Source organism: Neoarius graeffei, chromosome 14 (genome assembly GCF_027579695.1).
Source record: "Neoarius graeffei isolate fNeoGra1 chromosome 14, fNeoGra1.pri, whole genome shotgun sequence".
Classification (NCBI taxonomy): domain Eukaryota; kingdom Metazoa; phylum Chordata; class Actinopteri; order Siluriformes; family Ariidae; genus Neoarius; species Neoarius graeffei.
In genome coordinates, this window is record NC_083582.1 from 32,264,366 (window position 1) to 32,408,544 (window position 144,179).

At 42.5% G+C, this 144,179-nt stretch overlaps 3 protein-coding genes across 10 annotated transcripts in view; all 3 read left to right on the top strand.

The window, feature by feature from the left end:
- The first annotated feature begins 9,359 nt into the window (after positions 1-9,359).
- On the top strand, positions 9,360-31,072 carry lgi1b (leucine-rich, glioma inactivated 1b). The gene is made up of 8 exons (XM_060938809.1): positions 9,360-9,697; positions 9,775-9,846; positions 28,682-28,753; positions 28,834-28,905; positions 29,009-29,080; positions 29,178-29,347; positions 29,515-29,679; positions 29,896-31,072. The coding sequence occupies exons 1-8, from the start codon at positions 9,495-9,497 to the stop codon at positions 30,711-30,713; spliced, it is 1,644 nt and encodes a 547-aa protein (XP_060794792.1). The 5' UTR covers positions 9,360-9,494; the 3' UTR covers positions 30,714-31,072.
- A 782-nt stretch (positions 31,073-31,854) lies between these two features.
- Positions 31,855-97,907, top strand: slc35g1 (solute carrier family 35 member G1). The gene is made up of 3 exons (XM_060938810.1): positions 31,855-32,188; positions 88,209-88,380; positions 96,117-97,907. Exons 1-3 carry the CDS (start codon positions 31,930-31,932, stop codon positions 96,877-96,879), a joined length of 1,194 nt encoding a protein of 397 aa, XP_060794793.1. The 5' UTR covers positions 31,855-31,929; the 3' UTR covers positions 96,880-97,907.
- A 34,712-nt stretch (positions 97,908-132,619) lies between these two features.
- The window catches only part of plce1 (phospholipase C, epsilon 1), a 207,175-nt gene continuing 195,615 nt past the window's right edge, over positions 132,620-144,179 (top strand). For 5 of the 8 annotated variants that reach the window (XR_009656457.1, XM_060939537.1, XM_060939538.1 and 2 more), the window contains exon 1: positions 136,571-137,483. Coding sequence is in view for 5 of the 8 variants with exons in the window: in XM_060939537.1 (XP_060795520.1) it covers positions 136,656-137,483 (828 nt within the window). In the remaining 3 variants the exon portion in view is untranslated. Of the gene's footprint in view, positions 132,850-133,501; positions 133,544-136,186; positions 137,484-144,179 lie in introns of those variants that run through there. The other 3 variants (XR_009656456.1, XM_060939539.1, XR_009656455.1) reach the window with 2 other exon arrangements.

Sequence of the window (144,179 nt, forward strand, 5' to 3'; positions counted from 1 at the left end):
TATTCAAGGCCGAGGTCACGGTATTTCACCATACAGACCGACCTTAAGCTGGTAAATAATATATTTATTTTTTTCTTGACCAAATTCTAACAGAAAACCGAGCCAAGCCGCCATTTTGAATCCTCATTCACAGCTGTAATGCAAATGGCTTCCTCCTCGGTATACAAGTGCACTTCCATGGCAGGAAAAAAACTAAATTTTTCTGCTTATGTAGTCCCCTATTTATACAAATAAGAGTCATTCAGGATTCAGCCATGTTTTTGCTCGGCGTTAGCAACAGTTACAAGTTTTTAGCTTTCTCCTGAAATGTTTTCTTTAATTTCGTCTTCCTCAGGGTAGTAAAACTCGCTTTCGCTGTGAACACTGTTGTTATCGCTATCCATGCTGTAAAATTAATGCTATTCTCCTGAGAAATGCAAAAATAAATGTTGACAAAAATTGCTACTATGTTTGTTGTGGGCGGCACGGTGGTGTAGTGGTTAGCGCTGTCGCCTCACAGCAAGAAGGTCCGGGTTCGAGCCCCGTGGCCGACGAGGGCCTTTCTGTGTGGAGTTTGCATGTTCTCCCCGTGTCCGCGTGGGTTTCCTCCGGGTGCTCCGGTTTCCCCCACAGTCCAAAGACATGCAGGTTAGGTTAACTGGTGACTCTAAATTGACCGTAGGTGTGAATGTGAGTGTGAATGGTTGTCTGTGTCTATGTGTCAGCCCTGTGATGACCTGGCGACTTGTCCAGGGTGTACCCCGCCTTTCGCCCGTAGTCAGCTGGGATAGGCTCCAGCTTGCCTGCGACCCTGTAGAACAGGATAAAGCGGCTAGAGATAATGAGATGAGATGAGATGTTTATTGTTGTTGTGAACGAGCGAGTCGCCAGAGGTCCGTAACCGGGGTCTGTATTGTAGGATACGGACCCGCTTGCCAGCCAATCAGAGTGCAGGATGGAAACCAGACCACGAAAAAATAATCTGAACTATCATCCATCAACCAGATACTTTTTCGAAAATAAAAAAACACTACAGCCGTTAGAAAATCTCATCTCATCTCATTATCTCTAGCCGCTTTATCCTCCTACAGGGTCGCAGGCAAGCTGGAGCCTATCCCAGCTGACTACGGGCGAAAGGCGGGGTACACCCTGGACAAGTCGCCAGGTCATCACAGGGCTGACACATAGACACAGACAACCATTCACACTCACATTCACACCTACGGTCAATTTAGAGTCACCAGTTAACCTAACCTGCATGTCTTTGGACTGTGGGGGAAACCGGAGCACCCGGAGGAAACCCACGCGGACACGGGGAGAACATGCAAACTCCGCACAGAAAGGCCCTCGCCGGCCCCGGGGCTCGAACCCAGGACCTTCTTGCTGTGAGGCGACAGCGCTAACCACTACACCACCGTGCCGCCCCGTTAGAAAATCTCATGTATAAATAAGATGGGAAAATAATGCACCAACTGGTAAAGATTTTCCTCAAGGGTGATGCTATGATGACATCCACTACTCCATCTATCCATTTTCTACATCTCTAATCCACCTCTCTTTGGACTGTCGGAGGAAACCAGAGCAACCAGATGAAACCCACACAAGCACAAAGAGAACATGCAAACCCCACATGGAAAGGCATCAGTCAACTGGCAGGTTTGAACCCAGAACCTGCTGACTGTTCTGCGACACTGCGAAGCACCATCTTGAACATATTGTCGCTAATATTTCATGTTATATTTATTCAGCTATAACAATCTATAGACATACACCTGTTACAGTTATTCAAGCTTCACTTAATGTCATTGAGAAAAAGTGATTTATCTGAAGAATTATCTCTGCACCATGATATTTTATTCCTTTTTCTAGCTTGGAAGGCTTTGCACTATGAATCATTTGTAATAATTTTTTTGTCATGTAATATTATTTGAAGTGGTAACTTTTTTATTTTTTGGCAGAGTACAATATTTATTATTCATTAACCTCTTATCCATCCATCCATCCATCCATCCATTATCTGTAGCCACTTATCCTGTTCTACAGGGTCGCAGGCAAGCTGTAGCCTATCCCAGCTGACTATGGGCGAAAGGCGGGGTACACCCTGGACAAGTCGCCAGGTCATCACAGGGCTGACACATAGACACAGACAACCATTCACACTCACATTCACACCTACGGTCAATTTAGAGTCACCAGTTAACCTAACCTGCATGTCTTTGGACTGTGGGGGAAACCGGAGCACCCGGAGGAAACCCACGTGGACACGGGGAGAACATGCAAACTCCACACAGAAAGGCCCTCGCCAGCTGCTGGGCTCGAACCCAGAACCTTCTTGCTGTGAGGCAACAGTGCTAACCACTACACCACACACTCACACTCACTGTCCACTTTAATCGGGAACTTGTTCTTTGTTCTAAGATTCCTGTTCTTGGCTGCAGGACTGGAACCCAATGTGTTCTTCTGCTGTTGCATGCTGAGATGCTTTTCTGCTCACCACGGTTGTAAAGAGTTGCTATGAGTTGCTCTCTCCTTCCTGGCAGCTCAAACCAATCTGGCCATTTTCCCCTGACCTCTCTTATCAACAAGGCGCTTGTTTCCACCCACAGAGCTGTCACTCATTCAATGTTTTTTGTTTTTCGCACCATTCTGTCTGTGTAAACTCGAGAGACTGTTGTGTGTGAAAACCCCAGGAGATCAGGAGCAGTTTCTGAAATACTCAAACCAGTCCATCTGCCTCAAACCAACACCCATGCCACAGTGAAAGAAAGTCACACTTTGAGATCACAATTGTTCCCATTCTGATGTTTGAACATTGTGAAAATTAACTGAAGCTCTTGATTTGTATCTGCATGATTTGATGCATTGTGCTGCTGTCAAGCGATCGGCTGATTAGAGAACTGTATAAAATAAAACAGCAGGTGGCTTATTGGTGCATTATTATTATGGTATCATTCTTGCTTATACTGGCTTACAATCAACACAAATGATGATTAAACCGTTCATAACAATTGCTTGCACGAAAGGTCTAAATGCTACCACTACTCATAGCACACCAACAAGAAGATGCGCGTAAATATAACAGGAATTTATTTATTTATTTATTTAGGGCAGCACGGTGGTGTAGTGGTTAGCGCTGTCGCCTCACAGCAAGAAGGTCCGGGTTCGAGCCCCGTGGCCAGCGAGGGCCTTTCTGTGCGGAGTTTGCATGTTCTCCCCGTGTCCGCGTGGGTTTCCTCCGGGTGCTCCGGTTTCCCCCACAGTCCAAAGACATGCAGGTTAGGTTAACTGGTGGCTCTAAATTGACCGTAGGTGTGAATGTGAGTGTGAATGGTTGTCTGTGTCTATGTGTCAGCCCTGTGATGACCTGGCGACTTGTCCAGGGTGTACCCCGCCTTTCACCCGTAGTCAGCTGGGATAGGCTCCAGCTCGCCTGCGACCCTGTAGTACAGGATAAAGCGGCTACAGATAATGAGATGAGATTATTTATTTATTTATTTAGGCTGTTCCTGTACAGCCTGATGGTCAGGGGCGTAGCTGGGGGGTCCTGGGGTGCCCGTAACCCCCCCCCCCCCCTTTGTTGGACCATACATTTTTTCCAATAGCCGCATAAGAATATTAGAAAAGTGCCCACTGTAATTTTTCTAACTTTTTTTTTTTTGTTAAAACTAGATTGTCACCTCAGCCAGAGACTTCCTGTGGTTTGGGCATGAAAACCCAGTTTGTCAGAGTGTGTGTGGGAGAGGCAGATGTAAGTGCAGATATGTTAAATAATACACAGTGCGATATGAGCATAAAGTATGTGAAACGCACGCAACAGGCAAACAGTCCGAAACAGCAGGCAAAGTCGCAATCGAGGCGCAGACAGAATATCAGAGGCAAAGCTATACAACATCAAGGGACAAGAAACAGGAGTCGAAAAACCAGGAGGTCAACAAGAATAGGAAACAAGGCTCAGTAAGGCATACTAGGCGCGACGTAATACTTCATATCGTCCTTGCATGGGCGCAGTCCTTAAGCCTAGGTCACAACCGGATGTACGATTTTTTTGGCCGTGCGATTTTTGGCGTTTCCCAAATCGCTACGGTTTTTTTGTTCGTGGAGAAAGACATACGTTGGCCGTAAGTTTGTTTTGCAACCTGAAAAAAACATAAGCGCCCGTAGAGTTTGTTTGACATGACAAAGAACCTCTGCGGCTGGTCTGCGGCCAGTCTACGGCTCGAAAATCAGCACGTCACACACGCGCCCTCCGTGCGTTTCTTGTGTTTTTTTGCACGTAGACCAGCCGTAGGAGCACGTACGGCCGGTTGTGACTGAGGCTTTACATAGCCCAAACATAGTTCATTGATTAAAGACAGGTGTTCTTTGTTAACGGCGCGCGTGCTGGAGCTCGTTAGGCGCACACGCAGCCCGAGGCATGACTTCAGGTGCACGAGCCAAGGCGCGCAGGACTGATACAGCACACGCCCAACACGATCGCACTAGAAAGCATGGTCAAGCTGCCAGTGTCGCTGCAGTCTTTTTAGTTACGAATTACGAGTATTTCCTCTTGTGTTAATAATTTGCCATGTCAAAACAAGCGTAACTTTCCTCCTTCTTTCGACGTGAAGAGAGGTAAGCAGTTTATTATATATTTTTTTCCATCAAAGTTGCATTTTGTGGCTTCGAAGCTAAGTTTTAGTGCCGTTTCTAGAACACAACATCAAGAAAACGTGGAAGAAACAGCAATAATGGAAGAGCCGGTTTCTAAGCTGCCTAAAACTAGCAATGGTAATTATTTTTTGTTACATAATGTACTCAGGCTGCCAGTCAGTGTGTGACTCCCACTCTGAAAAATCCCAGTTACACCCCTGATGGTTGACACAAAACACGGGTTAAAGGGCACATCTTGGGTAAATTCAGGAGCAAGATCAGTGTAATTCTCCTATTTTATATTAAACTTTGGTCAAATATCTGTCACATTTTGCATTTTGTGCAATTTTTTTTACCTTGCGCAATACCAGAAAAACTCAGTTGAAATCAAGCCATTTGAGGCAAATTGGTCCACCTATGAAAAAACTTGGCGTTTGGATTTCCCGGCAAACATTGATTTTCGTGACGTCGCGTGCGGGACGCCTCCCTCTGAATCCTACGTCAGCGCTGGTTTGTTTATGAGAAAACAACCTGGTGGTTTTCTGCAAATTTCTTCAACGTTATCACGTAATTATTAAAATGGTTAACAGATGTATCGTAGGAGGGTGTAGCAACACCAATCGTGATGGGATTAGTACTCATTGTTTTCCAAAAGACCGGACAATGAGAGAGAAATGGGAGCGCTTCATGTGAGGCACCTGGAAAAACTGGCAACATGCATTACTTGAATCATCATCAAATCCAAACAGATGAAGCCCCAATTCTGACATCTCATTATATTCTTCATCCAAAGGTGAATTGCGCTCAGGCGGCAATTCCATATTTCAATGCAAACTCGCTAGCTGCTAAACTTGGTCTACACAGACTGTGCACTGAACCCATGCAGGGTCTCTTAGCCTGCTGGCGCTTCCGCAGGTGACGTCACGAGCATGGAATAATCTGGCTCCAGACTCCCTTGGGATTTTTCCAGACGTGTTTTGTTATTTTATTTTTTTCTGCTGTAGACAGATGGCCGGGGCGGCACGGTGGTGTAGTGGTTAGCGCTGTCACCTCACAGCAAGAAGGTCCGGGTTCGAGCCCCGTGGTCGGCGAGGGCCTTTCTGTGTGGAGTTTGCATGTTCTCCCCATGTCCACGTGGGTTTCCTCCGGGTGCTCCAGTTTCCCCCACAGTCCAAAGACATGCAGGTTAGGTTAACTGGTGACTCTAAATTGACCGTAGGTGTGAATGTGAGTGTGAATGGTTGTCTGTGTCTATGTGTCAGCCCTGTGATGACCTGGCGACTTGTCCAGGGTGTACCCCGCCTTTCGCCCGTAGTCAGCTGGGATAGGCTCCAGCTTGCCTGCGACCCTGTAGAACAGGATAAAGCAGCTAGAGATGAGATGAGACAGATGGCCTTGTGCAAAATTACCCTTCTGGATGAGTGTGTAATAGGGTGCATCAGTTGCCCCCTAAAAATGAAAAGTTCCTCCGATCATGATGCATTTTTGTTTTTATGTTCCTTTTGGTAAGAAAACACACTGGGTGAAATATTTTGACAAAATTCAAAAGTTTAATGGTGGCACCAGGAGCTCAAAGTTATGGAAAAAGCTGCTATTTTATGACTTTTATGACAAAATTTCGATCACTTTTCATGAAACATTATGGCACCTTATAGAGTATACCAAATATCTTAGAGACACATTTTTAGTGCATATTCTAAATATATTATCAAGCACAGTTTGAGTTTTAGCTGTTCATTGAATCATTGTTCAACTACTTTTAAACAATACAAATGTATTATGAATCCATTAATGCTTCTCAGGCGGCACGGTGGTGTAGTGGTTAGCACTGTCGCCTCACAGCAAGAAGGTCCTGGGTTCGAGCCCCGGGGCCGGCGAGGGCCTTTCTGTGTGGAGTTTGCATGTTCTCCGCGTGGGTTTCCTCCGGGTGCTCCGGTTTCCCCCACAGTCCAAAGACATGCAGGTTAGGTTAACTGGTGACTCTAAATTGACCGTAGGTGTGAATGTGAGTGTGAATGGTTGTCTGTGTCTATGTGTCAGCCCTGTGATGACCTGGCGACTTGTCCAGGGTGTACCCCGCCTTTCGCCCGTAGTCAGCTGGGATAGGCTCCAGCTTGCCTGCGACCCTGTAGAAGGATAAAGCGGCTAGAGATGATGAGATGAGATGAGATAATGCTTCTCAATCCCTTGCAAAGGTTCTTAAATGATCTCTGGCTCACAAGAAATCAATAAATGGAGTCCAACATTGTGATTCAAACCTTACGCGAAAACATAAAATTAGCGTTTTTTGGCAAAAAAAATTAACCTCATGGTGCCACCATTAGACTTTTGAATATGGTCAAAAAATTCTACAGGATGTCTTTATTGGTGAAAAGGAACACCCAAACAAAAATGCATCAGATTTTATGAAAGTGAGGGCAACTGATGCACCCTAATGTGTAAAGGGACATACTTTCATATTAAAAAAAAAACACTAAATTGGTCCAGGATATACGGAAGCCGCGAGGGTCCGTGTATCATCCGATCATTCAAGTATTCCATTCAATCTGGAAAACGAAAAAACAAAAAAAACCACTCAATATTTCGTTTTCCTGTTTTTCATATACTCAGCAAAAATAAAAACTTGACACTCATTATTTTTCAAATAGTGTTTAGAAACTTTTCTTGAAAGAGTTCTTGTTGTGATTATGGTTAAATGCATTGTCAAGGGCATTACGTCACACATTCATTCTACTGGTCGGGCCTATGTAGCACGTGCGAGAGCACTGCACGCTAAAATCACGTTTCCACGTGACACAAGTGACGTGACCTATTGATACATGTGCAATTGATCTCACGGTAGCAGAGTAGAGTGTCATCTCAGAAAAACAAGGTTTTATGGTTAATTATTCGTTAATTTGCAATGCCACGACTGTCAAACATTCAGCGTGAACGTGCCATTGGCATGCTGAATATGGGAACATCCGTCACTGACATTGCGAGGGTTATGGGATGCAGTCGACAGACCATCCATAATCTCCAGACACGTCTCCATCAAACTGGCACCACAGGAACCACTGGAACCCTCCACAGACCTTGCAGGAGCTTGGTGCCATGTTGGTACAAATATGGCGGCGCATTCCCCAAGCTGTGTTCAGACGCATCATCCAATCCATGAGGAGACGTTGTATCGCAGTTGTGAACGCCCATGGAGGACACACCCGATATTGACATGATTTCATTAAGTTGTGACTCACAGTTTTTGATCATGGACATTGTCGTCGCATTTCCGGTGGAACCGATTCCATGACAAACATGATCTGTATGCTATAGCATCTTTAATGACAAGATAATTGAATACAATCGTTATTTCAAACCTATTTTCCAAAATGTTAAAATTATTGACTTTGAAACAAGTGTAAAGTTTTTATTTTTGTTGAGTTTATAATCTTTTTTTTATTCACCTTGTTATCCCGAGATAACGAAATAATTAATTCAGGATGTCGAGAAAACAACACAACTAATTCGAGATCTCGAGAAAACAAAACCGTTATTTCGAGATCTCGAGAAAACAAAACAATTATTTCATGATCTCGAGTAAACAGCTGGGCGGCACGGTGGTGTAGTGGTTAGCGCTGTCGCCTCACAGCAAGAAGGTCCGGGTTCGAGCCCCGGGGCCGGCGAGGGCCTTTCTGTGCGGAGTTTGCATGTTCTCCCCGTGTCCGCGTGGGTTTCCTCCGGGTGCTCCGGTTTCCCCCACAGTCCAAAGACATGCAGGTTAGGTTAACTGGTGACTCTAAATTGACCGTAGGTGTGAATGTGAGTGTGAATGGTTGTCTGTGTCTATGTGTCAGCCCTGTGATGACCTGGCGACTTGTCCAGGGTGTACCCCGCCTTTCACCCGTAGTCAGCTGGGATAGGCTCCAGCTTGCCTGCGACCCTGTAGAAGGATAAAGCGGCTACAGATAATGAGATGAGTAAACAGCTGAGAAATGGTTCATTCAGGTGTGCCAAGAGACTTGTGATATGCTGACTTTGGGGCTATTTCTCATTCTGTATAGACGCAACTTTGGTCATTAGAATGTCTGGAATAATCGATCACCTAATAAAGCAGTATTTTGATCAGGGGTTGACACAGGGAGAGATTGCATTAAGTCTTTTAAGGGATCATTTCAAGGGATAATTTCCGCGGCACCTCCGCAGAAGACTGGCCCAGCTTCGTCTCTACCGACGGAGATACAGTGATCCAGCTGAGATCATGAAATAATTGTTTTGTTTTCTCGAGATCTCGGAATAACGGTTTTGTTTTCTCGAGATCTCGAATTAGTTGTGTTGTTTTCTCGACATCCTGAATTAATTATGTCGTTATCTCGGGATAACAAGATGAATAAAAAAAGATTATATGAAGGGCCTCTCGCGGCTTCCGTAAGGATATGCACTTTAATAAAGCTAGAAAGCCCAGTCGGGTCCTTTTCTCCAGGCTGGGGACTCAGGTGCGGGGTTTTTTTTTGTCTCATGAATATTCTAATGAGCTTAATTCCCAGGATGCGCTCGTGCGCAATCGCAGGGAAAGAAAAAAACCCCCAACAACAAAGAGAAGCAGAAGCGCACTGGCTGGGCTGCGACCCGACACCCGTCTTTATTTACTGCATGTGCTTTGGTGGGGTGGGGTGGCGTGGTCTCTACACAAGGCTTTCTGTCCAGTTATGGTTTGTTATACCCAGGCTACTCGGTTGCATTAGGTTTGCTGTAGCTGGTGTTTTGTTTGTTAATCTGGGCACTCCTGGCTGCGGGTCTTTATCCTCGGGACGAGCCGCTCGGATGCCTTTCTGAGACCCTCTTGTATGATCTGCGGCGCATCTTCACTCTCAGCCTCCAGTCGTGATCTCCTGCTCTGAGCTGGCAGGATGGGCCCCGGCGGCGGGACTCTGGGCTTCAGGACAGTGGCGCTGCTGCTGTGCGCCGCGGCGCTGTTCCTCTCGGCGGAGAGCCGCAGGGCCGGGAAGCAGCGCTCCCGGTGCCCCGGGGGATGCACGTGCACCAAAGATAACGCCTTGTGCGAAAACATCAGGACCGTTCCGCACACCTTCCCTCCAGATGTCATCTCCTTGTAAGTTTGGGCTCATGAGATTCTCCTCGTGTGTGTAGAATATACTGATGCGCTCCCTGTCCCTGTCTCTCCAACAGATCCTTCGTCAAGTCTGGATTCACTGAGATCGCTCCAGGAAGCTTCCTGCACACACCATCCCTGCAGCTTCTGTGAGCTGAGCTCTGTTATCCATGTGCAGTAGACTAATCCCCAACCAAACCCTGCGGAAAGAAAACTCTTTATAATCATCTCATAGGATAGCAAGCAGGCGGGGACGTCGCCATGGCAACACAATGGCTACGGGTTTTTTTTTTTTTAATATATCCATGCTGCTGCTGTTGGTTTTGTGTTGGTGGTTTTGTGTTGTTGGTGTTGGTATTGTTGGTGGTGTTGTTGGTTTTGTGTTGGTGGTTTTGTGTTGTTGGTGTTGGTATTGTTGGTGGTGTTGTTGGTTTTGGTTTTGTGTGTTGTTGGTGGTTTTGTGTTGTTGGTTTTGGTTTTGTGTGTTGTTGTTGGTTTTGTGTTGCTGGTGGTGTTGGTTGTGTTGTTGTTGGTTTTGTGTTGGTGGTGTTGGTTGTGTTGGTGTTGGTTTTGTGTTGCTGGTGGTGTTGGTTGTGTTGTTGTTGGTTGTGTTGTTGGTGTTGGTTTTGTGTTACTGGTGGTGTTGGTTGTGTTGTTGGTGGTTTTGTGTTGTTGGTGTTGGTTTTGTGTTGCTGGTGTTGGTTTTGTGTTGCTGGTGGTGTTGGTTGTGTTGTTGTTGGTGTTGGTTTTGTGTTGCTGGTGGTGTTGGTTGTGTTGTTGGTTTTGTGTTGCTGGTGGTGTTGGTTGTGTTGTTGGTGGTTTTGTGTTGGTGGTGTTGGTTTTGTGTTGCTGGTGGTGTTGGTTGTGTTGTTGGTGGTTTTGTGTTGGTGGTTTTGTGTTGCTGTTGGTATTGGTTTTGTGTTGCTGGTGGTGTTGGTTGTGTTGTTGGTTTTGTGTGTTGTTGGTTTTGGTTTTGTGTTGTTGGTGGTGTTGGTTGTGTTGTTAGTGGTTTTGTGTGTTGTTGGTTTTGTGTGTTGTTGGTGGTTTTGTGTTGCTGGTGGTGTTGGTTGTGTTGTTGTTGGTTTTGTGTGGTGTTGGTTTTGTGTGGTGTTGGTTTTGTGTTACTGGTGGTGTTGGTTGTGTTGTTGGTGGTTTTGTGTTGTTGGTGTTGGTTTTGTGTTGCTGGTGGTGTTGGTTGTGTTGTTGTTGGTGTTGGTTTTGTGTTGCTGGTGGTGTTGGTTGTGTTGTTGGTTTTGTGTTGCTGGTGGTGTTGGTTGTGTTGTTGGTGGTTTTGTGTTGGTGGTGTTGGTTTTGTGTTGCTGGTGGTGTTGGTTGTGTTGTTGGTGGTTTTGTGTTGGTGGTTTTGTGTTGCTGTTGGTATTGGTTTTGTGTTGCTGGTGGTGTTGGTTGTGTTGTTGGTTTTGTGTGTTGTTGGTTTTGGTTTTGTGTTGTTGGTGGTGTTGGTTGTGTTGTTAGTGGTTTTGTGTGTTGTTGGTTTTGTGTGTTGTTGGTGGTTTTGTGTTGCTGGTGGTGTTGGTTGTGTTGTTGTTGGTTTTGTGTGGTGTTGGTTTTGTGTGGTGTTGGTTTTGTGTTGGTGTTGTTGGTGGTTTTGTGTTGTTGGTGGTTTTGTGTTGTTGGTGGTTTTGTGTTGTTGGTGTTGGTATTCTTGGTGGTTTTGTGTTGGTTGTGTTGTTGGTGGTTTTGTGTTGGTTGTGTTGTTGGTGGTTTTGTGTGTTGTTGGTGGTTTTGTGTGTTGTTGGTGGTTTTGTGTGTTGTTGGTGGTGTTGGTTTTGTGTGTTGCTGGTAGTTTTGGTTTTGTATGTTGTTGGTGGTGGTTTTGTGTGTTGTTGGTGGTTTTGTGTTGCTGGTGTTGTTGGTTTTGTGTGTTGTTCGTGGTTTTGTGTTGTTGGTTTTGTGTTGCTGGTGGTGTTTGTTGGTTTTGTGGGGGGTTTTTTTGGTGGTGGTTTTGTGTTGTTGGTGGTGTTGTGTTGGCGGTTTTGTGTTGGTGTTGTGTCGTTGGTGTTGGTATTGGTGGTTTTGTGTTGTTGTTTTTTTGCGTACCCTTTGTGTTATTGTGTGTCTGTTCTTGGTTACTAAAGCCTGGACGGCAGTATAAGGTATGCAAATGTCTGTACACAAACACTGTCTGTTCCTTCACCCCAATCCTGCAATATTAAGGAGTCCATTAATCTCCGTATCTAATGGCTTAAAATGCTTAAATAGGGTTGCCAGGTTGAACACCAGGCCTACATTACAATTAAATCAGGAACTAGAAGGGCACGCGGTAGGGTGCATACCTCCACCAAGCCACATATTATCAACATCAAAATCAAATCACTTGAACCTCTGATAATACTAAAGCTATCCACCAAATTTCACCAAAATCCGTTCACTACTTTTAGAGTTACATTCAGAACAGACAAACAAACAGAGGTGAAAACATCACTTCCTTCAGTGTTGGGAACAGACAAAGAAATCTTGGATCCGCATCCATATTTGGATCCTGGATCCACATACACTTCCGGATTTGCATCAAAATCTAATCAACCGTTCCTTGACCCATGTCAGTGAGGTTGAGAACATGGCTCTGTGTAGGACACCAAGATTCTTCCACTTCAGCTTGAGTAAACCATGTCTTCATGGAGCTCGCTTTGTGCATGGGGTAATGTTATGCTGGAACAGGTTTGAGTCTCTTAGTTCCAGTGAAGGAAATTATAATGCTACAGGATACAAAGACATCTTATACTAGCTCAAAGTCTGCTTCCAGCTTTGTGGTAACAGTTAGCAGAAGTCCCACATATGGGTGTGACGGTCAGGTGTCCACAAACCTTTAGTATTATTTTCCTTTGTTCCACATCCATCAGCTGTTTGTCTATGCTTTAGATGAAAATGTGAATTTAACTAATTTCATCTAAACCTTAAAGGAACATTACATTTTTAGAAGTGTATTTAAATTACAGTACCTTTAAGACCAGCGCTTAAATTTAGTAGTGTGTTTAGTGTGCAAGAGGTCACAGGTTCAAATCCGGGACGAGCCCCCATTTTGTTAGGACCCGGCTCAAGAATGTGCATGACAAAAGAGGAGCACACGTCTTTAAATTAGAAAACTCAAGGATTTATTGGAATAAACATAAACAAATCTTAAAGTGAAGAAAGAACTAAAGACAAACAAAATAAGCAAATGGGTCTGGATGGATAGTCAGGAACCAATAGTGTAAGGAAAGTGTCTGGATGAAGGTGTCAAGATACGGTGTCCTGTAAAATAAATAAATAAATAATTATATATAATGCAACAAAAAAACCCACAAACCAAGAAGGCTCAAAAAGGACAGCTGCCCCCCCCCCCCCCAACAAGCCCAGAGATCGTTATAATACCTTTACTGAAATTTGGAAATTCATTAAATATACTCGTAACTTTAAGACCCTTTATTGGTATTCTTAAAAGTAATAGTGACTTTAAGTACATTTACATGTTAAATTTAGTAACTTTAAAGCTAGACGGCTTTTCGATTTCATAAAATTGGTGAAATTTAGTTCCCTCTGAAATTTGGTCATCGTGATATACGTTGATTTTTGTAATATCTAAAAAAAAAAAACAGGCCATTCTGTGGCTGGGAAGTTCTTTAATTTGAGGTGATTCCTGAGCAAATAATGTGCATGAAATTGCTCGCTTCACGCAGTCAAGCAGACAGAGGACGTCTGTTTGCGCATGCACAGGTTTACCACCTTCTTCTTCTTTTGGGTTTTACAGCAGCTGGCATCCACAGTGTTGCATTGCTGCCATCTACAGGTTTACTTTGACCGTGCACTGACAGTTCCATCATTTTGTCTGTTACTGTAGTCGGTCTTTCATGTTTCAGTCTCACACTCATGTCCTCCATTTTTCTCTCTGGTTTCAAATTTGTATCCCACAATGCCTTGAGTGAACGGGGAAAGCCCATCATGTCATGCATGACGTAGTATCTTGAATTGGGTCATGGTGAAGCAGGAAAAAATAGTGGTGAATTTAGGGCCATGTGGCCCCAAATTCATTAATTGTTCTATTTTAAGAAAACTAATAAAATTGGAAGTCTGTGATTCAAATTCAGTAGTTTTCGGTCCACTAAACAAAACTAATTGGGTGTCGGGGAAAACTCTTTTTATGACCTGCACTTGAAAAATCTGAAAGGCAGTCTACCTTTAAGTGACATCTTAAGTTCTTTTTAACAGCATTTTGTTATCTTTAAGAAATCGTGGAAACTCACATAAAGGTGTACTATACGAATTCTTAAAGTTCTAAGTAAATATACTGAAATTTAACATTTTGTAAACTTTTAGAACACTTTAAGAATATCTTAAAGCTGTTACTTCATCTAGTGATGCTTAAAAAAAAAAATCAGCTACACAACACAGGCCAGGCTTATCAAGCTAGGAGACCATCTTTGTTCATAAGTGCTGGGAGAAGGAAACATTTTCTGGACTACCAATTAGAATATTGCGAACATTTATTGATCAGTTGAGGCATGTAATAATGAAGCTGGCAATAACTCATTTTAGATGGTCTACCAGTTTCACCAGTTCAGTGTGTTTTTTTTTTTTTTCAGAGCAAGTTAGATTTTTCACCAGGGTTTTTTTTTTTTTGGTGTTGTTGCCTGACTACAGTATTATCCTTTTACAGTATAACTGCTTTAGGGATCCTGTAACCACACTAATCCATCCATCCATTATCTGTAGCCGCTTATCCTGTACAGGATCGCAGGCAAGCTGGAGCCTATCCCAGCTGAATACGGGCGAAAGGCGGGGTACACCCTGGACAAGTCGCCAGGTCATCACAGGGCTGACACATAGACAAGCAACCATTCACATTCACACCTACGGTCAATTTAGAGCCATCAATTAACCTAACCTGCATGTCTTAGGACTGTAGGGGAAACCGGAGCACCCAGAGGAAACCCACGCAGACACGGGGAGAACATGCAAACTCCGCACAGAAAGGCCCCGTTGGCCACTGGGCTCAAACCCAGAACCTTCTTGCTGTGAGGCGACAGCGCTAACCACTACACCACCGTGCCGCCCTACCACACTAATCTATATGAGCAATAATTTGAATCACATTTGCACAGAAAATCCCAAGTTTCTCCAGAAATTTTATTGCAGGAAAGTCCACTTTCTCAGACTGTTTATTCTGCCAAAGTATTTTTTTCCTAACTCTGTCTAGAACTATATAGACCATAACCAAAGTCACGTTATGATGGCTTAAAGTAGTCAGTGCCACCATTGCCTGATCTGAATTTTGCTAAATTATATAGCTCCACTGCCCATAAACATTGTTCTATCCCAGATGTGATTGAAATACTTGTAGTTAAAAAAAAAATCACCACTGCCCAATCTGGCAACGCTGCACTTTGTTGTGGTGTGTAAATTATGCAGTGCAGCTGCTCTACTGGCCTTGTCGTCTAAATTTTATGGTTTTAATTCAGTCACTGTTTGTTAAAAAAGTTTCCTATTCAGTGCCTAGGACTATATATCTTGCATGAATCAATGATTATTTATTTGAATTCAAGAAAAAAAAATCTGACAAATTATGACAGCAGTCACTATTGTACAGACTATTCTAGTCAGAAGGGAAAACCTTCCAATTTCTGGTTGAAGCAAATTGTCCCAAAAAGCTTGACAATTTCCCAGTTTAAGGAAATTATTCCAAATAATGTTGCTATTCATTGACATCAGGCTTGTAGTACTCGAGTCTGACTCGTGCCCTAATTTTAAAGACTCGTGACTTGACTTGGACTTCAGCACTGATGACTCGGACTCGTGCATTAACTGCATTCGGATTCATAAATTGGAGACGAGGACTCGGATTTTTTCTTTATTTTTTGTAACATGCCGTAATAATTTGGCATAAGAGATTTATATTTATATCTACATTCATTTTTGTACTAATTTCGCACAAGAGTGCCACACCTGCGCGCCTTGTCGTGTGCATCAGATAGACTCTCGGGCGCGCTCCGGACAGCGCACGCCAAGCGGACTCTCACGTGTGCCGTAAACAACTCACACCTACTCAGAATTAAGGTGCAGCAGCGCACCGATATAAAAACTGTGAAAACACACTTACTTTGCAAAGTATTGAGTTGTGTTACTGACACATTACCGAGCCTTATTTCCTGGTTTGGTTTCCTGAGCCCTGATTTCCTGTTTCTCGTCTTTGATTCTCCCGAGTCTCCGATAGCCTGTTTGTGCGTTGCTCGACCTGTTGCCTGTTTCACCATTTTACGATTTTTCCTGCCGTTCTGGATTGTTTACCGTCTTCACTTGTATTAATAAACACACCTTCTGCACTTACATCTGTCTCCCAACTATCTCTGACAGAATACTTCACACTCCCTGATAAAGAGAGTCAATTTTTAATCTTAGTCTTAGCAGTGGGACTATACCTAGCTCATGGAAGACAGCACTGGTCCTTCCACTGTTAAAAGGTGGCGATCCCTCTATTTTAGATAACTACCGTCCCATTTCGAGGCTGTCTGTCACAGCTAAAGTTTTTGAATCTCTTGTAAATGAACAACTGAAGTGTTTTTTAACAGAAAATAATATTTTAAGTTCCTCACAATCAGGTTTTAGACAAGGCCACAGCACAATAACTGCAGTTACATCTGTTACAAATGATATCATCACTGCCTTGGATAACAAAAAATCACGTGCAGCACTTTTTGTTGACCTAACCAAAGCTTTTGACTCTGTAGACCATGGGCTTCTTCTACAGAGCCTGAAATGTATAGGTTGCAGTGATGGTGTATTGAACTGGTTCACTAATTATTTAACTGGGAGAACTCAGTGTGTGTCGGTTGAAAATTATAATTCTAAATATCTACAGGTGAAGATGGGTGTTCCTCAAGGATCCATTTTGGGGCCCATTTTGTTTTCTATTTTTATTAATAATCTTGGTGTAGGTTTAGAACCGGCTAAAGTTCACTGCTATGCAGATGATACAATTATCTACACCACAGCATCATCTGTTCAAAGGGCAGTAGATTCTTTACAGTCTTCTTTTAACACTCTGCAGGTCTCCCTTCTTAGGTTGAAATTGGTATTGAATGCCAAAAAGACTAAATTTATGGTTTTAACACGCTCTCGATTAACTAATTTAAATTATGTTGTTTCAACACTAGATGGCAGTCATCTAGAGAGGGTTACCTGTTACAAATACCTAGGTATATGGCTTGACGACAAACTGTCCTTTGGCACCCGCATAGATAGTCTCTTAAAAAAGCTAAGGCCAAAGTTAGGTTTTTATTTTCGTTTGAAAAAATTTTTTCCTTTTGCTGCCAGAAAGAAACTAGTTCAAAGTACTTTTATGGCAGTTATAGACTATGGTGATATAATATATATGCAGGGCCGCTGACAGCTTTGGCTGGGCCCGGGACAAAATGCTCTGAATGGGCCCCCCCCCCCCCCCCCCCCCCCCCCCCCCGGGCCAACACACACACACACACACCTCTCTTATCCCAGTCTGTACTCACTCCAACCCTTAAATGACAGGTATTCAAAAACTATTCAACCGGTTCAACCATTCAACAACCATTCAACAACCATTTCATTTTAGCATTTCAACATTTTTACAGTTTTAACATTTTAACATTTTCTTAGTCTGCAACTATTCAGGTGCGAAATGCAATGCGCCGGACTTTTGTTGTGCGTGCGTGCGTACTGTCCAGTGTGAAAAGCAGAGAAGAACACACCGCTCGAGAAACTGCGGGATATGATTGCAGGCTAATGTGAATATTCTTAGCTTCAATCAGATATATGAAACATAATGTTATTAAGCCGTTGTGGTTATGAAATGATTCAATGCCCTGTGCGTTTGATATGGTGTTCAGTGTGACTTGCTCTCCCCTCGTTTGTAACATGAACTGCGTGCCGCGTGTGCCTTGGTTTGGGTTACTTTACGGGGCTGGAAAAAGTTGGCTGTGTCTTACCTGGCTCAGCTGCCCCACTGCCTTTGCTAGTACCTGCTGCATCATCCGAATCTTTTTTAAAATATTTATGCAGTGAGCCCCTGAGTCTCTTGGTTTCTTCCTCTCTTTTTCTCTTTTCTTTTCTTTTCTTTTCTGTGCTCCTGACTTGTGCATGTTGGCAAATGGCACGCACGCTGATTGTCGAAGCGCTATGATTGAACGATGTCGTTTTTTTCCCCTTAATCAAAGAGTCGGACCAAACCATTTTTGCATTAGGGGTGGTAGGGGGTTCTTGACGCCTTTTTCAAAGACAATAAAGGCAAAAGATCTAGAAATCATTTATTGAATGCAAATACAGCACATTTCTCCCCCAAATCAACACATTTTGAAATGAAATAAAATAATCGCAACTTCATGAGAGCCCAGTTCTGCCCCCCCATTCCTGGGCCCGGGACAACATACCCGTTTGTCCCCCCCTGTCGGCGGGCCTGTATATATGCATGCTGGGACATCCCTTCTGAAAAAGTTGGATGTGGTGTACCATTCTGCCCTGCGCTTTATAACAGGGGCAAACGCAAGGACGCATGACTGTAACCTTTATCATATGGTTCAGTGGACATCTCTGTCTATAAGAAGGAAAAGTCATATTTTAATATTTGTTGCAAAAGCTATCTTAGGTAAGTTGCCGTTCTTTATATCTAGTCTGCTTGTATGGCGTACTTACACTTATAGCACTCGTGCATCAGAGAAAATACTTTTTCAAATTCCAATGTCACAAACAGAACTTGGTAAAACAGCCTTCTGTGCATATGCACCGTGTGCTTGGAATGAGCTACAAAATACACTAAATCTTGTGACGATACCCTCTATTGCATTTTTTAAAAATTGTTTAAAGTCAGTACTTACAGAAGAGTGTCATTGTTTTTAATCAAGGCTACTGCTTCTTCATTTTATACTACTTATGCTTTATTTCTTTTTTACTCTGTGTTCTATGTGTGATTGTTGACTGTTTTGTCCTGGTGTTTTGGTTTATGTTAGTCTGTATTTCTTGTATGAAACTTTTAAGTCGCTATCTTGGCCAGGACTCCCTGGAAAACGAGATATTGTATCTCAATGGGACCTTCGTGGTAAAACATCTCATCTCATTATCTCTAGCCGCTTTATCCTTCTACAGGGTCGCAGGCAAGCTGGAGCCTATCCCAGCTGACTACGGGTGAAAGGTGGGGTACACCCTGGACAAGTCACCAGGTCATCACAGGGCTGACACATAGACACAGACAACCATTCACACTCACACCTACGGTCAATTTAGAGCCACCAGTTAACCTAACCTGCATGTCTTTGGACTGTGGGGGAAACCGGACCACCCGGAGGAAACCCACGCGGACACAGGGAGAACATGCAAACTCCACACAGAAAGGCCCTCGCCGGCCCCGGGGCTCGAACCCAGGACCTTCTTGCTGTGAGGCGACAGCGCTAACCACTACACCACCGTGCCGCCCTTGGTAAAACATGAGATAAATAAATAAATAAAGAGAAGCACATTGACCTGTTCATACGGCATGTTCAGGAGCAAACTAATGTTAATGGCGCTGAAACAGACACCGTCAAATGGTGCGGTTGGAGTCTTGTTCTCGGACTCGACTCGAAATTTTCTTTAATGACTTGGACTTGATTTGGACTTGAACACTGGGGACTCGAGACTGGACTCGGACTCGAGGTTTAGTGACTCGACTACAACACTGCATCACATTACCTTTACGTTATGTTTAGCATTCAGAAACATTGTGCAGACTCCAGACAGCAGATTACTCTTGCTTTGTCTGTAACTGATTTTACATTTGGTAGTTTCATGCACCTTGATTGTCATGATTATATCCAGATGTAAATCTGTTTGTTCAAAGCACTTCAAGAGTTCTTCTGAGACAGATTTTAGCCACATGCTAAGTGCATACGTATGTCTTTCCAAGTCCCATCATCAGGATTTTTTTAACCTGTTCTTTATAGGGAAACTTCTGTTTTAGACAGCATTAACTTTTTCAACAGTTTGTGCTACAGTAGCTTTTCTGTAGGATTGGACCATATGGGCTAGCCTTCGTGCCCGATGTGAATCAACAAGCCTTCGACATCCATGACCCTGTCGCCGGTTCACAGATTGTCCTTCCTTGGACCACTTTTGGTCAGTACTAACCACTGCATTGCTGGGCTTCACGTGACATCACATCCGCCTCATTAGTTATTCAGAACTTTAGCTGGTGGTCTACCAAAGCTCAGCTGACAAAGCATTTCTATGAAGAAGGTGCATTGCTCGCATGAAAAATGCCTTACGCTTGCATTGTTCGAATCGATCAAACCGTGAAACTGATAAAAGTTTCTTCAGGGTTCCCCGTGAACTAATAAAAAAGGGTGAACGAACACAGGATTTCACAAAAAGACGTCGAGAAAGGCGGCTTTTGAACCTCTCGCTGAAATCGAAGGGAGCCAAGTCTAAGCATGCTCGAGTTTGCAGTGACCACTTGGTGAAAGGTTTGTATCCCTCTCAGCTATGTCCTTAGTGTTTTCCAAGTACTTTTCTTGCTATGTGTCGTTATTTTACGGTACTTTTTTTAGTCACAAAGCGCTAAAGTCCCCAGCTGTTTCTTTGTTTCCTCCTCACAAAGTCCAAATGCATGAAGGTCACTACAAAATTCTTCCCCAGCCATACAGTTACAATGCGCTGTGATCACTTCTCCGTCTTGTTTAACTAAGATCCAGGTCTTTAAAGGGGTTTCTGATGAGCTTTGTGAATGATTTAGCTGAGAGATAAGAGCCAACACAAGTGAGAATCAAGCCAACTGTTTGTTTACACTTCAACTTGCAGCGCTTCGTTGTAAAGATGCGAACGAAAAGCTTTTAAAAAAACATACTTACACGGGCAAAAACAATACAGGATTCATTCGGCAGTGACTTGATAGCGAGGTCCTTTACCCAGCCACATACAAAAAAGCTGTAAGCCTCCATACTCTTCCACGCTTTCATCTGTTTTGCGGTGTAGAAGGACATCTGCAACACCAGGTAGTTCGAGATGTCGGGGAACTCGACTGAAGCGTAGTTTTCGAGATCGTATGACAAATCCTTCTTTCCCAGACTGTAGGGGTCGATTCCATTGCACATAGCAATCTTCTGAATATATCTAAAGTGAGCAGTGGCTTCTAGATTACAAGCGTACTCTGATAAGTTATCGCTAGTTGTTTGCACTATGGCAGCCGTTTAGACCACCAGCTATTCCACTTCCGGTAAAACCGCTAAGAAAAGTCACGTTACTGAAACCCAGCAATACTGGTAACACCCCACAAGATGTGCCATTTTGGAAATGCTCAGACCTAGTCTTCTCACCACCACAATTTGGCCCTGGTCAAAGTTGCTCCTTACGCTTGCCCATTTTTCCTGCTTCCAACACATCAGCTTCAAGAACTGACTGTTCTCTTGCTGCCTAACATATCCCACCCCTTAACAGGTGCCATCGTAATGAGACAATCTTTCTGTCAGTGGTTTTAATGTTATGGCTGGTTGGTGTATCCTTAACTTGCAGGTGACGTCAAAGTAAAATAGAAACCCGGATGACGGCCATGTTGGTGGAGATACAAATGTGGGGTCAAGCGACATTCCATACAAAACATAGTCACACGTCTGCAACTCTCTTTGTTTTTCCACTGCTTTAAGCGTTCTTTTAGTTATGCCATTTCTTTGTGCTGTATATGTTGTGGTCACAACAATACTTGTGACCGTGGCACGCTCCAATTTTTTAGAATTGCGTCCATGATTCGGAAAGAGGGTGAGGAAACTCTGAGGCTTAGTACGGAGAGGAGACAAGCACGGCTGAACTACATCGGCAGGGGTGATCTAACGGAGGCTAAAACCAAAACAGGGTCATTCCGTGCCAGCTCACCTAGGGGTCCCCAGGTCACCCCCTCAGATTTTGCTGGAAAAATTCTTAAATGTAGATCTATATGTTTCTACACTCTCTGCAAAGTATTAGCTTTCAATTCCTCATAGATTCCGAAAAACAGGCCTTTGAAATTTGACCCCCAAGAAGCTAAATTTGCAAAACGTGCTTTCTTCCAACTTCAGGAGCTTATAATTTTAAAATGGATTAAACCTGGAAGCCAATATTGCAGATATTTACTAAATGGCATCCATATTTTTCAATTATGCCATCAGTTAGCCTCTGGGATGCTTATTTATCACTCTATAGGAAGCCAAAAATGGCTTTTCGGCCAAAATGAGCTAAAATAGGGTGTAACTATAGGAGCCATTCTGGAAAAATGGATCAACTCAGACTTTTCTCCTCATAACACAGTAATTATATGGTCATTATCTGTTCATAGGTACATTTTTTCCAGGATAACACTGTTAGGTGATGAATTACAAAAGTTTTAACATAAGCCCATCTCTCCCGAGGGCCCAAAAAGAGCCCATTTTTGCCTCCCAGTTTGACCATGTGGCTAGGGGTTCAGGATCTTCATTTTTTTTCTAAATATTGTCTCTTATAGGATGTATCTACTGACCAAATTATTTTAACGAACACCCATGGCTTCATATTTAAATCAATTTTTATGTACACAAACATTTTTTTATGATTATTCCATTTTTCTCATATTTATCAGCTTATAGGCCTGAAATGGAACTATCCTGGACAGAGGTACTACAGAGTTTTATAAGCTGCCATAAAACAGTTTAGATTGTTGTATCAGAATACCTCTAGAAAATGTTTATTTGAGTAGCATCTCATTTCTTTTCTACATACAGATACACACATGTACACTCTATATAATATGCATGTATACAAAGACAAAGAATCATTTTTACCACTTTTAGAAAACTCCTTAATGCCATTTTCATCTGTCCTGACTCTTAATATCTAGTATTAAAAGGTGCATAACGTTACATCTTAGAAAACAGATCTTGAACATGCTTAAAGTCATGCTGTGACAGTTGATACTGACGTCCTCCAGATTTTATGTCAGGGGCCTCAACCACACAAAGAATGTCCAGACAGACAGGCTGACTCTGCTGTCCCCAGACTGTCACTCCATCTGGTGGTGTATGCCATAACTAAAATGACTTCAGTAAACTGTTAAAGTACTGTTGGACAGGTTTTTAAATAAAACTCCAAACATGTATGGATCATGATTGAAACAATATATTTATGAATAGCAAAAGTACCTAACATTATTACCAGTACTTTATGAGTAGAATAATCAATGTTGTCACATAACCTCACTTAAGGACCTCTTCATAAATAATTACCAGTTTGGGCCAAATTACCATTTTCAGTTTCCCATAGATAGAAAACTAAGCATTCTTCAGGCATTCTTATTCCAGAATATGAAAATGTGTATGCCAGTTTATAGATCTGGGCAGTATCACTTTTCTATCAGGGGCGATTTCTCAGAGACAACAAGGGAAGCCGAGCTTCCCCTAAAATTCTCTCCCCAAACTGCGGCGTCTACGACGTTGAATTCTCATTAAAACAATAACTTGCATAACATAATATATGCCCAAGATTGTATTTATGTTCAAACCTATCCTGTAACTTATTTGAGTGATGTCTGACGAACTTGCAGTTCGCTACGAGAATCACCTTTGCTGCCAGGCTGTAACCTTTCTTATTTCAATGGGCTCTATGGACTGGCAGCAGTGTTGCCAGATTGGGCAGTTTTAAGTGCATTTTGGCGGGTTTTGAACATATTTTGGGATGGAAAACGTCAGCAGTATCTGGCAACACTGATTGGCAGCCAGGTATCCGTTGCAGTCTACGAGACGGCTCTGAACAGCCAATTTCGGCTAGTTGTTATTGGTTAAAATCAACAAAATCGTCACTTCCAGGGAAGCCGGGCTTCTCTGGGACTAAACGAGACAGTGGGAGGGACAAGAAGCCGGGCTGATAAAGGATTATTGGAGGTAGTGTTTGAAAGACATGAGGAGGGCGGTACTTCGGCGAGGAACACGGAAGTATGATCAGTCAGTCCCTAGCGGATGTCGAGAAAGTGCAGTCGTGTGCCAAAGTGCTGTCCGAATTTCTTTTCGTATAAACGGTTCTTCTCATTGATGTCTCTGTACATTACTCTGTAAATAAATGTAAATATTACTCATTGTGCTCCATTAACTTTCATCCATTCTATCAGTTTGATCATTTGTGAATTCACTCGTTTATTTCATTTGTAGTTCAATCTGGTTGTAGGCTAGCTTGAGCCTTATTGGGATCTGCAGTGCTAGCTGCTAACAGAAATTGGTGAAGTCTCTGGAAAGCACAACCAGCTGGTATGACAGGGTCACAGACCATTTTCTGGAAAAGGAGCGGAGGGCAGAATGTGTGTATAAATAGTGTTCATGTTCATGAATCTGAAGTGTGTATATTGTTCAGTAATGTTAAGAGAATGGTGGGCTCTGTGTTATAGGTTATACCTGGGTATAATATTCAAGGTTCTGTGTGTTGCATAGCCTACCTGGTTATGAATTTCCAGACTGTGTTGCAGAAGATGTTCAAGGATGTGTTGCACAGCTGGGTGTTGTGTTAAAGACTCTGTGTTGCATATCAGGGTATGATGTTCAAGGCTCTTCGTTGAATAGCCAGTGATTTTTGGATGTTTGATATTTTTGATTAAGGATATGAGGCACTAGCCTGGCAAGCCAGACTATAAAATGAAATGTACAAGCAAAAATACTTTCTGCCACTAGGTAGGGTTGTCTAGTTCACTATGCTAATGGGGCACACCTTTCTATGCTTTGATATCCGGCCTACAGGTTTTACGATGAATGCGTAAAATGGGCTTCCCCTGTTTTAAAAACCAGCAGCCGCCACTGTTTTCTATATAGTTCTGTTTCAGATTTATAAGGTCCTGAATATGACAAAACAGTGATTTATGAAAAAAACGTTCATTTACATAAAAATTGATTTAAATGTGAAGCCATAGGTGTTCGCTAAAATAACTTGGTCAGTTGATACATCTTATAGAAGACAATATCAAGAAAAAATGAGAAGATCCTGAACCCCTAGCCACATGGTCAAACTGGGGGGCAAAAATGGGCTATTTTTGGGCCCTCAGAGAGATGTGCTTATGTTAAAACTTTTGTAATTCATCACCTAACAGTGTTATCCTGGAAAAAATGTACCTATGAACAGATAATGACCATATAATTACTGTGTTATGAGGAGAAAAGTCTGAGTTGATCCATTTTTCCAGAATGGCTCCTATAGTTACACCCTATTTTAGCTCATTTTGGCCGAAAAGCCATTTTTGGCTTCCTATAGAGTGATAAATAAGCATCCCAGAGGCTAACTGATGGCATAATTGAAAAATATGGATGCCATTTAGTAAATATCTGCAATATTGGCTTCCAGGTTTAATCCATTTTAAAATTATAAGCTCCTGAAGTTGGAAGAAAGCACGTTTTGCAAATTTAGCTTTTTGGGGGTCAAATTTCAAAGGCCTGTTTTTCGGAAACTATGAGGAATTGAAAGCTAATAATTTGCAGGGGTTGTAGAAACATATAGATCTACATGTACGAATTTTTTTCAGCAAAATCTGAGAGGGTGACCTGGGGAGTTTCCAGAAATTTAGGTGAGTTGGCACGGAATGACCCAACAGCTCGTGTTTACAGTAATCATTTTATCTCAGGTGAGATTCAAAAACTTTCTTTATAATATCATGGAAGAATTTTATTTCATGTTGCTAGAATTTTGCTATAAAACGAGCGTTCTCTTGTTGTGGTTCACTCGGTTGTTGTTATAATTTTAACATGTGCATTACCATTTCGCTTCTAGGAGCGCCAGCAAAATTATACGATAGAAACAATCCAGACTGGGCACCCGCTCAGAAAATGGGCTATGCTTCGTCCAAGGTCAGACTTGATTCTTTGGCAGCCAAACCACATAGAGTGCCTTGCAAAAGTATTCATCCCCCTTGGTGTTTGTCCTGTTTTGTCACATTACAAGCTGGAATTAAAATGGATTTTTGGGGGCTTAGCATCATTTGATTTACACAACATGCCTACCACTTTAAAGGTGCACATTGGTTTTTTTTTATTGTGACACAAACAATAATTAAGATGAAAAAACAAATCTGGAGCATGCATACAGTAGATATTCACCCCCTCAAAGTCAATACTTTGTAGAGCCAACTTTTGCTGCAATTACAGCTGCAAGTCTCTTGGGGTATGTCTCTATTAGCTTAGCACATCTAGCCAGTGGGATTTTTCCCCATTCCTCAAGGAAAAACTGATCCAACTCTTTCAAGTTAGATGGGTTGCGTTGGTGTACAGCAATCTTCAAGTTATGCCACAGATTCTCAGTGGGATTGAGGTCTGGACTTTTATTAGGCCATTCCAAGACATTTAAATGTTTCCCTTTAAACCACTCCAGTGTAGCTTTAGCAGTATGTTTAGGGTCATTGTCCTGCTGGAACGTGAACCTTCGTCCCAGTCTCAAACCTCTGGCTGACTCAAACAGGTTTTCCTCCAGAATTGCCCTGTATTTAGCGCCATCCGTCTTTCCTTCAGTCCTGACCAGCTTTCCTGTCCCTGCAGATGAAAAACATCCCCACAGCATGATGCTGCCACCTCCACGCTTCACTGTAGGGATGGTGTTCTCAGGGTGTTGGGTTTGCGCCGCACATGGCGTTTCCCATGATGGCCAAAAAGTTCAATTTGTGTCTCATTTGACCAGAGAATCATCTTCCATGTGTTTGGGGAGTCTGCCACATGCTGTTGGGCAAACTCCAAATGTGATTTTTTTTTTTTGAGCAATGACTTTTTTCTGGCCACTCTTCCATAAAGGCCCACTCTGTGGAGTGTACGGCTTAAAGTGACCCTATGGACAGATACTCCCATCTCCACTGTGGATCTTTGCAGCTCCTTCAGTGTTATCTTTGGTGTCTTTGTTGCATCTCTGATTAATGCCCTCCTTACCCGGTCTGTGAGTTTTGGTGGGCGGGGCCTTCTCTTATCAGGTTTGTAGTGGTGCCATATTCTTTCCATTTTGCTATAATGGATTTAATGGTGCTCTGTGGGATATTCAAAGTTTAGGATATTTTTTATAACCCGACCCTGATCTATACTTCTCCACAACTTTGTCTCTGACCTGTTTGGAGGCTCCTTGGTTTTCATGTTGCTTGCTTAGTAGTGTTGCAGAGTCAGGGTCCTTCCAGAACAGGGTGATTTATACAGACATCATGTGACAGATCATGTGACACTTTGATTGCACACAGGTGGATCTTAATCAACTAATTATGTGACTTATGAAGTGAATTGGTTGGACCAGCTCTTATTTAGGGGTTTCATACGAAAGGGGGTGAATACCTATGCATGCTCCAGATTTCTGTTTTTTCATCTTAATTATCGTTTGTGTCACAATAAACAAAACAATGTGCACCTTTAAAGTGTTAAGCATGTTGTGTAAATCAAATGGTGCTAACTCTCCAAAAATCCATTTTAATTCCAGCTTGTAATGCGACAAAACAGGACAAACACCAAGGGGGATGAATACTTTTGCAAGGCACTGTAGAACGCGATATCTGGGTACTTGATGGTCGGTAGAAGCGTCTTATCTTCAGAAAAGTCTGACTTTTTAAAATAATATGGGTCAAAACCACACACATCTATCTTCTCTTTGTATCGAATCTTTGCTCGACCGTTCAAATCGTGGTAATGCTGAATTTTCTCAGCATTGTTTAGAGACACGCTTTCAGCGGCTGCCATCCTAGTTGCTTTGTAGATCCACCATCATGGCGGACGCTCATGACGTAGCACATTTTGATCACGTGGTTGCAAGTCATCGATATGAGAGAATGAAAGCATGCCTTATGTAGTGTTATTCTACTCTAAACTCTGGAGCAATGCAGGAAAAACTCATTGCGATTTCGACACTTCCTCACATGTGGCTGCATGAAATCTGACGCACTTCTGTGGTAACTTTTTTTTTTTTTATTGAAAAAGAGAATCAGGAAAATTCCAGTCACAGAATTACAATTTACATTTTTTTTTATAGTTAAACACATACATACCAGTATATGCATATGTACATACAATATACCAAAATATATATACATAATATATACATACTTACATACACATGAAAACTTCAATTATATATGAAAAAAAAACAAAACAAAAGAACAATAAACAAAAAAAACACTACCCTACCACCCCCCGCCCCTCCCGTCTCCCACGGCTCGTCCTGACAAAAAAAAAAAAAATGATACTGGTTACCGATGCATTCCTGAGTACAACAGACACACTCAGTTGGGCAGTACCTCCAAGTTAGTGAAATATGAAATAAAGGGTTGCCATTTGTGAAAAAACTTGTCCGTACATCCTCTCAATGTATACTTAATTTTCTCCAGTTTTAGGAAAAACATGGTGTCTTTAAGCCACCTGAAAATGGAAGGACATTTAGCAGATTTCCAATGCAACAGTAAAGAACGTCTTGCTAGTAAGGATGTATAAGCAATAATATCCTTTTGTATAGAATTCAGTGCAAGTGAGGCATCAGGAATCCCAAAAATGGCAACCAACGGGCAAGCCTGCAGATTTACACCAAGAACAGTGGACATAATGGAAAAATAGCCTGTCCAAAAACTATACAGCTCAGGGCAAAGAAAAAACATATGGCTGAGGTGACAGGGAGAGCCATGGCACTTATCACATGTATCTTCTACTTCTGGATACATTTCAGAAAGTCTTGACTTGGAAAAATGGACCCTGTGTAAAACTTTGAATTGGATAAGTCCAAGATGAGCACAAGAAACTTCTGTGGTAACTTTGACTATTTGCAACATAATCATATATTCTTGCATTCCTTCTCCCCCAAACCCACAAAATGTCCCGTTTCTAAAAGGATAAATTATAGACACACGTTTATTTATGTCCCAATAAGAGTACTGTTTATAGTATTTCCACAGATACACAAGCTAGAGATTAGGTATTGTGGTATGCCAAGGTGTCATGGGAAAATTATAAGAATCACAAATGTCTGTCTAGCACTAAAATGTTGATATTTGGTTTCCAGCTTGTTTACAGCCAACACTTTTGACTCCATTGATGAAGATGTGTTTCAGGGCCTGCCACATCTGGAGTACCTGTGAGTTGCTTTGCCCTTTTATTACTTTTTAATGTCGTAAATAAATGCAGTAACTTCCTAAACATGACGCTTGATTACAGGTTTATCGAAAACAACAAAATCAAGTCCATGTCACCTTTGGCCTTTCGAGGTTTGAAATCTCTCCTCCATCTGTGAGTATATCCGAGCATAATTTATGATCTGAGAACAAACGATTAACTGTATATAACGGCTGTGAAAGCGTGACACGTTCATATTTATCTTTTTGCTGATCAGGAGCCTTGCCTATAATAATCTCGAGGCATTACCCAAAGATGTTTTCAAGGGGATGGATGCCTTAACCAAAGTGTATGTTTACATAATATCTCCATTTAATGTTCATGACGTCAACTTTATGATGACCAGATTGAGCAGGATATTAACTGGAAATATTACGTACTACCAGGGATCTTCGAGGAAACATGTTCGTCTGTGACTGTAAACTGAAATGGCTGGTTGAGTGGATACACAACACCAATGCAACAGTGGACCAGATTCACTGTAGCGGGCCGCCACTTTATCAAGGGAAGAAGATCAACGAGCTGATGCCCCAAGTGTTTGACTGTATAACTGCAGGTGGGGTGACGCTTCTTTATAATATTGTTAAATCTGAAACTATTGTTGTTTCTTACAAAACAACAAGACAAATCAAGATTGCACAAATCTCCAGAGTCAGAACAAGTACTCAAAGCTGCAGTTTTAAAACGGAAATATCCATCAGTTAAATCATCCTTCTGTTACAGAGTTCGTTTCCAAGAAGACCCTGAAGTTCGAGTCCATTTCAGTCGAGACCTTCACCATTGGGAATGATCAGTATGTGGTGTTTGCACAGCCTTTTGCGGGAACATGTAGCTTCATGGAATGGGACCACGTCAACATGGAGTTCAGACCTTATGACAGTATAGAGAGTGAGAGCCGGCTAATACTGTATACACACTCAGAATGTTTGGTTTGTGGTGTTCGTTAATGAGATTACTGGAAAATAAACGTCTGAGTGTAACCAAAAGTCGACTAATCCATTTCGAAGCTACAGTCAAGATGTTCACCTGTGCTGAATGCTAACGTATGTCCCACGCCATACCATGAAGCTGTTCTTAACTGCTTTTATTTCTGTTTCTTCTTAGGCACCTCCACCGTGGTCTGTAAGCCAATGGTGATCGATGACCAGCTTTTCATTATTGTTGCCCAACTTTTTGGGGGCTCACACATTTACAAGCGGGACACATCAGCCCACAAGTTCATCAAGATCCAAGACATTGATATCCTGAAAATCCGCAAGCCCAATGACGTTGAGACATTCCGCTTGGACGGCGAGTGGTTCTTCACAATTGCTGACAGCTCCAAAGCAGGCTCCACTACTGTGTACAAGTGGAACGGCAACGGTTTCTACTCGCACCAGTCTCTACACCCGTGGCACCGTGACACGGACGTGGAGTACCTGGAGATCGGAGGCAAACCCCATCTAATCCTGTCCAGCAGCTCGCAACGGCCCGTTGTCTATCAGTGGAACCGGATCCAGAAGAGGTTTGAGCGGCGCACAGACATCCCTGAGACAGAGGACGTATATGCCGTCAAGCACTTCAGAGCCAGAGGGGAGCTTTATATCTGCCTGACGCGCTTCATTGGTGATTCAAAGGTGATGCGGTGGGACGGTGCCATGTTCACCGAGGTGCAGAACGTGCCGTCACGTGGCTCCATGGTTTTCCAGCCTGTGAGAGTTGGAAGCTGGCAGTACGCCATCCTTGGCAGCGACTACTCACTCACACAGGTCTACAAGTGGGACTCCAAGAAGGGCCGCTTCGTTCACTTCCAGGAGCTGAACGTCCAAGCGCCAAGGGCCTTCTCTCTGGTATCCATTGACAACCATGAGCTCCTGCTCGCCTCCAGTTTCAAAGGGAGGACACAGATCTACGAGCACCTCATCGTCGATCTGAGTAATTGAAGATTTTTTTGCTGAAAGTGCAGGGGGACAGACTGATGGAGAAAGACGAGCTTGCTGTCTCCACTAGAACTCACACGCGTTCTCTAGATGACTAACGATGCTTCCAGATGACCGCCTCTCTAGAAGTCCTTTGTGTCCTTCCTCATTGTTGTCATCATCTAGTGTGCACTTTTTAACCCCTTCTCCTCTGAACAAAAACCATTGTTCGTGTATTATCGCCCCGCAAACAAAAGCCAACGGGACATTTCAGAGGGATAACAAAGAAACAGAAAACTGCAAATTAAGTGATTAACTGTTGACAGAATAATAGGTTGGCCAGGAAATTAGTAACACACTTTTACTGTAGTTTTGAGCAGTTTGTAACTTTTTTTTATACAAAAAATAATTTTTTACACCAGTTATAGTAGATTAAATGGACAATTTTGTATTTGTTTTGCATTCAGTTTAGCCTAATCATAATGCCATGGATTTAGACGTGGTAGTATTTTGTCGGGATGTGATTTTAGATCCAAGATCGAGTCCTAATTTGTTTCTTCTTTGTCATTTCATGTGTAGAAACAATAAACCACTTTAATATAAATGAATGTGATGTGTCTTATTGGATTAAGCATGGGAATCCTACAAAGTGGTGACTAAAGGTGACTAAGAATGTTATTCATAATTCCAAGCATGTTTTCTGGTCAGTTATTAGGAATCATATTTATTATATTCAAGTATCACTAACAAACACTTGGTAATGATATAATAATTAGGAGTAATTATTATTATTATTGGAAAAAAACGCAGGGAAACTACTCAGTTGGCCACCAAATTATTGCCCGTTCGACAAGGCTATGGTCGTGTTTAAAAAAACTCTCCAGGTCTCTGTTAAGTGTTCATGCTAATCTTTAATATGAGGTTTTATCGAATCCCTTACGGACTTGCTAGGGTTTAATGTACAGTGCGTGTGTTTAAAAGCCGCCTGAGCACTACTTTGATTCGCAGGATAGATTAGATTGGTGCGATAATGCTGTGTGTGGATTGGGACACGGCCGAAATCGCTCTGGCTCGCTCGCTCTCTTTTGCGCGTGCGTGCGCGCCCTCTAGTGGCAGAGCATGGCGTGTGCTAGTGCGCGTGTGTGAGGTGAGTGAAGTTGTGCGGCCGGGCCGGGCCGGCGGCAGAGTGAGTGAGTGATGAGGCGCGCTGCAGAGACGTGAGCACCTGTTGCATGCTGCTATGGCCGGTTTGAGGAACGGGAGCGGGGGGCAGGAGGATGAGGAGGACAGTGGTGGCGGATACACGGTTCTGTCGGTTGTCCCGTGTAGAGACGCGGGGTTTGTGAAAGTTGCCGGTGATGCGGAGGAGGAGGGAGAAGCTGGGCTCCGGGCCGGTGTGTGCGCGCGGAACTCCTGCCTGTGCTTTGTTGGGAGCGGGCGCGAGGCGAACGCGGAGGAGAACGCGAACGCGGATGTGTCGCGCGCGGCGGTTCCGAGAGGTAAGCGGATCCGCACTCGGCTCGCGCGCGCTTGACAAGCTGCAGTAGTTGAGCGCGCGCGCTCCGGGGGGAGCCGCACACTCACACCAACTTGTTTGTTTGTTTGTTTGTTTGTTTGTGGATGATTTTCCTCAGTTATTCAGTTTAAAGTGATGTTTTAACGCGGTCTTTAAACACAAACAAAAAGTCAGTCCTGAAATGTTTCACCCGGTTAAACTTCCTGATGGAAGCGACCTTACAGCCGCTGCTGTTTACCTACCGGTCTCCTCATTATATAAACTACTGACCGTTTGTGTCCGTCAGTCAGACTGACCAATCAGAAGCGCGCAGGCTTTGCGATGCTGGATTCTGATTGGCTAGAGCTGCCTGTATGGAGTTCGACGAAAGGAGTCTTTCTCTCTTTCTCCCTCTCCCTTTTCTTTCTCTTCTTTCTTTTTCTCTCTCTTTCTCTCTCTCCCTCTTTTTTCTCTCTCTCTCCCTCTTTTCTGTCTCTCTTCTCTCTTCTTTCTTTCTCTCTCCTTTCTCTCCCTCTTTTCTTTCTCTCCCTCTTTTCTTTCTCTCCCTCCCCCTCTTTTCTCTTTCTCTCTCCCTCTTTTCTTTCTCTCCCTCCCCCTCTTTTCTCTTTCTCTCTCCCTCTTTTCTTTCTTCTCTCTCTCCTTCTCTCTCTTCCTCTTTCTCTCTTTCCCTCTTTTCTCCCTCTTTTTCTCTCTCTCCCTCTCTCCCTTTTTCTTTCTCTCTCCCTCTCTCCCTTTTTCTCTCTTTTTCTCTCTTTCCTTTCTCTCCCTCCCCCTCTTTTCTCTCTCCCTCTTTTCTTTCTTCTCTCTCTCCTTCTCTCTCTTCCTCTTTCTCTTTCTCTCCCTCTTTTCTCCCTCTTTTTCTTTCTCTCCCTCTTTTTCTTTCTCTCCCTCTTTTCTCCCTCTTTTTCTCTCCCTCTCTCCCTTTTTCTTTCTCTCTCCCTTTCTCTCCCCCTCTTTTCTTTCTCTCTTTCTTTCTCTCCCCCTCTTTTCTTTCTCTCTTTCTTTCTCTCCCCCTCTTTTCTTTCTCTCTTTCTTTCTCTCCCCCTCTTTTCTTTCTCTTTCTTTCTCTCCCCCTCTTTTCTTTCTTCTCTCTCCCTCTTTTCTTTCTTCTCTCTCCCTCTTTTCTTTCTTCTCTCCTTCTCTCTCTTCTTTCTCTCTCCCTCTTTTCTTTCTCTCTTTCTCTCCCTCTTTTTCTCTCTCCCTCTCTCCGTTTTTCTTTCTCTTTCCCTCTTTTCTTTCTCTCTCCCTCTTTTCTTTTTCTCTTTCTCCCTCTTTCTCTCTCCCTCTTTCTTTCTCTCTCCCTCTCCCACCTTTTTTTTAAGTAACACTATTTTTAAAAAAGTACAAATGTATAAAACCAATATGGCAACAACATCATGTTAAATATGGAGAAGAACAGAGAAATTATCAAAGGGAGCAATCTGATAATCTAGTATAAACAAATTTATAATACAACATTAAAAATAAATTATGCCGGAAATTCTGTAATTAAAGATGTCCATTGGGAGTTTCTCTTGTTCCTGTAGCTCTGTATCCTGTACCAGGGGTTCTCGGCCTTTTCTGCTTTAAGGCCCACCTATTCATACCTGTAACGAGTCGGGGCCATTTAAAAAAATTAGTGCTGTCAAGCGATTAAAATATTTAATCGCGATTAATGTCGCGACTGTCATAGTTAACTCGCGATTAATCGCAATTTAATCGCACATTTTTGTCACATGAAAAACCTTTGTAATTCTCTTATCAGCATAAAAAAGTGAATGGGCTTGCTTTGTACCAATGTTTTTTTTTTTTTTTATTGCAGAGCATAACACGTCTTGTCACAGCCACTGACATCCATAACTTCCATATTAGATGAGAAAACCAAGGGATGAAAAATAAAGTGCATATCACTGAAAATTAAAAAAAAAATTATTTTACTCTTCATTAGTTTCTTTTGAAGAGAAGTATTTGCCATAAAAGAAGAAAAAACAGATAACAAAAATAAAAACATTCATCATAGTGTGGCATTGTATTATCTAATGCTCACTGCTTATAACTCTACACCTCCCCGGTGGAGATGAGCTGGGAAACTGAAGACTGAAGGAACAGGATTGAAAAGTATTTTTCCAGTCTCACCTGTGAAAGGTAATCCCATGTGATCTCGTTTGGACGGTAAACCTGTTGGTAGAACGCAGCACATGTTAAACGCAGCACATGAATGAGGCATCTTTATTCTCGGCTACTGTCTAGACGCTATACCAGAGACGGTTGAAGAATCTCCACTTTGCCCCATCCAATATGGCGGCGAGGATGTTTATATGTCTATGCCTTTCTCCATCACTCACACGTACTCTTATTGAAGCAGCGCGCGACAAGCCTCAACAGGAACTACGGGTGACTCGCAGGGCCAAATTAGAATTTGCGTTAACGGCACCATTTTTTTTAATCGCGTTAAATTGAGATCACGTTAACGCATTATTATCGCGTTAACTTTGACAGCACTAAAAAAAATAATAATAATTTTAGCTCATCTATTAGAATCTAATAATCTATTGTAAAGTGTATTAATAGGATACGACATCACTCCCTGTTACAGATGGGAGCCCAGGAATTAAATAAATGCAATAAAAACAATTTTTTAAATTGTAGGTATTGTATTTAAAACTGTATGATTGTGCCGGAAGCCAATATAAAGCCATGCATGCAGGGCATTCTCAGTCAAAAGGGGTTAATGATCCAAAAATGGAGTCTGGTCCATTAACACAAGAACTTATTGCCATGTTTGTGTTCAGCAAACAAGCAAGTTATTAACCCTCTGGAGTCTGAGGGTGTTTTCTGGCACTCTAATGATTTTGGTATGCTCTGATTTTGTCAATTTCGACAAATCTAAAATAGTATTTTCAAAGTCATATGACTTTTTTTTTATTCAGCACAAGTTCAGCTACAGTAATATCTCTGTAGTATGTATGTCATGATTGTACTTAAAAAAAAAAAGCAACAGATAAATGAAGATGTTGTAAAAAGCAGTTTTAGAACTGTGTTGGAATGTGTGAAAAAAAAAACGTGACCTTACTGATTGTGACAAACCGTTTTGGTCACTTGAGATGATTCTGTTTAGTCTTAGGAATGGATCAAACACAACTTAAATCTGCTCCATTGATTTGGACAATTAACCGGCCATCAAAATGTCCTATTGCTTTGGGATAAAGAGCTGGCAGAAGGGGTATTCAATGAGAAGGGTAAAAAATTCCATTCCATTCAATGAGAAGAGTGAAAACTCCCTCCCACTGCCAACTCTTAATCCCATCAGGTCGAGTCCCAATGGGTAAGGTCATGTTTTTTTCACACATTTCAACACAGTTCTAAAACTGCTTTTTACAACAGCTTCATTTATCTGGTATTTGACACTCTTCAGTGTGTCTCTTGTACTATTTTACTCAGTTCAGAGCCACAGCCTTCCCTGTTACACAATTACTCTGTAATTTTGCTCCCATTCCAACTCCAAATTTTACTCTCTAAACTCAAAATAGAGCAAAATTAATGATTTTGAGGAAAACACTTTTAACTCTGGAAAAATTGCTCAGTCATTTTTCCTGTGTATACAGTACAGCGCACGCATATCAACCGATACGCTCATCAGAAATAGGAGAAACATTTGCTCGAGCTGATCTTTGGCTGGATCGAGTCGAAGTAAAAAAAAAAGGCACCACTTTATTATCAGTGTCGCAGTTCTCAAGACTGAATTGAATCGCTGTCCTGAATCATCCGAAGCGCATAAAACCGCACGCCATCTCGTAACAAGTTTTACCTCCAAATAGCCTGAACTATGGCTGACAGATTTTATCCTGTTTACGGTGGGCATTCCCACTGTGAAAGAGAAACTAATTGAAAGCGAAAGACTGAAGGTGATTATCATGCCTTTACCATGTGAAGTCTTTTATGAATACGTAAGTGCTCGCTCAGCACTCCGGTGTGACTGAGTAAGGTGGCAAGTTTTATGTTTCATATAATTTAGGTAATTTAAAAACTATAATATCATTTGGCAGTGGGCACAGAGGAAAGTATAAAGTTTCTGTCAATATGTTTATCATGCTTGGATAATGAACTCGCGAAGATATTTATCTAAATACCTGATCTACTCATTCTAAACCTGTCGAGCTTCACCGGTGACGCTCCCGACCCCAAAGGGTTAAGACCAAGAAGTACACTTGAAAGAAGTGGATATAGAAACCACTCAATGGGATTAGATTCTTACACGCTAACAAAGAAGGATTTTTCCTAGGAAATGGAAAATTCTCCATCCATTGAGTTCCCCGACATCTCAAACTACCTGGTGCTGCAGACATCGTTCTATACAGACACACAGATGAAAACCTGGAAGAGCATGGAGGAGAACAACTTTTTATACGCGGGTGGGTTAAAGATCTGGAGATCAGGATACTCTACGATAAATCCTGTATTGTTTATTTTTGTCTGGGCAAGTCAGCATTTCTGGGCTTTTTGTCCGTGCCTTCGTGATGGTTGCTCGGACGCTACAAATTTTACAAGTTTGGTGTAAACAAACCACAGCCACTCGATTCTCAATCCTCCTTGCTCTTCTCTTCTGCATAAATCATTCACAAAGATCCACAGAAACCCCTTTAAAGACCTGGGTATTATAGGTTTAATATACGTGTTAGTTTACAATCTGGCGACCACGATCAAACAGTAAACAAAAACACATCTGAGGACTTGAACGTCTCTTGAGCTTCAAAATAACGAAAAATGATTTGCGAATCCAAGCAAAATAAAGCTGAGGAATTTACAAACCTTTCACGAAGTGATCACTGCAAACTCGAGCGTTCTTCGACTCCACTCCCTTCCATCGCAGTGAAAGGTCCAAGAGCCACCTTTGTTGTTGTCTTTTGGTAAAATCCTTTGCTCTTTCACCCTTCTTATCACTTCACCAGGAACCCGGAAGAAATTTTTATCAGTTTCACGGTTTGTTTGATTCAAACAGCACAAGCGTAGGGCAATTTAACAACTAGTAAGGTGCCCCAGCGATAGTAACACTTTGTGAACAGTGAGCTTAGCTGACCACCACTTCATGTCTTGCGTATCTAATGAGGCAGATGTGATGTTTGATGCAACCCAGCAGTTGTACCCGACTAAAAATTGGCTTCAACTTGGGGGGGGGGGATTTGCAGTCCACTAGATGGCGTAGTGGTTAAGAAGCACTATCGTACATCACAAATATTCAAATTATGTAGGCTAGTAATTTTCTTTTCTGCAGTAATTTTTCTTTAATATTCTGGGACATACTGTACACCTTGGACTTCAAAACAACCCATGCACATACTCATACATACACATTTGATAAATAGACGTGTGTCTTTTTAGATTCTTCTTATTTTTTATTACCTCGTCCGCGATGGAGTCAGCGGGACGAGGTATTGTAATCGGTGCGGTTTGTTTGCGTGTCTGTCTGTTAACAATCTAGCATCTAGACCAGGGGTGGGCAAACTTTTTGGCTCAGGGGCCACATTGACTTTTGAAATTTGCCAGGCGGGCCGGGCCAGCACCAAATTCATACATATCGAACATAAACCAGAAAAGCTTTAGTGTTATTGTAAGGCCTTCACTGACAGAGACCCAAATGCAGATCAGATTGACATTTATTTTAGTTCTCAGTCACCAAAGGCAGAGCAGAAAAATGCTTGCAGTTCAATAGATTGGCACTGGATCCATCCAGAAAAGTAATACATACACACACACACACACACACGCGCACATGTGACGGTAAGAAAAGTAGCACACTTAATTCTTAAATTACATCTTTGAGCTGCCAGGATGAGTAGGATGCCAGTGTATTTGTATATTTGTATCATTTTATACATACAACTAAATTGCGTATCATTAAATTGAACTAAATTACATATCAGTACATATTGTTTTTGTACATTTCACTGAACTCGTAGATTTAAGGCCAATTTATGCTGACAACCCAGTCCTCGCAGATGGTGTCTGCGTAGCCCCCCCACCTTCGCAGACGCTCTGCGCGCACCTCCCAAAAATTGTGACCAAAAAATTGAAGCCTCGCAGACAGCGTCGCAGACAAGAGGGCTCTGATTGGTCCACTCTACATCCGCTGTACATGCACTTCCGCTTCCCTACTTTCCCGGTTTGGTTTGTTTTCACTACCGCCATTTTTAAAAACACGAGCGAAGATGGAGCAGCACGAAGAGCGGTTGATCGAGGAAGTGAGGAAGTACGTACATCTATACGACTCCAGTTCTAGTCATTATAAGTAACCGGAGGATAAACACTCCACTAACCACACCCACCAACTACTCCTAGCGACTTCGCGACTTCGCGCCCCCTTGCGTTGTGGCGGTGAATAACATCGCGCACGCCTGTTACTCCCCGCTCAACGATAAATTACAACTGTCTGCGAAAAGCTATCTGCGAAAGCCTTGTCGCAAGAGCATGCAGAGGCCCTTACACCTGAGTGATTTTTTTTTTTTTTAACCATCCACTTCCAGCCTGCCAGTACAACCAACCACCATTAGTAGGAGAGGCACCACACCATTCCAAAATGTTTGCAGTTCAACAGTTTGGGTACCACACCATGCCAACATGTTTGCAGTTCAATGGTTTGGCACTGGATCCATCCAGCCCACAAAATCAAACAAAACAGCTCAAGAAAGCAAAAAACTCCAAACTGGTTTTCAGGTTCAAAGTCACTCACTGAAATATTTCCAGTCCTCAAAAAATCAAAACACAGGTTCCAAACAGGTTTTCATATTCCAAAAGGCCACTCATAGATCAGAATAACCTCCACAGGCAAAAGTCCAGGAACAGATATACATGCATGAAAATCCCTCACCTTTCGGCGAAATTCGCCGTTTTGAAACCAAAATGGGTGACCTACGTGAATCGTGTAGATCCGATGAGAAAAAAAAAATGGGGGGGGTGGTTGATATTGACCCAAAGAGCAAGGAGGTTGCTTCGCACCCATAGACAGTTCGTGCCGGTTTGCGCCTCCTCCTCCTGCTTTGATATTGACGCCATAGCGACGAGTACATCTTGCTGCGAAGGGCAAGCAGCATCATTTCACGCCTCTTCTCCTGCTGGCCAGAGCGTGCACACATGAGTCGGAGTGCAGGCCAGACCGCTGGAAGCTGGATTGAGTCATCGGACTGAATTTCCTACTTTTTTCAAACTTTCCTGATTTGCCATCAAAACAAACAAAACTTCCGGCTTGATTACGTCAGCATTCTAAAGAGGGCGCGCGCGTCTTTTGACAATCCCTGTGTCCGAAATTGCTCGCTACTCACTATAGAGGGCACTGTATAGAGGGATTTCACTGACGTCACCCGAAACCGGAAGTAAACAGACCCTGCGCCATTTTGGAAGACCAACAAACTCGTGATTAGGGGGAAATAACGGCAGCGGTATGTGAACCCACGAGAATAAAGTGGAGTGGCAAACGACTTAAACAAATCTGAGCTGTTTTATTTATGATTTATTGGCCCAACAGTAGACTTGAAAGAAACCTGTGTGAGACTTGGCAAAAAACTGTGGATATAATGGATAAGTCTGTGCATGATCTGCGGACACTCTGAGGTAAGCAAACGCAAGAAATTCAGATTTAAAACATGCTAAATTGGCCCCAAGTTGATAACTGGATGAGGAGCAAGCCTCCCAGACTTCTACAATTTAATAATAATAATAATAATAATAATAATAATAATTTAGGATGGTTTGGGGCTTGCTCTCCCTCCTATTATATAAATAAAACATAGTTGTTGTGTAGGCATATATCATAAATACATATGTATAATTTGGATAAATGAACCTAAATTATGGATACCTTAATAGTAACAAAAAGTATTAATTTTTCAACTCAAAAGATATATTATTAAAAGATAAATATCAACAAGATTACCTTGGCCATAACTATGTGTAGGTTATTCTTCATAACAGCTGTAATATCACGACCCAAGCCACTAACAACATAATTGTAAGCCTGTAGCCCTTTGTAGGCTTTCAAGTCATCAGCAGTGTAGGCACTGGGTGTAAACAACAAATAGTTTACAATGTCTGGGTAGCAAACAGATGGCAGAATTGGTGTCCGGTCCTCCTTATGTTTCCATTCTCCCTTGCCCCGAGTCTTATCATATGGGTCAAACCCATCAATCACAGCCAGTTTCTCCACATACCGTGCCCTTTCTGCAGCTGGTAATGTACTCGCATAACCCGAATTATCATCCATCGTGTCACTTCACTCTCGCTCGTACTTTGTTTTATATTGTGAGTGCATGTACTTGGTCTTCCAATATGGTGCCTAACAAAATCTCGCGGCGCGGTGACGTCATGCGATAGCCCTCTTGGAGACGCCATTTTGTAGCGCTGTCCGTGCTGAAAGAAATCAAATTAAAAGTCTCAAATTTGATTTAATAAAAGACAGCAGCAAAGAAGAAAGTATTCAGCCTTGATTTAAAAAGAGCTGAAAGCTGCAGGTACTTCCATATCTTGGCAGGCTGAGTGGTATGCTGGGGCACCTCTTGCCAGCAGACCAGGATATCCAGAGGGAACTTGTGCGGTTCAGTGTTGACCTGACCATCCCCAGCTTCAAGGAGGGAGAGAGCATCGTGGAGTGGTGGGGTCATGTCTTCGACAAACCAGACAAGTGCCCCTCCCTGGGTGCACTGGTTAAGTGTTGCCTCTCCATCTTTCATGGACCTAGAGTCGAGTCCTCATTTAGTCTAATGAATGATGTAACTGATCAAAGGAGTGGCAACATGAATGTGGAAACATTTAATGCAATGCAGACGGTCAAGTACACGCTGATGTCCAGGGGGAAGACAGCTATGCAGCTCTTTAGAAGGGAGGACGTGAAGTTTAGGGAAGTGGACAGAACATTGTGCAAGAACATTAACTCTGCAGCAGCCACATACAAACACCAGCAGAGGGTGAACAAGGAGGAAAAGCAGCAGAGCAAGTATGGCTCTCAAGCAACTTGCAGTGCTCAGCAGGCCAAGAAACAGACTGCTGAAGGAGAGAAGCGGGCAAGGCTGAAACATGTGGCAACTCGGCGAAAGCGGGCCATGGAGACACTGGTGGTCCAGGCAAATAAAAGGAAAAAATTATCACTATTCCTTGGGTTCCACTTTCTTCGTTCTATTATTCACATTTTTTTCCAGGGCATAATTTCACTATAACTACACGTATTTGTACTGTATCTCCTTGTGCAAATGTCAATACAGTATAGTTAGTAAGGAGGCTATAATATTTATTCTGGGGGAGGACCGCCCAAACAAAATAAAACAACACCAGAGGCCACGTCACCACTCGCGCACCCTTCTCACCTTTTTCACCCCTGACCAGTTTTCATGCCTGGATATAAGCAGAAGCAAGGTCAGCTGCTCATAATACACCTATAATAGCAGACAGGGACATAAATGAGGGGCGGAGCAGACACCCAAAAGCACATGGTACTTAAAAACCAACACCAGCACTACAGCAGCCACCCACGACAACCAAAATTACTAACACTACGTTCAGACTGCAACCTGAAACGACCCATATCCGATTTGCTGTGAAATCCGATTTTTTTGTTAGGCCGTTCACATTACCAATTATATGAGACTTGTATGCGATCTCCAATATGAACGGAAAACGACCCAAAAGTGTCCCGCATGCGCAAATTGACACGTAATAAGCACATCTACGTAATACGTAAAAAAAAAAAAAAAAGCGCACTCTTCAAGTTTGCAAGTAAAGCATGGAGATGAGGCGAGACCTGGCGATGTGGTTTTTGTGGCGGCGGCGGAACTCACACAATAATCTGATTAATGTGGGCAGCAGACTAATGAGACCGAAGGTGTCAAATTACTGGAAATTTCCAGAACAATCTTATAATCTTGTAATACAGGATGGTTTAACATCCAGGTCCCTACCAAATCCACCATTAGCTTGATCAATTCTATAAAAGTCTATTTAAATTCTGAAAACTGCACAAAATGTTGTTGTTTTCCACCAAAGAGGTGGGATTAGCCAACGCAGAATAGTGACGTTTGTCTCTTGTTGATGACGTGTAGGTCGCGTGAACGCGACCTGTCCGGTCAGACTGCAGTCGCATGTGAAAATAACGGATATGCATCGGAATTAGGACCACATATCCAAGCGGCCTGGGTCGCATGTGAAAAAAATTGGATCTGTGTCGTTCAGATTGTCAATAACAAATCGGATACAGGTCGCATATGGGCAAAAAAATCGGATATGGGTCGTTTCAGGGTGCAGTCTGAACGTAGTCTAAGAGTTATACTTTTTATATTATTATGTCTGTAAACATGTGACTACCATCTTATTACAGCTCCAACATAGTTTTAAAAAGAGAAAGTGTTAATACTCACATTCACTCAGCAACCGCTGAGCTGTATTCGTCCGTTCTTGCGCTGACTGGTTGTTAGCATAATTAGCATGTTTGGAGGAAAAGTGCCGTTTGATGTTCTATTCCTTTAAAACTGCAACAGTTTCTTTGCAAATAAGGCATACAGCCTTTGATCGGACTTCAGCAAAAAAATATTTAGTTGTCCATTCTTTATTGAACACCCTGCACTCACTGTCCACTTTTCTTTTTTTAGAACCACTCATTGTAAAGATTTATCCTGTGTTCTCGAGATCATCAGTGGCACGGGCGCCAGAATGACTTCCATGGCACGCGCTGCACCACTCTGCAAATGTAATCTCGCGTGAATACGACTGACTGGAAAGACGGATCTCTAGAACACCTGTCTACATGATAACACTGAAGCTTCTAGTTTATAGATCTGCTCAATCGCGTTTATATGATTGTCTTCTGCGGGCCGGATTAAAAACGCCAACGGGCCGGATGTCGCCCCCGGGCCGTAGTTTGCCCACCTCGGATATAGATGGTTGTACCAATTGACTTCAAATTTTCAGGGTAGATGGGCAATGGTCCGTAGATTACCTGATCACATTTTGAGGGTAATGGGGTGAAGGTCACTGGAAAGGTCAACCTTTCAGTCCAAATAACATTTTCCATTAGAACTAAAAAATGGTTTACGATAAACAGATGTTTACTATTATGAGCATATAGGAACTCCCATATGACCTTTCATTTGGCACCATGATCTTTGACCTTGAAAGGTCAAACTCAAGGTCATGGATTTTCAGAGGGCTGTAACTTGAAAACAGTTGATAGTAGACAGATGTTTACCATTATCAACTTTTAGGAAGTGCCATATGGGCTTTCATTTGCAGGGTTTTTTCTAGAAAAATTTAGTATGAGGGCGCTCACCATGGCGAGGGAGCAAAGCGGGGGGGGGGGAGATGGTGCCGGTTGTGTCCCGTCCCCCCCCCCGCGCCGTGCAAAGCCTTTGAAAAATGCTCCAATGGGACATTCTGAGGCTATCTGAGAGGGAAATTGTAACAAATTGTCTGTCAACATTGAAAAAGAAAGAAGTAATCATCTTCTGCCCCGGACAGTCTTTGGCTTTCTTCCGCTTCGTGCTGCCGGATGACATCTTTAAATGCCCAAGTGTCAACAAAAACAACTCGCAAACTACTTCTGTCAAAAGCTCCCGCGCCGGTAGGTGAAAGGTCATTCAGTCTTGAGAAATCTCGCGCTACAAGTCAGCTGACCTTGTATGTAACCCATGTCAAATCTCGCAAGAGCAGCCGCGACAAGTAAACAACTAAACAACATGGCGCCTCAGTCTGGAAAACGCCAATTCGAATTGTTTTTGCACCGTCTGGCGGTGTATCTACTATGATTGGAATATTTTTGGAGCAATTATAACATATTTGATGATCAGACACATTGTCACGTAGTGTTGCTGGGATGTTTTCACGGAGTCGGTAAGGGGGCGCACGCCGAGAGTAAGAGGGCACAGCACCCCTGTTCCCCCGTTTAGACGAAAGCCTGATTTGGAACCATGATCTTTGACCTTGAGTGACTGAAATGTCAAACTCAAGGTCATGGACTTTCATGGGACTATAACCTGACAGCTGATGATTGAGAAATATTACCATTATCAAAATATAGGTATAAAATAAGTGCTTCCTGGCGAGGTTTGTTTTGCCTGGCAACACTTGTTCTATTTATCGACTTTTAAATAATTTTATCTAAACTGTTCAAGCACCACCCAACCACCAAAACGAATTCCTTGTACGTGAGAACGGACTCGGCAATAAACTCGACTTTCTTGATTCCGATCATAATCATCCAGTGCTGCTGAATTCTCCAGTCTGATTGGTCAGAAGGTGTTGGGCCCTTTTCTGTAACAGCAGGTCTGAGAGTAGTGCTGGCTCCAAGTCAGACTAGAAGGGCACCCGGTAGCGTGCATACCTCCTCTAAACTACATCTCCTCAACATCAAAACCACATCACTCGAACCTAGGATCATACTAAAGCTGCACACCAAATTTCATCCAAATCCGTTCACTATTTTTTGAGTTACATTAGGAAGAAACTAAGGTGAAAACATAATCACAGGTTTATATTAATGCACTGGGACTAATATCGTTATCATTTCCGTAGTAACAGGACTGCATAATAAGCTTAATAAACAAATTGTAATTTTTAAGTCTTATAACGAGACATTTAAGTAAGGAGTCGGAGAACTTCTCTGCAACATCATCTACAACAAGCTGCATTGTGGGTGGGTTTTTTTTTTTGGGGGGGGGTCACTTCAGGATGTGATGATATTGGAAAATAATCGAGTTCACATCAGGCCACATCACCTCGTTGATTATTTTCCATGAACAGCACAGCCAAAGTTCAGTTCAATTCAGATTTATTTGTATGGCGATTTTAACAAAACATTGTCATAAAGCAGCTTTACAGGAATAAATGAGTGAGTCTGGGGTGACGGTGGGAAGGAAACACTCCCTGAGACGGCACGAGGGAGAAACGTTGAAAGGAACCAGACTCAAAAGGGAACCCATCCTCATCTGGGTGGCACCGGATCATGTGATTAATACTAGGGATGTTAACCGATGACCGTTTGACCGATGGTTGACCGAATCAATGTCAACCGGTTAATTTTTTTTGGTTGTCTGTTAAAAAAAAAATCGTTTTGAAGCTGCCGATTTTGGAGCAGAGAACCTGGAATTCTGTGTTGTAAACGCTTGGGGCATGCCATGCGGTGTAAGGACGACAGCTGACAAATCAGAAACACCCATTCAGTCATGTCCCGCCCTCCCGCCCCAGTTGAAGACCGCTGACAAATCAGAAACACCCATTCAGTCATGTCCCGCCCTCCCGCCCCAGTTGAAGACAGCTGCCACTCGGCGAAAGAAAAGTGTAGAGACAGGCTTTTTAGCTTACAAATTACTATTGTGTGTTTTTTTTTAAAAAATTATTATTAGAAGGCATGGCGGCACGGTGGTGTAGTGGTTAGCGCTGTCGCCTCACAGCAAGAAGGTCCGGGTTCGAGCCCCGTGGCCGGCGAGGGCCTTTCTGTGCGGAGTTTGCATGTTCTCCCCGTGTCCGCGTGGGTTTCCTCCGGGTGCTCCGGTTTCCCCCACAGTCCAAAGACATGCAGGTTAGGTTAACTGGTGACTCTAAATTGACCGTAGGTGTGAATGTGAGTGTGAATGGTTGTCTGTGTCTATGTGTCAGCCCTGTGATGACCTGGCGACTTGTCCAGGGTGTACCCCGCCTTTCGCCCGTAGTCAGCTGGGATAGGCTCCAGCTTGCCTGCGACCCTGTAGAACAGGATAAAGCGGCTACAGATAATGAGATGAGATTAGAAGGCACATCGAGTTTAGTCCTGCCTTGGCCAGTGCATTCTGAAAGTATGTTTCGGTCTGTAGCCAACAATGCATGTTATTGCAGATCATATCTCTCTACACAAACTAAAGGCGCAGATGCCGACTTTTGGAAGGAAGGGGAGAGAATGAAATGACAGCGGTGTCTGGAGGGGGAGTGACAAACGCAGCTTTTATGTCTGTGAGCCAAGTCAGTGACGGCTTCAGAGCAACTTCAATACCATGCAGTAATGGCGTGTTGATATTGTTAACGGCGTTATAACGATTGTAGCTAATTAATTAGATTAACAGCCTTTATTTTAACGCCGTTATTCCCATCACTGAATGTCATGTACTTCTTCTAGCACTTTATTTTCAATGCCATCATGGCCAACTGAAACTGTCTCTAAGCTGGAGCCATTTGTCCTCCGCTCCAATACAAACCCCTCGACATCAGTGCCGCATTTGACTAAATGTTTCGCGCTGTAGAAAAGGTAATGTGAATGGAGGGCAGCGACTGGGACTGAATGTGCGGATGCTCGCGGTTAGATTTAGAATAGATTCTAATAATTCCAATTCTAGAATTTTAAACAGGGATGCAAACGGCGCGCCTTTTGGCGGATGCCGCCTTTTTCAAGGCTGAATCGTGCAGATCCGATTTTTTTTTTTTTTTAGGGGGGGCGTTGGAGTGTCTGAATAATTTCATCAGAGTAAATTCTGTATTAAAATTACTAAATAAGCAAATGCCGTTACAGTTCATGAAACATAGGAAGTATGAGAAGAAAACAGTAAATCATAAAACTGCGTACCTTTGCGCAGCTTCCGCAAAAACGTGCGCAGCTTTCTGATTTACTGTTTTCTTCTCATACTTATACTTCCTATATTTCATGGACTGTAACGGCATTTGCTTATTTAGTAATTTTAATACAGAATTTACTCTGATGAAATTATTCAGACACTCCAACACCCCCCCTAAAAAAAAAAAAAAAATCGGATCTGCACGATTCAGCCGTGAAAAAGGCGGCATCCGCCAAAAGGCGCGCCGCTTGCATCCCTGTTTAAAATCATAGGTTAACCGGCTAATGAGGCTCGGTGGTCGGTCAAGATTTTTTTTAGTTTTCGCCATCCCTATTTAATACCCTGTCCACACAAGGGATTTTGTACCGATACGATACTACTTTCGTACCGCAACACCTGTCCACACAAGCAACTATACTGGTACTGTAGCGGTATAACTGTATCGGTACGAAACCCACAAATGTATGGGTTTCGTACCGGTACAGTATCGGTACTGTAGCGCTTTGCTGTAGTGTGGACAGATGAAGCGGTTCTGTATCGATACAAATATAATGCGCAAGCGCAATGAACCATTCCTACGTCTTCCGGGTTATTCATACAATACAATACGCACGTGCTTTCCAGCTGTAAATAAAACGTCAAAATGGCTCAAAACGACCGTGGAGCTACATGGAGCAAAGACGAAGTTATGTGTTTGTTGGAGCTTTGGGGAGACAAGCGATGTCAGGAACAGTTGAGGGGTACACGTCGAAATATCGACATGTACAGACAACTGTCGAGTGATCTCCGCCGCTTCATGGGCGAAGATGCGGCCGGTCGCACTCCGCCATATTCTCGGAAGGAAGTTACTCGTTAACCACGGAAACATTTCGCGCACGCGCTTTTCAACTACTGTGAAAGAAAACCGCAAACATTTCTCGCTAGTGTGGACAGATGCACTAAACTGTACCGGTATACTTTGTATCGATACAGTTACACCACTATCGTACCGGTATAAGTGTGAACACAGCTTTCAGTAACTCTCTTCTATAACTGTGTGCTATTTGGTCAAGCAGTGCAACTGTGTAACCAGGAAATTCATTATCGTTCTGATATGAAGTCTGTTTACTGATGGAGACTTGAGAGCAAAAATGTTCATAGCGAGTGCAGTCTGAAGGGATCACAGCAGGTGCAGTCTGAAGTCCTAAGTGCGTCAAAGCGTTTATTTTTCTGATACAACAGCAATTAACCAACATTTACAATTTAACAGGACAGGCATAACCAGTCTTAACCTCACCAAAACACTGTGTCTCTCTCTCTTTCTCTTTGTGTCTCCCCCAGTCAAGTCAAGTTTATTTGTCTAGCGCTTTTAACAATAGACATTGTCGCAGGGCAGCTTTACAGAATTTGAACGACTTAAAACATGAGCTAATTTTATCCCTAATCTATCCCCAATGAGCAAGCTTGTGGCGACGGTGGCAAGGAAAAACTCCCTCAGACGGCATGAGGAAGAAACCTCGAGAGAAACCAGACTCAAAAGGGAACCCATCCTCATTTGCGCAACAACAGACAGCATGACTATAACATTAACAGTTTTAACATGAAGTCAGTTTGGTTGATGTTGTAACTCTTCATTGATGGAAACTCGAGTGCAAAACTGTTCATGACAACTGCAGTCCTAAAGTTAGCAAGTCAACTGTAGTCCTCAGCCATAAAAGCATTATTGTAAGAGTCCAGAGCGTCCTCCAAGTGTGACTTTCAACTGTCCACGTGGGGCTGTCCTCAACAGGAGCGATGCGATGAGACTCCAACCAGACACAGGGCACCAGGATGGATCAGGCAGGTCCGAGGGGCAGAAGAGGTCAGGATCTCGATCCCAGGACTGACTAACATAGGTTGTTGGGTATGCCCAGTCAGGGCTCGAAATTAACTTTTTTTCTTTGTGTCCCCCAGTGGTCCCGAATTCTGTGTTGTATTGTCCCGAATGGAAGCAATAGTGTCCCCATTTTTTTCCTCTCTGAAATAACCAGTGGTTAATATTATCATATGAAGTTACTATTATATTTGTAACTATGCGATTTTATGTGTCAGCCCTGTGATGACCTGGCGACTTGTCCAGGGTGTACCCCGCCTTTCGCCCGTAGTCAGCTGGGATAGGCTCCAGCTTGCCTGCGACCCTGTAGAAGGATAAAGCGGCTAGAGATAATGAGATGAGAAATAGCTCATTCAGAAAATGTTTCAACTCCCTACATCTGCAGTACACTTTAGTTGAAAATAAGACCCCTTTTATGTTCATTTCATCTACTTATACCTTGAACATCTGTTGGCACTTATAAGGCCAACTTATCATTTTCACCATTACCGTTATCCATTTTTATGAACTTTCCGTTATCCATTACCGTTATCCATTTTTATGAACTTTCCGTTATCCATTTTATGAACTTTCGCTGCCGGGTGCAAATGTTAGCAACATCAGCATAGTGCCAGGTCCGAGCCTAGTTGTGCTGCTGACTGACTAAACTTTCTGAACTAGAAAGACACCAAGAAAACTCACTTATTCTGTTGAACGGTATCTTCCGTCAATATCATCCACATCATTCCTGTTGTATTTTATAACGTGTCTAACTGTTCATTAAGTTCATTCAGTTGCTCGCGTTGCCTGCAGACCAGGCGATGACACTTTGGATCCTGAAGGTCCCGGAGACGTTATGTCTGGGCTTTCAGTTTCTTCCCCGCGGTCGGTCCGCTTCAACCACTTCAGCATTTTTGTTCTGGCAAGAGTCGGCGCAGCGTGTGCGGTAGCAATTCCATTCCAAGTCCATATAATGCGGACTCCGGCCGAAGATTCTAGAACAGAATGCGCTGCTCTGTAGCCTACGGATGCAGGTGCATCGAAAGTGAAGCTACTATGTATTTTTCGCTGTTAACGTTTTAAAATTAAAATTGACAAATTAGGTGAATGTCTACGTATGTGTTACGGCTTTGTAAATAATATTAATGTAGAACTTTTTTTCTAGATCTATTTTTTTTCCATTGTCCCGGGATTGTCCCAGATATGATAATTTTGTGTCCCGATGACATTTTTTATGGTCCCCGGGACATTGGGACACCGTTAGTTTCGAGCGCTGTGCCCAGTGTCACCTGAATAAGTAGGAACAGTATACATATTGCACTGAGTACAAGCAGGGACTCCGGCATAACTAAAAGGGGAGAGCCAGAAGGTAACACAGGCATGAGGGAGCCCCGGGACATAAAGCAGCAGCCACTACACTGTCAACAAACTCGAGTGAGCAAGCGAGTGGGGGACTGACAGTATCCATACATCCCAGTTTACCAAAACACTCTGTCTGAGGACCCTCCAGATCTACACCTTTACCTCATAAACACCATTAACACAAGGCTTGACTAAACAGATATGTTTTCAGCCGAGACTTAAACGCTGAGACTGTGTCTGATTCCCGAACACTACTTGGAAGGCTGTTCCATAACTGTGGGGCTTTGTAAGAAAAGGCTCTGTAGTGGGGCAGCATAGCTAACCTATTGTGCATTTTGTGATACAAGCACCAAATTTGGCACAAATGTACATTGACATATGGCGAACATTTTCAGATATTGAGCCACTCGGAATTCTCTCTTCATGTCCGCCATATTGGAATTCAAAATGGCCGCCATTTGAAATCTACATTTGCGCTTATCTGACCTAAACTTCACTTCCCTGTTGTTTCCATTCTGTGGACTGTTACATGAAGAATAGATATTTTTATATTCCAATTAAATTTAAGGTAATACTAGCACTGTGTTTGCCATCCAGACTGGTCCTATTGCAAGAGGATAGTGATGACCACATCAGTGGATTTTATACTTTTCCTCATTAAATAATATTTGGTGCAGGTGATGACCTAATCAATACCTCATTAAGTAAAATGAGATGTGTTGGAATCCCAGCACAGACACTGGAATGAAACGGCTGCCGTACACAGAGATGCTGATTTAAGAAAAGATTTAAGTGGTCTCTTATTTCTTTTTTTTTTCCAGAGCTGTATGTCATGTCTCTACACAAAATAGCCCATATTATTGAGAAATGGATTGATCAGTATAGTTTGCAAAATTATTTACAAATAAAAAAATTAATTTGTCAACTATTCACCCTCCATTGGTGTAAAACCCCTAAATTAGTTATGGTTAAATGAGCTGAAAGTTTCCAGAAACTATGAGGTGATTTCCATTCTAAAGACAGTGATTTGATTGTAGAAAGCTCCAGGGTTTATTAGAGAGCATACTTAAGCAAACAGCATCATGAAAACCAATAACCTATGAAAACACATGCAGGACAAGGTTCTGAAAAAGTGTCAATTAGGGTTTGGTTATTAAAAAAATATCCCAAACTTGGAGCACCCACAGAGCAATATTAAATCCATCATTTTAAAAAAAGGAAAGAATTTGGTACAATCATGAGGAAGTCATCCACCAAAAGTCAGTGACTGAGTAAGTAACCAAGAGGCAGAGGACGGAATAGATGCTCATTCTTGTTCATCAGCATTATCTAGTTGTTCCAGTTAAACTTTCAGGAACACACACCTTCTCCTGCTTGACAATGCAGTCACCTTCACCCTTCCATCCATCCATCCATCCATTATCTGTAGCCACTTATCCTCTCCAACAGGGTCACAGGCAAGCTGGAGCCTATCCCAGCTGACTACGGGCGAAAGGCGGGGTACACCCTGGACAAGTTGCCAGGTCATCACAGGGCTGACACATAGACACAGACAACCATTCACACTCACATTCACACCTACGGTCAATTTAGAGTCACCAGTTAGCCTAACCTGCATGCCTTTGGACTGTGGGGGAAACTGGAGCACCCGGAGGAAACCCATGTAGACATGAGGAGAACATGCAAACTCCACACAGAAAGGCCCTCGTCGGCCGCTGGGCTCGAACCCAGGACCTTCTTGCTGTGAGGCGACAGTGCTAACCACTACGCCACCGTGCTGCCCGTCACCTTCACCTACTTTAGGATAATTAGCCTATTGCTTAACTGTTGGAACTCCTTCGGGTTCCATATCAAACCTAGAACAACACAGAATCTAATCAATAACTCAAACTTGTCAAAACAATTTTTACTTCACGGACTTTGAGTAAAATGTTGTCTTGTCAAAAATACATGATGATGAATATTCATCTCTCATGAATTAAGTGGAGTACTGTAATAAAGTATGTCATTTTGAAAAATGGATACCAGCAAATATTGTCATGTACTATAAAAATATTTGACCCAGAGGTAATCGCACATGTAGAATTCAAGTGGCGGCCATTTTGAAATCCAATATGTTGGCTAATTTATAAAGATACACAATGCAGATTGTAACCATCGGATTCCTTTCCTCCCAGAACATACATTTGGACACCAGAATCGAGTCAATAGCAGCATTAGACCCAAAGATAATCGAAAATGTAGATTTCAAACAACGGCCATTTTGAAATCCAATATGACGTCTCATTGGTACAAAATATGCGATGCAGATTGTTACCATTGTATTCCTTGCCCCCCAAAACGTACATTTAGACACCAGAATCGAGTCAATAGCAGCATTAGACCCAAAGATGATCGAAAATGTAGATTTCAAATGGCGGTCATTTTGAATTCCAATATGGCGGACATGAAGGGAGAATTCCGAGTGGCTCAATATCTGAAAATGTTCGCCATATATCAATGTACATTTGTGCCAAATTTGATGCTTGTATCACAAAATGCAAAATCCTTTTGAATATTCGAGCTAAACCGCCCCACTACTGCCCCCTGATGTAGCCTTCAGTATACGAGGTACCAGCAGATAGCCTGCACCTTTTGGTCTAAGTAGGTGTGGTGGGTCATAAAGGACCAGAAGTTCGCTCAGGTACTGTGGTGTGAGACCATTTAGTGCTTTAAAGGTCAATAGTAGTATTTTATAATCCAGGGCTTTTCAAAGTGTGGGGCGTTCCCCCCCTGGGGGGCGCCAGAGTTCTTCAGGGGGGGCGCAACGTGAGAGACAAAATGGATCGATTTTTAGTACCTAAAGCTACAGGGAGTGAGGAGACGGCCAAGCAAAAAAACAGACCCTCCACGATGTTGCGATTTGCAACTTCAGCGCAAATTCAACCAATCCCCGCGAATTCAGGGCGGTGTTGCAATTATATCCAATCACCGCAACTTTCCCGCAAATTTGACCAATCGTTGGCGTCGTCTTGAGGTGACATCGACAAACTACCTTCCGCCTTACTTCCGGATGTCTATGTTCAAGAGGAGCAGCATGCGCGCAGTGTTGCCGGATTGGCGGTTTCAAGTGCATTTTGGCGGGTTTTGAATATATTTTGGACTGGAAAACGTCAGCAGTATCTGGCAACACTGCATGATGTGCGAGTCAGTGTTTATGTAGGCTTAAATTCTGTTACTGAAAGTGTGTTATGTTTACAGTGAAGCACTGTGTGCACTTCATTTTTTTTTTACTTAATACAAGAAATTAATGGATGCCAACATTTTTGCCAAAATGGTATTTTATTTTCCATTGTTTAGGCAGATTCAGCATCATACTGTGAGATTCTGTTCAAATTGTTTTTTTCTTCTATGAAGCCTGAGCCGTTTATTTTATTAGTTTATAATTATTGTTTAATTTAGTATTCAGGAGAGACTGCCTGCACACAGTACTAGTATTAATAGTTTTTTTTTTCCTTACATGAAAGCTGAGGCATTTATATTATATTTTAAGGGAACTTCATGTTGTGCTGTGAGGTTCTCTGCACTTTAACTTTTGAACTAACAGGTGCATTTGGATAAGTAAAGCCTATTTTTCTGCATTTTTGTAGTCCTGGTAATCTTTTATATTGGTAAAGTTGTTTATAGGACCATTTCTCAGTGTCTTTGTTTTTTTAATCAATAGTTTTTCAGTAATAACTTAATATTTAACATATCACTCAATTTTAATCACAAAAAGAGAAAATCGCAACAATTTCTCGCAACTTTCACTTCCTCCCGCAATGTCTCATCTCATCTCATTATCTCTAGCCGCTTTATCCTTCTACAGGGTCGCAGGCAAGCTGGAGCCTATCCCAGCTGACTATGGGCGAAAGGCGGGGTACACCCTGGACAAGTCGCCAGGTCATCACAGGGCTGACACATAGACACAGACAACCATTCACACTCACATTCACACCTACGGTCAATTTAGAGTCACCAGTTAACCTAACCTGCATGTCTTTGGACTGTGGGGGAAACCGGAGCACCCGGAGGAAACCCACGCGGACACGGGGAGAACATGCAAACTCCACACAGAAAGGCCCTCGCCGGACCCGGGGTTCGAACCCAGGACCTTCTTGCTGTGAGGCGACAGCGCTAACCACTACACCACCGTGCCGCCCCCTCCCGCAATGTAATCGCAACAAAAACCTAAAAAACACCGCAACTTTCATCGCAATTTTTTTGGAAACCCCCGCAACATCAGACATTTTAGCCCGCAACAATCACAAAAAAGGCCCGCGGAATCCTGGGGGGACTGAAAAAAGAAGGAAGTATGACCACGATTATTTAACGTTTGGATTTTCATGGACTGGATCTGAAGATGCTCCACTGCCACAGTGTGTTGTCTGCCAAGAGGTGCTCGCTAACGATGCTATGAGATGTTTAAAATGTGTAAAACAAGATGTTTTAAAAAGCACAGATGTTTAAAATGTGAAAAAGAAAAAAATAATGTGTACAACAACCATTTTTTTTTAAAATACGAATGGAACATTAAGTATAGCAACAACAAAAATTGTAAGGGGGGGCGCTGTTGTTTATTTGCTCTCTGAGGGGGGGCTGACTCTCCCACACTTTGAAAACCCCTGTTATAATCAATACGAAATTTGATTGGGAGCCAATGCAGTGTGGATAAGACAGGGGTGATGTGGTCATATTTTCTAGTTCTAGTAAGGACTCTTGCTGCTGCATTTTGAACTAACTGGAGCTTGTTTATGCACTGATTGGAACATCCAGACAGTAGAGCCCTGCACTCCCGCGGGAGTCCCGTGGGACTTGCGGGACCCGCCGCAAAGCAGTGCGGCGCGGGACAAATTTTGAAAGCTCATTGCGGGCGCGGGCGGGACCGGAACTGCACATATGCGCGCGCGGGGCGGGAGCGGGAATGCACATATGTGGCGCGGGTGGGAGCGGTGATGAGCTGCAGTCCCGCTAACTAAAAATGTGTTTGAAATAAAATGCATAAATTATTAATTTATGTCTATCATATATAATTTGTGCTGGATATTTTATTTGGCATTAATAAAAACATTTTAAGATGCCTAAATTTGCAAAGAGAGTGAGAATTAGATTGCCAGAGGAATGGCATCTTAAATTTGCCATTGATCATCCTAACCGTAAATCCTTTGATCACTCTAATGACTCGCAGTTCACACCCAACTAGCAAGAGAACCATGAGTGAAGTGATTTAAGGCTTGCGTTAGTCTACAACTTTAGTCAGAGAGACAGATTACACAGTGACGGGAGGCTTGACTCAATGCTATCCCAGAAATCCTTCCTGTAATATGCAAATATGGCTGTCCAATCAGAGGCGGCAAAATTTGCATATTACAGGAAGGATTTCTGGGATAGCATTGAGTCAAGCCTACCATCACTGTGTAACATGTCTCTCTGACTAAAGTTGTAGACTAACTCAAGCAGTAAATCAATTCACTTTTCTTACTAGCTCTGCTTTGCAATTAAAAAAAAAAAAAAACAACCCACCACCATTGGTACAAAGCAAGCCCATTCACTTTTTTATGCTGATCAGAGAATTACGATGGTTTCTCATATGATAAAAATGTGTGATTCGCGATTAAATATTTTAATCGTTTGACAGCACTAATTATTATTATTAGAGATACTACATGCTGAATTGCGAAACAAGGTAAATAATAACAACGTGAGCTGTAGATATTTTTGCTGAAATCCTCTGAAAGTAGGGGGCGGGGCACCATCACGCTGTGTCAAGACAAGAACTTTCCTGAGAAATAACGCGAACGTCTGCATCATGCGGGATTTGCGGGCGGGAGCGGGACAAAATATGGCAGGCGGGAGCGGGACTGAAAATCATAATTTTTTTGTGGGCGCGGGCGGGAGCGGGACTGAAAATCATAATTCTTTGCGGGCGCGGGCAGGAGTGGGACTGCACAATGCGGGCACGGGCGGGAGCGGGACTGAAAAATCCGACCCGCGCAGACCTCTACCAGACAGTAAGGCATTACAATAATCCAACCTGGAGGTAACGAAAGCATGAACTAGTTTTTCTGCGTCATGTAGTGACATTAAATTTCTTATCTTAGCAATATTTCTGAGATGAAAGAAAGCTATCCGGGTAATGCTATCACTGTGAGTTTTGAATGAAAGACTGGGGTCAATAATCACTCCGAGGTCTTTTACTGCTGCACGTGAAGGAACAGAAAGGCCATCCAGAGTTACTGTGTAATCAGAAAACTTACTTCTAGCTGCATGTGGTCCTAGTACAAGTACTTCAGTCTTGTCAGAGTTAAGCAGAGGGAAGTTAATAAGCATCCAGTGTCTAATGTCCTTCACACATTCCTCAATTCTATTAAGCTGGTGTCTCTCATCAGGTTTTGCAGAAACATACAACTGTGTGTCATCAGCATAACAGTGGAAACTAATACAATGTTTATGAATAATATCACCCAGAGGTAACATGTATCAAGAAAAAAGCAGTGGACCCAAGACAGAACCTTGTGGAACACCAAACTTTACCTCAGTACGTCTAGAAAAATCACCATTTACATCAACATACTGATAGCGATCAGTTAAATAAGAGCTGAGCCAGGAGAGGGCCGTTCCCTTAACTCCCACAACATTTTCTAGTCGATCCAGAAGAATGGAATGATCACTGGTGTCAAATGCTGCAGTAAGTTCAAGCAACACAAGCAGCGAGACACAGCCCTGATCAGACGCCGACAGTAGGTCATTTACTACTTTAACCAGTGCTGTCTCTGTGCTATGATGAGGTCTAAATCCTGACTGATACATTTCATGGATGTTATTCCTGTGTGAATATGAGCATAACTGCTGTGCCACAGCTTTTTCAAGGATCTTGGAGATAAAGGGGAGGTTTGATATTGGCCGATAATTGGACAGCCGACAGGGATCAAGGTCAGGTTTTTTAATCAGGGGTTTGATAACTGCTAGTTTAAAGGATTTGGGTACATAGCCAATCGTAAGAGAAGAATTTATTATTTTTAGAAGCGGTTCAATTACTTCAGGTATTATCTGTTTGAATAGACGTGTAGGTAAGGGATCTAGTACACAAGTTGAAGCTTTTGATGCGGAGATTAATGAAAGTAATTCAGTTTCTCTAAGGGGAGTAAAACATTCTAATTGATGATCTGATAGAGTTATGTGGTTAACTACAAGGTCACTTACATTGACCTTAAATTAGTAGTTTGAATTTTTTGTCAGGTGTTCTCAATTTTGTCATTAAAAAAAAACTTCATGAAGTCGTTGCTACTACATACTGCAGGTGTGCATGTGTCTATATCGGACTTATTCCTGGTTAATTTTGCTACAGCATTAAATAGGAATCTAGGATTATTTTTGTTATCTTCTATTAGGGAGGAGAGATATGTTGATCTCGCAGCACTAGGACCATCCTTAAAAAAAAAATCCGTTTCCTGTCCACCAGGTGAGCAAAAAAATTTTCAGTCGTGAGGGAGGGATTTATTTTTTTATGGATGGATAAGAAATCGCAATGCTGTGTTTGCTTTTTCTTTCAGTATTTTTTATTACAAAAGCAGACACATTTAATAAAATATGACGGTTTAATCAACTGAAACTTGTACAAAAACTAAGTTAGCATTTTAAATGCTGACTGCAACATTTGCAAAACGTTTACAAAGGTACTTAAAATGTCCGAGACACGGACTTTTTGTAGTTCTAAATCAACCGTTAGGCCTAGTTCGGATGAAATTACACTATTAAAATGATCACTGAATGATTTTGTTTTTCTGAATCTTTACTATTTTGTTGTTCGCTAGAATACCATTTTGCGATTTCACACTTGCAAATGTTTGAAAACTCCAGATTTCCTTCCTTCATGGTGGCTGCCATTTTTTTGTGCCGCACGGCGCATGCGTAGAGCTGATTCAGTTCTATATTCTGTGCGGAATGCAGGGCTTTCCACAAGCGCCGGCTGCCGGCCGTACAGCCGACTACACAATTAAGTCCAGCCGGCTACTTTAATGACTATTATTTTTGTAGCCTACAGGCTCTAAATATTAATTTTCAATTTTAATAAAATTAAATGTTTATCTAACGGACTGACAATAATGGCAAACTGAACCGCACTCATTTAAGTTGTGATTCGCGCTGTTTGTACTGATAACAACCACAAATTCCCTGCCGACTTCGTTGATCAAGGGAGAGTAACTCATCCGCGGCCCCGACATGCGGTGTGTGCGCGCGCACTCGGCGGAGGCAGTAGTGTGTCGGGGCTGTCGGAGGGAACAGAAGCAGGGATAACGCTTATTTTGTCTCCGGTAAACCAGTCTTCTCCCGTTCAATTACGTGCTGGCATCAAAAGGCACCGTTGGTTGTAAATGAAACCAAACTGAGTGGTTGGAGTGTATTTTCATACACAAATGGAGAAATGTTCGCTGAGTGTGTAATTGTGTAGCCCCACTGCAGACCGTTGTCGTTGTTAATTCATAGCATGCTCAGCTGCGTGAATGTGTCATGCACCGAAAATAAGAGATTTAGAAGCCAGGAACGCCTCATGATGCAATATGCAAGAAAAGAAAGAAGATTTACTGCCATTTTACTTTGTATTTGAGTAAAGTGAATAAATAAATGGTCTGTAGAAAATACATTTAATCCTGGGAACTGCGTGCACAGGAGTTTATTTTGTGTTTACTCCCCCCGACTGGCTACTTATTTGTCATGGCTGGCTAGTATGAGCCTTAGTGGAAAGCCCTGGGAATGCGTAAATGTCAAGTTCGATTTTAGATTTACGAACCCGAAAAAAAATGTCGAAAAACCGGCGTTAAAAAAAAAATTTCAACCGCACAAACAGCACTCACCTTGTTCTGTGGACCGGAAACAGAACATTTTTTAATAATGGCCTAAGAGCTTTTCTATACTTCAGGAAGCGCTCCTTCCACGCTAATTTGAACGCTACCAATTTTCGAGTGGTCTGTTTTAATGTGTGAGTGTCCTCATTATACCAGGGTGCTATTTTATTTTTTTTTTGTCTCTGACCATTTTCCTTTTAAGAGGAGCTACATTATTTAAAGTATGGCAGAATGTTGACTCTGAGCATTCAGTTGCCTGATCAAGTTCTGCAGGGGCTGACAGTGACCCGCACTGCGTTCACACTGCAGGCTGAAGTGACTCAAATCCGATCTTTTCGCCCATATGTGACCTGTATCCGATCTTTTATTGACAATATGAATGACACAGATCCGATTTTTTCAAATCCGACCCAGGCCGTTTGGATATGTGGTCCTAATTCCGATTCCTATCCGATCTTTTCATATGCGACTTCAGTCTGAACCGCCAGGTCGCATTCATCCGACTTACACGTCATCAACAAGCCACAAATGTCACTATTCTGCGCTGAAGTAGGCGGCGGGTCTCTCAAAAAAAGTTACAACAACATGGCACATAATCACGGGCGCAGATAGAGGGGGGGACTCGTCCCACCCAGATTTAAATTCACCTCGTTCGGTCCCCCCCACTTATAGGGAGGAAAAAACGTCTATGCTGTCTTTCTTTGCATAAGGCAAACCTCACGGAAAAATCAAAAGACTAATTACCATTCGGTTTATTGAGGTGCACGGCAGTGTATACATAGTTGCAACAACTCGCATAAAACAAAGACTGATATTCGGTTGGTTGAGCTGCGCAGACTGCACAGGTTGCGAGCTCGAGTTTGGTTGCTATGGTAACCCACAACAAGTTTGACAGGCATATCGGGGTTGGGGTTGGTTTGCTGGCAGCTTTGTCCCCCCCAGTTCAAAAAACGTATCTGCGCCCCTGCGCATGACAATGCGAGGGACGCTTCGGGCTGTGAAGGTTCTGAATCTTCTCAATGGAAGGACGCAGAGGTTAGGGAGCTGATTTCCATTTGGGGGGATGCAGCTATTCAAGCTAGATTGGATGGGTCATACCGCAACCGGGCGGTTTTACTTCCGTAAACACTGGCCATGCTCACTGCGTGTGACGTCGTCATATCCTGCAATGCGCATGCGGAACACTTTTAGGTCGCTTTTCGTTCATACTGAGGATCACATACAAGTCGCATATATTTGTTAATGTGAACGACCTCACAAAAAAATCGGATTTCACAAAAAAATCGGAATTGAGCATTAAGCCTTGCAGTGTGAACGTAGCGCCGATCAAAGTTGATAACTCTGGGAGATCATTTATAAAGCTCTGTGCAGTCTCTCTCTCTCCACTTCTCTCTCTCTCTCTCTCTCCACCTCTCTCTCTCTCTCCACCTCTCTCTCTCTGTCTCCCCACCTCTCTCTCTCTGTCTCCCCACCTCTCTCTCTGTCTCCCCACCTCTCTCTCTGTCTCCCCACCTCTCTCTCTCCCCACCTCTCTCTCTCCGTCTCCCCCACCTCTCTCTCTCTCTCTGTCTCCCCACCTCTCTCTCTGTCTCCCCACCTCTCTCTCTGTCTCCCCACCTCTCTCTCTGTCTCCCCACCTCTCTCTCTGTCTCCTCCACCTCTCTCTCTGTCTCCCCCACCTCTCTCTCTGTCTCCCCCACCTCTCTCTCTGTCTCCCCCACCTCTCTCTCTCTGTCTCCCCACCTCTCTCTCTCTGTCTCCCCACCTCTCTCTCTCTGTCTCCCCACCTCTCTCTCTCTGTCTCCCCACCTCTCTCTCTCTGTCTCCCCACCTCTCTCTCTGTCTCCCCACCTCTCTCTCTGTCTCCTCCACCTCTCTCTCTGTCTCCCCCACCTCTCTCTCTCTGTTTCCCCACCTCTCTCTCTGTCTCCCCACCTCTCTCTCTCTGTCTCCCCACCTCTCTCTCTGTCTCCCCACCTCTCTCTCTGTCTCCCCCACCTCTCTGTCTCTCTCTGTCTCCCCACCTCTCTCTGTCTCTCTCTCTCTCTCTCTCCCTCCCACCCCCCCCTCTCTCTCTGTCTCCCCACCTCTCTCTCTCTGTCTCTCTCTCTCTGTCTCCCCACCTCTCTCTGTCTCTCTCTCTCTGTCTCCCCACCTCTCTGTCTCCCCACCTCTCTCTCTCTCTCTCTCTCTCTCTCTCTCTCTCTCTTGGTGTCTCCCCCACCTCTCTCTCTCTCTCGGTGTCTCCCCACCTCTCTGTGTTTCTTCCACCTCTGTGTGTGTTTTACTCTCTCTCCCCACCTCTCTGTCTCTCTCCCACCTCTGTGTCTTTCTCTCTCTCCCCCACCTCTCTCTCTGTGTCTCTCCCACCTCTCTGTGTGTCTTTCTCTCTCCCCCCCACCTCTCTCTCTGTGTCTCTCCCACCTCTCTGTGTCTTTCTCTCTCCCCCACCTCTCTCTCTGTTTCTCCCCCACCTGTCTCTCTGTGTCTCCCCCACCTCTCTGTCTGTGTGTCTCTGTCTCTCTCTCGCTCTGTGTGTCTCTCTCTCTCTGTGTGTCTCCCCCACCTCTGTGTGTGTGTGTGTCTCTCTCTCTCTCTCTCTCTCTCTCTCTGTGTGTCTCCTCCACCTCTGTGTCTCTCTCTCCCTCCCTCCCCCACCTCTGTGTGTGTCTCTCTCTCTCTGTGTCCCCTCTCTCTCTCTCTCTCTCTCTCTCTGTGTATATGTTTAAAAAAAAAAGTTTGATATATTTTAGATTTTTCAGGGTATCCACGGTTTACCTTGACGACGCTTTGCATACTACTGGCATTACCTTACCCAGCTTCATGAGGTAGAAGAAGAAGCCATTGTCACATGCACACTCAAGCACAGTGAAATTCATCCTCTGCATTTAACCCGTCTGAAGCATGCATGCGCGCACACACCCAGAGCAGTGGGCAGCCACACTACAGCGCCCGGGGAGCCTGGGTCGTCACCTGGAATGCTGTTCATTTAACAGGTGTTCCTCGTCAAAAGTTAATTAGTGGACGAGTTTCTTGCCGCCTTAATGCATTTGAGATCAAACTGTAAATAATAATCCAGTAAATAGTTCTATTAAACACCACAACTGTAGTAATTCATATGTCAAGAACCGAACAGCGAAGTAAAGAAAAACGACATCCATCAATATCATACTTTTAAGACATGAAGTGACTTTTAATTAATACAAATAAAGAAAAACCATTGAATTAGGTGTCCAAACTTTTGACTGGTACTGCGTAACAAAAACATCCAATCAATACTTCAGTTATTATAACCTTAAATAAGAGTACTTTTCTGTTAGAGTACTTTACAAAAAAAAGAAGGGGTGTGTTGCCCTTAGAGATGACAATCTTCAAATCAGCTCCTCCAGAGAGCAGGGACATGGACACACTCGTCTACATGACACCAAGTGAGGGAACAAGAAAATCAGGCTTTGTAAATGTAGGGTTTTAGAGGGCAGGTAGTGGCACAAGGTTTACCTTTAGACTAAAAAAAATCTGTTTATACAACTGTAATGGAAACTGGTTTATTTGTCTTAATACACAGCCAGTGCACATGCGGTCATGGTTTGCGAACTGCTTAAGGCTGGTATCTGTTTGTTTTTTGTTTTTGTAGATTAGAGATTAGATTAGATTAGATAAAACTTTATTGATCCCTTTGGGAGGGTTCCCTCAGGGAAATTAAGATTCCAGCAGCATCATTACAGATAAACAGAGAAAAGAAATAGAGAAAACTTCTAGATAAATTAAAATAAATTAAGTATTTACATATACAAATATAAAAAGAATAAGCTATGGGGAAGAGAGGGAGGGGGGAAGGTGGGGAGAAGGGGGGCGGCAGGAGAGATATTGCACATTATATTGCACATTATATTGCACATTGTCCGGTATTGCTTATTGTTAGGCTAGGCTACTGCTCCTTCCCGTCCTTTGTCCTCCTGTTACCCCTCCTCCCCCCCCAGAGAGGAGTTATACAGTCTGATGACGTGAGGGACAAAGGAGTTTTTAAATCTGATAGTCCTGCACTTGGGAAGGAGCATTCTGTCACTGAACAGGCTCCTCTGGTTGCTGATGACGGTGTGCAGAGGGTGACTGGCATCGTCCATGATGTTCAGTAGTTTGTCCATAGTCCTCCTCTTTGCCACCGTCACCAGAGAGTCCAGCTTCATGCCGACCACAGAGACGGCCCGCCTGATCAGTTTGTCCAGCCTGGATGTGTCCTTCTTGGATGTGCTGTCCCCCCAGCACACCACGGTGTAAAACAGGACACTGGCGACCACAAATTGATAGAACATCCACAGGAGTTTCCTGCAGATGTTAAAGGACTGCAGCCTCCTAAGGAAGTACAGCCTGTTCTGTCCCTTCCTGTATAAGTGTTTGGTGTTGCAAGTCCAGTCCAGCTTGCTGTCCAGCCACAGCCCAAGGTACTTGTAGGAATCCACAGCCTCCACCTCGACTCCCTCGATCAGAACTGGTCGTGACCTTGGTCTGGACCTCCCAAAGTCAATGACCAGCTCCTTGGTCTTCGAGGTGTTGAGCTGCAGATGGTTCCTGTTGCACCACACAGCAAAGTCCCTCACCAAGCTCCTATACTCCTCCTCTCTGTCGTCACTGATACACCCAACGATGGCTGTGTCATTGGCAAACTTCTGAATGTGACACAGCTCCGAGTTGTAGCAGAAGTCCGCGGTGTACAGGGTGAAGAGAAGAGGGGCCAGCACCGTGCCCTGGGGTGCTCCGGTGCTGCTAATCACAGTGTCAGACGTGATGTCCTTCAGCCTGACGTACTGTGGCCTGTCAGTGAGGTAGCTGGAGATCCAGGTGACCAGGCAGGGGTCCACTCGCATCCTATTCAGTTTGTCCTGAAGCAATAGGGGCTGGATGGTGTTGAAGGCACTCGAGAAGTCCAAGAAGAGGATCCTCACTGTGCCATTTCCCTTATCCAGATGCAAGTGGGCTCGGTGTAGCAGGTAGAGGATGGCGTCTTCCACACCGACACCTGCCCGGTACACAAACTGCAGACAGTCCTGGGCATGTTGTACCTGGGGTCTGAGGAGGCTGAGGAAGAGCCGCTCCAACGTCGTCATCAGATGTGAAGTGAGTGCCACCGGTCGGATGTTGTTCAGCTCGCTGGGCTGATACTTTTTGGGAACTGGAACGATACATGATGTCTTCCAGAGGGTGGGCACTCTCCCCAGCTGCAGGCTTAGGTTGAAGATGCGTTGGAGTGGTTCACCCAGTTCAGCAGCACAGGTCTTCAGTAGTCGGGGACACACCTTGTCCAGGCCTGCTGCTTTCCTGGGGTGAAGCTTCCTCAGTTGACCTCTGGCCTGGTCTGCAGTAATGCATGGAGGAGTCTGTGTTGAGGAGGGGGCTGCTGTGATGACTGGGGGGAGGTGTGTTGAGGGAAGAAGGAGAGATGGCTGCAGTGAGGGAGAGGGTGGGGGGGACGTGGGCTGGTTGAACCGATTGAAGAAGTCATTCAACTCGTTCACCCTCTCCACTGTCCCCTCAACGACTCTGGTCTTTGTATTGTGGCCTGTGATGGTTTTCACACCTTCCCAGACCTCCCTCATGCTGTTCTCCTTCAGCTTCTGCTCCACCTTTCTCCTGTAGCTGTCCTTAGCTTCCCTCATGCAGCGTTTTACCTCCTGCTGTGCTGCTTTCATTGCCTCCCTATCCCTGCTCCTGAAGGCAGCCTTCTTCCTGTTGAGGACAGCTTTGACTTCCTGTGTTACCCATGGCTTGTTATTAGGGCAACACCGTACAGTCTTAGCGGGGGAGACCACATCTGCACAGAAGTTAAGGTAATCCGTCAGACAGTGCGTCAGCCCCTCTATGTCCTCACAGTGTGGGCTAAGCAGCACATCCCAGTCCGTGATGTCATAACAGTCCCTGAGGGCATTTTCCATTTCAGGGGACCACCTCCTGATGGAGCTAGTTGTTGCAGGCTGCCTTTGAACCGGGGGGGGGGTGTACTTCGGCTGTAAAAGAACCAGGTTGTGGTCAGACTTCCCTAGTGGGGGGAGGGGTGTGACTCTGTATGCATCCCTCACATTAGCATACAGCAAAGTCAATTGTCCTGTTGTTCCTTGTTGGACAATCCACAGCCTGGTAAAAAGCAGCCAAAGTAGAGTCCAAAGTAGCACGATTAAAGTCCCCAGAAATGATGATAAATGCCTCAGGGTGCTGTGTCTGCAGCCTTGCTGTGACAGAGTGAATCCTCTCACATGCAGCGGCTGCGTCTACCCTCGGAGGGATGTAAACACAGATGGTGATCACGTGACTGAACTCCCTCAGCAGATAATATGGCCGCAGGCTAACGGCTAGCAGCTCCAAGTCCGGGCAACATAAAACTGTCTTTACAGAGGTATGTCCCGGGTTACACCAGCGGTTGTTAACATAAATGGTGAGTCCCCCACCTTTGCTTTTCCTGCATGTGTTAGTGTCTCTGTTGGCTCTCGTAGCAGTGAATCCCTGCAGGTCCCCGTTAGCATCCGGTACAAGGTGTGTTAGCCATGTCTCCGTAAAGATAAATAAGCTGCTCTCCCTGTAAATCGGCTGGTTGTTCAGAGCGGAAAGCTCGTTGACTTTATTCGGCAGCGAGTTCACATTCCCCATGATAACGGAGGGAACGGATGGTTTGTAGCGCCGCCAGTTGTCCGCTAGCCTAGCCTTTAGCTTAGCTCCAGCCTTGCAGCCCCTGGGCTTCCTCCTCAGCTCTGCCGGGATGGGGTGTCGTATCCCGGTTCGTCCCATTGTTTTCAGGGCCAGCAGCTCCTCTCTCGAATAAGAGAGAAAATTGGCTCCTGGTTGCGTGTTAAAGTTAAATATATCCATGTTATATAGTAAAACACACTGTCTTCGTAAGAAGAGCAGAAAAGTAAAAAAAAAGAGGTTTAAAGAGCTAAAAACTACAGAGCTACTGGAGAGGCAGCTGTCTCACACAGCGCCCATACATGAATAAGTATAAGTTTATTTTCCTGAACGCAGTGGGCAGGACCAGGGATTGGTTTGCTTCTCCTTCAGAAACATTTAACAACAAGCGAAGTTCAGCACCAAAGAAGAAAAATGAAGAAATGGAGCTGTAACTATTCACTGTTGTGCAGATCTGTCGAGCTTTTCACTCGGCACCACCCACAGCACATTGACCCCAGGCTTTATGAAGGTGCTTTCTCACTATGAGGAAGTGGTGTTTGAAAACGAAGGTGTGAAATAGAGACAATGCAGCCAAAGGCCTTCTGCTCTTACACTTTGTCAAGGACACAAAGCAACACGCTTTATAAAGCTGTAATCAGCTCCCGGGGATTAGGAACCCTGTCTGTCAAGCATATTGAGATAATGACAGGAGATATTGCCATGATCTAATTGGCATGTAACGATATACAGTAATGAAAACCAAAACGTTAGTATTAAATGAAACCTAGCACCACTATTAAAATACTGGAATAATCCTTATTGGATTACCTACTTTTGCAGCCGCCTGTATCATGTGACGACAAATCTTGATCCGAATTTATAACGATTTGAGTTGATGAGGGACAAAATAAATTGTGATGATTGTCAGGCTGTGTAATCTTAGTTTTTGGCTGCCGGTTAAAGAAAAATTTCAATTTAAGCTATTATATCTTGAACTTTTAAAGCGATGAATGGTCTTGCACCAGTATATATGTGTAGCCTGGTTGAGGTAATGCATCATAGTGCATATGCTTTGTGTAGAAATAGCAATATCTTCCTTAAACCTTTTAATGCAAGAACCAAGAAGACTCTTGGCGACAGGGCCTTCATTGTTGCAGCGCCAAAACTTTTTAATGCTCTTCCTCGTGAAATCAGACACGAGAAGAATTTTGATTATTCTAAGTCTTTGGTTAAAACTTTTTTTGTTTCGGGCTGCTTACGGATACATTTTTAGCGTGCTTGCTGCACAAAGCAGCGTGAAGCATGCGAACTGTCAGCATGTTGGTCATAGAATTTCATGGTGCTTGAAAGTTTGTGAACCCTTTCGAATTTTCTAGATTTCTGCATAGATATGACCTCAAACATCATCAGATTTTCACACAAGTCCTAAAAGTAGATAAAGAGAGCCCAGTTAAACAAATGAGACAAAAATATTATACTTGGTCATTTATTTATTGAGGAAAATGATCCAATATTACATATCTGTGAGTGGCAAAAGTATGTGAACCTTTGCTTTCAGTATCTGGTGTGACCCCCTTGTGCAGCAATAACTGCAACTAAACGTTTGCGGTAACTGTTGATCAGTCCTGCACACCGGCTTGGAGGAATTTTAGCCCATTCCTCCGTACAGAACAGCTTCAACTTTGGGATGTTGGTGGGTTTCCTCACATGAACTGCTCGCTTCAGGCTACGTTTACATTAGACCGTATCTGTCTCGTTTTCTTCGCGGATGCACTGTTCGTTTACATTAAACCGCCTGGAAACGCCGGGAAACGGGAATCCGCCAGCGTCCACGTATTCAATCCAGATCGTGTCAGCTCCGGTGCTGTGTAAACATTCAGAATACGCGGATACGCTGAGCTGAGCTCTAGCTGGCGTCTCATTGGACAATGTCACTGTGACATCCACCTTCCTGATTCGCTGGCGTTGGTCATGTGACGTGACTGCTGAAAAACGGCGCGGACTTCCGCCTTGTATCACCTTTCATTAAAGAGTATAAAAGTATGAAAATACTGCAAATACTGATGCAAATACTGCCCATTGTGTAGTTATGATTGTCTTTAGGCTTGCCATCCTTCCACTTGCAAGTAGTAAGTGATATGCGCTGGGATCACACACACAGCGGCTCAGTCCCGAATCGCGGCTTGTGCACTTCACTCGCGCGCTGTGTGAGCTGCGCAGGGCCGGAGTGCGCACCCTCCAGAGGACACTCGCTGTTCAGGGCGGAGTGATTTGGAGCACAGGATGCCTGCACACAAATCGTGTATTGGTGTTGCTGTGTGCACACTAATCGTTTTAAAAACGTTAATCTGATGATCCGCTGATACGGTCTAATGTAAACATGGGCTCAGGTCCTTCCACAACATTTCCATTGGATTAAGGTCAGGACTTTGACTTGGCCATTCCAAAACATTAACTTTATTCTTCTTTAACCATTCTTTGGTAGAACGACTTGTGTGCTTAGGGTCGTTGTCTTGCTGCATGACCCACTTTCTCTTGAGATTCAGTTCATGGACAGATGTCCTGACATTTTCCTTTAGAATTCGCTGGTATAATTCAGAATTCATTGTTCCATCAATGATGGCAAGCCGTCCTGGCCCAGATGCAGCAAAACAGGCCCAAACCATGATACTACCACCATCATGTTTCACAGATGGGATAAGGTTCTTGTGCTGGAATGCAGTGTTTTCCTTTCTCCAAACATAATGCTTCTCATTTAAACCAAAAAGTTCTATTTTGGCCTCATCTGTCCACAAAACATTTTTCCAATAGCCTTTTCCATGTGATCTTTAGCAAGCTGCAAACGAGCAGCAGTGTTCTTTTTGGAGAGTAGTGACTTTCTCCTTGCAACCCTGCCATGCACGCTATTGTTGTTCTCCTGATGGTGGACTCATTAACATTTTAACATTAGCCAATGTGAGAGAGGCCTTCAGTTGCTTAGAAGTTACCCTGGGGTCCTTTGTGACCTCATCGACTATTACACGCCTTGCTTTTGGAGTGATCTTTGTTGGTCGACCACTCCTGGGGAGGGTAACAATGGTCTTGAATTCCCTCCATTTGCACACAATCTGTCTGACTGTGGATTGGTGGAGTCCAGACTCTTTACAAATGGTTTTGTAACATTTTCCAGCCTGATGAGCATCAACAACGCTTTTTCTGAGGTCCTCAGAAATCTCCTTTGTTCGTGCCATGATACACTTCCACAAACATGTGTTGTGAAGATCAGACTGTGATAGATCCCTGTTCTTTAAATAAAACAGGGTGCCCACTCACACCTGATTGTCATCCCACTGATTGAAAACACCCGACTCTAATTTCACTTTCAAATTAACTGCTAAATCCTAGAGGTTCACATACTTTTGCCACTCACAGATATGTAATATTGGATCATTTTCCTCAATAAATAAATGACCAAGTATAATATTTTTGTCTCATTTGTTTAACTGGGTTCTCTTTATCTACTTTTAGGACTTGTGTGAAAATCTGATGATGTTTTAGGTCATATTTATGCAGAAATATAGAAAATTCGAAAGGGTTCACAAACTTTCAAGCACCACTGTATGTTGGTGTGTTAAGGCCAATTTATGCTGACAACCCGGTCCTCGCAGATGGCGTCGCAGATGGCCCCCCTTCGTAGACGCTCTGCGCGCACCTCCCAAAAATTGTGACCACCGCAGACAGCGTCGCAGACAAGAGGGCTCTGATTGGTCCACTCTACATCCGTTGTACACGCACTTCCGCTTCCCTACTTTCCCGGTTTGGTTTGTTTTCACGACCGCCATTTTTAAAAACACGAGCGAAGATGGAGCAGCACGAAGAGCGGTTGATCGAGGAAGTGAGGAAGTACATACATCTATACGACTCCAGTTCTATTCATTATAAGTAACCGGAGGATAAACACTCCACTAACCACACCCACCAACTACTCCTAGCGACTTCGCGCCCCCTTGCGTTGTGGCGGTGAATAACATCGCACACACCTATTACTCCCCGCTCAACGATAAATTACAACTGTCTGCGAAAAGCTATCTGCGAAAGCCTTGTCGCAAGAGCATGCAGAGGCCTTTAGCCTTAGCATGCTAGTTTGTTAGTATATTAGCCTTAGGGTGTTAGGATGCTAACAGTTAACATGTGAATCATTAGTATGTTAGCATGTTAGCCATAATGTTAGCATATTAGCTGTTAGCATTAGCATATTGGCATGGTAGTTGCTAGCATGTTAGTATGCTCGACGTTAATGGTTTGCTGTGTCGGCCCAATCATGCTATGAGCTCAGCCATTTTAAACAGGTTTTAGAGCGTGAGGTCTCATGTTCGGATTCAGTTACTATCGGTGACCATCTGCTACAGCTCCGCAAACACACTTTACATTTTCTCTGCAGAAATGCAGTCTAGTTTATACTACAATTGATCATATGAATGTATTATTATTTTGAGATTTTCATCATAGTCTGATTTCCTTTTATATAAACAGTTTATTAATTAATTTTGCAACTGTAATATATGAAGATAAATATATTGTTTTATGTAGGAATTAGATATATATTTTTTTTATACAAAAGACAATGTTTTGTAATTTAGCCATTTTGTTAATGTCTGTAACGTGCATTTGATCATATTTTTAAAATGTTAATTTGCACGAAATACAGTGCCTTGCAAAAGTATTCCTCCCCCGCCCTTTGTCCTCTCATGCCATCAGACTATACAACTCCTTTCTGGGGGGGAGGAGGGGTAACAGGAGGACAGAGGACGGGAAGGAACTGTAGCCTCGCCTGACAAAAAGCAATACTGGACATTGTGCAATATAATGTGCAATATAATGTGCAATACCTCTTCTGTTGGACTTTTTTTTTTCCTTCCCTTCCTCCTCCCCATATTTTTTTTTATATTAGTATATGCAAATACCTAATTTAATTTAATTTATCTAGAAGTTTTTCTCTATTTCTATTCTCTGTTTATCTGTAATGATGCTCCTGGAATTTTAATTTCCCTGAGGGAACCCGCCCAAAGGGATCAATAAAGTTCTGTCTAATCTAATCTAATCTAATCTAATCTAATCTAATTAAAACGGATTGTTTGAGGGTTTGCATGATTTCATTTACAGAGCATGCCTGCAACTTTGAAGATGTGAATATTTTTTTTAAATCGTGAAGCAAACAACAAATAAGATAAAATAACAGAAAACTTCAGCATGCATAACTATTCACCCCCTAACGTCAGTACTTTGTAGAGCCACCTTTTGTGGCAATTATAGTTGCAAGTCACTTTAGATAAGTCTCTGAGCTTGCCACATCTAGTCACTGGGATTTTTGCCCATTCCTCAAGGTAAAACTGTTCCAACTCCTTCAAGTTGGATAGGTTCCGCTGGTGAACTACAATCTTCAAGTTATGCCACAGATTCTCAATTGGATTGAGGTCTGGGCTTTGACTAGGCCATTCCAAGACATTTAAATGTTTCCTTGTAAATCACTCCAGTGTAGCTTTAGCAGTATGTTTAGGGTCATTGTCCTGCTGGAACGTGAACCTTCGTCCCAGTTTCAAACCTCTGGCTGACTCAAACAGGTTTTCCTCCAGAATTGCCCTGTATTTAGTGCCATCCATCTTTCCTTCAGTCCTGACCAGCTTTCCTGTCCCTGCAGATGAAAAACATCCCCACAGCATGATGCTGCCACCACCATGCTTCACTGTAGGAATGGTGTTCTCAGGGTGTTGGGTTTGTGCCACACATGGCATTTCCCATGATGGCCAAAAAGTTCAATTTTAGTCTCATTTGACCAGGGAATTTTCTTCCATGTGTTTGGGGAGTCTGCCACATGCTGCTGGGCAAACTCCAAATGTGTTTTCTTAAGCAATGACTTTTTTTTTTTTCCTGGCCACTCTTCCATAAAGCCCCACTCTGTGAAGTGTATGGCTTATTGTGGTCAGTTGTCTTTACCTTTACCCTATAGAGTAACAGTAAAGACAACACTGGGTAACAGTAAAGACATCTCATGGCATTTTTGGGTCACTGAGTGCAGAAAAAAAAGATAAATTATGGATTTATTATCCCATCTTAACTTGCTACTTGGCTAACTAAACTTTTTCAACATGCAGCATTATTATCTTTATCATTTGGGGGTAACAGTAAAGACAGTTAATTTCCCCGGCATCTCGAAATTTCATATTTACCTGATCCGTATCCTGGATTCCAAAATTCATGCACAGGTTATTTATTTATTTATTTATTTATTTCCCCAAAATTACTGTTCAACGTCCTTGTCCTTCCTCATGCAGCTGCACTGCCCTCTATTGTCAAAGCCCTGAGTTACAGCATGAGTTTACCATTTGAGTAACGGTAAAGACATCAAGAAAGTACACGTTCTTGCGCATATATTTTGGGCTATACACCAAAAACCGTTGAAGCAAAGATCATGATATTTTCCACAATAAAAAGTGAAGGTATAGAGGTAATATTTCAGAAAGAAAAGTGAAAATAAAATGAATAAAAACCAAGGAATCATTTTCATTTAAATTTCACTCATCCTTATTTAGACACATGACGGTAATGACATTTTGATATATGCAGGTGAAATAACATTTTTGCAAATGCAGATAAGTTGTCTCAATTTTTTTTTTTTACTGCTGTTAAAGTCTTTCTTCAAATAAATGTATAACCGAGGGCCAGGATTAATGGTTTTAGAGAAACAACAAACTTCATTAATTAAAACTGAATTTGTCACATCGCACTTCACCCTAGGCAGAAGTAACACAGCTCTAATGGCACAAAAACACACACCAAAAAAACAACAAAAAAGATATTAAATGGGAAATAGCTGATGTGTGATTGACGGTACAAATAGATTTAGTAATAAATCGGAGCTCTGTTCATACAGACTGCTGTCCACTATGTTCATTGCCCTGTTGATAGTGGGCGGGGCTTGCTGAGCGATGAACAAGCTTTTTTATCTGTAGCTTATTAATTAAAATGGGGCAGTCAGGCAGTAACGTTAGTCCAACACAGCAGCAGAGACGCTTTCACATAAAGGCAGCAACAGCCACCGTCAAATGGTGCGGATGGGGTCTTGTTCTCAGACTCGAGTCAGATCAATAGTGGACTCGACTCGAAATTTTCTTTAATGACTTGAACTTGAACACTGGGGACTCGAGACTGGACTTGAGGTTTAGTGACTCGACTACAACACTGACTCATAGCAACTCTTTACAACCGTGGTGAGCAGAAAAGTATCTTGGCATGCAACAGCAGAAGTCCACGTTGGGTTCCACTCCTGCCACCAAGAACAGGGATCTTAGAATCAAGAACAAGTTCCTGTTAAAGTGGCCAGTTAGTGTATACATGTCCTCAGATAATATAAAGCAAGACGCATGCTGTTTTCCCTCATTTAATGATACAGTAATGTGTAATGCTTTGTATCAGAGGTCAGTGTGAGAGTGATCATGGCCAGAACTAGGTGAGGTAATCCGCTTCAGCTTCCCGTGGCTCAATTCCAGCGGCTCATTGTGTGTAGTATGACTTTGCAGTTTCCACAAGGAAGTGTTTTGTAGCATTTGATAAGGTGTGGTATAACTTTTTTTTAAATTATTCAAATGATATATACAGTGGTGCTTGAAAGTTTGTGAACCCTTTAGAATTTTCTATATTTCTGCATAAATATGACCTATAACATCATCAGATTTTCACACAAGTCCTAAAAGTAGATAAAGAGAACCCAGTTAAACAAATGAGACAAAAATATTATACTTGGTCATTTATTTATTGAGGAAAATGATCCAATATTACATATCTGTGAGTGGCAAAAGTATGTGAACCTCTAGGATTAGCAGTTAATTTGAAGGTGAAATTAGAGTCAGGTGTTTTCAATCAATGGGATGACAATCAGGTGTGAGTGGGCACCCTGTTTTATTTAAAGAACAGGGATCTATCAAAGTCTGCTCTTCACAACACATGTTTGTGGAAGTGTATCATGGCATGAACAAAGGAGATTTCTAAGGACCTCAGAGAAAGCGTTGTTGATGCTCATCAGGCTGGAAAAGGTTACAAAACCATCTCTAAAGAGTTTGGACTCCACCAATCCACAGTCAGACAGATTGTGTACAAATGGAGGAAATTCAAGACCATTGTTACCCTCCCCAGGAGTGGACGACCAACAAAGATCACTCCAAGAGCAAGGCATCTAATAGTCGGCGAGGTCACAAAGGACCCTAGGGTAACTTCTAAGCAACCAAAGGCCTCTCTCACATTGGCTAATGTTAATGTTCATGAGTCCACCATCAGGAGAACACTGAACAACAATGGTGTGCATGGCAGGGTTACAAGGAGAAAGCCACTGCACTCCAAAAAGAACATTGCTGCTCGTCTGCAGTTTGCTAAAGATCACATGGACAAGCCAGAAGGCCACTGGAAAAATGTTTTGTGGACGGATGAGACCAAAATAGAACTTTTTGGTTTAAATGAGAAGTGTCATGTTTGGAGAAAGGAAAACACTGCATTCCAGCATAAGAACCTTATCCCATCTGTGAAACATGCTGGTAGTAGTATCATGGTTTGGGCCTGTTTTGCTGCATCTGGGTCAGGATGGCTTGCTATCATTGATGGAACAATGAATTCTGAATTATACCAGCAAATTCTAAAGGAAAATGTCAGGACATCTGTCCATGAACTGAATCTCAAGAGAAGGTGGGTCATACAGCAAGACAACGACCCTAAGCACACAAGTCGTTCTACCAAAGAATGGATAAAGAAGAATAAAATTAATGTTTTGGAATGGCCAAGTCAACGTCCTGACCTTAATCCAATCGAAATGTTGTGGGAGGACCTGAAGCGAGCAGTTCATGTGAGGAAACCCATCAACATCCCAGAGTTGAAGCTGTTCTGTATGGAGGAATGGGCTAAAATTCCTCCAAGCCGGTGTGCAGGACTGATCAACAGTTACCGGAAACGTTTAGTTGCAGTTATTGCTGCACAAGGGGGTCACACCAGATACTGAAAGCAAAGGTTCACATACTTTTGCCACTCACAGATATGTAATATTGGATCATTTTCTTCAATAAATAAATGACCAAGTATCATATTTTTGTCTCATTTGTTTAACTGGGTTCTCTTTATCTACTTTTAGGATTTGTGTGAAAATCTGATGATGTTTTAGGTCATATTTATGCAGAAATATAGAAAATTCTGAAGGGTTCACAAACTTTCAAGCACCACTGTAAAGGACGTTGCTGGACCATCAGACTGGTCTACTCTCGCAGTCCTTAGCTAGATAATTTAACCTGTTCCAGCAGCAGGGTTTTGTTTTCTTCATATTATCGCATATCTATTATTTAGTGGAATTTCTTGCCTTCTTAATGTGTTTGAGATCAAATAGTAAAGAATAAAAATACAGTAAAAGCCCTATTCAACACCACAACTGTAGTAATCCATATTGCGCCAAGAACCGCTCAACTAAGTAAAGAGAAACGACGTCCATCATTACTTTAAGAAAAACCATTGAATTCGAAGGCGTGCAGCGTTTTCCCCAGAAAAAAAATTAAAGCCCTAAATTCTGGCATGATAATCAGTCCCCCCCAGGATTCCGTGGGCCTTTTTTGTGATTGTTGCGGGCTAAAATGTCTGATGTTGCGGGGGGGGGGGGGGTTCCCAAAAATTGTAATGAAAGTTGCGGTGTTTTTTAGGTTTTTGTTGCGATTACATTGCGGGAGGAAGTGAAAGTTGCGAGAAATTGTTGCAATTTTCTCTTTTTGTGATTTAAAATTGAGTGATATGTTAAATATTCAAGTTATTACTGAAAAACTATTGATTAAAAAAACAAAGACACTGAGAAATGGTCCTGTAAACAACTTTACCAATATAAAAGATTACCAGGACTACAAAAATGCAGAAAAATACACTTTACTTATCCAAATGCTCCTGTTGGTTCAAAAGTTAAAGTGCAGAGAACCTCACAGCACAACATGAAGTTACCTTAAAATATAATATAAATGCCTCAGCTTTCATGTAAGAAAAAAAAAACTATTAATACTAGTACTGTGTGCAGGCAGTCTCTCCTGAAGACTAAATTAAACAATAATTATAAACTAATAAAATAAATGGCTCAGGCTTCATAGAAGAAAAAAGCAATTTAAACAGAACCTCACAGTATGATGCTGAAGCTGCCTACCCTGGCGAAAAAAAATGTACTTTATTGTATTTAAAGTATATTCATATTTTCAATAGTATATTGAAAATGTACTTGCACAAATTGTACTTTTTGTAAATATATAAAAAGTATATCAATATCACGCTTTCACGCTAACACTTTTAACACACTTTAAAATAATTATACTATATTACACTTTATAGAAATATATTATACTAAAATATACTTTAAGTGAAAGTTATGTGCAATTTCTAAAGTGTACTTAGTGTACTAATTTCTAAAGTGTACTATAATACAAAGTACACTTTAATTTGACTAATTAAGCATATATTAGTACATATAGTCATATACTTTATACAAAATATACTTTAAGTTGTTCCACTTTAGCACATAAAAGTACACTAAATACACTTCAAGTTGCACTTTTCTACAATTTAATTACAATTAAAATATATTTAGTACAAAATTAGTTGTTCCAAAATAGCATGCCTCAAGTTAACTAATCATAAACACACTTGAAGTATGTTGATGATTTAGTGTAGCTTCAACTACACAAAAGTATGCTAAATTTTAGTACACTTAGCACATTTATTTTTCACCAGGGTAAACAATGGAAAATAAAATACCATTTTGGCAAAAATGTTGGCATCCATTAATTTCTTGCATTAAGTTAAAAAAAATAATGTAAAGTGCACACAGTCCTTCACTGTAAACATAACACACTTTCAGTAACAGAATTTAAGCCTACATAAACACTGACTCACGCATGCTGCTTCTCTTGAACGGAAACACGGAAGTAAGCAGTGTTGCCAGATACTGCTGACGTTTTCCAGCCCAAAATATGTTCAAAACCCGCCAAAATGCACTTGAAACCGCCCAATCTGGCAACACTGGAAGTAAGGCGGAAGGTAGTTTGTCGACGTCACCTCAAGACGACGCCAACGATTGGTCAAATTTGTGGGAAAGTTGCGGTGATTGGATATAATTGCAACACCGCCCTGAATTCGCGGGGATTGGTTGAATTTGCATTGAAGTTGCAAATCGCAACATCGCGAAATCCTGGAGGGTCTGGATAATACACAGACAATTGAGCGCCAAAGGTGCGAAGCAAAACTAGAGGGGTCCGGGGGCATGCCCCCAGATAATTTTTTTTGAAAATAGATGCTCTCAGGTGCATTTTCAGGGTCTCTGAGAGGTTTTAGATACATGATTATAGGATCGATTTTACCAGTGTTTCAGTGATTTCTGACCTAAATAGTATTAATGTATACACATTTGAAATTTCACCTTAAAGGGCATATTCTGGACCTTTTTTTTTTTTTATATGAAAGTATGTCCCTTTACACACTCATCCAGAAGGGTAATTTTGCACAAGGCCATCTGTCTACAGCAGAAAAAAATAAAATAACAAAACACGTCTGGAAAAATCCCAAGGGAGTCTGGAGCCAGATTCGTGACGTTACCTGCGGAAGCGCCAGCAGGCTGCGCGAGCTTTGCACGGTTTCAGTGCACAGCCTGTGTAGACCAAGCGCTCCCATTTCTCTCTCATTGTCCGGTCTTTTGGGAAACGATGAGTACTAATCCCATCAAGATTGGTGTTGCTACACCCTCCTACGATACATCTGTTAACCATTTTAATAATTGCGCAATAATGTTGAAGAAATTTGCAGAAAACCACCAGGTCGTTTTCTCAAACAAACCAGCGCTGACGTAGGATTCAGAGGGAGGCGTCCCGCACGCGACGTCACGAAAATCAATGTTTGCCGGGAAATCCAAATGCCAAATTTTTTCAGAGGCGGACCAATTCGCCTCAAATGGCTTGATTTCAACTGAATTTTTCTGGTATTGCGCAAGGTAAAAAAAAAATTGCAGAAAATGCAAAATGTGACAGATATTTGACCAAAGTTTAATATAAAATAGGAGAATTACACTGATCTTGCTCCTGAATTTACCAGTGATATGCACTTTAAAGTTCAACATGCAGGTTAAACGGTTTTGTTATAGATTACTGAGGTATATAATAGATTGAAAATCTACGGGGATCCCTTAATTATCTATGATCAAGTAGTGCTGTAACAAAAATGTGCGTGAAAATATGAACAGCGGTTTGTTCCGTCTTCTGCAATCCACTGAAGAGAATCGATCATCATGACCTCCTGTTGATCACAAAGGGATCTGAACCTAAGACCTGCCACCTTTAAAATAAGTTGCTGTATTACTATAACTGTAATGATTTAGAGTGTTTCGGATGCAATTACCGTAATATACGTATAACTAAGATGCACTGAAAAGAAAAGTAAAGCGACTGCATATTATAAAGTTTAAATTTTGGCACTTTATTAAATGGACTCGATTCAGATTAAAACACATTTAAAGGAAAAGAAAACTTGATTCATACGTTTAAGTTTGCAGAAAGATTATTTATCATAAGAATACTGATGTAACAGGGGGTCCATTTGAATGCAAGGTGTTAATGATTTTCAGTAATTATTTAACAAAACTAAATAAGTATTATTCAGTAATCTGACTATAACCTGCCTCCATTACTAGATATGATAACGTTTGCGTCAAGACAAGTTATAATCTCACTATTAATGACAATGAGTGCCATCAAAAATAACATATTCTTACGTTATGGTTAAGGTATTAATTTAGCGTAATGGTTACTTACCTGTGCCATCTGAAGTGCTCTGAGCCAGGGGTTATCTTTTTTTTTTTTTTTTTTGGATCTCAGGGTGCTTCTTGGAGTGAATTTCTCTTAGTGCTCTGGCACTGACAGAATGCTGGTGTAGACACTGTAGTGCCAGTTGTCATCGTCGTGGCGGTGGACAGAGTAGTTATGCTTTTTGAGCCAGTCGCTGTGATCCAAATTGACGACGTTGTCGTGACTCGGGCTGGGTATCACTAGCCTGGGAAATCCCATGCTGCTTTGCACAATCGTTCCGATCTGAAAAGACAGCATGGAAACTATGGTCTAACGGCTCGCCTGAGTTAGGGAGCCAATCAGAGAGTGGGGAGGGGTGGAAAGACGGTGACGCGTACTACTCGACAAACGGAAGCTTGTAGTTTATTTGGGACTGTTTACGGATCACATTTAACATGGCGGCGAGCGATACGAACCAAACTTTCGATCAAGCTTTGTCTTGCACAAACGGCAGTAATCGTTCAGTGCCATTGTTTTCCTATTTTTGTTTTGCCTTCTCTTTCTCTTTCCTTCTCTTCTTCGCCTCTTCGTCGCTCTAACTACGTCACCGGGTACAACTGCCATGATTGGCCATGGGCTACGTATACGCCAAATGATAGACATTCGCAACGTCCAATAAACGGCCGTTGACAATCGTAAACCACACCTCCCCTACGAGAAATTCAATAGGCGGATTCCAGACCATATTTCACTTGTTATATGGTCTGGTGTTAACCAGTCTAGGGTATCACAGTCAATTTCCTAGATTGATTGATTCGATTTCGATTCTTAGGGTTTTAAATTGATTAATCACGATTCGATTCGATTCAATCTGAATCAATTCAATCTGCTCTTAAATAATGAAAATATCTCCATACAATACGTTGCAAAATACACGTCTTTATTTTGTAAATTTGACAGTTCACACGTAACTGAGCTCTGCTTGGCATATCTTGCAAACTACCTTGGTTTTATCAAGCTCTTCGTCCTTTGTCGTTTTAAATTTGAAATGATTCCACACGTCAGATTTCATTTGAGACGGCTCGCCGAGCGGTGTTTTCCCTGCCTCAGCCATGGCTCTGGCCTCAGCCATTTTGTGTGCGTGCTTGAACGTCACGACGTACGACTGCGCAGCTGCGTCATCACGCACGAGACGTCTGAGGGAGGAAAATCACACAACACACGAGATTGTGTTGTGGGGGGGAAAAAAAAAACATCGATCTCATGCCCTGTGAATCGATAGTGCGAAATTTAAATGAAGTCGATCCAAAATCGATTTTTTTTACCCAGCCCTAGTTGTGACAGTCGTCTAGTTTTGTGTACACCTTCACTCACGTGGGTTTCTTGACGTTTAGTCAACCAATCTTTGACCGAGACAACTTTTAGAGGAGAACTGAAGGCAAATTTTTAAAAAAAAATTTAAATTCTATTTATCTCATTTTATTAAATATCGGAATGCATTTTTGATCGCTATTTTTTCGCTGCTATAGCAAGTTGAGTGTTTGGAATGTGCTCTGTAATATCAGTCCATATGGCAAAGCAATGGCCGTAAACGAGATTCGCTGAGACCTGTGCGAGACATCATAGGACGGAAGTAAAACGTACAGCGGAAATCAAAGCGACCAACATCTGCCAACGTTCCCTGTGTCTGAAATCGCTCACTCGTTCACTACTCCCTACTCACTATATAGGGAATTACTATATAGAGGACTATATAGCGAGCTCATTGGTAAAATGAAAAAACGCTTTCGGACACTAGTCCATCGCGCCGGTATTTACGTCATTACTGTTGCACAATTAAAACGTGCCAGATCAGTCGGCTGGTGGGTTTTCAAAATAAATACGTGCACGTGTTTTTGTGATAAATCCATATTGTACTGAGCGTATTTCCCACAATCAATACAAAATAGCTGCATCTTTCAGTTCTTTTAACTCAAGGCTGAATACTTTCTTCTTTGCCGCTGCCTTTTATTAAATCAAATTTGAGACTTTTTACATTTTTTTTTCTTTCAGCGCAACCACAATGCATGATGGGATATCTTGCTTTGGTTAGTGATCATCGGTTGGACACTACTTTTCGTGATGCATTCTGGGATACTTTGAGTGCACTATATAGGGTGTAAATAATCCTCACTAAGGTTTCGGACAGCGCTACAAAATGGCGTCCTCACTATATAGTGCCCTATATAGTGAGTAGGGAGCGATTTCGGACACGGGGTAGTCAAAAGACGCGCGTGCCCTCTTTCGAATGCTGATGTAATCAAGCCGGAAGTTTTGTTTGTTTTGATAGCAAATCAGGAAAGTTTTAAAAAGTAGACAGTAATCGTCATTTAAACTCGTTTTTGTGCAATACTTCGTTTGGAAAACAGTTTTCAAAATGGCGCCACTGACACCTGGCTGACGCTTGACGTCTCGAAGTCTCGCACAAGTCTCGTGAAGATCGCGCGGATAAGCGATGCCTGCCATGGACCAAACGAACTAAATTCAACACGGCTAAAAAACGAACAGGTCGATAAGTATAATATTTAATTGCAATTAGTTGCCAATACGAGTCACGATATAAGGTTACTAAAACCGAAAACGTAATTGAATAACACGTTAATTAAGAAATAAAGCAAGTTTAAAAATGACTTCTGTTCTCCTTTTTAAAAAGTCCAGGAAAGTCCTGAAGTCCAAGCGCAGAGACCTCAGGGGAAAAAAAATGGACAAGGGAACAAACCAGATGCCACAGAAGCTTTGATTGGTGGAGATACTGATTTGTATTTTTGAAGAAAACAATTTGTTTAAAAAAAAATAAAGACATGGTCATCACTATCCCCCGCCACGAACGTTTTATGAAGATCTCTGAACACTTACGCCTTTATAAGCCCATCGCTTTAATATTGACTTATGATGTCATAAGTGCTATGACACCTTCATAAAACGCTACCCAGCTTTTTTCAGTAGTATGAGCACGCAAAGTTTCATTGATGTAGTTTCTGAGAAAAGTTATCCAGATTGAGTGCACTTGTACAAAGTCCAGTAGCATAAATCAAGGGCCATAACTCTGAAAATAATAATTTCTCGTAAATGATTTTCGAACTCACCTTGGATCATGAATAGTCATCTGAGCACGCAAAGTTTCGTTGATGTAGCTTATGTGGTTTCTGAGAACTTGTCCAGATTGAAACGGATGGACTCCATTCCTATATCCCCCTGCGCAGTTCGTAACGGGGGAGGATAATAATAATAGTAATAATAATAAATAACTTTCACTGTGCTCAGTTGTGTCGCTAATTTTTCAAAGTAACAATTCAAAGCAAAATGAAAACAGCGGAAGAGAGCGAAACGGGTCCGGGACCGCATACGGCTTTTTCTGGACGGGATTCAAAAATCCATGTCTGCCCAGTCACATGACTTTTTCCCAGTGGTTTTATTAAGAGTGTGAGTGTGGGTCCGTACGGGTCACGTGACGATGCGAGTTATTCATACCAGACCATCCCAGCTCTTGTCCTATAAGGAAACCAGTCAAGTATTTCCCTATAGTAATTTCCCTATGAACCTGGCAGAAGAGTCAATTCAGGAAACGTTGCCCATATCTCTGTTTTGAAAACTTCAAGCCTCAGCCTTGAGCTTTACCCTCCCAGGTTATTTTCTAGACCCCATTTGAGGTCAGTCCAGTTGATACGATTTGGCCTGCGTCCCGTCTAGGCTTTCCCATGACCTGATTCTCAGAAGTGTTGCTCTCGCACAACAGGTACTCAAGTGAACCATGCTTTTTTTTTTTTTTTAATTTCTTTAGAGAGCTTGATCGGCAAAACCCGATATGTCCACACGCTCATTCACACTGTGCAGATCTGTCGAGCTTTTCCATCGGCACCGCCCACAGCACATCGACACCAGGCTTTATGGAGGTGTCCCTTTCTCACTATGAGGAAATGTATGATGCAAGTGGTCTGAAAACAAAGACGTGAAAGAGAGACCATACAGCCAAAGGCCTTCTGCCGTTATGCTTTGTCAAGGACACAAAGCAACAGGCTTTATGAAGCTGTAATCAGCTCCTGGGGATTAGGAACCCTGTCTGTCGAGAATATTGAGATATCGATGTGATCTAGTAGGCGTGTAACGAAAAATCACGATACAAATTCATAACGATTCAAATCGATGAGAGAAAAAATAAATTGTGATTATCAGCTGTGTAATCTTAGTTTTTCACAGCTGTAATCGTGGTGGTGTTTTGAAAGCAGAGAGCACAATAACGTTCAGTAGCGGGAATACAATACAATAGTGGCTTCACCCTAGTCGGAAGTAACACAGCTCTAACATTTGTTCATGTGTGAATGAGCAGGGTTCCCACTGGCTCTCGTCGTTGACGAACGTAATCCATCAGTGACGAAGAGAAAATTACTATCAGTCGTCACAGTGACAAATGTATTCGTCATCGTTATCATAAGTCCTCTTTTCTAGAAATCCCTCCGTTTGCCGAAATCCAACCCCAGTGAAGAGACTGCGGGAAGCCAGAGCGTAAACAACGAGTACGTGCTTCTGACCAATTAAATCAACTGCACATAATGACCAAATGAGCGCCAAGCTTTTGGCCAATCGCAGTGTGTTTTAATCAGCCTGGCGTGGTGGTGTAATTATCTCTGCGTGAACCAAACAAAGCGCGGTCTAAGCTGATGAAGTTTTTGGGCGAGCTTCTTCAAGCACTGAAGATGATTTAAGGGCTGAAACAGCCACGGGGGGAGACGCACTCGGAGCCCTGACTGTCCCCGAGCACATCGGACAGTGTCAGTAATACAGGGGTCAGTAAAAAAAAAAAAACATGAAGGTGCTGTCAGTCAGCAAGCGACTGAAGGGAGCCATGTTTCGTGTTTGAGTTCCTGTGGCTAATGCTGTGGCGTCGTTCGGCCCCGTCACTCGGAGCTATAGTCGTTGGTATTTTCGCCCTCAAAAAAAGTAAGAGATTAATAGAAAACTACTGACTTGGACGTCATCTGGGATTATGAATGCTGTAATATAATAATGTAGCTGAGAATTGGTGTGTTTGTGGTCCTAAAGGAGAGAGATATGTGAGAAATTATATATTTTTCTGAAAATGATGATTAATTTTACTCGTGATATTTAAGTCAGTTGACCCATGCTTCAGTTTCCTGAGACATTATGACTAATGATGATGATAAGGAAACTGAAGCGAAGTACATAAATTTAAAATGAGCAGTGCAAAAATCACTAATAAAGAGGTCATGACCTCTTGAATGTGCGGATGATAATATCATCATGTAAAGTTAGATATAACCTCACCAACATATCGAGGACAATCACCCTGAAAAATGACAAGCTTCAGGAAACATGGCTTACCCCTGGTCTTTTCAAAAGCTAAAAATGCCCCTAGGCTAACTAACACGTGACGTAAAACGCAGTGTCATTCTGTTTTCGGTTCGTAAATCAATGGGAGGGCGGCACGGTGGTGTAGTGGTTAACGCTGTCGCCTCACAGCAAGAAGGTCCGGGTTCGAGCCCCGGGGCCGGCGAGGGCCTTTCTGTGTGGAGTTTGCATGTTCTCCCCGTGTCCGCATGGGTTTCCTCCGGGTGCTCCGGTTTCCCCCACAGTCCAAAGACATGCAGGTTAGGTTAACTGGTGACTCTAAATTGACCGTAGGTGGGCAATTCCATGTAAATGTCAACCTCACCATGCAAAAATAAAGCAACATGTAATACATCAAAACCACTCCCAGAGATATCACCTAGGCCTGTATTTTACAGATGTGAATAAGTTGAACCAATTTGTAACCAACCTAATACGTTACTGTCAGTCTTTCTTTCTTATAATGTAAAACCCAAGTGAAAATCAACTTTGATCATGTACAATTCTATATTATTGCCACAAGCCACAGAAATGTATGCTAAAATCCACAAAACAGCAAAACAATAGCCATCCTAAATATTATTTAAGAACTTTGATAGTTTTAGCTGATATTTAGAGAGTTTTTCAAAGGGTTATGGTGGTTAAATTGCTGATTTTCTAAACATATGCCATGTCTATTTCAGACGCGTCACATCCATAACGGAATTTCGTCACATCCATAACGCTGACTTTTCCTTCCGAAACTCTGCATGAAATACAAAATATTTTAAACAAAGATTTTTTAATATTCACCTTGGACCCCTCTATCAAATGGGTATCTCCATTTCGACATTAGGTTTACGATTTCAGAGTTTGATAAAAATGTACAGTCACCCAAGAAAAGTGATACTTCTTCTGTCACATCCATAACGCATCTTTTATTGGCATTTTCTGGCATGCCCTAGATGTACTATGGGAATTGTTCTTGTTCTATCACTTCTCCAGTATGGTACAGCCTTAAAATATGCAACACCTGTTTAAATACTGGGAGACAATAAAACATGCACTGGGTCATTTGTTGCCATTTTGAGTTCAAGTGTCACGTCCATAACGCTGGAATTGCTCAGGTGTGAATGTGAGTGGTTGTCTGTGTCTATGTGTCAGCCCTGTGATGACCTGGCGACTTGTCGGGTGTACCCCGCCTTTCGCCCGTAGTCAGCTGGGATAGGCTCCAGCTCGCCTGCGACCCTGTAGAACAGGATAAAGCGGCTACAGATAACGAGATGAGAGATGAGAAATCAATGGGAAACTCGGATTCCTTCACTTTTGGTTGTTCCGAGATTCTTCTCAACTCCGTTCAATTTGCAAATCCAGTTTTGTGTTGAAGTAAAGGCTAAAGAGAGTCCTAACACCTCTTTTAAATAATCCCATGCTAAAATAACCTTAAAGCTAGACCGCCTTTCGGATTTTTTCAAGTTTAGGTCATAACAATTTTCCCCGACACCCGATTATTTCTGTTTAGTGGACCGAAAACGACTGAATTTGAATCACAGACTTCCAATTTTTTATTATTATTATTATTTTTTTTTTAAATAGAACAATTAATGAATTTAAGGCCACATGGCCCTAAATTCTCCGCTATTTTTTCCTGCTTCACCAGGACCCAATTCAAGATACTACTGTACATCGTGCATGACGTGGTGGGTTTTCCCTGTTCACGCAAGGCATTGTGGGATACAAATGTGAAACAGGAGAGAAAAACGGAGGACACGAGCGTGCGAATGAACCGTGAAAGCCCTACTACAGTAACGGAAAGCGAGAAGAAAAGACGTTATGTTATATACGAAGGAAAGGAAACGCAGGACCAAACTAATAAATATCGACGCTCAGCGAGCACCTCGGTGTGATCAGCTGTTCGTTTAGCGACAGAATGATGGAACTGTCAGAGCACGCTCAAAGTAAACCTGCGCATGCGCACACGGACTTCTTCTGTCTGCCTGACTGCGCGAACCGAGCGATTTCATGCACGTTATTTGCTTTAATTCCCTCAAATTAAAGAACTTCCCAGCCACAGAATGGCCTGATTATTTCTGTAATATCTCAGAAAATGACATATTTCACAATGACCACATTTCAGAGCGAACTAAATTTCACCGATTTTATGAAATCAAAAAGCCGTCTAGCTTTAAGTAAGCTTAAACTAAAGAGGTTAATTTTAGCCTGATGGCGCACAGGCTGCCCAAAATCAAGTCTTTCTGGAGTGGAGCTCAAATTTTATATGGAATGAAGAGGCCTAACTGTATCTGTACGAATATCTGAATTGTGCCAGTTTGGTTAGTATAAACCCGTATTAAGTCCACTTTGATACGTCGGTAACTCAGGAAAAAATACCAACTAAGAAAAAGCAAAGAATACTTAATTTTTCAAGGAAAAAAGTGGAGAATATTTTTCAGAACCCAGGGTCAGCGCTGAATGAGCATTGTAGAACAGTGTCCACATGCTCATTCACACACCTCTGTTCCTTCCCACTTGTGCATTCAAACGGATATCACGCTGTAGAAAGCCAAACCCGGCGATCATTTTACAGAAAGTTGGCCAAGTAGAGAACAATTCAGGGTTATGTTCAATAATGAAATGTATTTTTTTCGCGGGGGTGGCACGGTGGTGTAGTGGTTAGCGCTGTCGCCTCACAGCAAGAAGGTCCTGGGTTCGAGTCCCGTGGCCGGCGAGGGCCTTTCTGTGTGGAGTTTGCATGTTCTCCCCGTGTCCGCGTGGGTTTCCTCCGGGTGCTCCGGTTTCCCCCACAGTCCAAAGACATGCAGGTTAGGTTAACTGGTGACTCTAAATTGACCGTAGGTGTGAATGAGAGTGTGAATGGTTGTCTGTGTCTATGTGTCAGCCCTGTGATGACCTGGCGACTTGTCTAGGGTGTACCCTAGCCTGGCCCCGCCCATCCTAAGTGTGATGCAACACGAGGGCCTGTTGCGAGCTTAGTCTGGCAAGGCAAGCTATCTACAGCTCTTCCAAGCTCCCGAAAAATCGGGAGCCAATCAACTTTGAGCATCTCCAACGGCCCTGGGTAGAGACGTGTTCAAGGCAGTGATGTAGTAGAACTGCGACCGGAAGCCATAGATTGTTTACAGAATCTATGCCGGAAGCGCTTCATTCACTAGAAACATTACGAACTTGGAGCAAGTTCTCATTGAAAACGGAGCAAAGAGCAGCCCTGGAGGTATTTATTGAAAGGAAGGACGTTTTCGCCTTGCTCCCGACCGGCTTCGGTAAGAGTTTAATCTACCAGTTAGCCCCGTCGCGTCACATACGTCAGAGGAAAGAGTGATGTGATTGATTTAAGCTTCGTCACAGCCTTTTCTGGCTTCAACCAGTAGCAAACTGAGGCATTTCAGGGAGGCGGGTCAACCACGCACTTTGGGAAACGGTTGGGCTTAATATCTTTGCCAGACCAAATGCTCGCAGAGCTTTGAAGTCGCGTTAGCCAGACTAGGTGTATCCCGCCTTTCACCCGTAGTCAGCTGGGATAGGCTCCAGCTTGCCTGCGACCCTGTAGAACAGGATAAAGCGGCTAGAGATAATGAGATGAGATTTTTTTCGCGGTGCAGTTTTCATCAAATCCTGCGCTCTGATTGGCTGGCGAACGGGTCCGTATCCTATGATACGGACCCAGGTTACGGACCTCTGGCGACTCGCTCGTTCACAACAACAACAAACGTTTTATCTTTTTTATAAGATTTATTTATAAGATTATCAAAAATCTTATACATGTTTGCCAGCATTTCTCAGGAGAATAGCGTTAATTTTACAGCATGGATAGCGATAACGACAGTGTTCACAGCGAAAGCGAGTTTAACTCCCCTGAGGAAGAAGAAATAAAACATTTCAGGAGAAAGCTAAAAACCTCTAACTGCTGCTAACCGAGCAAAAACATGGCTGAATCCTGAATGACTCCTATTTGTATAAATAGGGGACTACATAGGCGGCAAAATGTAGTTTTTTTCCTGCCATGGAAGTGCACTTGTATACCGAGGAGGAAGCCATTTGCATTACAGCCGTGAATGAGGATTCAAAATGGCGGCTTGCCTCGGTTTTCCCTTTCGGGCGCTCTCGTTTTCTGTTAGAATTTGGTAAAGAAAAAAATAAATATATTATTTACCAGCTTAAGGTCGGTCCGTATGGTGAAATACCGTGACCTCGGCCCAGAGGGCCTCGCTCAGTACTTTCAAGACCTCGGTCACGGTATTTCACCATATGGACCTCCCAGCTGGTAAATAACATATATGTAATATTTTCAGCATTAAAGCATTGATGAATTCGTCAGCTAATATTACCGTACTGACCGTACTGATGGACTGTAGGGTTTTGGAGTTTTTTTTTTTTCTTTTTTTAATCCATATGTTTTTCAATCATTTCATGAATGTTTGCTTTATATTCCTTTACCTGTCTTGTTGTTTTTGAAAGAAGCGTTAAATAAATTGAATTCTCTTCAGCGATGGTGTTGGATGTTCAGCTGATATGACCAGGGTTTGTTTTGATTCTTCACGTTTCTGTTTTCCATCAGAGAAGAAAACATGTCCTGGCCTGGGCCTCCTCTACAGTCTCCTGGCCTCAGTCTTCTTTTCAGTTGTTGCTCTGTTCGTGAAGAAACTCGACGGTATTCATGCTGTGGAAATCAGTGCAATCCGCTGCTTTTTCCAGATGCTGTTTGTCATGCCAGCGATGATCTACTATAAGTAAGTTCCAGTCTCAGCGAGTTTGGATCACAAACCTGACTCCGAGTCGTAAAGTGAATTCTGCGCCGACGTTCACGCTCGCGGGCGATAAGTAGCGAATTGTAGTTTCCCTTGACGCTGCTGTCGTCGCTTGTGGGCATCCACGGTTTCTTTAGTTCTGATAAACATTCATAGGCACAAATACATAGCCTCCAGCCCACTCTTTAATTTCTACACGACACGTTTGTTTCAGATGCGTTTAAATTTGGTTTGCCGACAATCTCTACGATTTCTTTTCCTTTCAAGCTTTATTTTTCTTCGTACACGTTTAGCGCGAGGTCGTATATGACAGGATATGACCGTGGTTTATAATTTGGGTTATAACAACTACTTGAAGTGATCTTACTAGTGGGGAACTTGAGAAACGTCGGACGACACACACGTGTCACAGGATTAGTCTGAGAAATCATTCAAGCAAATCATTTGCGTTTGTCCCTTTACAACGTCATCCCTCATTGGCTTACAATTAAGACAGTCTCGTCGCTATGACGCTGCTGGAGAAATCAGGACTCCGTGTCTCCATGTCTCACCTCCAGTTCTGAGGACCTACTACATCACTCCAGTGCTTTCCTAAATTCCAGTGAAACTGGTCCAGCTTGTGATCCAGATCATGATTAACCCCTTCATGAGGGGCAGGGCAGTGGGTTCCCCAAACTGGATTTCAGAGCCGCTGGAGTAATGAATCTTTGACGAGTATTAAAGACTGAAATATTTACTCTTTCTGAACAGTTTAAAAAAGAAACTCGCATGTTTGCTTGAAGGTATGAAGTTTATCTGCTTGTGTTGAAAACATTTTTCACTCATTCGCGTCACTCAACCGTGAATATGTTCACCACGAGAAGATAAACTTCATATCTTTGCACCACCATGTAATGTTCTTTATATTATATGGACACATCCACAAAAAAAAAAACAACAGGTTAATCAAAAGAATTTAAATTTTGAACCAGGTTGCCATTTTGACAACGTGTGTCCAGTCAACGGGAAAACACTGGGAGTGACGCCATCAGAGTGAGATATCGGGAATTATTTTTTCACGGTGTGGTTTTCATCAAATGCTGCACTCTGATTGGCTGGCGAGCGGGTCCGTATCCTACGGTACGGACCCCAGTTACGGACCTCTGGCGACTCGCTCGTTCACAACAACAACAAACGTTTTATCTTTTTTCATAAGATTTATTTATAAGATTTTTGATAATCTTATATATGTTTGCTAGCATTTCTCAGGAGAATAGCATTAATTTTACAGCATGGATAGCGATAACGACAGTGTTCACAGCGAAAGCGAGTTTTACTCCCCTGAGGAAGAAGAAATAAAGAAAACGTTTCAGGAGAAAGCTAAAAACCTCTAACTGTTGCTAACGCTGAGCAAAAACATGGCTGAATCCTGAATGACTCCTATTTGTATAAATAGGGGACTACATAGGCAGCAAAATGTAGTTTTTTTCCTGCCATGGAAGTGCACTTGTATACCGAGGAGGAAGCCATTTGCATTACAGCCGTGAATGAGGATTCAAAATGGCGGCTCGCCTCGGCTCGGTTTTCCCTTTCAGGCGCTCTCGTTTTCTGTTAGAATTTGGTAAAGAAAAAAATAAATATATTATTTACCAGCTTAAGGTCGGTCCGTATGGTGAAATACCGTGACCTCGGCCTTGAATACTGACCTCGCCCCAGAGGGCCTCGCTCAGTACTTTCAAGACCTTGGTCACGGTATTTCACCATACGGACCTCCCAGCTGGTAAATAACATATATGAATTATACATACAGGACACTTTTTCAGTGGAATAAAAGCATGTGTTCTATTCCCTTCTAGCAGGTTTCATTCATTTGGTTTGATAGCATGCAATATTGTTAGCATATCGCTTATCCTACATGTATTGTGTCACTCTACCCAATGGAGAAGGAGTATTGAATAAGGTTTACGATATTGCATGGTTGTCAAGACATGACGTCAGAGCTGATGCGAATATTCAATGGGAGAGTTTTCTGCTGTGCAGAAGCATTTCATTGTTCACCGAGAAAGAGGTAACATGCACTGAACACCCGAAAGTCTTCCAGAACTTCATTAGCTATTCTTCATGCATAGTTACAAGAGAAAAACATACCAATGGACATCGAAAAACTGGAAAAGAAAGAGTGTGTATGTCAGTGGCGAACCGTTACTATTAGAGCTGGGACTTGAGCTCAACCACAACAAAAAGGCAACAGAGCAAAGGATTTTGTAAGGGATTAGCAGCAGGCTGCCAGGTCGCTCTGTTGTGTATGAGTGTCAGTGTTGATTTTAAAAGTAATGAATAAATTACAGAGGGAAATCAATACTTAAGTCTGAGTGAAAAATACAGTAGCGAGCGTGCAGCGTGGAAGAAGAGTCAGGAGACAGAAATCTTAGTTTCTCGGTCGTTAGCCTGTGCTACTTGCTCTCGATAGATAGTGCTGGCTTGACCGCTTTATTAGCATTCGCTAACACTACTGATGAACGCTACACCGGCTGGAAGGTGACTTCACTGCTGCGCTGATGGCGCCGACACGCAGTTAAGCTCACGTTGGCCTTTGAGAATGCTGATATGAAGAGTATGTGTAGTAGTAATAATAATAATATTGGCTGACTTTTTTTTCATGGTATATCAGGTATATTCTATTCAGCTAGCATGATATTGAACGAGTCGAAGACGAGTTATATCTGATGTACCACTCAACGTCAGCCAATATTATTTAAATACATCACTCAGATCTGCGATGTATTTTGTATGAAAAATGCGAGTTCTTCAACACAAGAAGATAAACTTCATATCTTCAAGTCATCTCATTCTCATCTCCATTATCTGTAGCCGCTTTATCCTGTTCTACACGGTCGCGGGCAAGCTGGAGCCTATCCCAGCTGACTACGGGCGAAAGGCGGGGTACACCCTGGACAAGTCGCCAGGTCATCACAGGGCTGACACACAGACACAGACAACCATTCACACTCACATTCACACCTACGGTCAATTTAGAGTCACCAGTTAACCTAACCTGCATGTCTTTGGACTGTGGGGGAAACCGGAGCACCCGGAGGAAACCCACGCGGACACGGGGAGAACATGCAAACTCCGCACAGAAAGGCCCTCGCCGGCCACGGGACTCGAACCCGGACCTTCTCGCTGTGAGGCGACAGCGCTAACCACTACACCACCGTGCCGCCATCTTCAAGTCAACGTGTGATTTTCTTTTTATTATATAGACACATTCACAAACAAAATAGTGTCCAAATTTATCAAAACAATTCCTCGATTTCCTCACCAGTGACACATTATTTACCAGCTGGGAGGTCCGTATCATGAAATACCGTGACCGAGGTCTTGAAAATACTAACCAAGGCCTCTGGGCCGAGGTTAGTATTTTCGAGGCTGAGGTCATGGTATTTCACAATACGGACCGACCTTAAAGTGCACATCTTTGGTATATTTAGGAGCAAGATCAGTGTAATTCTCCTATTTTATATTAAACTTTGGTCAAATATCGGTCACATTTTGTATTTTGTGCAATTTTTTTTTTTACCTTGCGCAATACCAGAAAAATTCAGTTGAAATCAAGCCATTTGAGGCGAATTGGTCCGCCTCTGAAAAAACTTGGCGTTTGGATTTCCCGGCAAACATTGATTTTCGTGACGTCGCGTGCGGGACGCCTCCCTCTGAATCCTACGTCAGCGCTGGTTTGTTTATGAGAAAACGACCTGGTGGTTTTCTGCAAATTTCTTCAACGTTATCGCGTAATTATTAAAATGGTTAACAGATGTATCGTAGGAGGGTGTAGCAACACCAATCTTGATGGGATTAGTACTCATCGTTTCCCAAAAGACCGGACAACGAGAGAGAAATGGGAGCGCTTCGTGCAAGGCACCCGGAAAAAGCCGAGGACCAAGCCGAGCCGAGAAAAAGACCAAGAAAATCGGCGATTCACAAGTCGACTGTTGCCAGGGTAAGAAATAAGAGAGACTGTACTCTAAATGAGGTGTTCCTGCGTTTGTGTGGTACACGGATAATGTTATTTATTGACACACACCAAAGTAAACAACACGAAAGCGCTGGGCGATAATACACTTACTTCACATGTATCAAGGGATCTGCGTGTCAGGGCTTGAGATCTTGAGACCTGTCAAACACATTAAATGTATATACGGTACAACCCTGCTTAGCCGATTCCATGTGTGGAGCTTATGAAATCTTTCTCCTACAGTAGCCAGTACTCTTCTAAGTAAAGAAATATATAAATATATAATAGTAATTAGAAAAAAATATGATTTATGTAACAATAGATAGATGAGAATTGATACATGAATCCATGGGTTTAGAAGCTGAAGGCGACAATTCCATGTTTCAGTGCAAAATCGCTAGCTGATAAACTTGGTCTACACAGACTGCGCACTGAAACCGTGTAAAGCTCTCGCAGCCTGCTGGCGCTTCCGCACGTGGCGTCACGAATCTGGCTCCAGACTCCCTTGGGATTTTTCCAGACGCGTTTTGTTATTTTATTGCTTTCTGCTGTAGACAGATGGCCTTGTGCAAAATTACCCTTCTGGATGAGTGTGTAAAGGGACATACTTTCATATAAAAAAAAACACTAAATTGGTCCAGGATATGTACTTTAAGCTGGGAAATTATATATATATATATATATATATATATATATTATATATATATATATATATATATATATATATATATATATCCAGAGATGCCTACTAGTACGGATTGGCCGTATTTTGTACGGAAAAGTTACGTAAATACGATGTTACGGCAAACAGTGTTATTCTGTACGGAATTATTATAAAGTCTTAAATTCCGGTGAGTTGTTTTTAAATGTCCAAGCGACTTTTTCAATCCATGAGCGATTCACGGCTAGGCTATTTATTTTTACGACAACCGCACATGCTGTGTGTGACATGCGCAGATTCCGCACATTTGTTCACGCTATTTTCGATACGGTAGAATGGCCGTGCATTACACCCAGTCAAAAGGGCAATGGATACGCGCACTGCAAACTGTGTAGAACTGACATTAACATCACTCATGGTGGTCACGATGACTGCAGGTGGCATGTCAACTCCAAAAAACATATGGAGTATGCTGAAATGGCGAGTCAGGCGGAAAGTAAATCTGGGGGTATCCAGCAGTTTTTTACGAAATCTGTGGATGAAAAGACTCGGAACGTGACACGTGCTGAAGCGGTGATGGTTGACCGATGCTTGGAGTTGAACTTGCCAATTAGTGCCATGAAATGCGAGTTAAACTTATTCAGTTTCTTTTTACATGTCTGATTTTTATTCACTGCAATATCAAACACTGGCTGTACTTCTTTAATTCAAAGTCTTTTCAGTGTTGCAAGTGCAAATGGACATGTAGTATGATCAAAAACAGAATTTTATGATTAGTGCTGTTGGGATTGTGGCAAAAAATTGATCATTCCACTGTTTTAAATACAATTATAAATGTCATTTTATTCAATGTCTCTTCTGAAGCATTATGCTGAAGTATTTATATATTGGGACATTAAGATAACAGTGTCGGACTCTCTTTGGCATGAAATAAGAAATTTTTTTTTTTTTTTATTAGAATCCGTTAACAGGTAGAACATTTTGCCAGGCAATATAATATAATACTTTTGAGGAGTTACATTCAATACCAATGATTGGTAGTCAACCGTAATGTCTGCAAACAGGGAACACTATTGTATTTATAAAAATGTGATATATTGTATGCTGTAGAAATGTGTCGAGTGGAAATTCAGTTGAGATGGCTGCTCACGTTTTGTTTATTCAATTCACACAAAACAGTTCTTTTTAATAATTTAAATGTTAAACATATTGGTATATACACCTCTTTATAATGGAAATGCGCATAAATTAATGTTACTGAAAGTCATTCCAAAATACTGAAAAATGTTTTCAAGAATACTGAAATTCAAAATTTGGGGTAGGCATCTCTGTGTGTGTGTGTATGTATGTATGTGTGCTGTCAAGCGATTAAAATATTTAATCGCGATTAATGTCGCGACTGTCATAGTTAACTCGCGATTAATCGCAATTTAATCGCACATTTTTGTCACATGAAAAACCTTTGTAATTCTCTTATCAGCATAAAAAAGTGAATGGGCTTGCTTTGTACCAATGTTTTTTTTTTATTTTTATTGCAGAGCATAACACGTCTTGTCACAGCCACTGACATCCATAACTTCCATATTAGATGAGAAAACCAAGGGATGAAAAATAAAGTGCATATCACTGTGAAAATAAAAAAAGTTTTATTTTACTCTTCATTAGTTTCTTTTGAAGAGAAGTATTTGCCATAAAAGAAGAAAAAAACAGATAACAAAAATAAAAACATTCATCATACGTTCAAAAACGTTCATCATAGTGTGGCACTGTATTCTCTAATTCTCACTGCTTATAACTCTACACCTCCCCGGTGGAGATGAGCTGGGAAACTGAAGACTGAAGGAACAGGATTGAAAAGTATTTTTCCAGTCTCGCCTGTGAAAGGTAATCCCATGTGATCTCGTTTGGACGGTAAACCTGTTGGTACAGTTAAACGCAGCACATGAATGAGGCATCTTTATTCTCAGCTACTGTCTAGACGCTATACCAGAGACGGTTGAAGAATCTCCACTTTGCCACATCCAATATGGCGGCGAGGATGTTTATATGTCTATGCCTTTCTCCATCACTCACACGTACTCTTATTGAAGCAGCACGCGACAAGCCTCAACAGGAACTACGGGTGACTCGCAGGGCCAAATTAGAATTTGCGGTAACGGCACTATTTTTTTCAATCGCGTTAAATTGAGATCGCGTTAACGCGTTATTATCGCGTTAACTTTGACAGCACTAATCTCATCTCATTATCTCTAGCCGCTTTATCCTGTTCTACAGGGTCGCAGGCAAGCTGGAGCCTATCCCAGCTGACTACGGGCGAAAGGCGGGGTACACCCTGGACAAGTCGCCAGGTCATCACAGGGCTGACACATAGACACAGACAACCATTCACGTTCACACCTACGGTCAATTTAGAGTCACCAGTTAACCTAACCTGCATGTCTTTGGACTGTGGGGGAAACCGGAGCACCCGGAGGAAACCCACGCGGACACGGGGAGAACATGCAAACTCCGCACAGAAAGGCCCTTGCCGGCCACGGGGCTCGAACCCGGACCTTCTTGCTGTGAGGTGACAGCGCTAACCACTACACCACCGTGCCGCTCTGACAGCACTAATATATATATATTTTCTTTACCAAATTCTAACAGAAAATGAGAGTGCCGGAAAGGGAAACCATATTAAGAACAAACCCGCTACAAGCTCAAAGTCAAAAACCTGTTTGACAAGCTATGTCAGCTCGGAATTTTCCAAAAAGAGAACTTGATCTATATCACTTCCCTGATCTAGGCAACAAAAACGTTGACAAAAAATTGCTACTATGTTTGTTTGTTGTCGTGAACGAACGAGTCACCAAAGGTTCGTAACCAGGGTCCAGATCGTAGGATTCCGGACCGCTCACGAGCCAATCAGAGCGCACGATTTGATGGAAACAGGACCGCGAAAAAAAAAAGAGATTGATGTCATGGTTTTGGTTCTCCATGTCCCGAATGTATGAAAAATGAGCGTGGTGTACTTCCCAGTAAATCCCTCATGTCCATATATGTATATAATGACCTTTGTTGCAGAACTGGTTTCCTGGGGCCTCGACGTATGTGGGTGTACCTGGTTCTGCGAGGTTTCCTCGGTTCCAACGCGATGGTCCTGCTATACTACGCTGTGCTCCAGATGCCCCTGGCTGATGCCACCGTCATTATGTTCAGCAACCCTGTGTTCACATCGTTGCTGGCTTGGATCTTCCTCAAGGAGCGCTGCACTATCTGGGATGTCATATTCACCATCTTTACCCTCACCGGAGTTGTCCTCATAGCAAGGCCGCCCTTCCTCTTCGGCGGGGAGCTCTCGGACATCGAGGGCAACTACAGCAACCACATCAAGGGCACCGCCGCTGCCTTCTCAAGCGCCATTGCGGCAGCATGCACCATGGTCATCTTGAGAAAGATGGGCACGAACGTGCATTACTACCTCGCTGTGTGGTATTACGCTGTCCTGGGCTTCATCGAGTGTATCGTGGTGCTGTTCATCATAGATGAGTGGACGTTACCGTCATGCGGCTGGGACAGGTGGAACCTGATGATCATCGGGGTCCTGGGCATCGGTGGCCAGATATTCCTTACCAAAGCACTACAGGTCGAGAAGGCCGGCCCTGTTGCACTCATGAGGACCATGGATGTGGTTTTGGCCTTCGTGCTGCAGTTCTTCTTCCTTAATCACAAGCCGACGTGGTGGAGTGTCGGCGGAGCATTGTGCGTCATTAGCAGCACCACCGGAGTGGCCATCAGAAAGTGGTACAGCATTGCAAGGCCAAAAAACCTCTGTACACGGAGTTGACCATTTGATTCCATCCATCCTTCCTTCCTTCTGGTAAAAGTGTATTTTCCAGGCACGCGGAGTTTTAGTTTATTAGGTACTCCGGGGTGTACACGACAAATTGGCAACCCTGTATGATGACCTACTCTGATGGAGATTTTATAAAGGAGATCTCATTATGCAAATTTTGTAATCGTTATACCAAAGATCCAGAACGTGACCTACGTTTTAGAAAGTTCTCTTTATATTTTCTACAGGACCTTTACTATAAAATTTACTACTCTAACTTTTCTATATTATCGAAACTTTTTATCAACTTCATTTAACCTTCTACGGTATTTAGGGATACGTACGTGCATTTCTTTATTTTTTCTAAATTAAACAATCACGTATTTATAAAAACGTATGATTTATAGACTGCTGATCATAAGACTGTTCTGAAAGTTGCAAGATGGTGCTTCTCCACTCGACCACTGAGAAGGCATTATTTTTATTTATTCTTTTAGAGGCTTAAATATGAAAAGCGCATGAAACACCGTAGACAAACGGCAGGTATTTTATGGGTAAGGAACCGTTTTATTTTAATTGTGCAAATACGATATTCTTTATATACGATCTGGGTTTGAGGGATTGAATGTTTATCAAGCACTTCTCTGAATGTTAACCTGGACTTAAAGTTAAAGGACGTTTTACTGCACAAACATTGAACAAGATAAATATTGATTAAAGCTTTTATTTATTCACTTATTTAAGCATATTGCACTCTTACTACGCAATACCTAAGTAACGCACCTTTTTTCTTTTTTTTTGATTGTCAAATATATATTATAATATCAGTTTGCTCCAATTTAGAACATGTTTAACCTTTTCTTATGGATTAATTTGATGTAAGAAAGATGGAACGTTGAAGCACTGACCGAGTCAGGCTCATCAAAAGCACTTGCTGAATGTGAAGGGTCATTCATATGCTGACTTAAAACTACTACTTCTTCTGTTAAAATCCATCCATGAAATAGTCCATCCAATTCATGTCTTTTTATTTGACTTTGAGTTGTCAGTTTAAATAAAGTCTGCTGTAGATTTTAATATATACGTGTGTGTTTTCATTCTTCACTAACTGCTACTACTGTAAATGTTAACTTGTCAGTTGCTTTATATATCTTATTCAATTCACAAAACAGCATTATTAACCAACATCTCATCTCATTATCTCTAGCTGCTTTATCCTGTTCTACAGGGTCGCAGGCAAGCTGGAGCCTATCCCAGCTGACTACGGGCGAAAGGCGGGGTACACCCTGGACAAGTCGCCAGGTCATCACAGGGCTGACACATAGACACAGACAACCATTCACACTCACATTCACACCTACGCTCAATTTAGAGTCACCAGTTAACCTAACCTGCATGTCTTTGGACTGTGGGGGAAACCGGAGCACCTGGAGGAAACCCACGCGGACACGGGGAGAACATGCAAACTCCGCACAGAAAGGCCCTCGCTGGCCACTGGGCTCGAACCCGGACCTTCTTGCTGTGAGGTGACAGCGCCGTGCCACCCATTAACCAACATTTAAAAAGTAAACGTCTTAAATTATACACATCGAAAAGTACCGGCCTTGATTAGTTTAGTTTAAAAGAAACCGGAGGCATAACAATACCGAGAGCGTGTTGTACAACATGTACAACCATCTTTGGTTAAAATGATGACGTACATGTATTAACTTTATGGCTGTTACTTATTTATACCACAGCACTATTTAATTCTCAAATCTGATTAATTTGTTACAACAGTACACCGAGACAGTAGTGCCAGCTGCAATCCCAATTCCAAAAAAAAGTTGGGACGCTGTGTAAACTGTAAATAAAAACAGAATGCGATAATTTGCAGATCATGGAAAACCCTACATTTCATTGAAAATAGTACAAAGACAGCATGTTGAAACTGAGACACTTTATTGTTTGTTTTGAAAAATATTTGCTCGTTTTGAATTTGACATCAGCAACACGTTTCAGAAAAGCTGGAATGGGGGCATGTGCACAGTTCAAAAGCCAGCATATCTGTGATGGTATGAGGGTGCATTAGTGCACATGACATGGGTAGCCTGTACAAAAAAAAAATAATAATTTTAAAAAATCGTTATTATTTATGAAAATAACAAAGCTATTTCTCTACATATCCTCCATTTGTCTAAACACTTCTGCAAGCGATGTTTCCATTGGAGAATTCCGTCTTTGTATTCCTTTCTTGAATTCCTTTTGAAATAACATCTGTCTTGGAACTTTTTGACTTACCCTTGTACACGTTTCAGAGCAAGATGCTCCCATCCAGACAAAATCTTTGTCAGGGAAGGCCATCCTTCTTTCAGCAAGACAATGCCAAACCGCTTTCTGCACATATTAAAACTGCATGGCTCTGTGTTGCACCACCTCTACTTTCAACAACACTCATTTGGGAACTGAGACGACCAGTTGCTGTAGTTCTGAAAGAGAAATGTCCCATTCTTGCCTGATATACGTTGCTCAACAGTTCGGGTCTCCTTTGTCATATTTTGTGCTTCATAATGCTTTTAAATGGGAGACAGGGCTGGACTGCAGGCAGGCCAGTTTAGCGCCTGGACTCTCCCCCCCACAGAGCCATGCAGTTTTAATATGTGCAGAAAGCGGTTTGGCATTGTCTTGCTGAAAGAAGGATGGCCTTCCCTGACAAAGATTTTGTCTGGATGGGAGCATCTTGCTCTGAAACATGTACAAGGGTAAGTCAAAAAGTTCCAAGACAGATGTTATTTCAAAAGGAATTCAAGAAAGGAATACAAAGACGGAATTCTCCAATGGAAACATCGCTTGCAGAAGTGTTTAGACTTAAATGGAGGATATGTAGAGAAATAGCTTTGTTATTTTCATAAATAATAACGATTTTTTTTAATTATTATTATTTTTTTTTGTACAGGCTACCCATGTCATGTGCACTAATGCACCCTCATACCATCACAGATATGCTGGCTTTTGAACTGCACTGATAAGCCGGATGGTCCCTCTCCTCTTTAGCCTGGAGGGCGTGGTGTCCATGATTTCTAAAAAGAATTTCGACATTTTGATTCGTCAGACCTCAGGACAATTTTCCACTTTGCCTCAGTCCATCATAAAAGAGCTCAGGCCCAGAGAAGGTGGTGGTGTTTCTGGATATTGTTTATATCTGGTTTTACATAGTTCATTACTGTGGATGCAGTAATGAACTGTTTTCACAGACGATGGTTTTCTGAAGTGTTCCTGAGCCCATACAGTCATTTCCACTACAGACACGTGTCTGCTTTTAATGCAGTGTCTCCTGAGGGCCTGAAGATCACAGGCATCCAATGTCCGTTTTCAGCCTTGTCTCTTGCATACAGAGATTTCTCCAGATTCTCTGAATCTTTTAATGATATTATGTATTGTAGATGATGTGATCCACAAATTCTCTGCACTTTTACATCGAGGAATGTTATTCTTAAAGGTCCCATGGCATGAAATTTTCACTTTCTGAGGTTTTTTAACGTTAAAATGAGTTCCTCTGACCTTCTTAAGTCACCCCAGTCGCTAGAAATGTCATAATGTGTAAACCAAACTATGCCCACTCTTTGTCAACATTTGAGAATGGCGCGTCAAAATGGCGCGTTGATAGGCTCTTCCCTTTACTACGTCAGCAAGGGAGATGATCCCCATGCCCCCCCTCTGGATTCCCACCCACTGTATGGATTGCCCGCCCAGCTCAAAAGTTGCCACCATAGATACGTCACTTCAGTTTTGTAGTGAGGAGACCATAGAGGACACAACAACATGGCATCACCTAAGCGAGCAAAACATGGAAATTGCGCTGTACATGGATGTGACAACACAGAAAGGAGTCTGTTTTTACTGCCGACGGGAGAGCCCCTGAAGACGCAGTGGCTTAATTTTATTTGCTTCAATAATACGCCGTCGAGTCTACCTAAGACGGTGTATGTTTGTCGGAAGCATTTTCCTGATGAATGTTTCCACAACTTGGGACAGTACAGGGCAGGTTTTGCACATCAACTGTCACTGAAGCCTGGGTCCGTACCAAGCATCCCTGCCGCATCAGCCACAAACACCGAACAAGTAAGTGTATAACTGTTAAGTCGTTTTGCCGTGTTTTAAAATCGGTGCGTTAGCCTTGCAATGGCTACATTAGCTGTGCAGCTAACCGCTTCCTGCAGTTAGCCAGGTACTCTGCGCTACAAAACTCAAGAGCATGCAGCATGCTCTGTTAAACTGAGTTTAGTCTGGAAATTGACTGTAACTTATGAGCTTATGTTTGACTATTGCTCCGCAATGCATGTCTTCTGTTGGATAAGCGATATGTTGCTGTAGTTGCTGCTTCTATCCTCTTTGGTTATGGAGTGCGTGTTCAAGCCTAGGGTATTATACGTTCGTAAACTACCACTCCGAACACTCTCACTCTCTGTTCTCTGTGTCACGTTGAGTTTACGAAAGGAGTCCGAGGGAGAACGGGGTTTTGTCTTAGCAGCGTGGCTACAGGCGCTGATAGCAGCGAGTATGTGTGTGCACGCAAACACTATACTACTATACTATACTACTAGTGTTGCACACACATTTTCCCACTCCCTTATTTAGACTTGTGAAGGAACCTGATTAGTGGTCATTTCTTCTTATGTTATGTATTTCTCATATTTATTTTTGTGTGTCCATAATTTTCTGGTCAAGCCCCGCCCCCTCCCCCCATGGCCCGCCCCCACCCTCTACCCTTCCCCGCCTCCATGCTTCTCATTAGCAAAACGACGCACTGGGAAAAGGGCTGAAATGGGGCTTTCTCCCAGGAGGCTATATCTACGTGCCGAGGGTTCATTTCGAGAAAGGCTGCGGATATAACATCCGGAAACCTCCACGAGCCCGTTTAAAGCATCAACAAACCACCATGCCATGGGTCCTTTAAATTGTTGCACTGTTTGCCCATGCGGTCTTTCACAGAGCGGTGAACCCCTCCCCATCTTCTGAGAGACTCCGCCTCTCTGGGATGCTCTTTTTTTATACTCAATCAGGTTACTGACCTGTTGCCAATGAACCGAATTTAGTTTTTTAGCATTACACAACTTTTTGTCTTCTGTTGCCCCGTCCCAACTTTTTTGAAACATGTTGCTGACATCAAATTCAAAATGAGTACGTTTTTCGAAAAACAATAAAAATTTGAGTTTAAACATTTGATATGTTGTCTTTGTACTACTTTTTTAATGAAATATAGGGTTTCCATGGTTTTGCAAATTATCACATTTCTGTTTTTATATGTTTTACACAGCATCCCAACTTTTTTTGGAATTGAAGTTGTGTATAAATCTACTGTGACCATTTTTATAAGGTGTTAGGTTTTGTAGACATTCTGTAATATTCAGTGTGACTTTAAACAAATACAAGTATGTCACTCTTTAACAAATAAAGAAATCATCACTGGAAATTGCTGTTGTATAGAGGAACAAGATGTCAGGATGTGGCGTTCAACTTCAGGATGGTAACAGTATGTTTTGCAGTGGCCTGCATCACACCACCATGTCGTAGATTATTTTCCTATGATAACATGGCCTTGCAGGCAGCACGGTGGTGTAGTGGTTAGCGCTGTCGCCTCACAGCAAGAAGGTCCTGGGTTCGAGCCCCGGGGCCGGCGAGGGCCTTTCTGTGCGGAGTTTGCATGTTCTCCCTGTGTCCGCATGGGTTTCCTCCGGGTGCTCCGGTTTCCCCCACAGTCCAAAGACATGCAGGTTAGGTTAACTGGTGACTCTAAATTGACCGTAGGTGTGAATGTGAGTGTGAATGGTTGTCTGTGTCTATGTGTCAGCCCTGTGATGACCTGGCGACTTGTCCAGGGTGTACCCCGCCTTTCGCCCATAGTCAGCTGGGATAGGCTCCAGCTTGCCTGCGACCCTGTAGAAGGATAAAGCGGCTAGAGATAATGAGATGAGATGAGATGAACATGGCCTTGCATGTTTTATCAGTTTTATCCAAAGCAACTTACAAGTAAGGCAAAATCCAATCCAATCCAAGCACAGGGCCTTTTAACAGCTATGAGTGATGTTGAGGTGTGGAACTGTAACAGGAAACGAGAAATGGCGAGTGAAATTGAAGATGTGAACAGGAGCCTGGAGTCCATTCTGGAGTGATCGTGGCTGTACCTCCAACTTCTGAAGGTTCGACCCTTCACAGTGAGAAGTTTAAAGGGTCTCCTCGGGAGGGATCCAAATTAATAGCCATTTGGAACATAATTGAGCATTTGATAAGGCACGATCTCTGATGGTCTTGAAGACAAAAACAAGAATTGCAATTTAATAATGTATAAACAGTTTGAGCAACAAGAACTTACCCAGTGGAAACTGCTGAGTCACTTAGTCTGAATTTGTACAGGAATGCAAATGCACAAGCTTGAGGCGTTTGTCTCGGATAGTGATTTAAAAAAGAAATCTACATGTATGCAAGTACAATATTTAATAGTACTAAATATTACAAAAGGATAATTGTGGAAAACCTCTTCTCTAATGCCGAGATCGTCCAACAAAGTCACAGAGGTAAAGTATGAACAGGGTATGCGAGGATGAACAAAAAACCTACAGGTTGGTATGGGAGGTCGGTAATGGGTAAAGATCATAGCTTGAAGCCGTGTGGTGTATTAAGAACTTTTGCAAGTTAAAGTGTGTGTTATTAAGCAACGCTGCCGTCATAGTGAAACTACCAGGATAATTAGCCCAGGCCATGTGGAGGCGTAGAAGATCCACTGATATACTACATATCAAATCATTGTGTTAAAAATATGGGTCATGACCTGGGCGTAGCCTGGCAGGCCTGATTACAAGCAGTGTGATATGACATGCTGAAACTTTGGTCTCTCCAGATCAGATTGTATGCTACAGACTGAGGTTGTGGAAAAATTGCAGTAGGAAAGACGAAGATGACAGCAATAAACTATTAGCTTAAAAAAAAAAAACCATTACCCCCAAATGTAGTCAATCAACCAAGGTTAAAGTTTGCTCCTGCAGTCGTGCACTGCACCCATGAGGCTAATGTACAGTGGATATAAAAAGTGTACACACCCCGTTAAAATGATCGGTTTTTCTGATGTAAAAAAAAAAACGAGACCACGATAAATCATTTCAAAACTTTTCCCACCAATGTGACCTATAACCTGCACAGTTCAATTGAAAAACAAAAATCTGTTTGGGGGAAAAACATTTTTTTTTTTTCAAAAAAGGTTGCATACCGGTAAGTGTGCACACCCTTAAACTAATACTTTGTTGAAGCACCTTTTGATTTAATTACAGCATTCAGTCATTTTAGGTTCACACCTACCATCAATTAAAATGACTCTGATTAACCCCAAATAAAGTTCAGACATTTACTCAGTTGCATCCTCCAGCAAAAGCCAGGGTTCACAGAGAGCTTACAAAGCATCAAAGGGAGCTCATTGTTGAAAGGTATCAGTCAGGAGAAGGGTGCAAAAACATTTCCACGGCATTAGATATACCATGGAGTTCAGTGAAGACCATCATCAAGAAGTGGAGAAAATATGGGACAACAACGACGTTACCGAGAACTGGACGTCCCTCCAAAATTGATGAAAAGACAAAACGAAAACTGGTCAGGGAGGCTGCCGAGAGGCCTACAGCAACACTGAAGGAGCTGCAGGAATTTCTGGCAAGTACTGGTTGTGTACTACATGTGATGACAATCTCCCGTATTCTCCAGATGTCTGGACTATGAGGTAGGGTCAAAGAAAAACATCCAGGCCCGGCTAAATTTTGCAAAAAAAAAAACCCAAACAAACCATAAACTCTCCCAAAAGCATGTGGGAAAATGTGTTATGGTCTGATGAAACCAAGGTTGAACTTTTTGGCCACAATTCCAAAAGGTCTGTTTGGCGCAAAAACAACACTGCGCATCACCAAAAGAACCTCATCCCCACGGTGAAGCATGGTGGTGGCAGCATCATGTTTTGGGGTTGTTTTTCTTCAGCTGGAACAGGGGCTTTAGTCAAGGTGGAGGGAATTATGAACCGTTCTGAATACCAGCCAATTTTGGCCCAAAACCTTCAGGTGTCTGCTAGAAAGCTGAAGATGAAGAGGAATTTCATCTTTCAGCACGACAACGACCCCAAAAAAGTTTTGGAACGGCCCAGCCAGAGCCCAGACCTAAATCCAATTGAAAATCTGTGGGCTGGCCTGAAGAGGGCTGTGCACAAGAGACGCCCTCGCAATCTGACAGATTTGGAGCGCTTTGGCAAGGAAGAGTGGGCAAATATTGCCAAGTCTAGATGTGGCAGACTGATCGACTCCGACCCAAAAAGACTGAATGCTGTAATTAAATCAAAAGGTGCTTCAAGGGTGTGCACACTTATGCAACCAGCTTATTGTACGTTTATGTTCTCCCCCGAACAGATTTGTTTTTCAATTGAATTGTACAGGTTAAAGGTCACATTAAAGGTGGGAAAAGTTTTGAAATGATTTATCGTGGTCTCTTTTTTTTTTTTACATCGGAAAAACCGATCATTTTAACGGGGTGTGTACACTTTTTATATCCACTGTAGCTACCAAATTAGATAAACTTATGCTAGCTGTTTAGTGTTATGGAAACTGCATGCCTGAATCATCAAACTCTTGACCTAAACCAAGTTGTACACTATATTAAAGCAGACTTGCTTGTGTTTTCTGACACTGTATGACACTTGTCTATAAAAATGGGGAAAGTTACACTACCGTTCAAAAGTTTGGGGTCACCCAGACAATTTTGCGTTTTCCATGAAAAGTCACACTTTTATTTCCCACCATAAGTTGTAAAATGAATAGAAAATATAGTCAAGACATTTTTCTGGCCATTTTGAGCATTTAATCGACCCCACAAATGTGATGCTCCAGAAACTCAATCTGCTCAAAGGAAGGTCAGTTTTATAGCTTCTCTAAAGAGCTCAACTGTTTTCAGCTGTGCTAACATGATTGTACAAGGGTTTTCTAATCATCCATTAGCCTTCTGAGGCAATGAGCGAACACATTGTACCATTAGAACACTGGAGTGAGAGTTGCTGGAAATGGGCCTCTATACACCTATGGAGATATTGCACCAAAAACCAGACATTTGCAGCTAGAATAGTCATTTACCACATTAGCAATGTATAGAGTGGATTTCTGATTAGTTTAAAGTGATCTTCGTTGAAAAGAACAGTGCTTTTCTTTCAAAAATAAGGACATTTCAAAGTGACCCCAAACTTTTGAACAGTAGTGTATGTTGCAGATCTCAAAGCAATAGCAGCCATTTGGATCCAGAATCACTTTCTTCCTCAGGACATGGATTGGTTTTGAATGATGATGATGATGATAATAATAATAATAATACAACTCTTATGCTGATACTGTCACTCATAAACGCCAGCAGGACACTTGGTACATTACAGAAACTTTTTAAATAACAATGAGAGACAAATGTAGCTTGCCCTGCCATACAGGCAAAATAAACTTGCAGGTAAGTTTGTAACAGTTCCAGTTGGTGTCCAATTTTTCAGACAAGTAGGGTTTGTTTGTTTGTTTGTTTGTTTGTTTGTTTTTTAATAACCATTCTCTGATTTATGAAAGTCAACACACTTCTCCCTCATTTGGTTTGCGTGTTCTCTCTTATCTTTCCCATGTTGATGGATGACTAAGGGAATTTGGCCTCTGTGTCACCTCATATTTGTTCCTCAGTTAATCAGGAAGTCCTGGATGACAGCTTGAAAGTTCCTACACACTCCAGTCAACTCATAAATACTGTCCTATTTAAATGAGAAACACTTACATTGTGTTCACGATCATTTCCAGGGATGTCAATAATATTGGCACGTGTTTTTGTTGAAAATAATCATTTCTTGATGAGGGATTTTTCTCTGAATAAATTCATTTCAATTAAAGGTTGGACTTTTTTCTCTCTTTTTTTTTCCAGTGTGAGATGAAGCGACTTCACCAAAACATGAAATTTTTCTAACCCTTTTTTATTAATCTTTATGGGAGGCAATGATCATGGAGGGCACTGTATGTTCCCAAGAAAATATTTCTCCTAAATCACTGATCAGTTAAGAACAGGTGTGTGTGTGTGTGTGTGTGTGTGTGTGTGTGTGTGTGTGTACTGGAGTTATTTTTGTAAATGTCAAATTCATATATGTTATTTACCAGCTGGGAGGTCCGTATGGTGAAATACCGTGACCGAGGTCTTGAAAGTGCTGAGCGAGGCCCTCTGGGCCGAGGTCAGTATTCAAGGCCGAGGTCACGGTATTTCACCATATGGACCGACCTTAAGCTGGTAAATAATATATTTATTTTTTTCTTTACCAAATTCTAACAGAAAACGAGAGCGCCCGAAAGGGAAAACCGAGCCGAGCCGCCATTTTGAATCCTCATTCACAGCTGTAATGCAAATTGCTTCCTCCTCGGTATACAAGTGCACTTCCATGGCAGGAAAAAAACTACATTTTGCTGCCTATGTAGTCCCCTATTTATACAAATAGGAGTCATTCAGGATTCAGCCATGTTTTTGCTTGGCATTAGCAAGTTACAGGTTTTTAGCTTTCTCCTGAAACGTTGTCTTTTATTTCTTCTTCCTCAGGGTAGTAAAACTCGCTTTCGCTGTGAACACTGTCGTTATCGCTATCCATGCTGTAAAATTAATGCTATTCTCCTGAGAAATGCTGGCAAACATGTATAAGATTTTTGATAATCTTATAAATAAATCTTATTAAAAAAAGATAAATGTTGACAAAAAATGCTACTATGTTTGTTGTTGTTGTGAACGAGCGAGTCGCCAGAGGTCCATAACCGGGGTACGTAACTGGGCCCGTACCGTAGGATATGGACCCGCTCGCCAGCCAATCAGAGTGCAGGATTTGGACCGTGAAAAAAATAAATAGAAAATATTTATCACAAAAAAAAAGCTGTAAGTAGTCACAAAGAGCAAATGAATGAACTAGTTGCTGTTACATAAAAATGAACTCATAACATCACAGACTTGCAATACGATGCGTCCATTTAATTTGTCTACATGCAATGTTGGGGGAAAAAATCTGCTTCAAATCATTGCTGATGACTTTTTATTAAATTGTGTGATCATTTGAGACTGTTTACATCCTGTACCTTCCACCTCTAGGTCATCTATATACCCTCTTCCTATAGAGGTTATAGAAGGGAAATGTTTTATAATCACACTATCAGGTGTCACCCAGATGAGGATGGGTTCCCTTTTGAGTGTGGTTCCTCTCAAGGTTTCTTCCTCATGTCGTTTCAGGGAGGTTTTCCTGGCCAGGGTCACCTTCGGCTCGCTCTTTAAGAGCTCATCTCATCTCATCTTTAAGAGCTCATCTCATCTCATTATCTCTAGCCGCTTTATCCTTCTACAGGGTTGCAGGCAAGCTGGAGCCTATCCCAGCTGACTACGGGCGAAAGGTGGGGTACACCCTGGACAAGTCGCCAGGTCATCACAGGGCTGACACATAGACACAGACAACCATTCACACTCACATTCACACCTACGGTCAATTTAGAGTCACCAGTTAACCTAACCTGCATGTCTTTGGACTGTGGGGGAAACCGGAGCACCCGGAGGAAACCCACGCAGACACGGGGAGAACATGCAAACTCCGCACAGAAAGGCCCTCGCCGGCCCCGGGGCTCGAACCCAGGACCTTCTTGCTGTGAGGCGACAGCGCTAACCACTACACCACCGTGCCGCCCAGAGAAATTTATATTCAGAATTTTTATATTTCTGTAAAGCTGCTTTGTGACATTATGTCTATTGTTAAAACTGTCATACAAATAAAATTGAATTCTTTTTATCCCAGGGTTTGGTCTGACCTTCCCCGGAAATATGTTTATTCAATTGATTTCAGTTCAGTTTTCTAGTTGGAGTACTGTGTGAAAAGTTTTACACACATTAAAAGGAAAAAAAAGGTGTGCTCTGAAATGTTTTGAGAAGCGCGAGTCCATGGCTTGAGCAAAAGGCAGCTGTTTTGTTCAGTGTGTTTATGGAGAAAAATTGCAATAAACCAAAAGTGGTATTCCAGTAGGGGGCAGAAGCTGCATGTGAATGGAAGAAATACAGTATTGCTTTGGGTTTTCAGACTGGATTTAATGTTTAATCCGAACAAAATTGCTTTCTGTACTGTAATGAAAGCTAATAATGAAATGACATGGGTCATGGAATTATAGCTTGTCGATCAAATGTTGCATGTCGCACATACGTATTCAGTAGAAATAGTGTTGTTGTTTTTTTTAACTTCATACAACCCCGATTCCAAAAAAGTTGGGACAAAGTACAAATTGTAAATAAAAACGGAACGCGATGATGTGGAAGTTTCAAAATTCCATATTTTATTCAGAATAGAACATAGATGACATATCAAATGTTTAAACTGAGAAAATGTATCATTTAAAGAGAAAAATGAGGTGATTTTAAATTTCATGACAACAACACATCTCAAAAAAGTTGGGACAAGCCCATGTTTACCACTGTGAGACATCCCCTTTTCTCTTTACAACAGTCTGTAAACGTCTGGGGACTGAGGAGACAAGTTGCTCAAGTTTAGGGATAGGAATGTTAACCCATTCTTGTCTAATGTAGGATTCTAGTTGCTCAACTGTCTGAGGTCTTTTTTGTCGTATCTTGCATTTTATGATGCGCCAAATGTTTTCTATGGGTGAAAGATCTGGACTGCAGGCTGGCTAGTTCAGTACCCGGACCCTTCTTCTACGCAGCCATGATGCTGTAATTGATGCAGTACGTGGTTTGGCATTGTCATGTTGGAAAATGCAAGGTCTTCCCTGAAAGAGACGTCGTCTGGATGGGAGCATATATTGCTCTAGAACCTGGATATACCTTTCAGCATTGATGGTGTCTTTCCAGATGTGTAAGCTGCCTATGCCACACGCACTAATGCAACCCCATACCATCAGAGATGCAGGCTTCTGAACTGAGCGCTGATAACAACTCGGGTCGTCCTTCTCCTCTTTAGTCCGAATGACACGGCGTCCCTGATTTCCATAAAGAACTTCACATTTTGATTCGTCTGACCACAGAACAGTTTTCCACTTTTTCACAGTCCATTTTAAATGAGCCTTGGCCCAGAGAAGACGTCTGCGCTTCTGGATCATGTTTAGATACGGCTTCTTCTTTGAACTATAGTTTTAGCTGGCAACGGCGGATGGCACGGTGAATTGTGTTCACAGATAATGTTCTCTGGAAATATTCCTGAGCCCATTTTGTGATTTCCAATACAGAAGCATGCCTGTATGTGATGCAGTGCCGTCTAAGGGCCCGAAGATCACGGGCGCCCAGTATAGTTTTCCGGCCTTGACCCTTACGCACAGAGATTCTTCCAGATTCTCTGAATCTTTTGATGATATTATGCACTGTAGATGATGATATGTTCAAACTCTTGGCAATTTTACACTGTCGAACTCCTTTCTGATATTGCTCCACTATTTGTCGGCACAGAATTAGGGCGATTGGTGATCCTCTTCCCATCTTTACTTCTGAGAGCCGCTGCCACTCCAAGATGCTCTTTTTATACCCAGTCATGTTAATGACCTATTGCCAATTGACCTAATGAGTTGCAATTTGGTCCTCCAGCTTTTCCTTTTTGTACCTTTAACTTTTCCAGCCTCTTATTGCCCCGTCCCAACTTTTTTGAGATGTGCTGCTGTCATGAAATTTCAAATGAGCCAATATTTGGCATGAAATTTCAAAATGTCTCACTTTCGACATTTGATATGTTGTCTATGTTCTATTGTGAATACAATATCAGTTTTTGAGATTTGTAAATTATTGCATTCCGTTTTTATTTACAATTTGTACTTTGTACCTATGGTCATGAGCTTTGGGTAATGACCGAAAGAACAAGATCGTGGATACAAGCGGCCGAAATGAGTTTCCTTCGCAGGGTGGCTGGGCGCTCCCTTAGAGATAGGGTAGGAAGCACAGTCACTCGAGAGGAGCTCGGAGTAGAGCCGCTGCTCCTCCACATCGAGAGGAATCAGCTGAGGTGGCTTGGGCATCTTTTTCGGATGCCTCCTGGACGCCTCCCTGGGAAGGTGTTCCAGGCATGTCCTGCCGGGAGGAGGCCCCGGGGAAGACCCAGGACACGCTGGAGGGACTATGTCTCTCGGCTGGCCTGAGAACGCCTCGGTGTTCTTCCCGAGGAGCTGGCCGAGGTGTCTGGGGAAAGGGAAGTTTGGGCTTCCATGCTTAGACTGCTGCCTCCGCGACCTGGCCCTGGATAAAGCGGAAGGAGACAAGACGAGACTTTATCCCAACATTTTTGGAATTGGGGTTGTACTTTCACAGTCAATGAGATACATCATACACTGAAATGTGTAACACTGTGGTAATCAGTTTCTCCTCTGGACCTGTAATGAGCATATGTTGTATTTTGACCCAATGTGTTCTGCTGCTGAGATGCTTTTCTGCTCACCACAGTTGTTAAGAGTGATTATACGAGTTGCTATATCCTTCCTGGCAGCTCAAACCAATCTGGCCGTTTTCCTCTGACCTCTCTTATGAACAAGGCGTTTGTTTTCACCCACAGAACTGTCGCTCATTCACTCAGTGTTTTTTGTGTTTCGCACCATTCTGTGTAAACTCTAGGAGACCGTTGTGTGTGAAAACCCCATGAGATCAGCAGTTTCTGAAATACTCAAACCAATCCATCTGGCTCAAACCAACACCCATGCTACAGTGAAAGAAAGTCACGCTTTGAGATCGTGAACATTAACTGAAGCTCTTGATTTGTTTCTGCATGATTTGATGCATTGTGCTGCTGTCAAGGGATCAGCTGATTAGAGATTAGTTATGCTGTCATAGTCAGTTTTGCCGGAGTCCCTGCTTGTACTCAGTACAATATGTATACTGTTCCTACTTATTCAGGTGACATTGAGCATACCTAACAACCTGTATCCCCCCCCCCGTCCCTCTGAATTACATGTCAATCCTGGGATCGAGATCCTGACCTCTTCTGCTCCTCGGACCTCCCTGATCCATCCTGGTGCCCTGTGTCTGGTCGGAGTCTCATTACATCACCTCCTGTTGAGGACGGCCCATGTGGACAGTTGAAAGTCACACTTGGAAGACGCTCTGGACTCTTACAGTAATGCTTTTATGGCTGAGGACTACAGTTGACTTGCTAACTTGAGGACTGCAGTTGTCATGAACAGTTTTGCACTCAAGTTTCCATCAATGAAGAGTTTATAACATCAACGAAAATAGTTAAAACTGTTAATGTTATAGTCATGTTGTCTGTTGTTGCGCAAATGAGGATGGGTTCCCTTTTGAGTCTGGTTCCTCTCGAGGTTTCTTCCTCATGTCGTCTGAGGGAGTTTTTCCTTGCCACCGTCGCCACAGGCGTGCTCATTAGGGATAGATTAGGGATAACTCATGTTTTAAGTCATCCAAATTCTGTAAAGCTGCTTTGCGACAATGTTTATTGTTAAAAGCGCTATACAAATAAACTTGACTTGATTAGAGAACTGCATAAAATAGCAGGTGGGTGGGTCTATCATATACACGAGAGAAGGGAAACGCCATAACTTTTAAATTCTGTTGGATTAATGCAGTGTAATTGTTTGGCTCCAAATGGAGCATTCACACATTCCTTCTGGATGGCATAAAGATTCCTTTCAGGGAGAACTAGGACTTGGAAAAATCATTACAACTCTACCCAAAACACACGGCTGGCACAAAGTATGCACTTCACACGTCGTCCACTTCTCCTACAGAATATCCAACATGCACTGTACTTCACTGCATTTCTTTAGCCTGGCTGCTTGGCAGTGTATCTGTATTGTCTACTAAACTGAAATACATCAGAATCAAGCATTCAACAATCCTGCACTTACGAGTAACATGGAATATTACATGTGCAAAAATCTTAGGCACCCCATTTTTTTTTCATACAAACTTTGTTATAGATTTCTATTTTATGACTTCTACATTGGCAGCACGGTGGTGTAGTGGTTAGCACTGTCGCCTCACAGCAAGAAGGTCCAGGTTCGAGCCCCGTGGCCGACGAGGGCCTTTCTGTGCGGAGTTTGCATGTTCTCCCCGTGTCAGCGTGGGTTTCCTCCAGGTGCTCCGGTTTCCCCCACAGTCCAAAGACATGCAGGTTAGGTTAACTGGTGACTCTAAATTGACCGTAGGTGTGAATGTGAGTGTGAATGGTTGTCTGTGTCTATGTGTCGGCCCTGTGATGACCTGGCGACTTGTCCAGGGTGTACCCCGCCTTTCGCCCGTAGTCAGCTGGGATAGGCTCCAGCTTGCCTGCGACCCTGTAGAACAGGATAAAGCGGCTAGAGATAATGAGATGTGAGACTTCTACATTATCAAGTCAGTACAGAAACACTTTAGAGTTCCAAACGTTCGTTTTCCAGCACAAAATTGAATGTTATAGGGGGGAAAAATTGTATCTGAGCAGCATGTTACATAAAAGAGCACTTTTCAGATTAAAAAAGAAAACATAACGAAGGCTACTGGGTTTTGGTGCAAAATTAAGAAGCGAGTGTGACAGTCAAAGTGTCCAGAAGAACTGTGGCTGGTTCTGTAAGATGCTCAGTAAAACCTACAGCTCATTGTACCTGAGATTACGATATTATTATTATTTTTTTAAAGCAAAGGGTCGTCTCACGCCAAATATCGACTTTGTTTCATTTATTATAACTTACTGCTTACCGTTTATAGTATTTTTTTAAATGTTGAAACATCTCATTTCATTATTTTTAAGCTATTTTTGGTCTCCAGCATTTCTTTACACACGCCTAAGACTTTTACACAGCACTGTAGATGCAAATTTTATACAAGCATTATATTTACTGAATATTCATTACTATAGCAAATATTTGATCAAGCCAAATAGGCACTGGTCTTTAGTGAAATGTTGTGTGAGAGATGCTTAAATGACCATGATAACCAGTTGGGCAGTTTGCCTCTGGTAAATACGGTTGATTAGACATTATTTGGAAAGGCATACGGTATCTCTGTGTATGTAAAGGACCACACCTGACAATGGGTCTTAGAACCAAAGAAAAAAGCCATGAGGTCAAAGGAAGTGTATGTAGACCTCAGAGATACAATTATGTTGACGACACAGATCTGGGGAAGGGAACCAAACATTTTCAGCAATACAGAGAATAAATATAAGAAAAAACTATAACCCTGAGGTCACAGAGGTCCTGTGTGGAGAAGAGAGGACGTGCCAGAAGAACGTCTCAGCAGCACTCCACCAATCAGGCATTGAAGAAGAAGAAGAAGAAGAAGATCTTTATTCATCACATGCTTGTGAAATTCCTCTCTGCATTTAACCCATCTGAAGCAGTGAACACACACACATACCCAGAGCAGTGGGCAGCCATGCTAACAGCACCCGGGGAGCAGTTAGGAGTTAGGTGCCTCGCTCAAGGGCACCTCAGCCCAAGGCCGTTCCATATTAACCTAACTGCATGTCTTTGGACTGTGGGGGAAACTGGAGCACCTGGAGAGATCATGCAAACTCCACACAGAAAGGCCCTCGTCTGTTGCTGGGCTCAAACCCAGAACCTTCTTGCTGTGAGGTGACCGTGCTAACCACTTACACCACCGTGCCGTCCGTCGAGCGGCCAGGCAGAAGCCATGCCTCAGCACTCAATAAAAGGGCTCAGGGCCTCAAATTGGGTTTACAGAAACAACAATGAAGCACTGACAACAGAAACATACACTGCAAAAAATGGCCTTTCAAAAATAAGAAATAAAAGATTAAAACAAAGCATATTTGCTTGAATCAGGTGAAAAAAATCTGCCAATGGAACTAGTCAAATTTGACTTGGTAAGATTTCTTAAAGTAAGATGAAAAATCTAACCTGTTTTTAGATGAAATAATTCCAAAATAAGATTGGGGAACTTATTATGCGAGATTTGATTAACTCAAAATAATCAAAATAGTTCTTATAACAAGATCGCACTTCTTACATTTAGCCATTCAAGTCATTTTTATTTCTTTCATTTTAAGGGTATTTCACTTAAATTCATGACAAAGTCTTAGCAGTAAAAACTGAATTTAAGATAAATATACTAATATTAGGATTGTTAAATTCTACAACTAAGCATTGCTAGCTTAAAAGATTCTCCTTTTGTGACCTGTAATTAGTAAAATACTCTAGATATGAGACCAGAGACTATCTTGAATCAAGTTGACGACACATGTAGCATTGCAACAAGTTTTTTTTTTTTTTTTCCCATTTCAACATTCAAACATTAAAACATCTCTTAAGATTCCACTTCCCCAGGACCTCAGGCACCAAAATATATATCTCATCTCATCTCATCTCATTATCTCTAGCCGCTTTATCCTTCTACAGGGTCGCAGGCAAGCTGGAGCCTATCCCAGCTGACTACGGGCGAAAGGCAGGGTTCACCCTGGACAAGTCGCCAGGTCATCACAGGGCTGACACATAGACACAGACAACCATTCACATTCACACCTACGGTCAATTTAGAGTCACCAGTTAACCTAACCTGCATGTCTTTGGACTGTGGGGGAAACCGGAGCACCCGGAGGAAACCCACGCGGACACGGGGAGAACATGCAAACTCCGCACAGAAAGGCCCTCGCCGGCCCCAGGGCTTGAACCCAGGACCTTCTTGCTGTGAGGCGACAGTGCTAACCACTACACCACCGTGCCGCCCAAAATATATATATATATATATATATATCTCATCTCATCTCATTATCTCTAGCCGCTTTATCCTTCTACAGGGTCGCAGGCAAGCTGGAGCCTATCCCAGCTGACTACGGGCGAAAGGCGGGGTACACCCTGGACAAGTCGCCAGGTCATCACAGGGCTGACACATAGACACAGACAACCATTCACACTCACATTCACACCTACGCTCAATTTAGAGTCACCAGTTAACCTAACCTGCATGTCTTTGGACTGTGGGGGAAACCGGAGCACCCGGAGGAAACCCACGTGGACACGGGGAGAACATGCAGACTCCGCACAGAAAGGCCCTCGCCGGCCCCAGGGCTTGAACCCAGGACCTTCTTGCTGTGAGGCGACAGTGCTAACCACTACACCACCGTGCCGCCCAAAATATATATATATATATATATATATATATATATATATATATATATAATTTAAAAAAAGTCTACGCATTTTGACTTACAGTGCTTACACAATGCCAAAGCAACAGTGCATTTTGGGGGCACTGACTATTCATGTGTACGAGGGGTTTACAAGATCAGGCACAAAAAAAAACCAACCAACCAACCAAACAAACAAAAAAAACACTGAACTTAACTCACAGCATTCCAAAAAGCCTTCACTAAAACGCCCTCCACTCACTCATAGCCTTTTTGAAGGCACTTGTCTGGTCTAGAGTCTGTACAGCATCTAGAAGGAGCTCACTCTGAATGACTGAGAAAACAGTCGCAGTAAACTTAGGCTCTGTAAGGTGGAGTTGAATTGTAATGAAAGATTCAAAGATTTCAGTAAAGTTCATTTATTCCCAAAACAAGCATGCTTTGTTTTTTTTTCTTGAAACAAGATGAACCGCATTTGACAAATGTCCAAAATGTACGTACTTGTTAAAAAAAAAACTTGTTTTATTTTCAAACGTGCTCCAAATAAGACTTTTTCAAGACATTTTGTCTATCCAAGATTTTCAAGATGGACTGTCTAAAAACTAGCCTTTCTAGCTAAATGAGGTTTTGCTTGTTGGGCAATAATGTCTTATAATAAGGGTGGCTAGATGTTTTGACTTGAAAATAGACAAATAAACTTCCTAAGATTTTTATTTTTTGCAGTGTGGCTTCAGAAACAGTCTCGAAATGTCCTTCGAGACCTGAATTGAACCTGACTGAAAATCCAACCTGATGGAGCTTGAGAGGTTTTGCAGAGAGGAATGGGAGAAAATCCCCAAATCCAACATGCAGATTATGGCACCATAACCAAGACTTAAAGCTGTAATATCTGCAAAGGCAGCTTCAACAACGACCTGAAAGAAGGTCAAAATATTTGTATATGTGATTTGTCAGGGGGTTTTGTATATTAATAAACTTTGTTAATGATATGAGTTTACCACGTTATGAGTGACATCGAGCATAAAAGAGTTACAATATTTGAACTTCACCCCAGTATGTAAATGTTTACATACGGTACACTATATAATGGTTACAAGATCCATCCGTCCATCATCCATAACCACTTATCCTGTGCAGGGTCGCAGGCGAACTGGACCCTATCCCAGCTGACTACGGGCGAAAGGCGGGGTACACCCTGGACAAGTCGCCAGGTCATCACAGGGCTGACACATAGACACAGACAACCATTCACACTCACATTCACACCTACGGTCAATTTAGAGTCACCAGTTAACCTAACCTGCATGTCTTTGGACTGTGGGGGAAACCGGAGCACCCGGAGGAAACCCACGTGGACACGGGGAGAACATGCAAACTCTACACAGAAAGGCCCTCACCGGCCACGGGGCTTGAACCCAGAGCCTTCTTGCTGTGACGTGATAGTGCTAATCACTACACCAACATGCCGCCCTGGTTACAAGTTCCTATACTGATTATTTCCTTATAATACGCTATATGATCTAACAGGGTTTCCTAAAAGAGAAAACAAACTCAATTGCTTTTCTGTTCAGTTCTTTTATAATGTTTGACTAGATACCATGATTGGAAAAAAAGACTACGACATACAGTCTCAAAAACAGCTACTAAACCCTAAGAGTGCTTGCCAGTAGGGTGTTGCACCTCACGGGTAACATTTTGTACCCTTTTAGAAATCTTTCACTCAGTCATATTCAGTAACCACTTAATCCTGGTGAGGGTTACAGTGAATCCAGAGCCTAGAATGGGAAAACTGGGTGGGAGGCAAGGATGGGACACCAGCACATGACAGGGTGGCATGCATGCTCATTCATATACTCGTGCAATATAGTAGAGCGGCGGCTACAATTGTTAACAGTCCATAATTATCAACACCTTTTCAGATTTACCGATAAAATTTTTTTACAAAGATGAGTTTCAGTTACAACAGTTATTATTCATTAATTAATCAACCAGAATACCCCGCCCCCTCACCCTTTGAGCTTGTCGTCTGATGGCACAACTTGTTACCTGAGATGGAATTTTTTTTGCACGATCAGCAATTTGATGAAAACCCGGAGGTTATCATCGCAGGTAAGCCTGGTGGAAAGATCATGGACATGTTTTTACTGATCAAATTCACCGATATTTCATGATCTCCTTGTTGAAACCTACTTTGTTTCTTACTCTTTCATTTGGCAGTCGCCACTTTGTATCTAAACGCGCGTTTGAGAAGTCACGTGAGGTGTCGATAATAGTGATCACTTTCACCGGTGTCCACCATTATCGACACCCTGTGGAATTAAGTGACGTTTACAATGGTTATGGCTCGATCTTTGTGTAACATTATTGAAGTAGATGAAGTAATTAAAAAAAATAAAAGTGCCGTGATTTATAATCATTTTTTTTCTGATTCATAACAGAATGGAATGTTTATAGAGTATTTGGAATCTGATTGCAATAAATAGAATTAGACCAGAATTAAATTCCTAGCATATAAAAAAATTACGTGCTGGAAATATTCAGATTTTTCTATTCCATTCAGAATTTTTTTTTTTTAGTTTGTTGTAAATATCTACCACATATTACAATATCAGTAGACATTTTATATTTTGGTTCAAGGAATGACATGCAACCTTTGACCTGGATTTCCATGTGGTTACAGTGTTAATCGCCTGTTGAGATTTATTGGTAAACTACAAAACTAGAAATTAATCCAAACAACAACGAATGATTAACAAAATGTGATCTACGAAAATACTTAGAAATTGGAACAAAGATTTTCTCATCTCATCTCATTATCTCTAGCCGCTTTATCCTGTTCTACAGGGTCGCAGGCGAGCTGGAGCCTATCCCAGCTGACTAAGGGCGAAAGGCGGGGTACACCCTGGACAAGTCGCCAGGTCATCACAGGACTGACACATAGACACAGACAACCATTCACACTCACATTCACACCTACGGTCAATTTAGAGTCACCAGTTAACCTAACCTGCATGTCTTTGGACTGTGGGGGAAACCGGAGCACCCGGAGGAAACCCACGCAGACACGGGGAGAACATGCAAACTCCGCACAGAAAGGCCCTCGCTGGCCACGGGGCTCGAACCCGGACCTTCTTGCTGTGAGGCGATAGCGCTAACCACTACACCACTGTGCCGCCCCACAAAGATTTTCTGACGCAGGTTAAACATTATCAGTTCATTTTTTACAAACATTAGAATTACTTCCTCGTTTACGTAAGAACCGAGGTTTACGTTTGTACTAATTATTTATGTACTAAATATAAATCTGTGTAACACAAATTTTAAATAAAAACTATGTTTTGTTAACTTAATACCACATACCGATTATTTTTTTTTATAAATAATCATCTGAATATTGATAATTGTGGAACGGTGTCGATAACTGTGGACAAAGGTGTCGATAATTGTGGAATGGTGTCAAGTGATCTGATACGCTAAGTAATCGGGAATCAACTCTTTTTTTTTTTTTGAGAAATTATTCATGCACAATTTACGTATTGAAAGTCTTTTCTACTTTTGCAACGGCCAAAAGATCGTTAAAGTGTCGATAATTGTAGCCGCCACTCTATTTTGAAACACAAGGAGAACATGCACAGAAACTTCACAACAAAAGTAACCCAAGCTCAGGATTAAACTGGGGACCATGGAGCTGTGAGGTGGCAATGCTACCCATCTTTCATCTGATAAAGTAAGGTCGTGTACCCTGGAACTAATTTAATGTACAAACGTGGTTCTTAAGCCACACTCACAACCCGCCGTAAGTGTTTTGGACACGCACGGGTTGCAGGGTTTGGTAGCTCGCAGCCGTGCCGCAGGGTCGTGGTGAACCCAGAGGAAAGTTTGGGGGAGGAGTACGGGCAAAGTACTTGTCAAGTACAGGTTGCACGCCTGACTTCCTTGAGGTATGGGAAAAATTGCGCCGTTAGCCCGTGGAAAGTGTACGTCTGACGCTTGTGATCAGTGCGTGTTCGGTGAGTTGGGAGTGCGTGTGACTTGCATTTTACCAGTTTCCTGTGCTAGGAGTACGGGCCGCACTTGTGAAGCATGTGTGGCGCACATGATTAGCACATGACAATCACTCATGACTTGCATGTGACGCAAGCAGCGGTATGGCGACAGCCATCTTCTTCCCTTCTACAATGCTACACATTACATGATCGGTTCCTTGGTTCCTCCCCAATATACAGTGGTGCTTGAAAGTTTGTGAACCCTTTAGAATTTTCCATGTTTCTGCATAAATATCACCTAAAACATCATCAGATTTTCACACAAGTCCTAAAAGTAGATAAAGAGACCCCAGTTAAACAAATGAGACAAAAATATTACACTTGGTCATTTATTTATTGAGGAAAATGATCCAATATTACATATCTGTGAGTGGCAAAAGTATGTGAACATCTGGGATTAGCCGTTAATTTGAAGGTGAAATTAGAGTCAGGTGTTTTCAATCACTGGGATGACAATCAGGTGTGAGTGGGCACCCTGTTTTATTTAAAGAACAGGGATCTATCAAAGTCTGATCTTCACAACACATGTTTGTGGAAGTGTATCATGGCACGAACAAAGGAGATTTCTGAGGACCTCAGAAAAAGCGTTGTTGATGCTCATCAGGCTGGAAAAGGTTACAAAACCATCTCTAAAGAGTTTGGACTCCACCAATCCACAGTCAGACAGATTGTGTACAAATGGAGGAAATTCAAGACCATTGTTACCGTCCCCAGGATTGGTCGACCAACAAAGATCACTCCAAGAGCAAGGCGTGTAATAGTCGGCGAGGTCACAAAGGACCCCAGGGTAACTTCTAAGCAACTGAAGGCCTCTCTCACATTGGCTAATGTTAATGTTCATGAGTCCACCATCAGGAGAACACTGAACAACAATGGTGTGCATGACAGGGTTGCAAGGAGAAAGCCACTGCTCTCCAAAAAGAACATTGCTGCTCATCTGCAGTTTGCTAAAGATCATGTGAACAAACCAGAAGGCTATTGGAAAAATGTTTTGTGGACGGGTGAGACCAAAATAGAACTTTTTGGTTTAAATGAGAAGCGTTATGTTTGGAGAAAGGAAAACACTGCATTGCAGCATAAGAACCTCATCCTATCTGTGAAACATGGTGGTGGTAGTATCATGGTTTGGGCCTGTTTTGCTGCATTTGGGCCAGGACGGCTTGCCATCATTGATGGAACAATGAATTCTGAATTATACCAGTGAATTCTAAAGGAAAATGTCAGGACATCTGTCCATGAACTGAATCTCAAAAGAAGGTGGGTCATGCAGCAAGACAACGACCCAAAGCACACAAGTCATTCTACCAAAGAATGGTTAAAGAAGAATAAAGTTAATGTTTTGGAATGGCCAAGTCAAAGTCCTGACCTTAATCCAATCGAAATGTTGTGGAAGGACCTGAAGCGAGCAGTTCATGTGAGGAAACCCACCAACATCCCAGAATTGAAGCTGTTCTGTATGGAGGAATGGGGCTAAAATTCCTCGAAGTCGGTGTGCAGGACTGATCAACACTTACCGGAAACGTTTAGTTGCAGTTATTGTTGCACAAGGGGGTCACACCAGATACTGAAAGCAAAGGTTCACATACTTTTGCTACTCACAGATATGTAATATTGGATCATTTTCCTCAATAAATAAATGACCAAGTATAATATTTTTGTCTCATTTGTTTAACTGGGTTCTTTTTATCCACTTTTAGTACTTGTGTGAAAATCTGATGATGTTTTAGGTCATGTTTATGCAGAAATGTAGAAAATCCTAAAGGGTTCACAAACTTTCAAGCACCACTGTACATACCCAGAGTCTTTCCCCTCGTGTTGCATACGGGTCGTGTGCGCTGCGTGCACGCCACACATAGGGGTAGAAAGTGAGATGTACTTCTGTCTTGGGGGCCACGCAAATAGTAAGTATGGCATACTTGTGTAGTACTTCTGAGGCACGTCACTCATACAATGACCATGCGTCATGCGTGAGTCTTATTGTCATCGCAAAGCCCCTACTAGCCGCGCTGCTGACTTGGTTCAGGCGTACAAAAGGAGTACGGGTCCCGTACGTAGTGTATGTGTTCTTGATTTTTCACAAGACCAGTAGAATTTGCATGTGCAGGACCAAAAGTCTCCACGGCCAGTCTGCGACCTTCTACGGCACTGAACACACGCAAGTGTTGCGGAAGTCTCAACATTTTGCCAAATGTTTTACCGTAGACTACCCGTAGTAGTACGTACAGCGGGTTGTGAGTGAGCTTTTAAGGTATACTTATACAATGCATGATGTAAGGACTACATTCCCTGAAAAATATATTGATGTACCCTTGAAAGGACCAACCTATACCCCTTTTTGATCAACAGGGATCGGGTTCTTGAACTGGTTCCATTCCGGATTCTTTGAACCTTGGTGCTAGGTAACGAACCGGCCCACATTTTCACCAGTTTTGAGTGGAACCATTGTAATCAAGGATGTGTCATGAACAGAAGGCATTGCACAAAACACAACGAGGGTAAACAGTCCTAGCAAGATGGCAGAGTCCATTGATTATCTGCAAGCTTTTGTTGTGTTATTTTAGATATTTGTTTTAGGTCCATTTTTTTTTCTGATGCTGTATCCTTTTCCATTGCATTCTCCATTGCTGTGCCAGATTTCCTCTCCAAACTAATGACACACCCACTGATGTCATCATGATTCATGCTGGAAAGCCAGCTATATTTTGGTTCCAGCTGGGAACCAACTTTTCAGGTTTCAGACCAATTTATTTTTGGTTGAAATGCTCTGAACTGTTCAAAATTTGGTGCGCAAACAAGAACAGAACCTATTCCCTGCTGGTCCAAAAGGGGTACTCATGAGAAGCAATGGAAGTTTTTCATCCAACTCCACCAACTAGTGCTGCGACATATTTATTGGCACCTGATGGGCTGTTGTGTTCCTTGAGTAGAAAAGAAGACCAGAACAATTGAATGGTAATTACTATAAATTGAACTTGATGGTTCTTTACTTATTTGTTCATCTTCAGTAAGTACTTATTCCTGGTCAGGGTTGCAGTGGATCCAGAGCGTATCCTGGGAATACTGGGTGTGAAGGCAGGAATGTACTCTAGCTTCAGGGTTAATTTCGAGTAGCCAATTCCCAATACTGACATGCTTTTGGGACGTAGGAGGGACCTGGAGAAAACCCAGGCAGAACATGTAAAGCTCACCACACAGACAGTAATTTAAGCCTAGGATCAAACTATTAACCCTACTCACTGCACCACTGTACCACCCTTCACAGTTTTTGACATTGCTTCAAACTCCACAGTGCTTAACATTCATGATCTCAACAGCATACTGGCAATTTGTTTCTAGAGTCAACTGGCATAGACAATTGTCTAAAGAACGTTTTGAATAAGATTCATAGCTACATCTAAACCGTCCATGGAAATACAGTCAAACAGTTACAGTCTCCCAAATCTAAAACACACACACACACACAACCCTGATACAACCCTTATTGCGCCATAAACAAACTGATCCAAAGTTCAGCATGTTGCACAATCATGCTTTAATTACTGCTAAAAGGAAACATTCATGAACTGTCTACATAAAAGATTTAAAGCTTGGCATCATAAAGAAAATTACTTATCACACAATTCTATAGCTTGTGTGACAAAGAGGAACAATACATGAGAAGTGAAATGTTGCTTTTAAACAAAAAGGGAGGTTCTCCTAGCCAGTGGAACTTAATCAAAAGACTGGTGGGACATGAGGGCTGTGTTGGAAAGATGATGGCTCCCTTGTAACTTTTCTTGACCTTGCTGGAGAATGGCATGGGGCATTCCAAAAGATCAGAAGCTGTTAAAGAAATGTGTTGGCAATTAAGCAATAAAAAAACCCTGGCATGTCTGCGTTGTGTGTCAAAGGCTGTTTCATAATAATGTTTTGTTAGGTTGCCCACGATGGAGTCAGCGGGACAAGGTATTGTAATCAGTGCGGTTTGTTTGTTTGTGTGTCTGTCTGTTAACAATCTAGCCTCTAGACGGTTGCACTGATTGACTTCAAATTTTCAGGGTAGGTGGGCAATGATTCGTAGATTGCCTGATTAAATTTTGAGGGTAATCGGGTCAAGGTGAAGGTAAAGGTCACTGGAAAGGTCAACTTTTCGGTCAAAATAACATATTTTCTGTTATAACTCAAAAATGGTTGCTGATTGACAAATGTTTACGATTATGAGCATATAGGAACTCCTATATGGCCTTTCATTTGGCACCATGATCTTTGACCTTGAGTTTGACCTTGAAAGGTCAAACTCAAGGTCACGGGTTTTCAGAGGGCTGTAACTTGAAAATGGTTGATGGTAGACAGATATTTACCATTTTCAACTTATAGGAAGTGCCATATGGGCTTTCATTTGGCACTATGACCTTTGACCTTGAATGACTTTGAAATGTCAAACCCAAGGTCATGGATTTTCATAGGACTATAACCTGACAGCTGATGATTGAGAAATATTACCGTTATCAACATACAAGTATAAAATACTTTAAGTGCTGCCGGGCGAGGTTTGTTTTGCCTGGCAACACTTGTTATCCCCCGCTCAAATGAAATTTGGCAGGGGATATAGAAACGGGGCGGCACGGTGGTGTAGTGGTTAGTGCTGTCGCCTCACAGCAAGAAGGTCCGGGTTCGAGCCCCGGGGCCGGCGAGGGCCTTTCTGTGCGGAGTTTGCATGTTCTTCCCGTGTCCGCGTGGGTTTCCTCCGGGTGCTCCGGTTTCCCCCACAGTCCAAAGACATGCAGGTTAGGTTAACTGGTGACTCTAAATTGACCGTAGGTGTGAATGTGAGTGTGAATGGTTGTCTGTGTCTATGTGTCAGCCCTGTGATGACCTGGCGACTTGTCCAGGGTGTACCCCGCCTTTCGCCCTTAGTCAGCTGGGATAGGCTCCAGCTTGCCTGCGACCCTGTAGAAGGATAAAGCGGCTAGACATAATGAGATGAGATGAGATATAGAAACGGGCTGGTTGGTTCATTCGTTCGTTCTGTCCGTTCTGTCACGTTTTCATTTCCGGGCCATATCTTTAAAACTACAGAAGATATCTTCATGAAACTTTGTATACATATCAGGCAACATGTGAACTGGTGCCTTTTGCTATTTTGGATTTTTGTAAAAAAGTATTTTTCAAAATTTTACATAAAAAATAGATTTTGACTTAGTTTCTAAGAGCGATGTTCATTTCCAGAGCATATATCCAAAACTATTCATGATACGGATTTGAAACTTGGTATACATGTTAACAAGGTGATGTAGATGTGCCTTTTCATACTAAGACATTTGAGAAGTTTTAATTTTTCATGCTTCCATGGAAACACTTTCAGACTTAGTCTCTCAGGTTAGTCTTAGGGGTAGGTTTTGTTTCCGGAGCAGAACTTGAAAACTATGAGTGGTACGGTCTTGAAAGTTGGTATATGTGTTGATTAAGTCATGTATATGTGCCTTTTGATACTAAGAAATGTAGGAAATTTTAATTTTTAGCTCACCTGGACCAAAGGTCTGGTGGGTTTATGCCATGGTTTGCTGAGGTCAGTGTAAAGAGGTAGGGTTGGTTTCCTGCAGCAGAACTTGAAAAATGTGACAAATAATATCTTGAACCTTGGTATATAGTTGGTACACAGGGCGGGGGATATAGATGACTCAGTCTTCTTGTTTTGAAAAGATTTGAACAGGGTTTCAATATGAAATGGCTGGATTGACACCTGAAGGAAAGCATTGTGCAAAACCTTCAACAGGGACTTTCAAAGGAATTCAAACCTGATATGGATGAATGATAATTCAGTTCTTTGCTGTGTACATTGTTTCATGTTAAAGTATTTTGTCCGTAGATTGCACACAACATTACACTCGCAAAAAAAAAGTAATCGGGGTGCTATCTAGATCTTTCTACACCATTTACTTCAAAAGCTGCACCTTTAAAGCTTTACTCTTCAAGGTAATTTTGGTACATTGTTGTACCTTAAATCTGTTTTAGTTACACTATAGCTACATTTCTGGTTTGAAACATACAGTACCAGTCAAAAGTTTGGACACACCTTCTTCTAATTCAATGTTTCTTTATTTTTACTAATTAACAGACTCATGTCTTAAAGTAATGATGGATGTCGTTTCTCTTTACTTAGTTGTTCGGTTCTTGACATAATATGGATTACTACAGTTGTGGCGTTGAATAGGGCGATTTACTGTATTGTTATTATTTACTATTTACTGTTTGATCTCAAACACATTAAAAAGGCAAGAAACTCGTCCACTAATTACCTTTTAACAAGGCACACGTCTTAACTGAAAAGCATTCCAGGTGACTACCTCATGAAACTGGTTAAGGTAATGCCAATAGTGTGCAAAGCGTCATTAAGGTAAACGCTGACTACTTGGAAGAATCTTAAATATCAAACATTTTGTTTTGTAGCACTTTTTTGTTTCCCACATAATTCCATATACGTCCCGTGTGTATTTTCATAGTTTTGATGTCTTCAGTATCGTTCTACAATGTAGGAAATGCTCAAAATACCTATAGTCAGAAAAACCTACGAATTGGTAGGGGTGTACAAACTTTTAACTCGTACTGTACATATTAAAGGTACAAAAGATAGGCGAGGGCCAGCATGGTGGTGTAATGCATAGCGACACAGTTCCACGGTCCCTGGTTTGATCCTGAGCTCAAATTACTGTCTGTACAGAGTTTTGCTTGTTGTTCCTGTGGGTTTCCACTGGGTTCTCTGGTTTCCTCCCACCACCCAAAAGCATGTTGGTAGCTGGCTTGGCTACACTCAGCGTAGTGGTGGAAGAAGTATTCAAACCATTTACTTCAGTAAAAGTACTAATCCCACACTATGAAAATACTCCACTCCAAGTAAAAGTCCTGCATTCAAAACCTTGCTTAAATATTCACAGTAAAATGTACTTGAAGTATCAAAAGTACTCACTGAGCAGTAAACTAGTGCCTGTCAGTATTTTACTATTATAGCTGATATTTTTGGATTAATATTACAGCTGCATTAAAGCTATACCGCCTTTCGATTTCATAAAATCGGTGAAATTTACTTCCCTCTGAAATGTGGTCATTGTGATGTATGTTTATTTCTGTAATATCTCAAAAAACCCTCCTGCGTTTTCTTTTCTTCTCGCTTTCTGTTACTGCAGTCAGTCTTTCACATTTCATTCGCACACTCACGTCCTCCATTTTTCTCTCCTGTTTCAAATTTGGATCCCACAATGCCTTGTGCGAATGGAGAAAGCCCACCACGTCATGCATGACGTAGTATCTTGAACTGGGTCATGGTGAAGCAGGAAAAAATAGCGTAGAATTTAGGGCCACATAGCCTTAAATTCATTAATTGTTCTATGTAAAAAAATGTCATAAGATTGGAAGTCTGTGATTCGAATTCAGTAGCTTTCAGTCCACGAAACAAAAATAATTGGGTATCGGGAAAATTCTTTTTATGACTTACACTTGAAAAATCTGAAAGGCAGTCTAGCTTTAACGCGTATGTTGCATTTTACTGCTGTATACGTTGAGCTAATTGTAACTACTTTATATACTTATGGGTAGTTAAATCTGAAATAATGCATCATATTGTGTAAGATTATTATATATTTGTAGAGTTATTGTCCCGTGGGAACCACATATCTCTAAAAACAGCCTGTTTTTATGTTTGTGACAATGCATTTCCACACTAATCCAAACCAAGCTTAAGAAGTAGGACAATTTTTCTCAACCCATAAAGCAACACTTAATCCTTCAGTTTATCACAAATATTCAAAATCGCCTCATTTGGAGACACTGGACAGGAAGGGTATGAAAACTAATCTTAAAAGTAACTAGTAACTACAGCTGTCAGACAAAATGTAGTGGAGTAAAAAGTACAATTTTTGCTTCTGGGACGTAGTGGAGTAGAAGTAGAAAATTACATAAAATGGAAATACTCAAGTAAAGTACAAGTACCTTGAATTTGTACTTAAATACTTAAAGTGCATATCCTGGACCAATTTAGTGTTTTTTTATATGAAAGTATGTCCCTTTACACACTCATCCAGAAAGGTAATTTTGCACAAGGCCATCTGTCTACAGCAGAAAAAATAAAATAACAAAACGCGTCTGGAAAAATCCCAAGGGAGTCTGGAGCCAGATTTGTGACGTCACGTGTGGATCTGCCAGCAGGCTGCGAGAGCTTTGCACGGTTTCAGTGCGCAGTCTGTGTAGACCAAGTTTATCAGCTAGCGATTTTGCACTGAAATATGGAATTGTCGCCTTCAGCTTCAGCTTCTAAACCCATGGATTCATGTATCAATACTCATCTATCTATTGTTACATAAATCATATTTTTTCTAATTACTATTATGTATTTATATATTTCTTCATTTAGAAGAGTACTGGCTACTGTAGGAGAAAGATTTCATAAGCTCCACACATGGAATCGGCTAAGCAGGGTTGTACCGTATATACATTTAATGTGTTTGACAGGTCTCAAGATCTCAAGCCCTGACACGCAGATCCCTTGATACATGTGAAGTAAGTGTATTATCGCCCAGCGCTTTTGTGTTGTTTACTTTTGTGTCTGTCAATAAATAGCATTATCCGTGTACCACACAAACACAGGAACACCTCATTTAGAGTACAGTCTCTCTTATTTCTTACCCTGGCAACAGTCGACTTGTGAATTGCCGATTTTCTTGGTCTTTTTCTCGGCTCGGCTTGGTCCTCGGCTTCGAGGGCCTCAGTGGATGCGGCACTTTGCCTTCTGTCAGGGGAGATGAACACGGCTGGCTCCTTTGGTGACGCTGACACAGATGGAGACGGTGTTGCTTTGGGCACTGTGACAGATGGAACTGCGTCTTTTTTCAGATCAAGTTGCCTCGCGAAGCCCATTTCCCACTGCAAATAGTTCTCAAAGTCATCGGGCCTTGTGAAGTGAGCACCGCAAATAATGCTGTAGTCTGTAGCATGTAGCCAATTTTTCCGGGTGCCTCGCACGAAGCGCTCCCATTTCTCTCTCATTGTCCGGTCTTTTGGGAAACGATGAGTACTAATCCCATCAAGATTGGTGTTGCTACACCCTCCTACGATACATCTGTTAACCATTTTAATAATTACGCGATAACGTTGAAGAAATTTGCAGAAAACCACCAGGTCGTTTTCTCATAAACAAACCAGCGCTGACGTAGGATTCAGAGGGAGGCGTCCCGCACGCGACGTCATGAAAATCAATGTTTGCCGGGAAATCCAAACACCAAGTTTTTTCAGAGGCGGACCAATTCGCCTCAAATGGCTTGATTTCAACTGAATTTTTCTGGTATTGCGCAAGGTAAAAAAATTGCACAAAATGCAAAATGTGACAGATATTTGACCAAAGTTTAATATAAAATAGGAGAATTACATTGATCTTGCTCCTAAATATACCCGTGATATGCACTTTAAGCACTTGAGTAAATGGACCTAGTTACATTCCACCACTGACTCTAGTTGTTCGGTGCCCTGTGATGGACTCGTGTCTTGTTCAGGGTGTATTCCCACCTCATGCCTAGCACCCTCAAGATCCACCACACCCCATAAATAACTTACTCATGATGCTTGTTGTACCTTTGCCTCCCATGATATTCACTGACAAGAAAAAGGTACAGCTTATTAGTGAGCCTTTATATAGATACAGAAGGCTATATCAAAATAGAAATAATAAAGTCACCACTTTTATTTACACATACTAGTAGTACAGTACAGTTTTGGAAGCTGTTTTGATCATTAAAGGAATGACTTCGTGGGGAAAACACGGTAGTGATGTCAGAAGTAGCCTACATACTGGTGCATCTCAAACACTTAGAATATTATGAAAAAGTTCAATAATTTCCATTAGTTATTTATAAAATTGAAAATTTAACACATGCTAGCCTCATTACATGTAAGCTCAAATGTTTCAATCATTTTTCTATTTTAATCTTGATAATTATGGCCTTTAGCACAAAAAATGTAAAACAAAATCTCAAAATATGAGGATATTTCATTTAGCGTTTGAATAAAACAGTATACACACAGTGCATCTCTCGGTCTAGTTCAGTACACACAACCACAATCATGGGGAAGACTGCTGACTCGACAGTTGTCCAGAAGACGATCGTCGACACCCTCCACAAAAGAGGGTAAGCCACAGAAACTCATTGCTGAAAAGTCTGGCTGGAAAAGGTGCACCAGCAACAGGGATGAGTGCAGCCTTGAGAGGACTGTCAAGAAAGGTCGATTCAAGAACTTGGGAGAGCTTCACAAGGAGTGGACTGAGGCTGGTGTCAGTGCATCAAGAGCCACCACACGCAGACGTCTTCAGGAAAGGGGCTACAACTGTCACATTCCTAATATCAAGCCACTCCTGAACCAGAGACAACGTCAGAAGCGTCTTACCTGGGCTAAGGAGAGAAAGAACTGGACTGTTGCTCAGTGGTCCAAAGTCCTCTTTTCAGATGAAAGTCAATTGTGCATTTCATTTGGAAATCAAGGTCCTAGAGTCTGGAGGAAGAATGGAGAGGCACAGAATCCAAGGAGTTTGAAGTCCAGTGTGAAATTTCCGCAGTCTGTGATGATTTGGGGTGCTGTTCCATCTGCTGGCGTTGGTCCACTGTGTTTTATCAAGTCCAAAGCCAATGCAACCGTCTACCAGGAGATTTTAGAGCACTTCATGCTTCCATCTGCTAACAAGCTTTATGGAGATGCCGATTTCCTTTTCCAGCAGGACTTAGCACCTGCTCACAGTGCCAAAACTATGACTAAATGCTTTGCTGCCCATGATGTTCCTGTGCTTGACTGGCCACCCAACTCGCCTGACCTGAACCCCAGAGAGAATCTAAGGGGTATTGTCAAAAGGAAGATGAGAAACACCCGACCCAAAAATACAGAAGGGCTGAAGTCTGCTATCAAAGCAACCCGGACTTCAATCACACCTCAGCAGTGTCACAGGATGATCGCTTTCATGCCACGGCACATTGATGCAGTAATTCATGGTAAAGGAGCCCTAACCAAGTATTGAGTGTATAAATGAACACACTTTCAGAAGTTGGACATTTCTGTCTTGTAAATCCTTTTTTGACTGATCTTAGGAAATATTCTAATAATCTGAGATACTGGATTTCTGACTTTCGTTAGCATAATCATCAAAATTAAAACAAACAAAAAGGCTTGACATCTTTCACTTTATGTGTAATAAATATAGAATATATGGAAGTTTGTTTTTGAATTAAATTATGAAAAAAATGAACTTTTTGTTTGAGGTGCACTAGTGTATATAATATTCTCATTAGAGCAGGAGTTGGGCGGTTAATTGGCTTGTTAATAGTATTCTGGTCAATTAGGCAAAAACAAAACAAACAAACCACTTCAGACTAAAAATGGTATCGATAAATCTAGGGAAGACGGTAGGGTTTTATGGAAAAGTAGGAGCCCTTAAATTCCTGAAATCTTGTATGCAGAATTTCTTATTTTATCTGATCTACTAAGGGCGGCACGGTGGTGTAGTGGTTAGCGCTGTCGCCTCACAGCAAGAAGGTCTTGGGTTCGAGCCCAGCGGCTGGCGAGGGCCTTTCTGTGTGGAACTTGCATGTTGTCCCCGTGTCTGCGTGGGTTTCCTCCGGGTGCTCCGGTTTCCCCCACAGTCCAAAGACATGCAGGTTAGGTTAACTGGTGACTCTAAATTGACCGTAGGTGTGAATGTGAGTGTGAATGGTTGTCTGTGTCTATGTGTCAGCCCTGTGATGACCTGGCGACTTGTCCAGGGTGTACCCCGCCTTTCGCCCGTAGTCAGCTGGGATAGGCTCCAGCTTGCCTGCAACCCTGTAGAACAGGATAAAGCGGCTACAGATAATGAGATGAGATGAGATGAGATGGTTGTTTGTGTCTATGTGTTAGCACTGTCACGTCACAGCAAGAAGGTCCTGGATTCGAGCTCAGCGGCTGGCGACAGCCTTTCTGTGCGGAGTTTGCACGTTCTCCCCGTGTCCGCGTGGGTTTCCTCCGGGTGCTCCGGTTTCCCCCACAGTCCAAAGACATGCAGGTTAGGTTAACTGGTGACTCTAAGTTGACCGTAGGTGTGAATGTGAGTGTGAATGGTTGTTTGGTCTCTGTGTGTCGGCCCTGTGATGACCTGGCGACTTGTCCAGGGTGTACCCCGCCTCTCATGGATGGATGTGATCTACTAGGATGATAACCTGTCTGTTCAAAATAATAAAAATAATAATCTTGCAGGAGTTGATTTAGGGGCTCCGGAGAAAAGAGTCCATAGATAGAGGGAATAAAAATGGCGCAGATGAGCACGAGGCTGGAAGGTGGGTTTGACGGTCTGTGCGCGCGCTTCTGAAAGCAGATCCGTGGGTTTGCCTGTTCCTCTGCATTCCTATGATGTGACACTTCAAAGGCAGGCGCGCGCGCACTCTCTCTCTCTCTCTCTCTTCTGTCTCTGTGTCTCTCTGTCAGTGCGCGCGCTTTACTCAGACTGTAGGGGTTGTGCTCGTGCGCTCTCTCTCTCTCTCTCTGTCTCTGTGTCTCTCTCTCAGTGCGCGCGCTTTACTCAGAGTGTAGGGGTTGTGCTCGTGCGCTCTCTCTCTCTCTCTCTGTCTGTCTCTGTGTCTCTCTGTCAGTGCGCGCGCTTTACTCAGAGTGTAGGGGTTGTGCTCGTGCGCTCTCTCTCTCTGTCTGTCTCTGTGTCTCTCTGTCAGTGCGCGCGCTTTACTCAGAGTGTAGGGGTTGTGCGCGTGCGGGATCTCTTCACTGACAGTCTTAACAAGGTTCAAGTCGCTCGCGCAGTGTTTCACGTGAACGCCACGCAGGCGCTTTAAGGTGGGTTACGTCAGTGTGTTTTTGTTTTTGTTTTGAGGTGAGTATTCTTGCAAAGCCCGTATGCACGTGCTGAACACTGCACTAAAGTTCTAACATGATGCATGTGTGCTTTATTTATTTATTTGTTTGTTTGTGCACTGCCTTATAAACTCACCTCCACCTTTGTGTTTGTTGCACGCGCTACTTTACTTCTTCCAGAAGGCATGTTGGGTTTGGATCTGTATCATGTTTCTGGTTTCATTCTCTGCAGCCTTGTTTTTCCAGTGTTCATGCATAGGGTTGGTCTCAGTTCAATGACACTATCTTGGATGTGTAGACGTGATGCTTTTATGGGTTTAGTTCTCAACCCCCTACTCACTCACTCACTCAACTATTTACCATTTAAGTAACATTTAACTAATCACTGCCCAGACCTGTTTCTTAAATCGTGTCACTTTTCAGTATTGTTGACTTTACAACATTTGGTATTTCTGTCAGGGTCTGCATACGATGCCAACACCTCTTGGGATAACCCTGTCGGGGTTCATGAACCAGAGGGTTATTAGATCCAGGCTTCACATGATGGATTTACGGACATCCACATGCTGCAAACTGCTCTCGTTTCCATTCCTCTGTCTAATCTAATCTTATGCATTTTCTTTTTCGAATATAGATCAGACAGTAGCCGAGCCAATTCTGCAGTCGCATGCATACAGTAAGTACTACTTGGAATGCATTTCTGTCTTAAAGTCCACATTTGACAGCGTAACAACATAATCTGCTGAGATTTTGCTGGTTTTGTTTCACTGGTGTACTTTTTTTTGTCATTGGGCTGCTGATCTTCAGTGGTTTTTGTGGCATCATGGAAAATTTGAGCAAATGGATTGGCTTGCCACAGGCTGTATTGTTTTTACAAGCCCTTTAACGAACCTTTTGAATACAGGATCAACCTATTGCTGCTTGTTTTTAATGGCAGTAAAAAAGAAAAAAGGTTTAAACGCGGGGCGGCACGGTGGTGTAGTGGTTAGCGCTGTCGCCTCACAGCAAGAAGGTCCGGGTTCGAGCCCCGTGGCCGGCGAGGGCCTTTCTGTGCGGAGTTTGCATGTTCTCCCCGTGTCCGCGTGGGTTTCCTCCGGGTGCTCCGGTTTCCCCCACAGTCCAAAGACATGCAGGTTAGGTTAACTGGTGACTCTAAATTGACCGTAGGTGTGAATGTGAGTGTGAATGGTTGTGTGTCTATGTGCAGCCCTGTGATCACCTGGTGACTTGTCCAGGGTGTACCCCGCCTTTCACCCGTAGTCAGCTGGGATAGGCTCCAGCTTGCCTGCGACCCTGTAGAACAGGATAAAGCGGCTAGAGATAATGAGATGAGAATGAGGTTTAAACGCAGGTCGGCTCTCTTTTGGTATCGTGATGATGATGATAAATTTGACCAAAATGCAGCCAAGTCCATTTCCTCAAGTGATAGCGATGTACAGTAGAAGTGCTATAAAATAGTTGATATCCCTGACGAGTTTGGAGCTCAGCCACTAAAAAGAGACAAAACACCAAACTCACCTGGTGATGTGTCAAGTCCCGTGAAATTAAATATTACTTATGCCTCATTTTAATGTGCCATACACAAGAATGCATGTATGAAACTTGCACACACACCTATGTTTATGTGGTAAAACTGGTAACTGAGTTATCAGACCAATGGATGACACACCCACAGTCAGAAAGGGATCAGTCGTGGTATTGTCAGAATGAAAGCATGTTGTGCATAAGTCTGGGTGAGCCAAGTGATCACTCCATATATTCTGTTGACAGTGTTTGTATAATTTCTCTGTAGCTACGTCGTTCAACTTGTGCTTTATTATCAAGACGTGTATAGGATAGTGTCGTCTCTTTCCAGCTCTTGTTGTTTCGCGGTTGGTTGTTTGACGTCTTGTGTGTCCTCAGTGACAGTCACGGTTTTGTCTTGCTTCAGCCTGCTTGCTTTTGAGGTAACCTCATTTAGTCACGGATGAAACTCTGCTCTAGTTCTTTAGCCTGTGTGGCCTCTTGCCTCCTGGAACGAGCCTGGTTGTGTGTTTTGTGCTTGTGTGAGCTAGTGGGTGTGCGTGATTTGAAGGGGATTAGGAGGAGGAGGAGGAGGAGGGAAATTCCCGTAATTCCCCAAACTTCCATGCCTGATCACGCAACTTCACACCCTCCCTCCTTCCCTCCCTCCCTCACCGCCAGTCTGGAACCATTTGAAACAGGTTGCTGATAATGAAGGTAGGAATTTGGGAGAAAATCAGGATTAGCATCTCATCAGTTAAAATTGGCTTCAAGTGTTTGTTCAAACTGAATTTCTTTGTCGCAAGTCTGTTAACGTTGAGCGGTTACAGTGTTTATTTGTAAAACGTTACTGCTAATTGAACAATCTGTTCCTGCTGGAGATCTGATACGCAACATTTTTACTGTTGCGTAGATGGAACACTTTTTTCATTGTGCTCATTATGTCATTCGGGACTCAATCTCCGCCATCCGCACTCACTTCTGATTCCGTGCCATGTTTCATGAGTATGGCATGTGAATGAATGAATGTTTGTTACCTGTCAGGGTTTCTCACAAGACCTGAGGGTGTATCTTGTTCACGTCCCAGACTAATCTTGTTCACACAACCGTTCAGGTGCTTGACAAAACACAAGCTTCTTATCACGTTGAAAACGAGGTTAGTTGTACAGAAGTGTTGAACTGTTGAGAAGGTTTTGATCTCGAGGCTTAGCTGTAGACTAGTTGTAGCATCTTGGTGTCAATGAATTTTCCTTCTGCACCCCCTCGGCCTCCCTGTCTGTCCCTCATGATCTGAGTCGGATGACTCCGACACTGAACCCTGAAAGAAGGCTCCATGCTGTATTAGCTCAAAGATTTATAGCTGTGTGTGTAGGGGTGTGGGAACTATAGCGGTGGACCTTGGCTGGCTGAACAGACCCAAAATCAATAGAACTAATCCCCCCCCACACACACACACACACTTTTTTTTTTTTTTTTTTAGTCAGTTTGCGCTGCCCCCAGCAAGGCCCCACATTCCAGAGGCCCACGCATTTTTAAAGTGTGATTTTATTTTTCCTGATGCTGCAGGGCTGATGGGTTGGAGTGGTTTTTTTGGGGCCAACTGTGATTTCCTCAGAGAAAACAATTTCTCAAGTACACATGAAAATCCCACCTGATGCAAAATACCTGCCAGGATATCACTAAACATCTGAGATTCCTGCTCTGTTTTCTCGGCAGGCTTTGGAAGCCTTGCTTACCAGTAAATAAAATTTTTCTTCAATGGTATACTTGTTTGTTAATGTTTTTGTTTTTTCTCTGTCTCTGCTATCTTTGGCAGGCCACCAGATCTCGAGAGAAGACGTTGGAGAAGACAGGGCTGAGCATTACACAACCTGGGATCACCGCTCCTTATTTTGGAACTAAATTCTCTTCCTGCTTCCAGCAAAAGTGACTCTCTTTTGGAACAAAAACGTGTTTTGTTTGTTTTTTAAACTCCCACAATCCAGCTTCGACAGCCAAAGATCTGTGATTGAGTGCGTTGTGATATGAGGGTTTGTGTGGAGGAACAGGTGGGAATTGGACTTCCTAGCATCCCTGTATCTTCGGAGAAGGCTGCTGTGATTCTGGGAGTCAGAATGGAGACAAGAGAGGCTTCTTCATTGACAAAATCCAGAAATCAGATGTTCTCTTTTGGTTCTGAGGCACATGAGCGGAGAAACTCCGAGCCACTGATCCCTTGTTCATGTTCACATCGTCTACATCCGGCAGAAGATTGCTGTGACTCTAAATCATCTGAACAGATACGTATGGACTGTGGTGCGAGAAGCCCTTTAGACAGTAGATCCAAGAGCTTGGACAGCCTAGACTATGTTCACAAAGACTGCTGTTGCAGCACGGTTTCATGCCGCCGGGCGGAGGGATTGTCTTGCAGCCAGCCGTGCAGCACATGTGGGCCAGTGGAAACAGACTGGTGCTGCCAAGAGGCCTCCTTTCAAAGTGGAGGCTGGGAAATGGGGTTTCCAAGGAGAACAGAGGGGTTTTCTTCTGCCGCGACGCTGCTCGCTGGAGAGTCGCCAAGCCTGGATGAGGAGAGGCTCGGCACCAGAAGAATCAGCTTACCGACGCCGTTTGTGTCGCGTTTTCACTGCACGTGTGCCGATGGTACAAGACTGGAAGCAGGAATGCAGAACCAGGTGAATTTTAATTTTGCCCATTGCCACAACTGTGTCTTCTCAAGCTTGGAGAGGCTCAACAAGAGATCAAAAGTCAGGTGCTTGAGAATGCCCTGCCAGGCTTTCACAACCTCAAAGCCTTCCTTGGTTCACCAACACAGTGATGGCGAGGTTACAGCTTCCGATGGCGAGTTCGCTCCCAAGAAGGAGCGGTCCACTGTCCTGGTCCGGAGGTACCTGAAGAACAATCAGAAGGTCTTGAAGAAGGTCTGCACTGGCACCAGGGCAATTATGAGGACTGGGCATATATCAGACAGAGCATGGCAGGCTGTTTGTGGAAGAAGATGTCGTCTGAGCAAGGCTTGTACCTTTGTACACATGGAATACAGTAGAGTGCTCCGGGTAATCCAGTTGCAGGTCTCCAGGGCTCTTCTCTCCTATCCAGAGGTCAGACTGAAGCAGGTAAGATTGTTTGCTTGCTCTGCATAATATAGCTTCATGTAGGATGAATACTTCCTTTGTGTTCAGGGTGTTATGAGTATCAGGAATAGGCCTCTCTGAGTTTTTCCCAATCCCATGGCTGAATTCAGGATAAGTGTGGAATGCGCATGTAATAATCAATTGTTTTGAACATATTTAACGGTTATTCCACGAAATCGAGTCGTACATGAGCTGATAGCTGACGAGGCGTGTAGTGCTGAGATGTACATGTACAGTAAGATTGAGTGGAATAACTGTTTTTATATCCACATTCACTGGATTTTGAGACATTTTTTTTTCTCAAATTCGATAAATAAAAGCTTTATACAAAACGTCCAAGCAAATAATTTCTGCTTAGAATGGAAACAAACTGGCGAAATGACAGTAGCAATTTGTGAAAAATGCTATAATAATTTCTGGGGGGGGAGATGAGTTCTTGCCATCAAATACTTTTCATTCCATTTTTTTGGGGGGGTGGGTTGTTTTTGACCAGAACTTTTATTTCGTCCTCGGTTGGTTCAGCAAAACCAGCATTTTGTTTTTCTCTACTCACCGTATATGAGCTGATAGCCTAGTAGTAGAGTAGCCAATCAGAGTGGGCTATTGCTCATATCCAGTGCATGTGGATAGAATAATCAATGATGGACTGATGTGTACAGGGGGTAAGACACTGCAAGTGAATTTAACTTTATTTTTGGACATCGGATATCACAATCAGTCTTTGCCGGTTGAATGCTGACAGCGTATTGGAACATGATCAAAAACTTGCATATTTATGCAAATTACATTTCTTCTAGGTAAACGAGTGTACATTTGAATACTCCAGTAAAACCACAAATTTAGTGGGTTTATGTAGTGGTTAGAATTTAAAACTTTTTTAAGACTTTTTTTTTTTTAATATTTAAATTAAGACTTTTTTACAGAGTTGTTTGTTGGAAGACAATTTTGGTCAACTTTATTGATTAATCAAGATAAAAAGAAATCTTATTCCATTCTTCAGCATAAAATCTAACGTGAATCCGACACCACCCAACTCTTTGGAGAATTCCTCTGTAATATGCCTCTAATTAGTGATAGTGATATGGTGTAGTGGTCAGCGCTGTCGCCTCACAGCAAGAAGGTCCGGGTTTGAGCCCCGTGGCCGGCGAGGGCCTTTCTGTGCGGAGTTTGCATGTTCTCCCCGTGTCCGCGTGGGTTTCCTCCGGGTGCTCCGGTTTCCCCCACAGTCCAAAGACATGCAGGTTAGGTTAACTGGTGACTCTAAATTGACCGTAGGTGTGAATGTGAGTGTGAATGGTTGTGTGTCTATGTGTCAGCCCTGTGATGACCTGGCGACTTGTCCAGGGTGTACCCCGCCTTTCGCCCGTAGTCAGCTGGGATAGGCTCCAGCTTGCCTGCGACCCTGTAGAAGGATAAAGCGGCTAGAGATAATGAGATGAGATGAGATATGGGAGTCATGGCCTAATGGTTAGAGAAGCAGCTTTAGGACCAAAAGGTTGCTAGTTTGATTCCCTGGACCAGCAGGAATGGCTGAAATGCCCCAAGGCACCTAACCCCCAACTGCTTCCCAGGCTGTCCGTTGTGCATTGCTCTGGATAAGAGCATCTGCTAAATGCCTGTAATGTAATGTAATGATAGGAATGAACATGTTAAAAAAAAATTTCATGCATGCGGGTCATTTAGAACCAGGACCCTTTGGTTCTGAAGAGCGAACAATCTAATTTTGAGGAATGCGGCCTAAAAAAATGCAGTGTGGCTTCATACGTTTCCTCTGTGTTTATAAATTTGATTTGCATGTTATAACGACACACACACACACACACACACACACACTGACCTACCGAGCCTTTCTGGGATATTTGACATGACATGTTTGTGGTGTTGGTGGAGCTGCTTCAATTGCTAAGTTTCAGATAACGCTGTGGTCGCAAGTGTGGAAAATTTTAACTTTTTTTTTTTGTTATAGTTGAGTTTTGATATCTCTGGTGCTTTAGTGTAAGAGAAGACGTGTCCTAGACGATGTTTATCCAACAGTCTGAGAAACGATGACCAGAATTGCCATGCCGTGCCTTACGTTTTAGTCTGTTTTGTTCTGCGCAACCAGTATATAAGGATTATTAATTTTAGTGACCCATCAGTTTTGATTCGACTCATTTCACGTCAGTTTGCAATGGAACAAAGTCTGTTCAGCTTTGTGAGAAAATATCATACCCATGATATTTCTAAAGGCTTGTGTTGCATCCTGGCCGCCTGTTTTTAGTTGATTCCCTCAATAACTAACTACATTATGAAGCGTTTTAAAACATTGACGCTTTTTTCCAACATACTGTCTCCAAGGTTGGCAGTACTGTTTTGAATCTGACTAATATGAGGAACAGGCAATGATTCCGTGGCTCCGATGCCCAATGGAAAAACAGCAACTTGGTTTTCCCTAATATGACAAATCATGGATATATTTGCAAGCCTTTAAAAGGCGTCAAGCCCGTTGAGGGCAGACAATGCACGGTTTCATTTATTTAGGTGCACGGAAGTTCTTGCAGCAATACAGGAAGGACTATGATTGATTTTTTGATTGATTGATTGATTTATTCGAAGGCCACCAAGTTTTACAGTGGGTCAGGGTCCTAAGCAGAAGCAGATCTTTGACCAATGGCCTTGTAAAATCTGCTGCTTGTTGTGTTTAGGATCATTACAGACTGGTCTTACTGGTTCGGACAGTGGAGCCCCTTGTTTAAGATCCTGCTTTCGCACTGCACTAGTTAAACACATTCACTTTTTATTGCTCCTCTGTGGCACCAGACTGCGGCATACTTTACTACTAAGTTCATTTTTGACTTGTAACGAGAGCAATGAATAGGTTATCTAAATTATATAAAATAAAAAAAAACGCATGATTGTTCCCATATGTACGTAAGCGTGAGACCTGTTAAAGTCAAACGTGTGCCGGTTTCTATAAATTCCAAAAGACATGAGTTCATAATAATAATAATAATAATAATAATAATATTTAGTTATACGTACGTATTCTAAAGACTATTTCAATGACTTGAAGAGGGTTTGTTTTCCATCTGCTCTGCTTGGTGTCAAGATCACTGAGCTGATCCTGCATTGGTTTTGAGGGTTTAAGCTTCTTGTTGTGGTGGTGCAGTAAGTAACTGGGTTCAACACTCGACCGGAGGGATGGAAAGGGGGGAGCAATAGAGGAGAAAGAGAGCTGCTCTGTTCCACCAGGCCAATCTGAAGCCTCCAGAGACGCTGAGGTTCAATAGTGAAGGTGCACACAAGCCAGCATTCTTTCCATGTGAGCTTAGGGTGGTTGTATTGAGCACAAGCGCTGCTGTTTCCATGCCAGAATAATTCACATAATTTAATGGGCTGCTGAATTATGCGGACTGCTTTTCCATAATGTGGTTCTTTGTGTGTTCTTGTCGACACAGTTTGGTCTCTTGCTTCTTGCAGGTCACCTTTGACTGGAGAATAAATCGAAGCCGCAGTGTTATTTATGTGGCGTGTCTTATGTTATGGGCTTGTTTGCTGTTCCTGCTTGGTAGAAGGATGCGTATTGTTTCCACAGCTACAGGTTATGGCCTTATCTTACCTTTTATTAGGTGATTTAATTGGCGAGGAAGCTTCAGGTCGGTCTCCTCACTCCATCTCTTGCTTTACTCACCTCTTCAGCTAGTGCACACCTGGCCTTTTAATGAAACCCCATGGCTCTCCATCCAGTTAGCCTGAGATCCTTCCTTTCATTTGACCACAAGCTGTTTGCTAAGTCCACTCCACGGTTTGCTCTCAGTAATTGACTTGGCCGTCGGCAGATGTTTGCCAATCCCAGGCCTCCCTCCTCTGCGTTAACAGGAAGTCCTTTGACACACAACTGAGAGACGTCTGCTCATTGTCTATCTCATAAAGTAGCCCTAAGAGAGGAAGTACAGAGTGCAAGCCTGGACCTCTCCTGCTCTCGGCTCTCCATCCTACATTCCCAGTGGCGCACAGAGCAAGACACTGGGGGATTTTTTGTTTTGTTTTGTCTCTCTTTTGCTTTCTCAGCAGAGCTTCTGGGACTACAAGGACTAGAACAAGTCAAGGCAGCCCATGAAAACAATCCTCATATTCATCGCCTGGATTGTAGTTAGTGGTTTGCTTCATTGTATGAGTGAACTGAAAAAGCTGGCGAATGGAGACTGCTGTAACTAACTTTCCTTGTCATCAGAGGAAATGAGTGCAGAGCAGTAGAGTGCAACAGTACAGGAAGATAAATACGGCCTGGCGAAGCAGTGGTATGTGATTCCCTGATTAGTGACATTATACATTGGCAGCGTTGACACAGTTCTCCAAACAGGTAATGACTAATGACTGATGTGAGAAGAGTTTTTATCGTCGTCGTCATCATCATCATCAGCTCATGGTGATGTTAGTGGGAGAAGTTAACACTATACAATATAAGTGTGTTCTCAGGGGCGTTATGAACAAGGCCATATACAACTTTCCCAAACTATAGAACTGTTTTTAGCTTCTCCGTAATGGGGTTTCCATCCACCTGTATGTCAAGTCAAGTTTATTTGTATAGCGCCTTTAATAATGGACATGGTCGCAAAGCAGCTTTACAGAATTTTAATGACTTGAACTAATTTTATCCCTAATCTATCCCCAATGGGGACAGTGGCAAGGAAAAACTCCCTCAGACAACATGAGGAAGAACCTTGAGAGGAACCAGACTCAAAAAGGAACCCATCCTTATTTGGGCGATAACAGACAACGTGATTATAACATTTTTAACAGTTTTAACATGAGGCCATTATTAAAAAATGTTCTGTTTCCGTTCCACCGGCCGGGTGAGTGCCGTTTGTGCGGTTGAAATTTTTTTTTTTTTTAAACGCCGTTTTTTCGACATTTTTTTCGGGTTCGTAAATCTAAAATCGAACTTGCCATTTACGCATTCCCAGGGCTTTCCACTAAGGCTCATACTAGCCAGCCATGACAAATAAGTAGCCAGCCGGGGGGGGGAGTAAACACAAAATAAACTCCTGTGCACGCAGTTCCCAGGATTAAATGTATTTTCCACAGACCATTTATTTATTCACTTTACTCAAATACAAAGTAAAATGGCAGTAAATCTTCTTTCTTTTCTTGCGTATTGCATCATGAGGCGTTCCTGGCTTGTAAATCTCTTATTTTCGGTGCATGACACATTCACGCAGCTGAGCATGCTATGAATTAACAACGACAACGGTCTGCAGTGGGGCTACACAATTAAACACTCAGCGAACATTTCTCCATTTGTGTATGAAAATACACTCCAACCACTCAGTTTGGGTTCATTTACAACCAACGGTGTCTTTTGATGCCAGCACGTAATTGAACGAGAGAAGACTGGTTTACCGGAGACAAAATAAGCGTCATCTCTGCTTCTGTCCCCTCCGACAGACCCGACACACTACTGCCTCCGCCGAGCGCGCGCGCGCGCACACACCGCATGTCGGGGCCGCGGATGAGTTACTCTCCCTTGATCAACGAAGTCGGCGGGGAATTTGTGGTTATTATCGGTACAAACAGCGCGAATCACAACTTAAATGAGTGCGGTTCAGTTTGACATTGTCAGTCCGTTAGATAAACATTTAATTTTATTAAAATCGAAAATTAATATTTAGAGCCTGTGGGCTACAAAAATAATAGTCATTAAAGTAGCCGGCTGGACTTAATTGTGTAGTCAGCTGTATGGCTGGCAGCCGGCGCTTGTGGAAAGCCCTGCATTCCGCGCAGGATATAGAATTGAATCAGCTCTGCGCATGCGCCGTGCGGCACAAAAAAATGGCAGCCACCATGAAGGAAGGAGATCCGGAGTTTTCAAACATTTGCTTAAGTGTGAAATCGCAAAATGGTATTCTAGCGAACAACAAAATAGTAAAGATTCAGAAAAACAAATCATTCAGTGATCATTTTAATAGCGTAATTTCATCCGAACTAAGCCTAATGGCCGATTTAGAACTACAAAAAGTCCGTGTGTCGGACATTTTAAGTACCTTTGTAAAAGTTTTGCAAATGTTGCAGTCAGCATTTAAAATGCTAACTTAGTTTTTGTACAAGTTTCAGTTGATTAAACCGTCATATTTTATTAAATGTGTCTGCTTTTGTAATAAAAAAATACTGAAAGAAAAAGCAAACGCAGCATTGCGATTTCTTATCCATCCATCCATATATTTAAAAAAAAAAAATCCCTCCCTCCCGACTGAAATTTTTTTTGCTCACCCGGTGGACAGGAAACGGATTTTTTTTAAGGATGGCCCTAGTGGGAGAAGTTAACACTACACAATATGTGTGTTCTCAGGGGCGTTATGAACAAGGCCATATACAACTTTCCCAAACTATAGAACTGTTTTGAGCTTCTCCGTAATGGGGTTTCCATCCACCTGTATGTCAAGTTTATTTGTATAGCGCCTTTAATAATAGACATGGTCGCAAAGCAGCTTTACAGAATTTTAATGACTTGAACTAATTTTATCCCTAATCTATCCCCAATGGGGACAGTGGCAAGGAAAAACTCCCTCAGACAACATGAGGAAGAACCTTGAGAGGAACCAGACTCAAAAAGGAACCCATCCTTATTTGGGCGATAACAGACAACGTGATTATAACATTTTTAACACTTTTAACATGAAGTCTGTTTCGTTGATGTTA

Coding starts and splice junctions, on each gene's coding strand:
- slc35g1 (XM_060938810.1), top strand. CDS start 31,930: ATGGCCGGTTTGAGGAACGGGAGCGGGGGGCAGGAGGATGAGGAGGAC. Junction 32,189..88,208: donor GCGCGCGGCGGTTCCGAGAG/GTAAGCGGATCC, acceptor GTTTTCCATCAG/AGAAGAAAACATGTCCTGGC. Junction 88,381..96,116: donor CCAGCGATGATCTACTATAA/GTAAGTTCCAGT, acceptor CCTTTGTTGCAG/AACTGGTTTCCTGGGGCCTC.
- lgi1b (XM_060938809.1), top strand. CDS start 9,495: ATGGGCCCCGGCGGCGGGACTCTGGGCTTCAGGACAGTGGCGCTGCTG. Junction 28,754..28,833: donor CTGCCACATCTGGAGTACCT/GTGAGTTGCTTT, acceptor GCTTGATTACAG/GTTTATCGAAAACAACAAAA. Junction 28,906..29,008: donor TTGAAATCTCTCCTCCATCT/GTGAGTATATCC, acceptor TTTGCTGATCAG/GAGCCTTGCCTATAATAATC.